Here is a 144,179-nt window from a genome sequence, read left to right as displayed (position 1 = left end):
TGTGATGGTTCTTTTGGTCTCTCCATTGACTCATCCAGACATAATACCTGAACATCCTGCAGGTGGAAGTTTATTTGATATTATTTTCATATTGCAAGAAATGTATCAATATTTTTGGAGATAAACTCTATGGAACAGAAAATCAAAGCAAATCAGACCCTAACCTTTACATTTCCTGGACACTCCTGAACATTTCAAGAAACTTTCAGCAGATTCACCTCCTGAAATTCTGTTGCTTGTTCACACATGTCCCTCTCAGCGTGAAGTCTTCCCTGTTGGTGGACGAAGAGCTGGACATGAGTTTTTGGAGGCTGAACATGACACTAAAGCCAGTGGTGGCTGCTGGTCAGTCAAGGAGGGGAAGCCCATTTTTTCTGGCCTACATCATAAATTTGTTTATTCATTTAAACGTAAATTCTACCCTTTGTTTCTTTTCAAGAAAATGATCGGTGACCCTGTCGTACCAACCAGGTTTTTTTTCCAGGGATTTTACCAGTTTTCTCTCAACGCTCATCATTTTTAAGAAAGGTAAACTTACTGGGGATCGATAAAGCCTCCGGATCAGTCCAGAGCAACTGAGAAGATGCTCCTGTGGAGGGTTATACTTCAAGATCTCTGACTGGCTCATTTCACTGTCAATCAAAAAGGGATTCGGCCTCAGACAGATCATCCAATCATCATGCAGAAGCCCAGCGTCCAGGCCAGCCCTCTGCCTCATAGACCCCCAGAGACGCTGAGCGTCCGATGGGCGGGGCAAAGCCCAGCGTTTATCCAATGACCGTCCAGTTTCCACAGTGGAACAACCCACTCTACGCTTCCCCACTGAAGTCCCCACCAAACATCGGACGTCTAAAAGACATGCAGATCACGTCAGTATTGGGTCGGTCCGTCGAAGACCATATCTAGACATCAGAGCAACGTAGAAAATAGGTACAAATTTTGACGTCTAAATCAGACTATTTTTAGACGTTGTAATGACGTTCAGCATGTGGATGTCATTTTCAGACCAAATCTAGACGTCAATGAGACGTTCAAAATGGATCCAAACATTTTTCAGACGTTAATCTGACCTCCATACGACATCCGAAAAAGACGTAATAAAAACTTTCATTCTGCATCTTCAGGAGACCTGATTTAGACATTGAAAATTACGTTACATATACGTCATTTCAACGTCACATTGCGCAGAGGGTCAGAAAACGCTTCAAGTAAAATATGTCCCCGTCTAAGTGCAGAGGAAACCGGCAGAGGAGCAGGGAGGGGGTGTTTCATGAAAACATTTTGAAAACTAATTTGGTGAGCTATAAAAAATCTCTGGTGACCCACTGTTGGGTCAGGAACCAGACTTTGGGAATGATTGTTTTAGAGGAAGGTGTTCAGAACGACTGATTTTCTGTAGATCTAAAGCTGAGCTCTTATGAAAGAAAAAGTTGGTCAAATGTTAGAGATTTCAGCTTTCAGCTCACTCTGAAAAGCTTTAGAGCGACATTAAAACAAACAAACATGGTTTTAATGACAGATAACAGCCCTCCCTGTGAAGTCCAACACTTCTGAAAAGAGCAATTAAAACCCTTCCTGAAGTCTTCTCTTGACATATAGATTTTTAGGTTGACAAATCGAGTTTATTCCTTAAATCAGAAGACAAGTTTTTAACTTTGCTTGTCAAACCTGCCTGCAGCCGCTCTGTCGCTGTGTCTGCTGCCTCAGCAGTGAAATATTCCCAGTGTCACATCGAGCCGGCAGCCGGCAGCGTCAGAGGAAGATGTTTGATGAAGGTGAGGACAGAACGCTGCATTCTGCACATACAGAACATCTACAAACACGAGGAAGACATCAACACAGAGTGACGATAAATAAATCTTTGGCCACTCTTTGAAGCTGTTGGACTATAAACACGTCTAAGTTTGAGCTTGTTTGGGCTGAAGTACGCTGGGAAATGATGTTCTTAAAGGAGACTCGAATCAGTTTCTTTATTAACGATGCTGAAGAGTTAGACCCCAGCTGTGATAAACCAGCCTGAAGGATTAAATCTGAACATCAACCTCACACGAAGTGACATAAGACGAGGAAGTGATGAAGAGCAGCTTCACAGACACAGGAACCAGACTCTTCTCTGAGGACTCGGGGTAACCGCGTGTTCCCAAAATAAAGCCCGAAGCCCAAAGCGCCTCTGGTTGGGAATGTGAGCTATGGACGCCCTCTAAGCCCCGGGACCAGATTCCACCTTAAAATAGCGTCCTGGGTGAAGAGAGACGTTCTGAGGCCACGGAGCTGCTATCTGCAGGAATTTACACTTCGGTTAATTGGCGGTTTCTTCATAGCAGCGCTGGACCGAGCGGAGACCCGGGAATATTTGTGATATCTGTTTTAAAGGCGGCGAGACTCTGACCTTTGACCTGCTTCCTCATAATGTTGGTGACAAATGCCGGCTGTTTCTCTTTACCTGCAGGAGCTCAGAGGCTGATGCATAGTTTTGTTTGTCTCTATGTGTGATGTGCTTTCCTGTATTTAAACACAAATTAAAGAAATGATGCTGGATGTTTAGACTTAACGTCTGCAGATTTTCAAACCTTTACATTTACATAAGTCTTAGAAATCAAAAAAAAATTAACACGAGGTTTTCACGAGCTCTTTACAAGACTTTCTGAAATGATGAGGTCATCACATGAGGGTTTTCTTACTGCTTAATGACATGTCAGAAGGATGGGCCTCAATCACCAAGGTCTGCTCATAGTGCTACCCCCCTGACAGGCTTCCAAAAGGCTGACCAATCAGAGAGAAGGGAGCTTCTGGAGCAGAAAGCCTTAAAGTGGTACTCGGGATGGAACAAGTTACGTCCTATCACAAGGTTCAGGGCAGAAATTACCCCTACAGCAGTGTTTTTGTGCAGCAGAAGCCCAGGGCGCTCACACCAAACACCCCCTCCCTGCTCCTCTGCCGGTTTCCTCTGCACTCAGACGGGGCCATTTTTTACTTGACCAAAAACACAAATGGACTCCCACCGAAAAAATCTGATATCAGTCTGCATTCACGCTTTATTTAGAGATTTTTCAGCGCGTTACTTTCACACAAAAACACCGCTAAATAAGGCTCAAGTTCTCATCTTCTCGTAAAACGGTGCTACCTCCGCTGCAGAGCCACAGCTGGCTACGAGGCGCTCACCACTTAGTGTATCAGTCCGTGCACGGCGTGCCAGATATAAACAAACACAGGTAGTCTGCCAGGACGAAGAGACACGATGAGAACTAGAACCTTATTTAGCGGTGTTTTTGTGTGATAAAGCGTGAATGCAGATTTTTTCGGTGGGAGTCCGTTTATTTGGGATTTTGGTCAAGTAAAATATGGCCCCGTCTGAGTGCAGAGGAAACCGGCAGAGGAGCAGGGAGGGGGTGTTTGGTGCAAGTGCTCTGGGCTTCTGCTGCACAAAAACACTGCTGTAGGGGTAATTTCTGCCCTAAACCTAGTGATAGGACCCAACTTGTTCCATCCCGGAGTATCGCTTTAAAGGGACAGTAGCTAAAACGAAGCGACAGACGGGGGCTGAAATAAGGCTTTTCATTTCAAGATGCTTCCATTCACTAATCCAGGCACAGATCCCAAATAACCAACCAGTACCGTCCCACTTTTTAGGACCCTTCTGTTGGAGTGCTAGACGTACTGCTCTGACTGGGATTTTAACCCACAACCATCTCTAGGGTTTACAGAGAATGGTCCCAAAAAGAGAAAATATCCAGTGAGCAGCAGTTCTGTGGGACAAAATGCCTTGTTGATGCCAGAGGTCAGAGGAGAATGGACAGACTGGTTGGAGCTGATAGAAAGGCAACAGTAACTCAAATAACCACTGGTTACAACCGAGGTCTGCAGAAGAGCATCTCTGAACACACAACACGTCCAACCTTGAGGCAGATGGGCTACAGCAGCAGACGACCACACCGGGTGACCCTCCTGTCAGCTAAGAACAGGAAACTGAGGCTGCAATTCACACAGCAACACCAAAACTGGACAATAGAAGATTGGAGAAACGTTGCCTGGTCTGATGAGTCTGGATTTCTGCTCCACATTCAGATGGTAGGGTCAGAATTTGGCCTCAACAACATGAAAGCATGGATCCATCCTGCCTTGAATCAACGGTTCAGGCTGCTGCTGCTGGTGTAATGGTGTGGGGGATATTTTCTTGGCTCACTTTGGGCCCCTTAGTACCAACTGAGCATGGTTTAAAGTCCACAGCCTACCTGAGTATTGTTGCTGACCATGTCCATCCCTTTATGAGCACAGTGTACCCATCTTCTGATGCTACTTCCAGCAGGATAACGCTCCATGTCATAAAGCTGGAATCATCTCAGACTGCTTTCTTCAACATGACAGTGAGTTCCCTGTACTCAAATGTCCTCCACAGTCCCCAGATCTCAATCCAATAGAGCACCTTTGGGATGTGGTGGAACGGGAGATTCTCATCATGGATGTTCAGCCGACAAATCTACAGCAACTGTGTGATGCTATCATGTCAATATGGACCAAACTCTCTGAGGAATGTTTCCAGGACCTTGTTGAATCTATGCCACCAAGGATTAAGGCAGTTCTGGAGGGAAGATGTCGTTTAACACAAATTAAAAAGCGCACTTTAGCTGTGACTCATAGATTGTGTCTATCTGCAGTGTTTCATGTCTTCTGGATTACACGATGTAAACCCTCATAATCTCAAACACACACAATTAAAACAATGAGGTGCGAAGAGAAAGACGTCAGCTGCTTCAAACAGCACGCACATTAAGACGGAGATTTCACATCCACAGTTTTCTAACTCCTCGGACAGACCTGGACTCTGCATGACAGTTTAATTGTTGTAGAAACTACAGCTGTTACTCACACAGAGTGGCTCGTCCTGGAGCGTTGGGGGCCTGCAGGAAGTAACCTGTAACTTAAGCTCCACCCCCCCCCCCCCCCACTGTTAGCATGACAGAGCAGAGACAAAACATCATCAGCGTATGATTTATTCTTCATGTGGAAACAGCAGGTCAGAGTGATGAAGATGAATGAGTCAGGGTGGGAAACAGCACTTTAACAGAGGAGAGAGCTTTAAATGACTCTGAGAGACTGGAGCGAACACCAAAATCCCACAGTCCAGGAAATAAACCTGTGGAGAGGAAGAAACTCTGCTCCAGGTCTCCCTGAAGCTAACATGACGAAGACTCTGCTCTATCTGTCCGTCCTGGTCTGAGAGTGGATCTGTTGGGCTGTTATGTCTTTCACAGATGGACAGACACCTGTTGTATTGAGGCAATGACCCCCAGTCAGGAGGTCAGAGGTCACGGGGAACACAAACACTGACCCACTTATAAAGAGTAAAAATAGACTTTGTTTCGAGTGCGTAAAGATGAAGCATTTTTATACCATCAGTTATATAATGTAAATAATCAGTTTATCTTTTATTAAATTCATTCATGTTTGTTTCACTTTCACTTCTTTGCAAAATAAGAATTAACAAACACAAAGGAATAAAATCCACACATTCACTAACTCAGAAACTTTTTGTACCAGTGAACAGTCGGAGTAGAAGTAGGATAGAAAAGAAACATTTGAAGTGTAAAAAAAATCAATTTTTTAAAAACATTTTCTATCTTTATTTTTTTTAATCCATCTAGAACTTGTTTAACACAATAAATAAATAAATGATTGAATAAGTTAACCACTAAATAAATAAATGAACAGAAAAATAAATAATATATAGAAAATATACAAAATAGATAAATAAATAATAAATAAATAAAAATAAAAAAATAAAAAATAAAAAATAATAATAATAAATAAATAAATAAATAAATAAATAAATAAATAAATAAATGCATATTCTAATGCAAGGTGTCAGACTTTTTTATATAGTGTAACATTTACTTTAAAATCTTTGGTCCCCCTTGAAGGAAGTGTTCCTCAAATAGACAACACAAACTCAGGTCAACACAAATTACACCTAATCCAAACAGAACCAAAAATAACAAGAATTTATAGGGAAAATATATATGAATAAATTTATAAATCATATCTAAATATATTCTTGTAACAACCTTTTAAATAAGAAAGTCAGAGTCTTTATTTTAGTCTTCTGAGTTGGAGTGCAGGTCAACATTTAGGTAAGTTTCAGTTTTTATTATTTAAGCTTGTTTTTTATTTAATCCCGATGAGGCATTGAGTGAAGCTGAAAACTGAAACATAATCAATTGTTTGTCTTATCTATTGTAAAGATTTATCTTCTAAGTCTTTACATGACTTTTATATGAGCCACATTTACCTGACAAGTCCAGAAAAATATTTTATTTCAAGATTTTAAAAGACAGATAAATCTCACAGTGGGCCAAGGAAATTATGTCATCAGGTTTCTTGAAATGTCTTAAATCAAGAAACTCAATATGTATTTTTTTTCTTTCTTCATTGGAAGATTTTTCTCTACAGTGATACAAACATAGCAGACATAGAGTTGTAAACATTTTTAATTATTGTGAGGGATGATCCGCTCTGTACCATTAGTATCAGGTAGTGCTGTGGGGCGTTTAAAAAAAATAATTTAATTAGTTACAGAATTTGTAATCTGATTAATCCAAATTAATCACATTTTAATCTCATATCTGCTCAAGGTCCCCAAATTAAGAATTACAATTCTAAGACATAAAAAAAACCCACAGTGCATGACTAACCAAATAATTACAAAGTTTCAAAAATATCTTAGATTATAGGATTTTGATCAAGAACAGGAAAAGAGATATAGAAGAATGTAGTTTTGGTGTTAACAGAGTCATAAAAATAAAATTATTTGGGTTACTTGAAAGATTGTTCAAGATACTCTGAAATAGGCCGGCAGCTAATGAGTAAATCTTGTGTTAATTTTTATGACGTGCTAACTTAAGGTGCAACTGATTAATCTAATTAATGTGTTACTGTGGTAGCCCTAGTATCAACTATAAAATGTCTAAATTAGCTCTCAGGATCTTCAAAAGTTAATAATTTGCTGCCGGAAACCTAAAGGTTAGACGTGTGCATACAACATTAAAAAGTTGGTAGCACTTTAGATTACAGCCCGCGTCTTACAGTGTAGTTTCTCGTCTCTTACAATGTAGTTTCCTCAACTGTAGGGGTAACTCTCACACATGTACCTTGACATTTTGCGGTACCTATCGGGTAGTTACGCTCTCGTTTTACAGTGTAGTTTCCCGTCTCTTACAGTGTAGTTTCCTCAACTGTAGGGGTAACTCTCACACATGTACCTTGACATTTTGCGGTACCTATCGGGTAGTTACGCTCTCGTCTTACAGTGTAGTTTCCCGTCTCTTACAGTGTAGTTTCCCGTGTCTTACCATGAACTTATCAAAACAGTGTAATTTTCCTGGACATATGCTCTAACTATGCAAACCTTGATGTATCACTTCCTCATCAGCATGGATAAAGATTATGTAGACCAATGATAAAGTTAAAAGCTGTAATGTATTGATGAGTATGGGTTTCACATAATAATGATATTCAGACGTATAAAATATCTTTATTTTTTTATACACACAGAGACCCCACATTGTAATTCTCCTTTTAAGTTACTGATCCATTAAGATCACACTTGTCTTTGCTTACTGGCTAACTATCCAGTATTTTCTGTTATAAATTGCCTCCGTTCTTCGTTGATGTGTTATAAGCATGTATATAATTTTATTCAGGCAACTTAGAGGGCAGACCGGGGTCCTTAGGATTTTGTGTATTTGCGTTCATGCCTTTATGCGGGCAGCCTGGGGTCCTAAAAGTTGTATAGCCCGAACGGAGATTCCGCGATTGTTTAAAAGCATCTTCAAAACATCTTATAAGTTATCAGTGATGCATTCTTGAGGAAGTAAGTACTTCAATAGCTTACAAGTTATCTTTAAGGAGTGTTGAGAGGGGAATAAACATTTAGCTAATGTTTGTTTATGTGGCTGGAATTTTGGTTCTTATTTCCCTTACGTTGCACTGCTAATGCTAAACAGCTAGTGGGCGCATCATTTACGTCTGGTAGACACTGTCTTTGATTCACCTTCTGTTATTTATTGTTTCAGATACCATACACTGCCAGCCCTGTTGAGATGCACTACTGATAAGTGGCTGTTGGACGTTGATGTCACACACATTATTCATCCTCTTCGTTCAATCAATCTCCATGCATCCAGCTGTTGCTGTAATGCTGTTTCTAAAAGGATACATAAAAGACTGAACTGTGAACTGTGTATCTGCCTTTACTCTCTGACCGGAGTATCTGTGTGGATAAAGTGTCCAAGCATTATTCATCATAGAAACATAGATGTCAGTAGCTTCAACAGTTCCACTGCAACAACCCAGCACTTTACCTGTAACTACTGGTCAACACCTGGAACTGGACTAGATTATAAAATGCACACTAGTAGAGGGTAGTTAAACATTAAGTACAGCGAACAAGTGTGCACTTTAAAATCCAGCCCGGTTCCAGTTGTTGACCAGTAGTTACAGTAAAGTAGCGGGTAGTTACACTGTAAGTAAAGCCAACAAGTGTGCACTTTAAAATCCAGCCCGGTTCCAGTTGTTGACCAGTAGTTACAGGTAAAGTAGTGGGTAGTTACACAGTAAGTAAAGCCAATAAATGAGCACTTTAAAATCCAGCCCGGTTCCAGTTGTTGACCAGTAGTTACAGTAAAGTAGTGGGTAGTTACACAGTAAGTAAAGCCAACAAGTGTGCACTTTAAAATCCAGCCCGGTTCCAGTTGTTGACCAGTAGTTACAGGTAAAGTAGTGGGTAGTTACAAAGTAAGTAAAGCCAACATGTGTGCACTTTATAATCCAGCCCGGTTCCAGATGTTGACCAGTAGTTACAGTAAAGTAGTGGGTAGTTACACAGTAAGTAAAGCCAACAAGTGTGCACTTTAAAATCCAGCCCGGTTCCAGTTGTTGACCAGTAGTTACAGTAAAGTAGCGGGTAGTTACACTGTAAGTAAAGCCAACAAGTGTGCACTTTAAAATCCAGCCCGGTTCCAGTTGTTGACCAGTAGTTACAGGTAAAGTAGTGGGTAGTTACACAGTAAGTAAAGCCAATAAATGAGCACTTTAAAATCCAGCCCGGTTCCAGTTGTTGACCAGTAGTTACAGTAAAGTAGTGGGTAGTTACACAGTAAGTAAAGCCAACAAGTGTGCACTTTAAAATCCAGCCCGGTTCCAGTTGTTGACCAGTAGTTACAGGTAAAGTAGTGGGTAGTTACACAGTAAGTAAAGCCAACAAGTGTGCACTTTATTATCCAGCCCGGTTCCAGTTGTTGACCAGTAGTTACAGGTAAAGTAGTGGGTTGTCGCAGTGGAAGTACTGGACAGGTAGACAGTTAGCAGTGGCAAGTGTTAACTTAATGGCCGGGTTACTTAAAAGGTGAATTACTTTGTGGGGTCTCTGTGTGTTTGAAAAAATAAAGTTTTTTTTTTTTACATCTGCAAGCCTTATCATTATTGTGTGAAACACATACTCATCAATACATTACAGTGTTTAGGTTCATCATTGGTCTACTTTATTCACCATACTTATTGTTAAGAGGAAGTGGCACATTAACAGCAAAAGCATATGCCCAGGAAAATTACACTGTTTTGACAAGTTCATGGTAAGAGACGGGAAACTACACTGTAAGACGAGAGCGTAACTACCCGATAGGTACCGCAAAATGTCAAGGTACATGTGTGAGAGTTACCCCTACAGTTGACGAAACTACACTGTAAGAGACGGGAAACTACACTGTAAGACGAGAGCGTAACTACCCGATAGGTACCGCAAAATGTCAAGGTACTTGTGTGAGAGTTACCCCTACAGTTGACGAAACTACACTGTAAGACTCCAGGACTTACACTGTAAGACGAGAGCGTAACTACCCGATAGGTACCGCAAAATGTCAAGGTACATGTGTGAGAGTTACCCCTACAGTTGACGAAACTACACTGTAAGAGACGGGAAACTACACTGTAAGACGCGGGCTGTAATCTAAAGTGCTACCAAAAAGTTAAGCAGAACTAAAACAAATTTCAAGTATAAGTCTGCTCAAAAAGAGACATAAAGAAATGATTCTGCCAAAGTACAATAATGGATAGAAATAAATTACAAGGTGTTAGCTTGTTGTTGTAACAACATTTTACAGGGTACGGTAAATACATTTGTGAAGAAGGCACGGGTATAATTGCAAGTTTCTGTATAAATCATATGTTGTTTATTCACTGAACATGTTTAAAAATTGTTGGTAGATCTCAGGCAGTGTTTTAACTTTAGTAAAGCAAAATTCAAAGGGTTATCTAGGATTAGATAAGAACATGCTTCTTTGGGTCTTGGCGCCCCCTGTGGTGGTAAATTGGATGAATTTTCCTGGATCTGAACTGATTAGAAGTTTTAACAGGGCCAGAGGACCAAAGGTCTGACTGAGAACAGGTGAGTGAGGATGAGGATAAAAAGGTGAACGATGTCGTCCTGGAGTCAAACCAACACACAAACCGTAAATCTGAGTCTGTGAAGAGCTCTCGTAGAGACCGGAGCTGCACTGTCAGCAGTCTAAACACTGACGCAGCATCTGGAAACTCCATCCACTCCTGCTCTGCCTTGGTCTCCACCCAGCACCCCCCACAGGCTCAGGCAGGGACCCTGCAGGGTGGAGGGGCCCGCAGGGGACGGCAGCCAGCCTGAGGAGCTGAGGGAAGTGTGCAGAGGAGGAACTCCCACAGGGGGGAGGGGGTCAAACGATCCTGCCATGTTACCGAACGGGACGCCGCGACCTGGAAGTCTTGTTTTCTACATCAGACTCAATATGGTAGACCAATCTCTCCAGGGCCGCCATGGGAACCCAAAACAAGTCCGAAGTACGAGGGAAAGTCTGGTGCTGCTGCGAGGGGGTCAACACCAGCGGATACACCGCAGACAAAAACACTGTCAGAGTCTGTGTGTTCAAACAATCAGCAATAAATGAAACAAAGGAGAATCAGACATTTCAGGTTTAACCTTATCCATAAAAATCTTGAATGAATGCACCTAATGTTTCACTTTATATTTCTGTCACAAAAACAAACCGGCACAGCTCTGTATGTCAGTAGCGAACACTACGACACAAATGACCTAGTGAAATCAGAACAATGTCTTCATACAAGACACTAAACATATTTTTCTAACCCCATTGGTCGATTTTTTAACACCTTCCAAGCAATCCAAGTGTCTTTTTTTGGTTTTTATTATCTTGAAATAAAACCTTTGTTTTGACTTTTCAGGTAAGTGTGGCTCATATTAAGATCTTTTTTAAATTTCTTTTTCTACTTTCTAAAAATGTTTTTAAAGAAACAATGAGCCGATCAAAAACGGAAAAGTCTCCTTTTTAGATATGTGCCTAATCATAATCCACAATTTAAAATAAGATTATCAGCACCAATATTACTAGTTACAGGTTATTTTTGCTTCCAGTTCAGGTCGACCAGGACAAGACTGATTTACGGCACGTCTAGGTCTCTATGGCTGTTTTCGAATTCACCTACTACATACTGCTTATTAAAGTAGCTACGCTGGTCTTCAGTTCGAAGAAAACGGAAGTTGGCTACGGCTGACTTTTTTTCCCCAAAAAACTTTATTGAAAATGTAGAAAACAAACCACGAGTAACTTATCTGCAAATATATTGCCAGAGAGAGCATTTTATATTAACTTTCAGTGGTGGAGATGATGAGGATTTAAAGATAAAAAAGAAATGGCTCTTATATTATATATATACTATATACTATATATATATTATATATATACTGTGGATTTTTCCCGATTCAGTACGTCATCCGGGTGTTTTTCTCATACTACAACTCCGACATTTGTTCGCATGCTGCATACTGCACACTGCATTTTGGTCAAATCAGTAGGCACTGCTATGCAAATTCGAAAACGGCCTATGACAACACCACGCCTGCTGACGAAGTTTAGTAGTGAGAAGAGATAAAACAGAGATCTGTGTTTTTCTCTGCTGAAAATAAGTTTTGTGATTAATTTTGTAGTGATGGTGGACACTGGAGCCTAACTGTCAGACAGAAAAAGGACAGAAGAGCAGAAGAAAGCTAAACAGGAGAGAGATACACCTCGAGCTAAAGGCTAATTAGCCTCAGGCTGCATTACTCAAGTGTTTTTGTCTTATTTTATGTAAAAAGTGTCTTACTACACTTGGGATGAGCCACATTTAACTTACGAGTCCTGAAAAATGTCTTGTTTCAAAATATTTAAAGATAAAAATGAGATCTGAATTGCTGTAACAAGTTAAAAAAGAATCTATGGAACAAGAAAAAAATTTGCCTGAAACTAGAATAATGTTTTAACACAAGTAACTTTTCTTATGTCCCATTGGCAGATGTTTTTTTTATTTGTTACAAGTCAGACCTCATATTTGTCTTTAAATGACCTAAAATTAGACATTTTTCTGGACTGACCAGGTGAATGTGGCTCATATTAAGTCTAAAAAGACATTTTCTACTGAAAATAAGACATAAACACTCGATAAGATTTTAGTTTTTTGCAGTGTATAACACAGGGGCTGAATTGTTTATGATAATGCTTTTTACCAATGGAGATGTTTTGTGACTTCCAGCTCTCCTAACGAGCTTTCACTCAGCTCACCTGTCCTCAATGCACCCAGCTGCTGCTCATCAGCCTGGGGAGTTTATAAAAGGAGGCTCTTCCCTCAGTTAGGTGCGTGACACCAGAGACGCTAACAACTTCAGTTGGTTTCTCTTGGTGGGATGTGTGGTTTTGGAAGTGTGTGGGGTGTGAAACCTCCACCACTCCACCTTTTAGACCCTAAAGGCCTTGTTTTTGTTTTTGTACTAGAGTGCAGTTTTTCTTTTGTTACTTTCCTTGTCTGTGACCCCCTGTCCTTCACGTTACCGGATTTGTTGAAACGTAACAATGTCCATTCCAACCTGCAGTTATTCTGCAGTGGTCTGTTCAAACTTGAGAGTCTATCAATAAAATGAAGAGTGAGGTTACGTTAGCTCTGATTGGTAGATGACTGGCAGGACATAACCAGGATTTACTAACGTTACACATTACAGACATGTCTTAGAGCAACGGGCTGCTAGCTGTGCTACATATAAACAGCTACTAAACTACTTACAAACTGACAGTGTTTACTTGTTGTCACGTTAGCATACAGATACGTCAGAGCACCAAGCTGCCCAAAGCGCTACATATAGCCGGCTGCTCCAATGTTCACTTGATGTCACGTTTTAAACCATAGCGACACGTAACTGATGGACCTCAGCTCCATTTAATTCCAAAACACACTCCTCGCCAGAAGTAATTTACGACAGTGTGAGGAGACTCCAGGCCACAAGGTGGCGAGGGAGAGCAATCAAGACAGATCCTCCTCATAGCATCTTTGAATACCTTGATACATGACATTTTTCCAGACTGGTCAGGTAAATGTGGCTCATATTAAGTCTAAAGACATTTTCTACTGAAACAAGACAAAAACACTTGATAAGATTTTATTTTTTTGTGGTGAGAGAGGATTTTTTGGCTGAAAGGAAGAAGAGGAAAAGGCTGTGGAACATCTAACTCGGACGTCTCCAGACATGATTGATGTCACAAAAATCCTGAATAAACTGAAACATATCTGTAAACCCGCTCTGGACTCTGCAGAGCTGCAGCCTGAGCGCTGGAGGAGGAACAGGTGGACTCTGAGAGCCTGATATGTTTTGCAGTCTTGTCGTTTTGTACAAACACTGGATGTTACGACCAGCAGCCGGTTTCAGGTTTAGTATCAAACCTGCTGAAGCTCACGTTCACGACACCTCGGGGAGCGGCGTGGCGGGGCGGGGACGTCGGAGGTACTGGAAGGGAGGTAACCTGAGTGGGCGTGGAGAATCGGGCTGCGTGCTCAGGTGTGTTTACACCGTGATTCAGATTTCTACAGAAACACATGATTCCCTGTCGTCTGAGGGACGCAGACTTCTGAAGCCAGCTTCTAAAATCTGGTGGAATTTAAGATTAAAGCAGATCAAAACTTTCTGTTTTCTGTCAGAGCAGCCAGCGTCGTCTTCTCTGTCATCATTCAGACCTCACACTGCCCTCATTCCCTCTTTCTCTGTCGGTCTGCTCGGGCCGTGGACCCCCCACCCTCTGGCCTGGCTGAGTGCCGGGGCAGCAGAGGCCAGGACGGCGCCTCCACTACTTAGAGCACAAAATTTTGGGGGTTCACAGCTCGGCCTGTGAGTGGAAAGCGGGATTACATCCTGTGGTTTGTGTGAATCCAGTGACCCAGGGAAAAGAAAAGCTCTCAGTGTGGTTTTGGGAGCTGATGTGTGATTACAGAGGGTTTGAGGTATTCAGCTGGCCGGAGAGCAGAGCGGAGGGGCACTGACTGCAGCAGGTGGAGCTTTATGAGGCTGAAACTCAAACATTTTAATGATATAAACAGTTCATGTATCGATGGACTGAAAGCTGACGCTGGTTTGTTGCAGAAATTACTGAAAAACCCACCATCAGTTAAAAGCTGCGACCCAGTGAAAATGATCCATTACTGCTATACCTTAGTGTAGTCAGGAGCGTTACGCACTTCTACTTTGATGTGTCTATGTTGCCTGCAATACTCCTCCAAAACACATGAGGGCAGCGCCATCTGATTTTGAGCTTGTTACGTCACAGCTGATACACGCTGCCGTTTAGCATACAGTCACTGAGGAATAGAGGAGATGTCAGAGAAGGATGCACATTTGATGTAAGGTTTTGCTGGAAATATTGGAAAGAACCATCCTTCCAGTGGACCAATCATGAGGCTTGCATAGTTTCAAATAGTCGATCCTTTCTTGTGCCATCCAGACCTAATCTATCGCATGGGGTTCCACAGGGTACTGCTCTGGGTCCTGCTCTCTTTCCAATTTATAAGCTCCCCCTTGGTAACATGAACCGCAAATAAAATGTCCACTGTCACTGCTATGCTGATGACACACAACTTTACATTCTAGTTAATGGTGATCCAAGCATCAAGTGTCTCACTAACTGTTGATTTTACTTTCTGCTGTTCATTTTAAGCCGTTTTTACTGATTATTGTGAAGCACTTTATTACTTGTATTGGATAAATAGAATTATTGTTTTTATTCTTATTCTTCTTGTTGATATAATGATAATTATAATTATGATTATTATTATTGTTGTTGTTTTTATTTATTATTATTGTTGTCGTTGTTGTTGTTGGTGTTGTTTTGACACTAGAGTAGCATGGAATATGAAAAATACTTTATTTTTCCCTGAGATGAAATTCAGGAAGTTTCTGGATATTAATTTGATTTTATTTATTTCCTTTAATATTTATTTTATTTAATTTATTTACTTTGATATTTATTTTATTTTATTAATTTACTTTTATATTTTATTTTATTTTATTAATTTACTTATATTTTTTATTACATTTTATTATTTATATTATATTTTTTAAATTTACTTATATTTTTATTATTTATTTATTTTTTCTTCATTTATTTTATCTATTTTTTTATTTTTATTTTATTTATTTATTTATTTATTTATTTATTTATTTATTTACTTATTTATCTTTTTTTTTTGGGGGGGGGGGGGGGGGCTGCTGGTAATTTGATGATTCCTTTATGTTTTCTTTTATATTTTTTCTCTATCATTTGATTTATAAGGGGGGGCATATGTTGTCTAAAGAAAAATAAAAATCTCTTCATCTGCTCATTGTGCTTTGCAGGACTCTTGACAATTTATGCAGTTCATGTAGCATTTAACCCTTAGTGCGTGCTTTTTGGATTAGATCATGTCTTTTAGACTCTGTTGCACAGATTTAGCGGGTCCAAAAACTGTGAAATCCTCTGGTGAATCGGGCCCTGGAGCTGAGAGCTGTCTTATTGGGGGTGATGCTGTCTGCAGGAACTCAGCTCCACCTCTGCTAAATTTGGCCTTCATGACGCCTCTACAGAAACCAATGGGGAAGCCACAGAGGCACATCTTTGTTTTAGAAAGCAGCAGCCAGCTCCTTTAGATTCTTTGATATGAGAAATAAACTTTCAGTCTGCTAGAAACACAAACTTGATTCTGTGGGAAATAGACAAACCAGTTTATTAGCAGATGACATGTTTTTGTCCTCGGCCTTTAATAACTTTTTGTTGTTCCAGTGTGACAGAAACAACGCCACACTCTTGATGATTCACCTCTGAGTGTCAGTGACTCTGCATTATTCTGGTTTTAACCTGTGAGAGCTGCTCAGAGAGGAAACAGCTCCACATGATGAGCTCACAGAGGAGTTTTTCCACTGGCACACTCACCCCACCGACACTCAAACCCACTCTTTTTTTTTTCCAGGCTGCCATTAGCCTCTTGGCACAGGTTCACTCTGCGTTATGGACTCTGTCTCCATCAGCACCTGCCCGTCTGCCAGGATCTGCCCTCAGGCCCCGCGGCGGCCAAACAAAGGTCTTAAAGTAGCGGAGGCTGGAGCAGGACGGACACATGAAAGTTTGAGAGCGCTGGTGGCGCTCGGAGAGGCGAAACTCGAGATGGTGTTTTTCCAAAACAAAATTATGAGAGAGAAGAAACAGGGGATGGAAGTGGCTGAGGCCTGATGTGATGTGTGTGTGTCGCTCTGTGTGTGTGTGTGTCAGAGGAAGTCAAACCAGTTGGCTGTCAGCTCCATTTGGCTCCTCTCACACTCTCTCCATTTCTCATAGAGAGCCATAAGGAAGGCCTCAGCGTGACTATTTCCCAGAATGCCCCACTGCTGGTCCCCATCGTCAGCCATTCATCTCCTTGCCCCCCCTCCACACACACACACACACACACACACATATACACACACACACCTCCTCGCCCCCTCACCTCTCCCCAGAGCCCTCATTTAAACCCATTTAAACCCTCAGATATGACCGGGATCAAGTGTCCTGTGCAGATCCACGCAGGGCAGAGCGAGCAAGGCGACTGCTGAGGGTTTGATTCCCACTGGGCTGCAAATATCTGCAAGAGTGTAAGGTGCTTCAAGACAGAAATACGTGGTGTGTGTAATATTTACAGTAACAGAGCCGGATCCTCTGAGTACACCTAAAGCTATCAGCTGATGTAAAGGTTTGTTTTTACGAGGGAGGGCTGAAAAGTTTGTTGCCTGACCAGGAAGGATGAAACTTTGCTTGCATTAAATTCAACATTTCTGACACTGAGGGCATAGTTTATTTTCAGATTAACTGATGCTGATGTAGTGTTTTAGGATGTTGAAAAGTAAAACCAGAGACATTTTGTAAATATGGATCAAATTTAGCAGCAAATTTGGTAATTACAATGGGAAAAATAAGTATTGAACGCGTCAAATTTTTTCTCAATAGATTTATTTCCAAAGATGCAATTCAAACAAAATTTCTACCAGACATTGGTATTAACTCAAATAATCCACACATGAAGAGAAATCACAACATTCAGGTCCATAAATAATGATTATGGTGAATTAAGTACGATAACACAGAAAAAAAGTATTGAACACACCATAGAAAGGCTGAATACTTTGGCAAGGAAATGCACCATACCACCTGAAATCTGTCAGTAATTATTACTTGAACTTCCAATTAGTGCAAACCAACATCAGCTGGGCTAGAGCAAATTGATGGTCCTATAAAAAAGGTAGTTTTTTGGCACCATTGGGGCAATTATTCGCAAGTGGAAGAAGCACCACCTTACCATCAACAGGCCACGCACAGGAGCTCCTTGAAGATTTCTGACCAGGGAGTCAGAAAGATAGTCCTGAAAGTGCTCCAGAAAGACTTGGAGGCAGCAGGTACAATTGTTACAGAGAAAACAATAGACAATGCACTCCACCGCCATGGCCTCTATGGACGCTCAGCCCGCAAGACTCCATTCCTCAAGAAAAGGCATGTTGAAGCTGGTTTAAAGTTTGCTAAACAGCATCTTGACAAGCCTGTAGAATACTGGGAGAATGTTGTCTGGTCAGATGAGACCAAAATTGAACCTTTCAATTCAACATCAGTAAATAAGAAACATCCTGTCACTGGGAATATCACAGTATTTCAACCGTTTTGTCTCTTGAGACATATCAAAAATTATTCTGTCAGTGGAACAATAAAAAAAAAGTTTAGGTTGAATGAGTGTTGATGAAAGAAAGAAGCTATAAAAAACACAAGTGCCTCTCTACCAGGCTGTAAACTTGTTTAAATCTGCTGTAAAGCTGATGATTGTAACATGAGGCTCTATGGGGACTGACTCACTTTCGGAGGCAGCCTCTTGTGGACACTGGAGGAACTGTAGAGGAAGAAATTTGCTTTTTAATCACATTTTCCATCAAGTCATCTCCTCTTTTTCAAACTGAAAATAAAATGTAAGGCTACCTTGACCTATAAATGCTTTTTTTATCTATAGAATCTGAAGTATACACGTCTCTCTGCTGCTGCTGCTTTATTTGCTGCTAACAGCAGTTTGTGTCTGCGTTTGTGAACCTGAGGATGTAAGATTCTTCATGGTGCACATGCTGAAACCTGATCGTCGTTGGTTCCTGGGGGCCTCCCTAGCCCTCGCCACTCAGCGTTTATGACCAGCGCGCTTCAGTTACAGCACGGAGGCCGAGCGTGGACGGCTCTTTACTGCAGCCAGCCGGGACATTCCTCTGCGTTTGTCACAGCCACGCTGCTCCCTGCTCCCTGCTCCCTGCTCGCTGCGCGGTGGAGGAAACAGCAGAAGAAGAAGAAGACGAGGAAAAGGACAGGAAGCTGGGTTCAGTTTCAATGACTGAGGAGATTCTTCAGTAAAAGATTAAAAACAGATCTGCTGAGTGGCTCGTGCTGCTCACTGAGCGATGACAGGAAGTCGAGGGTTTGGAGATCAGCATGTTTGACAGTTTCAGGCCTTTGAAGTTGATCTGATGATCTGTCAGTGCTGCTGTTATTCTTATGAAGAGCAGCTGAAGCTTTGAGATGTCAGAAAATAAACTTTTGTTTTCTTTTAGTGTCATTTAAAATATGAAATGTCAGGTCTCCTATCAGACAGGTTTGAACCATGGTGGGCTCTTTCTATGACGCTCCCTGCAGGTTGAAACGACGCCGTGTGACGTCAGAGTGTCGAACAGGAAAGCTGCCTGGGAGGTTTGGAGGTTTAGAGGTGTGATCTGGAGTCCTGATTGCAGCAATTTGGACTCAGTTTGACTCCAGTCTGCAAAGGAAACACTGCCCTACACCTCAGTTGTTGTTTATAGACAAAAGAGAGAAAACAGTATGACCACACAGTTAAAAACAATGACAATAAATTACTGTAATTGAGGTGTAACTTGAAATCTTCAAATCTTGTATCTGATGAAATTTATTGTGCTATTTCAAAACAAAGCATGTCTGTAAAAGTTTTACAAACAAGATTTTTGCAAAAAGAAACAGAAAGAAAGAAATGAAAGAATAAAAATTAACTTTATTTAATGCCTTTCATACATGCGGCCCAACATGTTTCTCAAAAGAACGGAGACAAGAAACGAAAGAAATGGGTAAATATTAAAGACCAAACGAAGAAAGATATCTGTGATTTAAACAAAAATATGTGAAAATTATCAAAAGACTAAAAGTAATCAATTAATCAAGAAAATGAAAATAAAATGAAAGTTACAAAATGAGGAAAACAAATGAAGTTGTTGCAGTTTCAAGTGTTGAGTAACTTTTGGATGAAATTACACCCTGCAGGGTTTTTTGTTGCTCTGCACATTATGTAATCTGTGATGTTGACTCATATGTTACTACTCAGAAGTATCTTTCTGCAGTTCAGTTAAACAGAAGAAAGCACACTACACTATAAGTAAGGAAGTACAGTACACAATATTATTTCACACTTGTTAAATTTGTTAATTAAAATCATGACAAAGCTTTTGTTATTCTATGTTAGTTTGTTTAGAAACTGAAAGGTTGGGTTTTTGTTGTGAAAGTCCTCGTCTATTTATGGATGCAACACTTTCACTGTTAAAATAATAACTGATTTTATAGATGTGAAAGAATCAAAACTCAAGCCGCAGTTTAAGTTTGAAGGATGACTTTAATTTTTTAACTGACACTTTCCAGTTTGTGGCTTCATCGGGTTCAGATAAAACAACAAAAACACATTAAAATGGAAGAAGTTTTCAATCAATCACATCCACATACACATCATGTAGTGTGTATATGACAAAACTGGGTCCATATAGTCAGATAGATAGATAGATAGATAGATAGATAGATAGATAGATAGATAGATAGATAGATAGATAGATAGATAGATAGATAGATAGATAGATAGATAGATAGATAGATAGATAGATAGATAAGAGCTTGCAGGCGCCGCCCTGTTGGCTATGGCTGCCTTTTGCAGCAGCTCTCTCTTCTTTGTCCGTGTCTTGTAATTTTTTTGTCTCTTTTTCATCATTTTTGCATTTGGAGTGGATCATTACTTTGTATGGTTCATTTGTTGGTCATGGACACCAAACTGTTTCTGTCTTCAGTGATATTTTTACTACTTTTCTCCTGTGTTTGTCTGAAGATCCTACATGTATCCATGGCTGCATTGTTTACATGTGAACTCAGCTGTTAGCAGCCTGTAGCATGTCAATGCTAACTGGTGCAGGGCCTGATGTTTCCCCACAGTAACATGCTGGTTCTCAGGTGTGAGCTAAGAAGTGAGGACATGGACCTGTCCTTCAATCCATCGTTATTGGAAGATTAAGATCTCCAATAAGATGGATGAGCTTGCCGTGCTAACCCAGCAACAGAGGGAATACCAGAAGGCAGAGTAGCATCATGCTATTCACAGACATGGCTAACAGAGCTAACACCAGACACCAACGCCACATTGGAAGAGCTTCACCTGCTGTGAGCAGACAGGATCCAGGAGACAGAGACTGAACAGACTGCTGATGAAGCTCAGTCCTGGACCCTGTGGAGGTGGAGGCTGGCTGGATAATGATGGACAAGCTGTCAGCATCTATTTTCTTATGGACCTTTTTGCTCTTTCTATACACTTTCTTACTTTTGTTTTCTTGATTGCTGCTGTGACTTTAACTTCATTGTACTTGTTACAATGACAATAAAGTTCTATCTAATTTTATTAGTCCCTTGGAAAGGTTCCCTCAGGAAATTCAGGTTCAAGTCGCAGGTAATACCAAGGGATAGAACAGCACATAAGTACAAGAATAAGATGGCACATGGAACAAAGGAGTTGTGTGCAGAGGTTGGCTGGTGTTACCCAGAATGACCAACAGTTTGTTCAAAGTTCTCTGCTTCTGTCACCAGGCAGTCTAGCTTCATACCAACCACAGAGCCAGCCCTCCTGATCAGTTTGTCCAGTCTGGAGTAGTGTGCTCCCTCCCCCAGCACGCCACTGCGTAAAACAGGACACTGGCAACCACAGACTGATACAACATCCACAGGAGTTTCTTGCAAATGTTAAAGGAGCGCACCCTCCTCAGAAAAAAGTGGTGTTTGCTTAGTCCAGCTTGTCATCCAGCCAAACACCGAGGTACTTGTGGGTTCCTACAATCTCCAAGTCAAGCTTTTCTGAAAGAGGGACACATTTGATGTTGTGAAAAAGACAAAAAGCAAGCTGACGTAAAAGTTACACACTAACAGGCCAGCTGATGGTCACCTTCCCTGGTCCCTGTATGAAACAATATCGTATTATTTAATGATGCATCGGTGAGCCCAACCTGTTCCTCAGCTTTTTCTTGATTCCTGATGATAGGTCTTAATGTCCTCTGTTAGGGGCGGGCAATGTGAGAAAAAACATGTCTTATTTTTCTGATTCATGCTGTTTTTAAACCTGTTAATAAACAACATTTTAAGGATCAAATATTTTTCTTTTCCTGTGTCCTGAACATTTTTTATGCATCAAGTTTTTTCTTTCATCACCCTGTCATAACCACAATCTCTCAGTCTCTCTTTGGGGCATTTTAGACTTTTGTTCATGTATTCATTTAAAACATTAAAAGTTCCTGATCAAGATGTAGCTGTGAGATTTCTGGACTCTGGATCACTGGACTTCAGATCAGGTCTTGTCCCAGCTTTGATAAGGGACCTTTACAGGGGGGGCCCTGCTGTGTCTCTGCTGAAGTTTGGCAGAAACAAAAAGTTTGTCTGACCACTTCAGGAATGTTTCGTCCAACTGTCAACGCTGGGCTCATCAAATGGTCCTGTGGAGGCGTCGATGTTCGACGGATACTTCACCATTTGTACCCAACAAGAATGTAACAAAGTGTGTGGACCACCAGGACAGGACGTGTCCAAGCCATCGTTAGGATCCAGATCCAGAGTCTGTGTTTGGGTTTTCCTCAGCTGCTGGTCCTGTCAGAGCCGCTGGGGGCCACCTTGCTCTGTGGGCCCCAAACCCCCCAGGAGCTCAGCTGGACGTCAGAGAGGACGCAGGGAATCAAACGGCCGGGGATGAAGGTAAACACCGGCTGCTGTGATCTTAGCTGAGGTCTGCTGGAGTCCTGCAGGGCTGAGCTGGAGGGGGTCTGCAGGCTGAGGGGGCCAGACCTGAGGAGTCCCTGGAAGTGTCCTCTGGATCAAACCAGGGCTGATGTCTGAGGACTACAGCTTCTGCATAGGTCATCCAGCTGAGGCAAAAGACCTGGACTCTGACCAACAGTTGTCAAGAAAATAAAGTGTTTGTGTCTGAATTAGAGCTGAAAATGAGAACGTGGCAGCTGATGATGATGATGATGATGATGATGATAATGATGATGTGTCTTTAAAGTGTGAAGAGCAGCAGCAGCAGGGCGTTGACTCAGAGCGTGGAGGCTCCTCAGGCCGGCAGGTTAAAGGGTGACAGACCACACAGAGAGGAGAGGCCACCACACACACACACACACACACTCACACACACTCACACACTCACACACACACACACACTCACACTCACACAGTGTGTGTAATGTGAGTCTCATTACACTGAGGGGGATGAGCGCGCTGTTTTCTGCTCATCACAACATTTACTGCTGAGTAACATCAGCGTGCTGCGTTTACGGCGACCTGCAGCTCTGCTCAGAGATTTACACCAAACATCCTCCAAACACTCTCTGAGCAGAGGACTAATGTGACTTTATAACACCATTTACATATTAGGTGACTGTTAAAGATCTTTTTTTGTAATCTTGTAGTAAACACACTTTGCACACATCACACTCTGTGTTACGTTACAAGTATCTGATAGTGGCTCCTAACCCAGATGAGTGGAACAGATACCAGCGCCGTGCTGATATACAATCTGTTCCCGGCTGAGTGAGGAGTGGTCGTACTCGCAGCAGGTTAATGTGTGGAAGCTCAGTCAGTATGACGGCGATCGTCTCCTCATATGATATCTGGGTCATCGTCACTATTCCCACAATGTGGAGGAAGAGGAGATGTTCCACTGTGCAGAGCTGAAAATCAGCAGAGTGGTAGAAAACAAGCTGCTCACTGCAGAAAGTCACACTCACAGACCTTAAACTGTTTTTACTGTTTTTATTATCATACATTTTAGTTAACTGACTGAAGCGGGGGTTGCTGAAACTTGAATGCTGCTCATCTGGGTTAGAATTCAAGTGCAGTTCCTCAGGTGTCCACTTGAGGCTTGTGCCAAAAGTGAACCATTCACCATTATGTTCTGTTTTAAATGTCTGAATGTACTGCAGAAATAATCGTGATTACAACATTTTTTTTACTTGTTTTTAAAATTTCTCACAACTCAGTGCTTGCTAACTAACATAACTAACCACTATCAAGATATTAGCAAGCTTCAAGGCACCTGTCTTTAAATTGAGTTGCTCTCTATTCCACTGAGTTTAAACCAGATATTAACTTCTGAGAATACTTTGCTCAGCTGCTTGAGGATCTGTCATTTTGTTTTAAACGATGACCAAAGAATCACAGAATATATTAAATATTTAGTCACAGAGAGCACACACCAGGTCATCAATGCTCTCTTTAAAGCAGTACTTCCGAAAATGGGGGTTGTATAATGCCATCCAAAATCTATCTGAAAAATAAATAAATAAATAAATAAATAAATAAAACGAAAAATGCATCTTAAGAAGAAGAAGGATTTGTAATGTTATTTCAAAGATTTGCCAAAAATGTTTTAAAAAATGTTTAAATAAAAAAAGCAAAATTTAAAAAAGAAAAGAAAAAATTCAAAAATGGGGAAAATTTTACAAAATTCAAAAAATTACAGAAATTGTAAAAGTATAAGAAAATTCAATTATAAAAAAGGAAAAAAAATTGCAAATTAAAAAAAATAATCAAAAAATATTTCATAACTTAGAAGAAATTCCCATATTTTGTAATTTGTTAAAAATTGCACAGCTGTCAAAAAATTTGACATACATAAAATTGCAAAACCTTTAAAAAAATTTCAAAGATTTGCCAAAACTTGAAACATTTGAAAGTAATTTAAAAAAAATGTGCCAAATTCAAAAAGAAGGTAAAAAAAATGCTATTTAAAAAAAAAAAATCACAGAAAGCCCCAAATTTCACAATTTGTAAAAAGAATAATAATAATAATAATAATAATAATAATAATAATAATAATAATAATAATAATAATAATAGAATTTGAAATACCAAAAATTGAAGAAAAAATTTTGAAAAAAAATTACACAAAATCCCTCTCAAAATATGGAGGCTTTCAATATCTTTAATTGTCAATACCTGCTGTAAGAACAATGAAAATTCTTTTTACATGAATATTTCTTTAAAGCTTCCTTGAGCCACTGCAAAGGAGTCTAAGAGCCACATGAGGGTCCAGAGCCTTGGGTTAGTGTTATTGCTCATTATCAAACTGGATAATTACTTTTAGATAACTGCTGATTTATTTACATCCTAAAACCTGATGAGCTGGACGTGACACTTTGGCAGCGACAGTGGGTTTGTTTTTAAAAAAGTAGCAGGGCTTTGAACCAGTCTGTGTTCAGTTACTTCATCCTGTGACAAAGAATGATAAAGCAGATATGAGCTTGAAATCAAACACAGAGACTCATCCTGATGCTGGATGGATTTCCCTCCATCACGGTGGTCTGATTACCCACGGACACCGAACGCCTCACATGTGTAAAGAATGTGTTTCTGCCATCTCTGGAAATAGTCTTGTTTTTCAGCTCCCCCTCCTCTGAGCGTCATCATTCATCATTGTTTAATTCCTGCCACATAACACCGCAGCATCCATTTACCCTCCCCGGACCGCACTGCGCTATATTTGTCTCTTTAATGAGGAGGGGGGCATTCCGGGGGCTTTATGGGTAATCACAGCGTCTGGCACAAACGGCATCCACGGGGTCTCTCTGGACCAAAACTGGGGTCGACTTTCCTCTCATGTCAGAGCACAGCAGCATCCCTGTGTTTGTCCGTCTCATGAGGTGGACAACAAAAAAAGCAGCTCATGAAAGCCGGAGCGCTGCTGTGACGGGGTTATGGTCCCAGTAACACGGCCGACTCTGGTGTCAGGTACCAGCAGTGAAACGGAGCACTGTGACAGGCTCGGGTGTCCTGTGCTCTGATCAGTAATTGTATTTACCTTGTCTCTGTCTTCCCTCCATTAAGGGCGGTAATGAGGCGAGTTGTGAGCTGAGGAGTTTGCTGCTGATGATGATCTGGAGGATTCTTAATCGACAGCTGTTGGTGCTGATCGAGGCCGACCTCAGAAACTAGAAGAAGTTGTTCTAATCTACAAATATTTTTCTTCTGTGTCTTCTTTTACTGAGTTTTCTGTCATCAAGAGTCAATTCGGTCAAAATTTACATCACAGAGACTTAATAAAGTTGTATTAAGAGGGAGAATGAGGTGCTGAGTCTTACAAGAACAGTGACCTGGTAACAAGTTCAGGGATCTCTGAACTTCAGGAACTTTTAGTTCTTGGTGAATTATTGCGTTTCCATCCCGGGCCAGAGATTAGATTAGGGTAGAATAAAGGAAGGTCTGCAGAAATTTTTGTTACTTGTTAGTAAACATAACATTCAAACTGGGCTCCTCCTCCTTGGCTCAGTGCCAGCAGCAGCCCACACCCACAGACTCGATCCATAACTACATGAACACACTCACTAGCCTAGCACCCACCTGTAGCATCACATTTCTACATGGAAGAGACAGGAGAACCATGCAGCTGACTTGGCATGTTAGCACAAGCTAATCACGGGTATTTGACACAAACCTGGTTAGCAGAAAGCTAACTCGCACCCTTCTTCACCCGAGCTGCTCTCCATGTTCCCAAAAGTCGCCCCAAGCTTCACCCTTGTTTGGCAAAAAGCTTTATTGGTTTGGCGTTCCGTTTCACTTTGGTTGTGTTTTTCTTCGCTATTGTAGCTGCTCTGATTAGCTTCCACTCGCTATCATCAACTTGCAAAGTCACTTGCGCACTGGGTGCTCTGTGATTGGCTGATGAAACCACACTTATGCTCTGCCCAAAAACATCCTGAAACAACCAAAACATCAACATCCAGACAAAGGAGGAGGTCCAGGCAGACACAGACACTGACACACATGTAGAGACGTCGACGAAAAGTTGACTTTTTTGTCAAGAAAATTCTGCAGACTCTCACTTTACATAAATGCGATCAGTGACGAATGGAGGAAAATAAAAAGTAATTGCAACACACCATCAGACCCGTAAAGGACAGGAAGAAAACCATCCAACAGTTAAGTTAGCCAGTTAGCATGAAGGATATTCAGTCTGTGCTGGTTTTCATAGAGCTTTATTGCACTATAAATCGATTTGTTGACACTTGGAAGGAGACAAGGCCTTGAGGCAAAGCTGTTTCTCGTCATAGCCCTTCTTAAAAAAAAAAAAAACAGCTCTGTCCTGCAAAACAAGTGATTGCTCTGCTGTCTAAGGCCTTGTACACATGTAGCCAGGCAGTTCCAAAAACAAATATTCACCCTTGTTTGTTTTTAAAAATATCTGTCCATGCCAAACCCATATTTGGCAGTGTCCTTCAGACATAAAACCTGTGCAAGCCAATCAGAGTGAAGCCCTGTCCATTCAGCTGTGTCGTTTAAGAACTTAAAACTCTGTTAACTGGCATCTATAGGAAACCAGGAAAACAAAGTTTTCCAAAAATCTTCACTTTGGTTGGAGTTTTCAGAAAAACATTGTTTTTAGTGACGTAAACATTTTCATGTGGATGACAGGAGTAATCATATAAAAATATATGCAGTTTCCCAAATACCCGGCTACGTGTGGACATGGCCTAAAGCATGAAGGCAGCACGGGTCGTCAGTATTTTGGCTTAAAACAAACCTGTTGATTGAGGACTTTCAGCAGGATGCACCCTCCTAAATCGGTTTCAGATTTTCAGTAAATACTTGAAACAAAGGCTTGTATAAAACTTAACTAGGACTCATTCCCAAGGACTTCTTCTGTGTTTGAACAGATGTTTCAAACTGGATATCCACCGACACTTTGCCGCCTATTGATCACTCATGAGACTCAGGTTCTTTTTAACTTATGTTTACTCGCTGATTTTATAAACAACGTAGAACTGACAGGCAGATAAATACAAACACAAAAAAGTTGATTCTTAAATCAATGCATGAGCGGTTAGCATAAATGCTATTGGACTTTTCATTGAAGCACATAAAACCCTCTATATAAACTTTTGACTGCTTCTGGATTAAACAAAAATGCAAGGCTGCTGCTATTGTGTAGACCAAAACAGAAAGTGAAAGTAAAAATCTTCAAGACCAAACTTAAACTCACAAAAGTCACTAGAGCGCCACCAGGAAAGTGGTCAGACTCTGTAACTACAATGAAAAGCCAACAGTTTTAACTGTGCTTCAAATAAAGTGCATGGGTGCAGAGCTAACATAAATCGCCCCGTTAACTCATGAAAGCATAGTCCAACTTGTATTTACAAAACTAGGGAACATAAAACGATGAAAGTTAATGTCAGGTTCAGCTAAAGGTCTCCAGTTTACAGGGTCACTCTTTAAACTGGAACACCGGGAGCTGACAGAGACATATTCACACCCAGTTCGTTTACATGCAGCTTAAGAAATTGGACAGTAAGTTTGGTCGGCATGGTTGCTAATCAGACTGCGGTTTGATTCAGCAGGACTTGGCAGGTTTTTGTACTGAGTATCAGGCTCAAAGGAGACCATAGTTTAGGATTTATCAAACCAAGTCACTGTAGATTTTCCTTTTTCTTCTTGTGGTTGCAAATGCAGTCCCACAAATCTAAAGATCAAACCCCTGATCTTTATATCGGTGCATCTACAAACCCCCACACCAATGGGGGAAGAATGTGTCCATCATAAGTTTGCTGAATAGATGAAAGCCTTTTTAAGAAACTACATAAGAATTCAGTTTTCAGTTGATTCAGGATTCTGTGGAAACGTTTGAGCGTCACTGATGTGACTAACGCTGTAAATATTAGATCCTGAGCAGCGTCTTTGTCTCCCTGCGGGCGTCAGACGATCTTGTTTTTGTTCTGTTTGCTTCCCCAGCTGTTCTGTCTGAATCATGAAGACATGAGGCCCGACATGAGCCCGGAGCTGAGGCACATTTATACACTGAGTCATGTGATGAGAGACAGGAATTCAAAATGAGAGGCGGCGCACAGAGCTGGACTGCTGCAGCAACCATCCCACAACAAATCCAGCACCGCTGTGGAGCCATGATGCCAACAACAACATGATGGTTGTTGTGTTTCTTTTTATTTTGGCGACAACTCGTTCATGGTGATGGCAGGAAGCTGAGACATCTTCACTTTGACTTACAGGAGGCCTCAGTCTGGACAAAGCAAAGAGGCAATTTGTCAGACCTGCCTGCAGAGCTGTAAATCTACTGCTCCCAGTGTGTGTGTGTGTGTGTGTGTGTGTGTGTGTGTGTGTGTGTGTGTGTAAAGTAATCTACCACCGGTTCAGGACAATGCAGTCGTTGTGGTGTTGGAGGTCTACAGCAGGCAGCAGGTGTGAAGGCAGACACCTCTCCTGTCAGTCTGCTCTGAGTTTATTAAGTGCTCTGTGAATTTCTGGACGAGCTGAAGAAGCCTTGGTCGTTTCTGCTCGCCCACATGTTCTTTACTCTCATTTGTTGATACTTTAAATACATCCAGTGTCACATGACGTCGATCTAACAACATATCACTGTCACCATTGCATGACACATTGCTTCACCTACCGTTCTGAATGTCTAAACTTTTTTTCATGGAGGGCCACATGCAGAAAAATATATGAAAGGCCGCGCCACTCACTTGCCACCTTTACATGAGGAGTTTTTCGTCTTTCCGAATGACTTTCCCGAAAACAATAGTATACATGGAAAGGCAGTGGTGTGCAGTCAGGGGAGGCAGGGGAGGCAGTGCCTCCCCTGGGCTAACAAGAAAAAAAAAAATTTTTTTTTATAAAAATATTTTTTTTCAGTCATGCGTATACAATTTGTCATAATTAAAAAATAAAAAAGGAAATTGCTGATTTGTCAACAAGAGGGAGGCTAACAGAGGGGACGGACAGCGTTTTGCGCTGGCTTCATGCTTGTAATGTGCGTCGTAGGCAGAGACTCCGAGAGACAGAGGGCCCGTTTACGTGAAATCACAACGTTTTGCAGGTTTGCGCATGCGTACTAAGGTCTCACGCTGATTAACGTGGGCATCGATGAGGCACAGCGCTTCTCTGCCTCCGCAGGTAGTCGTTTAATAGAGTATACCAGAGGTGCCTGGCCTGTGTTCTTGTGTTGTTGAGATACGAGTTATTTTTGATCGTATTTTGCTCTTTCACTTTTGATGTAAATCCTGTAGAAATGCAGGTGAACGTATGTTTGGCATTTCGTCTTGTTAACTCCAGGACTTCAGTCTGTCTCCGAACCGTAGATGGGAAAGCTGATTAACATTTATTCACTTGGCAGCATGCACCGCCGTAATCAAACAGAATAGTCAATGGGGCATGCGCAGAAAAACGTAAACATCACGAGATTTATCAAAGCTGGAGGACGACAGTTTGTTTATCACAGTGTTGCAATACTCCGTATTGCGAGTTTGTCGTCTGTCCAGTCTTGAAATTATGTTCATTTCTTTCAGAGTTTGGATCAAAAACAGACTTTCCACAGCAGTCGAGTGCTGACGGCTCGCCACCATTTTTAAAGTTAAGGAATGTCTCTAGTTGCGTCTTACGTCATATCTGAGCATGCGCTGAGAGAACGCACCCTAACATCCTGTCTCTTCGTCCTGGCAGACTACCTGCGTTTGTTTATATCTGGCACGCCGCGCGCGGACTGATACACTAAGCAGAGAGCGCCTCGTAACCAGCTGTGGCTCTGCAGCGGAGGTAGCACCGTTTTACGACACGATGAGAACTAGAGCCTTATTTAGCGGTGTTTTTGTGTGAAAATAACGCGCTGAAAATTCTCTAAATAAAGCGTGAATGCAGACTGATATCAGATTTTTTCGGTGGGAGTCCGTTTATTTGTGTTTTTGGTCAAGTAAAAAATGGCCCCGTCTGAGTGCAGAGGAAACCGGCAGAGGAGCAGGGAGGGGGTGTTTGGTGCGAGGGGCTTCTGCTGCACAAAAACACTGCTGTAGGGGTAATTTCTGCCCTAAACCTTGTGATAGGACCCAACTTGTTCCATCCCGGAGTATCACTTTAAGAAGAGGGGGGTCGTCTTATATTCATGCCAATATGGTAACAGCCTGGTTCAAAATACTTGGATCTGAAACGTTACATTCGCTATCAGCACACACTTTTTCTAACTCTGTAAGTTAGAAGATATTAGGATCGTTTGATCGTCCAATCAGAGACACAGCTCAGCTCATGTGACTGTAGCTGTAAGAAAGGACGTTTAAAGCCAATATGGCCGCATCCACGGATTGGCTTCATTAAACTGTTTCAGGAACAGACTACATCCATGTTTTATACAGTTTATAGTCACGACTCCATACCCCTCTTCTGGATTATAAAAAATAATCTCAGAGGATAAATTCTGGCAATTTCAGGACGTTGTTTTGTGAAGAAAAATAATCTCAACCAAGTAACAGATCTCCTAACAGAACATGGGAATAACATCAAGTACAGGGCAATAAGAAAGTTTTCTTTACTGGTCATGATGTGTGGGAACGTCACTTTTAATTTGCTAAAACTTTTTTTATGAATGTTTTTCTCTTCTAGGGAGAGGAATGAGTCAAAAGATCCAATAATAATATTTTCTGTGATGTAGTTTTTTTTACTGAAATGTCTTGTGTAAGTTATTCTTCTCCAGGATGAGAGACAAACTGTCAAATATGGCAGATATCTATCACCTGTAAGTGAGGGTACAGTCCACTGACAATTGTTTCTCCTCGTTCACAGCGGACCTCCTGCTTCTTCCTCCTCTCCTGTTTCAGCCCGGGATGAGTGACGGGAGGGGCTGCTGTCTCTGCAGGGGGGTCAGCTGGTCCAGGAGGGAAGAAAGAGTGACTCTCAGCTCAGAGCAACCCCAGGGTCACCAGGACTCAAACCCTTGACCTGACCCTCAGACACCTCAGTGATCACTGAGGCCGCACCGAGCTGCAGGAGATGATCGGAGGAGGTCTGAGCTCCAGGATTCATCTCTGTGTGCGACTGTCACTGAAGCAGCAAAGTTACCTGTGTTATCAAAGACACTTTGATATTTTTAAAGTTGTTACCTGTGTGTATTTTTAACTTGATTCAAAGACCTTTGGGTATTTTTACTAAAGCAGAGTCCAAATAAACTGACACCTTAGCCACTGTGAGCCTGTCAGCTGTAATTTAAAGCGTCATTAGGATGTGTCAGAGCTTAAAGCAGATGATCCTCCAGTTTAAGGCTCTTCACTGGACTCAGGAGTCATAATCCAGAGGAAGAAACACAGCAGCAGAAAATGTCTGTTTAAAAATAAAATGAGTGGCTTTAAAGTGACGTGTGTGGTCACAAACTTGTGTGATTTGGGGATGAAATAAAATAAAAACTAAAGAATAACCTTTGCTTTGACCGTGGCTGCTGCTCTGAGCTCCAACACACCGGATGAACTTGAGCAGCTGACCGGGAAACAGTTGATCCATGCGGGCTAAATTTATCCTCTGTTGACGGTCTGGGTCGGCTGGAAGAGGGCGCGTTTCCTCTGAGATCACCGCGTTTATCAAGCAGCCCGCTTTATGTTTAATCCCATCCACCTCCCAGGACGTTCAGTGTGTCACACTAAAGTGTCCGGGCTCCTCTTCCTCTCCTGGATCACGGTGACCGGGCGGTGTCATGGCTGAGCCCGCAGGGAAGCGGCTAAAGAGCAGCCTGCCGCTGTGCAAGGCGCACCGGAGCTCCACAGGGAGCCGGGTCAGACAGAACCTGCAGGCCGGCGTGGAGGAGGCTCTGTGCGGGGTGGGCAGCCTCCTGTGGGACGGAGCGTACCGGCTGCAGGCTCTGGTAGGAGACTACACATCACACACTGGCAGATTAAACACGACATCATTTGATGACAGAGGGTTTAAACACGGATTGGGATGCATGTGGATACGGGAGACCGGGGCGAGTTGGTACATTTATAGGAAGTGCAGTTCAGGTGGAGATATCACTGATTCCAGTATGTAAGAGGTATTTTAGGTCCTAGATTGGTAGGTATATCCTCTTCAGGCTCCAAAAATCAATGTTTTTTTTTATTTTTTTATTATGTTTACAGTCGTGCAAAAGTCATAATATATTTATTTTTTTTAATTTGATTAGTATTTTTATTTTGTTTTCTTTATTTTACTTCATTTTTTTTGTTCAAGGGATTAGAGACACAAGAACAAATACTAGAAGAAATAAATTTGTCATGTATCAAAAAAAAATAATAATAATCACAATTCTATAGACTAATTTAAATATTTAAAAAAAAAGAAGAAGATAAACACAGGATGTATTAATTCCAAAAAATAAAAGTCTGGTTTCGGTCTTTGTTTCTTCTGCAGGCCAGCGTGTTCCAGCGAGATGATATCGCTCTTCCTCGTGTTGCTTCTTTCTTCCACCAGGAGGCGCTGAAGCAGGAGGAGGATGCTGAGGCCATGCTGGGCTACCTGGCTCAGAGGGGGGGCAACTTCTGCAGCAAAGACATCCAGGTGAGAGGTCATTCACACGACAATGGTTTTACAGTGAAACACGAAAGTTTTGTTGCGTTTCAGCCTCGGGTTTACACAGAAATGGCGATCCAGCCGACCTAAAACACAAACTTTTGAAAACGGCCTCCATAGTGGAATTTTTCTGAAACGCTGCTGCCACCGTTGCCGTGTAAACAGTAAGACAGCGTTTTCAGTGGAAACCATGACGTCACATTTTGCTTCGTGCGAGCGCTAACATCAGTTCAACAGTACCGTTGTTATGATCATCGCGAACTACCGTGTTGTGCCCTTGTTGGTCAATCTGCTGAATCTGCTGACTGTCTTCATACGAAATGTGCATCTGTTGCTCCACTTTTGGACTGATTGTTCTCCAATACACGAAATGATTGGCTCAACTCTACTTCGGTTGAGATCTCCCAAAAGTGGCTTCTGGACAAGACAGTTATAGCACCACCTACAGGTCTGGCATGCTTACTACAGTGTTTTCAACCCCTTAGCGTTTCTGGGTAAACGCAGACTTTTTTTTTACTGCGTTTTAGCGTTTTCAGATGAAACGTTGTCGTGTAAACGGGGCAATAGAAGAAATGTATTTCCTTATCATCACTGTATGGTGCAATATCAGACATGCTGACGTGGGCTCAAAGCCTGAAGAGAAACAATAGTTTTCCAGTCTGTCTTTTGTTTTGTTACAGATTTTGACCAGTCTGTAATTTAAAACCCATAATATTAAAAAACTTCTGGACTGCCAAATACTGACGGACATATCAAATCAAAACATTGTGGTTTACGTTGCGAGCCCTCATGAGGTAAGCCCTCAAGTGGTCTGCCTGAGCTCAAATCCAGCCTGCAGTCCCTTTTCTGCAATTTTTTTTCAAATATTAAAGGATTAAACCAAATCTGCTTTAACCTCTTAGGACCTGAGCTTTTTTCTGGTGTGCTTTTTTCAATTCACCTTGCTATTTGGGATAAGTCAGACCTAATAAGTATAATACCTAATTTTGGTCTTTGCACCGGAAGTTTGACCGGAAGTGCATCCATGATGTATGATCACTGTGAGTGCACCTCTCGATGATCATTTTAAACAGTAGTTGGGTGTCAGAGGGCAGAGTTGGACCAAAACAATTTAACTTAGGACAAAAAGTCCCTAAAGAAGTAGCAGTGCTCTCTGTGTGTCACTGTGCTGACTCTGATGTAAACAGATGCTTCACGGTGACGGAGACGGGCCATGTGTGTGTGTGATACCTGCTAAAGTCTGGGTCATATTGGAGTAGTGTGACCGTTGGCCGTACCCTCCAGTGGGGGAACGGCTCTGTAAGGGTCAATCCTGCTTAAGCACAGCACGGTTTGGATGACCAGTGTGACTGCGCCCTTAGTTGTTTGTTAGTAATGTTATTGTCTGAATTTAGACATGCACTGATTGATCAGTGCCGATTTCTGTAATTTTGGGGGGATCAGTGATCGGCCCATCCTTATAAATGAAACTGATCTTATTTACCTCTTGGAAGGTCTGACAGCCAGCCATTGTTGCTCTTTACTCTGGGACCTAAAACTCAGGACACTTTATTGGTTTTTAAGTTAATACAGAAAGATTTTATTGTTTCACAGGTATTGTTCAATGATTTTCAATAAAATAAGATTGGAAAATTGAGGGTATATGCTGTCAGTTATAAAACATAAAAAGTAAAAATTGGTATTGTCAGGTCAGGATTTTGGGAACAGTTTTGGTGATCAGTGATCAGCCTGAAAACTGTGATCGGTGCACCCCTAAATTAAATAAATTGTTTTATTTTTCACTAAAATGGGTGTAATGTTGTGATTTCACCAAGAATTGACATGGGTAGTGTCCCTAAATTTGGCTAATCCCTCAAAGTTTAAAAAAAATGATGTATCATGGGTCTGAAAGGCAGAAATGTATGTCCACATATGTGGATGTTGGGTCTTAAGAGGTTAAAACATCTATATCAATACCTATATATCTATATAGTAATAGTTAAGGCCCACCCAAAACTAAAATCCGGGCTCCGTCCCTGGTGTATGTCCTGTAAAACCTCCCCACTTTCATATTAAAGTTTTTTTTTCTGCCTTTATTGAGAGAGAATTAGGAAAGATAGTGGGGAGTGAATTGATCCCAGGCCACCCACTTTTGGAACGAAGTGTAAGTGAAGAAGTCAACAATGTCATTCCTATGAAATGTGACTGAAGCAGTTTAAAAAAAAAACTTTTCTGGAAGAAAAATCTAATCTACCTCGAACCATCTTCCAAAACAGTAAAATGAGATACGATCTTTTTCTTATAAAAGTTACATTAAAAGCTAAAAAATGGCTGTAATTGAGGTAAATGTGTGTGAAAGTGTGCCGTAATGTACCAAAGTGTCATAAGACCTGTTATTTTTCTCCACTCACACACAGAAGTCAGCCTAAAGGTCAGGGTCAAGAGCATTTGTTGACCAGAGACTCCTCAGCAGGCAGGGTGGGGCGGGGATTTGAACCCCGCTCCTCTCATGGACCCTCAGGGGTCCTGGGGGTCGTTCAGATGATCCGGTATGTAGAGTTGATTTGTGGATCCATTTTGAAACTAAATTTATGATCTGAACTTTATCTGTGAGACAGAGCCGCTTCAGTCTGTAACAGCCTTCTCGTTTTACTCTGCCAGAAAACGTCCCCTCGCCGGATTTATTTGGCCTCCTGTGCGATCCTTCATTTTGTCAGAGCAGGTGTCGTCCCTATCTCTGTTTCTTTTTTTCAAACTGGCAGAGGTCTCTGTTTGTGGAGGAGCTCTTCATTTGGGACAGGAGCTGGCGATATGGAAGTGGGGGTGCTGGATGAGGGAGGTTAAACCCCTGGAGATCTGGCCCAGAGCCGGTCAGGGTGTACATTTCCCCCCCCTGAGTTCCGGAAAATTGGCAAGATTAATGCTGCGGCAGAGGGACGGTGGTGCTGATGGCGTTTCCAGATGGTCAGCGCTGGCGTTGGCGCGTCGCAGCATGGCCTCCGACCGCCAGCCCGGGGTTTATGAGTCGTGTAAAATCGTTTCAGGGCTGAGGCCTCGGACCCAGTCAGCAGCAGTTTGGGACACCTTGTTATCCGTCTCTCAAGTGCTGAGCTCCTCAGAGACAACACCACAACTAACGACCAGCGTTTACTCAAGTTTGATGTAGCTTCTGTGTTAAAAACAGATATCCTGAGAAAAGCTGACACTTAGAAACAAACTGCAATGTCATAATAAGGAACATACAAAAGCTAAAGAGGTTTGGTGCATCTTTCAATCTGAACAGCCTGAACGTTTTGTTGTATGCTTTGAGCAGTTTAACTTTTCAAAAACCAAAGCCAAATCATGTAAAAATGTATTTACAGTAGAGATAGATCGATATGGTTTTTCCAGGGGCGATACCGACCTTGAGTATTAGTTGTCAAAAAGGCCGATAACATATGTTTGGAGCTGATATTCAATTGCAGTAAAAGTGAAAAGTGTCAGCGTTTCGAGTCATACAAACTCCAACGCTTAACTTCAGTGCCTTGAAGCATGTTAATCAAACAGCTCCTTGGATCAGTAGCATGTCTCATAAAGTTAAACAAAAACTTTAAAAAACTGAGATGTTTGATACGATTTTGGGAAAGTCTGCTGCCAATTTGCCATCAAACCATGTATCTGCTCTCCGTAGCTTCTCCACTCAACAGACCTTTTCCCTGAAGCACTGTGCTTGCACGGCCTTCACTGCTGATTGGCTGTTACCTGGGCCATGGTACTGGGTGTAACCAATCAGATGGTGCTGTGAGTAGGACGCCAGAGACCTGCAGAGTGCCTGCAGAGAGTGGCGTAGCTGCATCAGAGCCAAAATTACCCGGTTTTAAATTGACTTTTTTTATCGGCCGTCAAAATAAGATAAAGGCCGATACCCCTCAAAATGACAAATATCAGGACCAATAATCGATATATTCCTAATTTACTGAAGCTGTTGAGTTAAAAACTTTACACCCAAAATTATAACACAAAAAGTCTTGGCTCTCTTATTTTGGCTTGGTATTAAAATTCAGACTCTCATGTGATGACTAACTGTGAGGTAGCTTATTCTGAGAAAAAAAAAAAATCTAATTTCTAGAATATCCTGAAACTAACGTCACATTCTGAATTTTTTTGAAAATGACATAGATTCTGGATTGTTGTAAAAAGAATGCCACATGGTACAACAATGTGTAAATAAGGTCATATTCCGGAACATCATAATTTTGATGTCATGATTTTGCGTCCAAAAATGTTGTGACCATGTTGTCATATAACAGAATATAGGCTACCAGAACCACACTCAGAAATGTTGTAAAAAATGATCACATTCTTGAATTGATGCCACATTCCAGATTGTTATGAAAAATTAAGTCACATTCCGGAATCTCACACAAACGTCATCACATGCTGCAATGTTGTGGAAATGACATCACACTTCAGGTTCCAGAATGCAATGAAATGTGTTGTTGTTTTTTGGAGCAGCGTTAAAATACCATCACATTCCAGAACATCATGAACATGACTGCACACTAGAGATTGTTGTGAAAATGATGTCACATTCTGGAACTTACATTTCATTCTGGAGTATTGTAGAAAAAGAAATAGAAATAGAAATAGAAAATACTTAATTTATCCCTGAGGGGAAATTCAGGCAACACAGCAGCATTTAAGAAAACAAAAGTAAGAAAGTGTATAGAAAGTGCATAAAGCTCCATAAGAAAATAGATGCTGACAGCTTGTCCATCATTGTCCAGTCAGTCAGCCTCCACCTCCACAGGGTCCAGGACTGAGCTTCTTCAGCAGTCTGTTCAGTCTCTGTCTCCTGGATCCTGTCTGCTCACAGCAGGTGAAGCTCCTCCAATGTGGCGCCGGCGGCCGATGTCAGCTCCGTCAGCCACGTAGGTGAACAGCACGATGCCACTCTGCCCTCCGGCAGCCCCTCTGCCGCTGGACTAGCACGGCTAGCTCGTACATCCCTTCGGAGATAGACCCCACGTTCCCAACAACGATGGATGTTGTGTAAATTATGTCAAAATTCCAGAATACCTTGAGAACCGTTTCACATTCCAGAATGCTGTAAAAATGTTGTCCAAATCCAGATTGTTGAAAAACATCACATTTCAGACCATTGTGGATTAAAGTTACATTCTGGAACATCATACAAATTTGATCACATCCCAGATTGTAATTAAAGTGTTTTCATATTCCGGAACATCATGAACACAACATCACATTCTGGAATTATGGAACGTATTGAAAATGGCCCCTTGACTTCTGGAATGTCATTAAAATTCAGTCACATTCTGAAACTGGAAGGTACTTAAGACCTGTCTTGTTCTTCACATCTGTTAAACCATTATTTGAGATTTGTATTTGAAGATATCCCATTCAACTTCTTCCAAAAATGCCCTTTATGGTCTTTATCTTTTATCAAATTGAAAATTCATGACATTGCTCTAAAAAAGTGTGACAAAAAGCACAAAGATTGGTGTATACTTTGCCTTGTGGCAAAAAGATGTATTTTAACGACCCTTGTCAGGAATTTTTCGGGTTTTCATCACAAATTCTATGCTCGGACATAGATTTCTTACTAATGTTGGTTTTGGAGAGTTAACTGTAGATTAGCAGTGTTTGTAAGGCTCCCTCAGTTTGTGAAGTTTCCTAACAACTTTACAACAGCGAACATGTTTTCCTGCTTGATCATGACTTTGGAGTAAAAACCACACAGAAACTGGAGTCCTGCCTCTCATGCTGTTTGTCTCTGCCTTTCAGAAACCCGGCTGTGAGGCGGTCTGCGCGGTGCTGCCAGCTCTGGAGCTCTTTCTGCTCCAGCTGAAGGAGGAGGTTAACGTCCTGATTGAGCTGAGCCAGCTGGCCCGTCAGCACGGAGACCCGCACACCCACAGCTTTGTGAAGAGCCACTTTCTGGGCCCTCGAATCCAGCGCCTCAAACTGCTGGGGGACCTGCTCACCAGCGCTCGGAGGGTGGGCTGCACCAACGACCAGACGGGGGGGTTCGGGGAGTACATGCTGAACGAGCTGCAGGAGGAGCTGAGCAGATAATCTCAGTTTGTGGCAGATTAGAATTACTCCAAAAGACAGGAGCTTTTTGGAGAGCTGCCATAGATCCTAGCTTTATTTCCTGCCTGTGGTAGAAACACTTAGAGCTACATGTAGCCTAGCTTAGCACAAACCCTGAAATCAAGGGTTTAACTTTCAAACTTTCCAGGAACTCATCAGCCCCTGAATGAGACTCAGCTACACTCTAGTTTTATATTTCTACACCTTTTTATTTAAGAAGATATGACAAGGAAATCAAAATCTGAATTTATGTCTTCTTTATCCTTATATTTTTGATATTGCTTTAAGGAATTCCAACTTGATTTTCTACCAAAACAAATTTGTCGACTGCCATCTCTGTGTGAACAGCCTGTGTATAGTTTGGAAAACATCATGTTATTTGGCTTTAGATATTTATAAAACTATATTTTTATCATGTTTTTAAACAAATCCTGTCCGTGCCGGGTGTTTATGAGGGCGTTAGGGGGACAGAGAAATATCCATATTCATTCAATGAGAAATCAAGCTTTTATGGAAGCAGATTACGCACAAGAATCTTTCTGATCCAGCTGCAAAACTGATGTTTTTAAACGTAATGAAAGAGTATTCCAGTTTCCAGATGTGTGTGTTTTTATTATTATTTGTTCACCTGAAAATCAGAGTTTGTTTATTCCTGTTTTGTGATGTCACTGGGTGAAATTTGTGTTGTGTTGTTTCTGGTGTGTCTCTGACTTTTTGCACTATGTAATACAGGAAGTAGTGATTTTAAAAGATAAAAACTAAACATCTTTTCCTGCTTTCATGTAAGGAACAAATCCAAAACTGTTCCCAAAATAAAGTCAAATATTGTGAGTATAAAGTGTTGTTAAGAACTTTATGAGTTACACGGCTTGTTTCAAGTGTTTGCCAGGGATTAAATCTTGAATTTAAAGACCCGTCGATCATTTTTAGGCTGATAGCGATAATCCAGTGAGAGCAGAGGGTTCAGATATTTTCTCAAACACTTGAAGCATCTGCAGCTTCAGACCGTCCGTCACGTGTGACTGGCAAAAGTTGATGTGTGGTTGGTTCACAGCCTGCAAGACTCTGCTCAGGGCACGAGCTGTGGGACAGTTGGCTGCTGCACCTGCTCTGCAGTAACCTCTAGAGGCAGCTCATGTGTACTGCAGCCGTGCAGCCCTGATTGGAGACTGAGCTGCTTGTTTTATGGAAATCAGTGATGTTCAATATGTAAAATTAAAAATTTATAATTAATTGTTGATCGATGCAGTGACAGAAGGAGAAAAGGATTCAAAAAATGTAACAAACTTGGTTATAAAAAGTTCACACTACAATGCTTAAACCCTTTGAATGTTTATAAGCAGACTGAAGACATTCAAATAGGCCAATTATGAAACAATCTGCTGATTTTGGACGCATTATTGAAGAAATCAGCAAAAGAAAAAATTAAATTAAATCTCTCTTTTGATTAACTTTTTTATTATTCAAGTCATAACTACAAGAAAAGAGGCAGTGTCAAAGAGGTCAAAGGTCAGGAGTCAGAGCTGTATGCAAGAATAATGCTGGAGCAAACCCTACATTTCTTTTTTTATTTTTAATATGACAACTTTAGTAAATTAATTTTCATTTTAATATCATTTCCACTATTTTCAACACCATTTTTGGTTATCAGGTTTCAAAGTGTAATGTTTTACAATGCCAGAGTCCCATTATTTTCTACATAATGGTTTTAATTTAAAGTATTAAGAAGAAAACATTTTAATTTTATTCAACTAACAGCTGTTGGTGGTGAATTAAAACATAAATATGTCTTATTTTGTACAACCAAGCAGCTGCTAACTTTTTTTTTATTGCTTTTTTAAATGAAATTAATTATTATTTAGAATCAAATCATATTTTGATCCTTTTTTCTTGTATTTTTATGACAGAAATGAAAAAGAATTGATGTTAAATGGCTTCTTTTCAGTAATAATCTTTCTGTTTTCACAGCTTTTGACCCAAAAACAAACAAACAAAAAAATACACAAACCTGTAAATAATAAGAGATGTTCTTAACTAATTCCTTTAGATAATCTGGAATTAGTATTTTTATACATAGCCTATATTACTTCCCTGAAATTTATTTTGCTGTTTTAAAACATTGTAGAGTAGGCCTGCATCCACAGGCCTCCTGGATTTCAGAGGCCTCAAAGTGAAGTTTTCATTTCTGTTCAAAGTCACACAAACAGCCATGCCTCATTGAAACACTTTAATTTTATTCTTCTGAAAATATTTATAAAGTCTCTATAATCACAACTTCTAACAATAATAACGTTAAAAACAAATAATTCAAATAGAAAATAAAACCAGTTTCTTTATTCTTCCAGTGTTTGAGTTGAACACTTGAACACTGAGCACATGTGTGAGTCCCCCGCTGTGTGCAGCAGTATATTATCCCGCTGTTACTGCTCTGTTAGGGGTAATTGTACACTAATTACCGTAAAGTTGTAAACCCCTCCTGCTGCACTCTGATTGGTCAGTCCCCAGCAGCCGTCGTGGTGCTGACCCCGCCCCCCGCGTGTGTCCCAGGTATAAAGTGAAGCAGGTCAACAGCTGAGAGGACAGAACAGTTTGTGATAGGACTCTACATTCCCCCCTGAACCCTGAAACTCCTCCAGTCAGTCAGAGCTCCTCTCCTCTCATTGGTCCCCCTCTTCTTCTTCTTCTTTCCTGAATTAAAAGTTTGTTTCAGGCTGAAGACGCCTCACTGGATTTTTCCTCCTGGCTGTTTGGGACTGAACCATGGAGCTGTCGGATATCTCTTTCCCCATCCCGGCCGCAGATGATTTCTATGACGACCCCTGCTTCAACACCAGCGACATGCACTTCTTCGAGGACCTGGACCCGAGGCTGGTCCATGTGGGCCTGCTGAAGCCGGACGACTCCTCCTCTTCGTCCTCACCCTCCCCTTCCTCCTCCTCTTCCTCCTCTCCGTCCTCCCTCCTGCACCTCCATCACCACGGCGAGGGAGAGGACGACGAGCACGTCCGTGCGCCCAGCGGGCACCACCAGGCGGGCCGCTGCCTGCTCTGGGCCTGCAAGGCCTGCAAGCGGAAGACCACCAACGCGGACCGGCGGAAGGCGGCCACGATGCGGGAGCGCCGGCGACTCAGCAAGGTGAACGACGCCTTCGAGACCCTGAAGCGCTGCACGTCCGCAAACCCCAACCAGCGGCTGCCCAAAGTGGAGATCCTCCGCAACGCCATCAGCTACATCGAGTCCCTCCAGGCGCTGCTGCGCGGCGGCCAGGACGACGGCTTCTACCCGGTGCTGGAGCACTACAGCGGGGACTCAGACGCCTCCAGCCCGCGCTCCAACTGCTCCGATGGCATGGTGAGTTCCGGGGCTGACAGGTGTGACTGAGGGAAGGGGGTCTGGGAGAGTCTGAGGCTTTTGTTCAGTCTTTAAAAGTGGCCAAATGTCTCTCCAATGCGCATTTACGCACGAGATTTTTTGACTAAGCTTTCTGTAGTTGTGTTGAATTAATAATTCACTTTAAAATGTTTTTTTTTTTTTAATCTGTTGCGTCAGATTTGTTCTTCAGCTTTTTATAAACAAGTTTTTTTTCCTCCTTTAGTATTTTCCTAGTTTTGTGTCCGATTCCAAATCTTTGAATATTTCCGTATGGCTTGGATAAATTGTAAATTTCTGCGCACATGATCTCAAAACAAAGCGAAACACAAAATTAATGGTTTAATTTTTTTATTTCAGTAAATCCTCAGTCTATAATGACAGGACGATTTCTTTTGTAATAGGCCTAACGTGATTTTATGAAAGTCACATTTTCATAACGACTTAAGTTTTCTAAAGTGTGTGACCCAGTGTCACAGTTATTGCGCATTTTTTAAAGTTTATTAATTTGTCGAGAATTTGTTTAATGAATGCAGTTCAGTCATTTTATTATGGGGATTTTTTTTTCCAACATCAGTGCTGTGTTACAGATCTAAAAAGTTTTCTCTTTCTACATTTTTAATTCTAAGATCCGCTTTAACTCCATTCTTCTAAAATGTAGTTTCATTTTCGTTTTCATTTACAGAATATCCGAACCCCTCTTCTCTAAATTCTTTACTGTTGATGTTGTTTTAAGTGTGGTTTTTAAATTAAATATCTCTTTCTCTTTCCTTCTCCAGGCGGATTTTAACGGGCCAAGCTGTCAGTCCAACAGGAGAGGAAGTTACGACAGCAGCTCCTACTTCTCAGAAACTCAGAACGGTAAGAATAAAAGCCATTAACAGCGTTACAGTGTTTATTAATTATGAAATTTTAACAGGAAAGTCATTTGGCTGTAATGTTTTTTTTTTAGCCTTGGAAGAAAAAACAGAACTCGGTTAAAACTAAATAATTCAAACTGTCTCTTTAAATCCTCCACTTTGTTCTTTTGTCTGTTAAAAAAATATTTTGTTGAAATTAAGATTTAAATCAGTCAAAAACAAGAGTTTACCAAAGTTTTTTTTTTATTTTGTTTTAATAATTTAAGGTGATGATGTCAGAAAATTTCATATGCACGTTTTGACCCCTTAAATAAAATATTACCTTATTCTTAACAAGCAAACAAGAGAAGAAGAAGAAGAAAAAAAACTTTTTTGTTTAAAAAAATAAATAAATAAAAATTACATATTTATTTTTGGTAGATCTGTTTAATTATCACAATAAGCCTAACAGCTAAAAAAAAACAATAATTAAATTAAATTTTGTACAAAAACAAGGATAAAATTATAAAAACGTAAAGTTTTGTGCTGAATCAAAATTTTATTTTGTATTTATTTTATTAACTATGGTTTTGTAGAAATAAAAAAAAAAAGCTTTTGGTTGGAAGTTGTTGACCTCAGTCTTCACTCTCATCAGGATTATTTTGATATTTGACACAAAAACATCCAACATGAATTTTCTGTCTCTAACTCAGCTGTTGTTTTGTCTCCTGCAGGAGGTCTGAAGAGCCAGAGGAGCTCGGTGGTCTCCAGCCTGGACTGTCTGTCCAGCATCGTGGAGCGGATCTCCACAGACAGCAGCCTGCTGCCCGCCGCAGACGGCCCCGGCTCCCCGCCCACAGACGCCACTAGAGAGGCAGCAGCCCCCGGGTCTGTCCAGATCCCCTCACCGACCGCCAGCCAGGACCCCAACCTGATCTACCAAGTCCTATAGACCCTCACAGCTGGGACATTAACACCGATCACACCGTCCAGTCGTTAAAAACCAAACACACACACAAATTCTTAAAGTTATCGGGCTGAACTGAAACTTCACACCTGTTTTCATCAAAACTGAATCATTTGAAACCAAAGAACAAAACTTCACACCTGTTTGAGAGTTTTTTTAACTGGAAGTACGGAAGGTCATTCATGCTAGGAGAAAAAAAAAAAGTTTGGGACTTAAATTAAAAATAACATCAACTGACTTTATTTGAGCTTCACAAAGCGAAACAAAAAAAACTTTAATGACCCTTAACAAAGTCTTAATCAACTATTAACTCTTTTAAATAAATTTAAATGAATTAAACTAAACAAAGCAACCATCAAACCAAAGTTTAGATTTTATTTTCCAAAGGTAATTTTTTTACATCATTCCAAAATGTATCACCTGGATTTATTTTCTTGACATGAATGACCTTCCTTCAGTGAATTTTAACTGGATTCTTCTTTCCTGCTGTATATTTGTAGTTTCATACAAAGCCACTGGAATGCTGGGAAATGTAGTTTTCTACATTTTTAACCGAATCACTGAGAAGTGTTAATCAGTTCAGTTCTTTTGCTGTATTTTATTGTTTTCTAAGTTATGAAAGTCCTTGTTCTAAGAGGCTCAGCTGAGCCGGTCAGATGGATTTCTTCCTCTCTGTATTTAGTCTATCCGATGAAGGACGGAGGCCCAAAAAAGAAAAACATCCATTTACATTCCTCCACTTTCGTCTATCTGAAGTCTGAAAAGCCCCAGCTGTTCACTTCCCTCAGGATTAAAAAAAAAAGAAGAAGCTTTAATTAAAAGACGACACATGAAAAAGAATTAACAGACATTTGTAAAAATGTAAGGCTCACACCTCCAAGTTCAACTTAATTTCATTTTCATTCACTGCAGCGGAGGACCATTTTTCTGTTTGTGTACATATTCTGTAAATAAGAGCTGATTGTTCCAACTGAAAGTATTAATTATGTATTTAATGTTTCCGTCTGTATGTGCTTGTTTGTTGTGAAAATGTTAAACTTTATATTTATACATCTGAAAACTGAGTGACAGTCAAATAAATGAACTTATTTATACTAAACACTCACGGCTCTCGGCTCCTTCACGTCACCTTCGTCTTTAGCGAACAATGTTTGAAACCACATCATCTGAATTTGGGTATCTTTTCACATTTTCTGTTCTCTAACCATAAATGGCACAATAGTTTTTTGTATGACTAAAAATAATCACTTTTCAACATGAAACAGAAAGCAGATACACCTTCAAAGACTTCAAAAATAAATCCTTCTCAGTTTATTTTTTGTTATCTGACTCAGCCAAGACAAATTAAGCCATAAAAGCTTTTAAATAGTGAATTTGGTTCAAGCAAAAAATGAAAATAATAAAAAAATAAAAATAAGTTGTATGCATTTTACCCAACACATTTTAAAACCTTTTATTTAAGCCTTATAATTATGGGTGAAACTATTATATTTTCAAATACTTAATAATTACTAATCTCCAATTTAAAAAGAAAAAAAGGAAAAAAAAATATATACAGCTTTATTTAATTTTCCTTTAACATTTTATGGTACAGTGACTGTGCCATGAAACAAAAGCTGAACATTTGTCTTCAAAATTTGTCCTTATATTTAGTTTGATACTGGATGTAAATAAGGACTTTTATATAAAAACTTTTGTAATGTCGTCACCATTTGTCTTTTTGAACAAACACTAAAAACATATTTACTCCAAAGACAAAGAAAAGTGAGTGACTTTGATTGGAAAAACGAGCTGTGAAAAGCTGCAGCCTTCTGTTTTGTTTTGTTTTTTAATCCAAGAGTGGTGCTGCCCTCTTGTGGTCATAAAGAACTGCAGATATACTGTAGACCACGTGGTTCCTAGACATCTCAGCCTGTGACTCCTCTGCTGTGGGAAAACTCTATGAAGCTGCCCCCCCCCCCCCCCCCCCCCCCCCCCCAAAAAAAAAAAAAAAACCTGTAACCATAACACCTGTACAGTTTCATTGTGCATGGTTATGATGTTCAAGTTCATCAAACTGTGGGTGTGTTTGTTCGGAACAGAAAATCTTTTTCAAACTATATAATCTTTGACAATTTAAGGAAATACACATAAGAATTGGTCCTCATTTATCTGAAGCAGACTTTCATATCATGCCTATACACCAGGGGTCTGCAAACTTAACTCTTATAGAGGTCATTTTGCCTCAGTTCACCGAGATTAAATTCATTCAGGAGCCACAGAGTGTATAAAATTCTAAACATAGTAAAAATCGAATGCTTAATAATCTAAACAAGAAGTTTTTTTTGTGTTAATAAAATTGTACATGTGATGTCTTAGTTTTCTGATTTTTAATAAATTTACAATTATTAAAAAAAAGTTATGTAATAAATTATATAACTTGTCAAAATTCACAAAATTTCAGTAAGTTGCTTCATTTTTTTAGTCCTGCAGTCTTTTTTAACCATTTTTCAAAAATTTTACAAAATTTCAAAAGTTTGCAACATAAAAAAGAATAAACTTAAAAAGTGCTTATAATCCAACATTTTTATACATTTGCAAAAAAAACTTTTAAAAAATGCAATTCCAACAATTTGCTTAATTTTTAAAAAAAAAATTGCACAAATTTGCATTTTCTTTTGTAAAAAAAAGAAAAAGAAATTTACAAAATTTGCAAAAATTCACAGAAATGAGAAAAAAATGAAATATCAATACATCAGGAAAAATTCTAAAAATGGATGCTTATAGCAAGAGATGATGCATATTTCGTTTAACAAAATTTTAACATGACTTTATTTTGCGTCAACGTCGTTAATCACCAATATCCTCTGTAAGAAAACAAAAATATATCAATACTATTCTTCCAAAGATACAAGGAGCCACTGCAAAGGAGTCAAAGAGCCACATGAGGCTCCAGAGCTGCAGGTTGAAGATTCTTGCTAAAGACTTTCATACAGTTTCTGTGCATTTTAGAGGTGTTAATAACTATTTTTAAGTCCTGTGGACTGAACCTACCTACAGAATCTCAAAATAGAAAAGGGTCGAAAAGTTTTAAACATTGTGTGCTTATAAAAGTCAGACTTTCCAGTACTGCTGCTAGCTTATGAAGCTCTGAATTGTTTAGAGGCAGTGATCTTCACTCTCAGTAAGAACAATCCAGACTGCTCAGGTGGTCAGGAACAGGTCTACTTTCTGTCCCAGAATTCAAAAGTTTTCTTCAGTGTGTTTTGCTGACCTTTGTAATGATTATTTTTTATGTTTTTTTTTGTGAAGCATTTTGAATTTCTTTGTAGCTTAAATGTGCTTCATAAACTTAACTTGAGTTTCAGGTGAACTCCCTATTTTTTTCCCTTGCTTTGTTTTTGTTGCTTGTGTGACAATGCAAAGCAACCGTGTACCACTGTCAAATAAAACGGGCACAAAAAATATCCCTGTTTTCTTAAAAGTGAGTGCTACCAAAGAAAACCACTGACTTCTTTCATATTAAAGATGCTATGAGGAGGATCTGTTTTAACTGGACTGCCTTACTACCTTCAGGCCCGGAGCCTCACACACAGTGTCAGGGAGACTTTTGGTGAGGCGTGTGTTTGTTTTGGAATTCATAGAAGATTGGATCGAAGCAAATTTTCTTTGTTCAAGAAAACTTTTTACCAGATACAACGCGCTGAGGTAAGGTATTCATCAGAACAGTTACGTAGCAAGCAGCCTGGTGCTCTGACGTATCTGTAAGCTAACGTGACAACAAGCTAACACTGTCAGTTAGTAAGGAGTTCAGTAGCCGTTGATATTAGCGCAGCTAGCAGCCCGGTGCTCTGAGACATGTCTGTAATGTGTAACGTCAGTGAATCCTGGTTATGACCTGCCAGTCATCTACCAATCAGAGCTAACGTAACCTCACTCTTCATTTTATTGATAGACTCTCAAGTTTGAACAGACCACTGCAGAATAACTGCTGACTGTGGGTTGGAGTCAACATTAGCACAAACAGTTTGAGCTCCTGTTAGCCGTTAGCTCAGGCTGTATCATTCTCCTGTTTATCTTTCCTCTGCTCTTCTGTCCTTTTTCTGTTTGACAGTTAGGCTCCACTGTCCACCATCACTACAAAATTAATCACAGAAATCGTCTTCAGCAGAGAAAAACACAGTATATGTCTCTTCTCCGCTAAACTTCGTCAGTTGACGTGGTGTTGTCATGGAAACCTAGACCGTCCTGCCCGACCCAATCAAGAAGGTAAGAAGCAACACATTAGAATATAACTGTAACCCTTTAATGTTGGCGCTGATAATCTCATTTTAAAGTGTGGATTATAATCAGGCATATATGTAGAAGGAAGACTTTTTCAAGATCATCAGAAACTCCCTTCTAAGTTGCTATTTAGCTGAACTGTGAAGAGTAAGGACGAACTGGTATCTTAGGCTACTCATGGCTATTAAAAAATATGCTAAGTCTTTCAAAACTGTGAAATTGAAGTATCTATGAAGCCGTTAATAATAATTGTGCTTCTAATTGATAAAATTATACATTAAAGTCTTAAAAACTGACAGATAAGTTGACTGTTTATAGTATAAATTTGTCCCAGTGGTTTGCAGCTACAATAGCTACTTAGCTGTCATGCTAATCATTTGGACTTAATTTACTTTTACCAGCTTTTTCTGCTTGTGTGGAGTCTTATTTTTGCAGTAGTGTGTTTTAAAACTGTTAATTTTGATATTAAACCTTCAAAGCTTTTCCCTGCTTATGAAAATAAATATTCATATAATTTAATCAACTCTGCACTGCAAAAAACTGAAATCTTATCAAGTGTTTTTTGTCTTTTTTTTAAGTAAAAATTGTCTTATTATACTCGATGTGAGCCACTTTCGACTTATCAATCAGAAAAAATGTCTTTTTTCAAGTTATCAGAGTACAAAAATGAGGTTTGAATCGCTTGTAACCAGTAAAAAAATCTGCCAATGGAACAAGAAAAAATTGCTTAAAAATTTCCTTAAGACTAGAGCAATGTCTTAATACAAGTAACTTTTCTCTTGTTTCATTGGCAGATTTTTTTTACTGGTTACGAGCAATTCAGACCTCATTTTTGTCCTTAAATAACTTTAAACAAGACATTTTTCTGGATTGGTCATGTGAATTTGGCACATATTGAGTCTAAAAAGGAATTTTCTACTGAAAATAAGACAGAAACACTTGATAAGATTTCAGTTTTTGCAGTGTGTAAAGAAAAAAGTGACACTGTAGGTCAATGAACGCCCAGCTCTGACGCTGCAGAACCTTCACATCCAGCTAAATAAGTTCAATTCAACTCTGCGGTTGAAAACAGTGTTGAACAAACGACTTTAAAATTACATGGCTAAAAATACTGAACTTTATTGATTTATGAATAACAACAGCTCTACAGACATGGCTTGAAGAGTCACACTTTATTTACAAAAATACTGAGAACCAAACAGTGGAGGGCGAGGAAGCGAGATGGCGAACATTTCTTAAGTTAGATTTTCTAGTGAACAGCAGCTAAAGGCTCTTAGTTTCGTGTATCAGGACGTGGGTTGATAACCACAAAGTAAACCCCAGCGGTACTGGCTTCTTCTGAGCTACGACCTTCGCCACAGTGTTTGTTGTTTCATCAGGCGTGTGTACGGGACAATCGCAGTTTGGTTTCTGAGCAGAAGCAGGGCGGGCCAGTCTACTTTCTGCGGCGAGCGGCGGCTCCCTTCTTGCTGCTGTAATGCGACAAACACAGAGATATGGAAACACATCAGAGCCCCTCTCCTAAAAAACTTCAGCTTTAGGTAAAAAAATTAACATTTCTGTTCATTAATGTTCTCAGAAACATCTCAGAGGCCACTTAAAACGTGACGTTAACAACTTAGCTTTATGTTTTCACGTTAGCTTTGCTGGACATACACCAAACAGTTTGTTCAGCCCATTCTGTATCTTGCAACATATAAACTTAACATTAAAATGTACTTTGAGCACTTTAATGACTTTTTAATTTGATTTTCATAAGTTTTTGCAAATTTATCTGATGTGAAAGACCTTCAACTTACAGCCACAGTAGTTAGCTACAAAAGATTTTTATGCTACAGCAAATTTCAAAAGAAAATCAACAATAAAGTTAACTTTTTTTATGTGTTGAAAATATTTGGACAAAACTGAAAAGAGACTAAACTGTCTCACAAAATACTTTCAGATAAAACATTTTTTAGATCAAAAACATAAAAAGTCACGCACAGATTAACATATTTGAAGGAATTGAAGGCGACATGCAAAAAGATGTAAAACAGGCTCATGCAGCACTTACCTCTTCAGGCTGGATCAAGATCAACAGTAACCAAACTCAATACTCCACAGTTGTTTTTTATGATAGTAAATACATTTATTTACCATCTATATCGACATTTAAGTCAATATATTTAGACAAAACATAAATTTTATCAGTAAAGTCAAACTGATGTTTAGAGAAAAGGAAAAAAAGAAAGATTTGATTTAAAATGGGACCAAAATAATTCAACCTAAAATTTGTATGTGAGCTTGTTGGCAATATTTTTTAGAGTAATCAAGATGGACTAGAATTTTTACATTTACCGGCAAGCTGTTTATTTATTTATTTATTTTTAATATATATATTTCACCAGTTAGCTGATGTTGAAATTAAACCTCTGAGCAGATTATAGATGTAGATTGTAGATGTAAAAAAAAAAAAAAAAATAGAATTTAAGGTTGTTAAAAATGACTTTTGGTTGAAAAAAAAAAATTTCCAGATTTTTTTTTTGAATTGAAGTCAACAAAAATCTCCTTTAGCTTTAAAATTAACTCAAGAAATCAAAAAAATCTAAATTCTTGCTATTTTGTGACAAAACTGAAAAAATTCAGTGCAAAGAAGGTCAATAGGAACTGTACACAAAACGGATACTTCCATCTAACCCACTTAATTTTGATTGAGTGGATTAGATGTCTTTAAATTTAAATGTCCTGAAATGTTATGAAATTTGTCTAAAGGGAAGGGTTCACGCAGAGTGTCAGTGAACGCAGCAGCTACAGCTCTACTTACTGCTTCTGTAACACATCAATGCGGTTCCTGTACGTGAGCACCTGAAAGACGACACAGCAGCAGCAGCTTTAGCACACACCTGAACACATTTACCTCTGAGGGGAAGGATTCACCTCTGTGCTCCTTAAGCGGCTCCAAGGGCTGAAAGCTGAAGACTGAGGCATCATGGGAAACACAAACGAGGCTGCATGACCCGACAGCTATCTCTAAAGCCTCTTTGACTTACCTGTTGCACCACACACCTGGATCTGAAAGCTAGCTTCAAATCAGGACAGAGCGGAGGAGCAGTAATCCCAACACCACCGTAATATGTACTTTTAACATTTAACTGCTCATAAATTCAAGAGTTTGATTCTTACAGACATTTTTCTTTAAAAACAGCTTAAAAAAAATGAGAATGAAAATGCGGTTTAACAGATCTGTGAGCGCACTGCTGCCACCAACTGGACTACAGGTGAAACAGCAGAGCATATATGGGGCAGACGGTGAAATCTGGGAAATAATAAAAAAAACATTTTTTTTACGGACATTTAAGTATAACATTTAACTGTTTGAAAGAATAGAAGGTACCTTAAGGCTAAAATCCAACCTAATAGAGTCTTAACAGGCCACAGTTCTTTGGTTTGGTTAGTTTTGTACGGAAGCCCATAAGTGTCATAAGTGAAACAATTTTTTTTCATCCTTTTTTTGGGAAAATTAAAAAATACTATCAAGACAAAACTCAATGGATTTTAAAGATATTAGTGGGGACACTAAAAAAGACTATTTTTATATGGTCTTTCAAGTTTTTTTTTAGTTTGCTTATCTTTGTATGGAAGCCCATAAGTGCCATTACCAAAAAAATAAAATAAATAATTAAATAATAAAAATAAATAATAAGTAGATAAATCAATAAAAAATTCAAAATGAACAAAAAAATACATAAATAATATATATATATATATATATATATATATTTTTTTTTTTTGGCATTTTTAAAAAAAGAAAGAATCATGACAAAAAAATGGTGGGAATACTGAGCAAAAAACAAATATTGAATGAAATGTTGAGTTTTTCTGTAGGTGACTGCAGAAAAACTGACTTTTTTACTCCGAAATTTATGAAACAAAATAGTCAAAACTAAAACTAAAAGTAGTCAATAATAATGATAATGGCACTTTATTGGCCAAAAACATGACATGTGCCTAATAATTAAAAAAAATAAAAAATTAAAAAAGTTATAAATCTTAAGAACTGCTAATTTCAAATATTTAGATAGTTTTCATTCACATATTTTTGTAAATAGATGTAAACCTTTGAATCAAACTCTTGAAAATTTTTGCTCTCAGGTCTAGTTTTCAGGTGGTGTGTCGTCTCCTTTCCTGACCAGCAGGTGGCACTCTGGCTCCCCTCACTTTCCTCCATGCTAACATGCAGCTAGCCTGAAGCTAACAGCCAAACACCTCTACTGCTCAGCTCTACTTACAATTTACTGAGCTCCTCAACTCTCTTACGCAGGGTTGTAACCTGGAGAGAATCAAAGAGCAGATCACGAGTTTAAATCTGAAACAAAAGGTGGACGCTCCCCTCAGGAGTCCAACATCGATGAGAAGAAAGAATCAAGAAAAAGTTTAGTGTTGGGGGAAAAAAGACAAGTTAAAAACATGATCACAGGTTTGTTTTGGATTGTAGAAATCTTCCTGCAGATAAGGCTGTTGATAAACGGGTAAAAAGTTAACTGTCACTGAGTGACAGAGACGAACAGGTAGGAGGAAGTCTCACCTCGTATTTCTGCTTCTTCAGTCTCTCCATGTGGTCGAACTTCTCAGACTCCAACTGCTTCATCCAGTCATACAGCTCAGTGATCTTATCCCTGCAGGACAAACACATCAGCACGTGAGCACAGAGTGTATCGATCTGTCTCCCTGACAGGACGTAAAAGAAAGAAGTGTCGGTTCATACTTCAGCTTGTCCTCATTCAGATGGTCGATGTTCAGCTGCTTGCGTCTGGCAGCGAGGATCTTCTTCTTCTTCTCTCTCTCAGTCTCTTTCTTGCCTCCTCTCTTCTGGTCAGCCTGTTGGATGAGATTGAGAAGCCTGTTTAGAAGCTGTTAAGTGGACGGATGATCCAGATTCCTGTGCACCGCTTGTACGGCGTCATACTGACTCTCTGCAGGTGGCTGCTGTAGTTGGAGCCCATGCTGGACAGAGCTGACTTCTTCTTCGCCTCCTCATCAGCCTTCTTCTTGGCGTCACTCTCCTCCCTGATTCGCCTCTCCTCCTGGTTTACGGGAAAAAGTCAGAGTGAGACATCAGGAGCAGCAAACAAAGCAAACACCCCTCCTAGCTACATAAACAATCAAAAACTAACAGTAAACTATAAGTTGGTTTTATTTTTGGCGTCATAAGAGCTGCTGATTGAGGAAATAGTGTAATCTAAGAATCACAGACCTCGCGTCTGGCCTGACGCTCCTTCTCCTTCTCAGCGCGGACCCTCTGCTGCTCGGCCCTCTCGGCACGACGCTTCTCCTGCAGGGCGGGCACAAAACACAACATTTCACATGTTGCTGTATACATCAAAAATCAACATTTTGGGGGTATTCTGTGCTAAAGAAACTGCAGTTTGACCTTCATGTTTAAAATTTTGATTTATTATTATTCTTATTTCTCTTTAACCCCTTGATGCCCGTTGTCACAAAATTTGCGACGCACCCTGTCAGGTCTTGATGCAGCTGAAATGACCTTTGTGTCTCATCATTTCCTGTTTAGTCATATTCTACACAAACCATCTCATGTCTATATATATATATCATATAAATTAGTGTGTCTATAGTCAAATTTACAATCTCCACTTAATTTAACATCTGTAAGAATGCAAAAACACAAAAAAACAATCTATTTTTTTAATTGTCAATTAATTCAGGCAGGAAGGGGTTAACAAGGAGTAGTTGACAGACTATTTTCTTTGTTACTGGTCCCACTAAAGCTGAAGTTTGCAATTGGAAAAGTGAAGTTGTTGCTTTTTATCTCAGATTTTTAGTAGGAAATGTACAAGAACACATAACTTGGGAATTAGCACATTGAAGCCCTACTCCAAGAGATATTTATCCGGCTTTAGAAAGGACCAAGCGACCAGTTTCTTCCTTCTATGTGAGTCTTGATGCTACAGCTTCGATAAATATAACACTGACGAGTAAAAAACAAGCTATAAATTTGGTTGTTAAAAACTTCAGCAGCTCTGGAAGTTTAATTTTGTTTTGTTATTAACTAGCTGTGTTAGCATTTTTCCTATCTGGATTCAATAACGCAGCTAAAACTAGACACAACTAGTCAAATTACATATGTTAGTCAACTATTAAGTTGGGCTTTTTGAGGATTATACACTTAGTTTTCAGAGTATTTGTGCTAAGCATGACTTTAAAACCCTGTGACAGTGACAGAAAGTGGCCGTGTGTGCAGGGTGGGAAGAGAAAAGTGAGATTTTACATATTTTTTAATGTTTTTGCAGGGAGCTATTTTTTTTTTTTCATTCAGTTACAGAAACTGCAGAAAGATTTATGTTTATTCCCAGAAAATAAAATCAGAAAGGCTGTTGTTTGGACGAGGAAACACAAGCTGCAGAATGATGCTCATTAGAGCTCCGATTTTACACCAACACAGGGAAACATCCCAGAGAAAACAGCACAAGATATCTCAACTGATCAGCTTCCTGGATTTTAAAGTCCCTCTCTGGAAAAAAAAAACAATGTAAACACATATTGATGACCTGAAGAAAGCTAAAGTTCTCAAGAAAAACCAGCAGGGACAACATATAAGACCCTAAAAGTTGATTATAAGTATCAGGGTTGTGAGCATCCTCAGATCCTTTAAAAGACTATGTGAGGACTCTTTGTTTGGTGCAGATCGCAGTGACACCTTTGGCCAGAATTGGTAGTGTTTTTCTAGGATAATGACTCCATTTCCCATGATCACCATCACGGACTGGCGTCAAGATGCAATTCTTACCAAGACGTGCATTTGGACTAATTTTCTTGTACACAACTTCTCTACGGATGCGAAGTGACAAGGTAACATATTAATTTGTAGTTACGTTGCAGTATTGTTTGAAAAGTGTCAACAATCAAACTTTGTAAACTCAGTTTGTAGTTTAGTGTCCAGAAAATGAGCAGACTATCTGTTTCATGTTCCCCACAGCCCAGGGATGTGTCTGTAATGTATAACGTTAGTAAAACCTGGTTATGTCCTACCACTGCTCATCTACCAACTCCAACCTCACCGAGCAGAGCTAACATAACCTCACTCTTCATTTTATTGATAGTTATAACTTTAAGGAGCTGTTACTAAATAACTTTGGTAACATTTCACTAAACCAGTCCAGCAGTTCCCCCCAACTTCTGCTGATGAAACTATTTGAGACTTGTGAATTTGACTTTTAAAGCTGCTGGAAAATTGAATGTGTTGCTATTTGTGGGAGTCAAACGAGCAGTTTCAAGGTACGCTAAGCTAAGTTAAGCCAAGCTAAGCCAAATGCTTCACACTTCAGTATTTAAAAAAGAGGTAAAAGTTGCGTGTCTGTTCTTAACATTGGAAGATTGTTGTTAAATTTTCTTAGGTGGGTTTATGAACTTATGTTTCAGCTTGTTTTATATTTTTGTCATGTTGCTTGGCATGTACACCCAAAAAGATCACAACTGTGGTGGTTTAGATCGATTAATAGGTGAAAATAATGGCAACAAATCAATTTAAAGATACTTATTTGTGTCCAATACAAGACCAAAAGTCTAACATAAAGTGACTGAGCTCGCATCTTTTCATGTTCTAACCAAGTACCGTATGTTAGCTATAGCAGCTATGGCTAACTTTAGCTAGCCAAGTAATTTTCATGTTCCGTGACTATTTCATGATCTTCCCCAGACTCCCTGAAAACTCACAATTCTCTCCTTGAGAGCAATCAGCTCCTCCTCCTCCTTCTTCCTGCACTCAAAGTGAGCATCGATCAGGGCCTGCAGCTCGATCAGGTCCTTGTTCTGACGTTTCTTTTGGATGTCCTGCGAAGCGAAGAGACAGACTCAGTCGAACGAAAACGCTCAAACATCAACAGAAAAGTTTCCTGGGTCAGATCCACTTACATCAAAGTCCACTTTCTCACCATCTGGGATCTTGGGAGCGCTGGGCCTGCAGGTGAGAGTTTTCGTGTTTTAAGTGGAGGGGATATCATCTTTGTGTGCTTTTTAAATCACTGCTAAGTGTGGTGGATTACATGTGATGGACACTTACTTGAACTTTGGCTTCTCCTCTGCAGGTTAGGGAATGAAGAGGGGACAAGTACATGTCATGGGGTTAGCAACAAAGCCGATTATTCCACAGGCATTACATGGTTAAAATCAATGATTCTGTCTCTACAGCACAGATCAAGATTAAAAAAAGTTAGAGTTTGATTAAGAGGTAAAAAGATAACAGTAAGAAAGTCTTTTAAAGAAGGGATCAAAGAACCGCTTTGCTGTAAGTGAAGTTTCAACCAAGTATTTACCAAAACTCATCTCTAAGTCTGGTTGTGTTTTCTAAAGTTACCTACAGCATGTGACATTTCTTTTTGGCTTGACCCCAAAACCATTTAAACAAGCAAAGACCTTAACACTTCCCCTCTTTCTTCCTTTTTCCTAAACCCAGATTCTGGAGCCTCCATGCCATGCAGATGACGAGGGGCATAGCAAGAGAGTAACGGTGGGGTCGCTGCGCAGTGTAGCACGTGTTAGCATTTCATATTCTTTCACCCTTTTTTTCCACTTTAAGCTTTTCTCAAACTTTTCCAAAAAAGTATTTCAAATTTTCTCTCAGGTTCAATCTCTGTGTGCCAATTGGGCAGCGCTCCTTTATTTATTTTTTCTTTTTTTTGACAGACAGATAAAATTTGGACAGACATTTTGTCAACAGCAGGCGTTCGACCTGGACACGGTGGTCCCCCCAAAACCAGAATGACAGATTTTGAGATTAGATTCTTAAAATGAACATACCTTCCTCTTCATAGGCCTCTGCATGCAGCAAGCATCCAAAACAAGAGCAGAACAGACAACAGTGTTAGCAGGCGCGCTGAGAGCAGCTAACTGTCCAGTAAATGTGCTGAAAACAGTGAAAATACAGATCTATGGCAGACAGTCAACCTGGGGCAGCTTCTGTTTTTGTAAATTCTCAAATAATTTCCCAGTTTTGCAGCACAATGTGCAGCAAAAGTTGATGAAATAAACTTTTATTTTGAAGCAGCTAACAATTAGTGCAGTCAAATTAAGGTAAATAATTGAGAATTTACATTAAAGCAAAGGTTTGTTGAAGCCACTTGTTTCAGCTTGACAGAGAATAAATTATTAATGCTGCATTCAGGTGCCATTATTACAGCAAAATAAGCCAAATTTGGACAAATCTGATCATGTTTAAGTTCTTATTTTTACTTTGTTTTATTTTATATTCACTCATAAATACAGCACGTGAATGCTTCACCCATTTGGGGAACTTTACCAGCATGAGAGCATGATCAATACATTTTAATAAGGATGAAATTATCCTATTTTTTTAATTTAAGGTTTGTTTTTTTGTCATGCTTTGTGGTCAATATCATTCCCTTAAGAGAAGCAGCTCAAGATACAGCATTTATAGAAGACGTTCACCTTCATGGGAAACTACAATAGTGACAAAAGCAATCATGTACTTTTAATACTTAATGTATTAAGTGTACATGAGGAACAGTTGTATAAGTAGTGTTAGACTGAAATAAGGCCAGTGGCTCTATTTGTTTATTTTAACACTGAAAATTGATGAATGCTAACGTTTAAGCTAACAGTTGTTTTTGAGCTTACTAAATAGTCAAAACGTTTATCTTTCTTGATTTCTATACATACAAAAATAACAATAGATTAAAAATGAGAAAATTAAAAAAGTAAACATTTACTTGACAATTAAGTTAAAATTTGCCAAAAGTTCATAAAGTTTTGCCACTTTGAATCTGTATTATTGTTAGCTGTAGATATAAATACTAAAAACTTGATTCATAAAAAGGCAAAAAAAGTCTAATTTATTATTTTATTTGAAACTAAAAGCCTTAGAAATACTATTTTTTTTGGTACTGATGCTAACATTTTTTTAAAAATGTCTTCCGAAACCAGTGATTTCAATTTTTAAGAACTGCTGTATTAAAATACAATTTCTTATAACAATTGTGAATTTAAATTCTTTAAATCAATATATTTTTTATTATTTTTTTAAAGTGTACTCAACAACATGTTGGCATTACAAAATTATTGTTTTTTTTGTTACAGTAAAACTTCCATTAACTTTTTTATTCATTTATTTATTTATTTTTTACAAAAACATTAAATTTCTTGATTTTTTTTCAATATTATTAATTAATTAATTAATCAATTTATTATTTATTTTGTGTAAAATCAAGAGCCCCCAAGGTTTTTTATTTTACAATTGTGCTAAAAAATTTTTTGCATTTTTTTTCTAATATCTCCCAAAACTTATATGAAGTTTTATCCAAGAACTATAGAATATGAATCAGACTTAAAAATTAATAAATTCTGTCATTAGCAAAAGTATGAACCAATTTATTAGCTAAAATGCAATAGAACATCAATTTAAATTAAATAAAAGTAGCTTAAATTAGCTGTAAGGCAAAATGTTCAACTAATAAAATATGAATATTCATATCAGTTGTTAATTTAAATGCTTAAAATGAAACTATTTATTATTAGATTTATATTCTATGCTTTATGTGTTAGCATCGCACTTTTCTAAACTAAAATTTTGTCTTTTATTGTCCAATCACGATGAAAAGGCCAATTAACCACTAACTAATTATTGGTATTATTTTTATTGTTGCATTAGAACCCTTACCCTTTTTTGTATTATTTCTATCAAAACATTAGCCAAGGCTAGCTTAGAGTTGTGTTGGACCTGGGCTCTTTAAATCAGCCTAAAACTTGAGTTCAGAGCGGAAGTTTCAGCCTTTTGGTATTAGTCGTGTGAATGTGAAGGTAAAGTTGACTACATGTATGTTCATATTATTCATTTAAAAAGTAAAGAGTGCTGCGTTTATCTTTGACTTTGTGCAGAGGTGAAAGGAAGGTAGCGTTAGCATTAGCAGACATGGTGAACATGTGTGCGGATCAGGATTAGTGGTCTGTCTGGCCGGCTGCAGCCGGTGGAGCGCACCTGTCGCCTGGGAAAGGATGATAGAATACCCCCTTCCCCCCTCCATGCCACATACCTTCAGGCTCAGGCTCTGGTTCTGGTTCTGGCTCTGGCTCTGGTTCTACCACTGGCTCTGGTTCTGGCTCTGGTTCTTGTTCTGGTTCTGGCTCTGGCTCAGGGGCCGCCTCTGGGGCCACCTCTACCTCCTCTACTACCTCCTCTTCTACAGCTACACAACATGCAGCGAGTCACCAGGGGGAGAGGAAGGGCGGCGAGAGGGTTAATGGAAGCAGGAGAGAGGAAACAGGAGGTGGAGGGTGAGTAGATGACAGGGGAAACGTGAGATATGAGGAGGTCACTGCAGGGCAGTTTGGGGGAACTGCCACCAGATGGCGCTAAAGCAAGTAAGACAGCAAGCAGTTAACAAGAGGGAAAAGGTAAGTCATTGATGGTAAGTCATTGATGGATGAAATGTGATTGATTCCTGAAGAGACCTGCACTTCAACTCACTGCAAAGAGAAATAATCTGATCTGACATGTTCTGCTGTTTCAACCTGTGTCTCAGCTTTGATCTCAGGTAACGTTAGTGTTAACCAGCATGCCACGGAAGAGTCCATGTAAAAGTAAGAGCACACGTTTCCAAAAGTGAGTATCAGTGACACGAGATCACCCGGGGTCTGCGAGCTGCGGCTTACCATCGTAATCTTCACGTCCGTCCGAGAAAGAGAGGAGCAGAAGAACATTATCAAAAAGATCCCCTTTGTACCCAGTTTTACAGAAAACGAATGCAAAACATGGGTACACTGGGGATCCATGCTAAGCATTCACGACGCAGCCCCCCTGAGCTGACGGGAGCTCACAGGCGGGATGCTCCTCAGCTCAGGGCGGCTGTGTGGTTGCAGATCATGCAGAGCTGCAGGATTTGTTGCCAACAGGTCAGTGCAGAGCTTGTGTTCTTAAAAAATTTAGCGTGTTCGACACTGTCCTGATGCCAGCAGAGGTGCCTGCAGCCGCGCTGCAGCGGCAGGATAAGAAATGTGCAGATTTGCTTTTTAATGAGAGAAAGAGCATTATTGCACAAGTTGAATCTGGAGGAGTCAAGCCAAACCTGCAAACGTACAAATTTATCCAGTGCAAATAACTCTCTGAAGAGGATGGAAAATCAGTTAGGCAGGGTTCAGAAATAGCATGGAACTCCGGACTGGACCTGGACCTTATTCTAGGGGATCTTATTGGTGTCTAAAAGGGGAAAAAGACGCCACTTACCCTCGACCTGATCACTGCAAGACAAAAACACAAGAAAGGAATTCAGATTAGATAATGAATCATCCACAATTAGTTATTCTAAAAGATTGCATTTAATTAGGGTTGAGTTTAAGTGAAATTTGTGGTTTTAAATGATTAAACTTACACTTCCTCAGTGTCAGACATGGTGACAGTGGACTTTGCAACCTGGAGGCGAAAGAGAAGAGAGGAATTTTAAAGTCAGTGGAAGGAGCGACCCAAGCGGCCTGCTGTATTTATAGCTCAGGATTAAGTTGCAAATGTCTTAAATATCTGCTGCCCACCCCACCCTGAGCCAACCACACCTGCTTCCTCTCCACATATTTCAACACTACATTAAAAATGACAAAAATACTTCCTTAAACCTTCAGCGTTTTGTTGTCATCACTGTAAATATTTCACTTCATAGACTCAAAATGAAGAGAGGATGCGAAACCAAACTTCTGGTTTTTATTATTAGACTTTGGAGAGAAACTGGAGCCTCAGTTCTGAATCTGCTTCCCTGATGATACGTGAGAAGGAGGCCAAACATAGATTTATGCCAAAGTCTGTTTCTGACCGCTCAGAGAGGAGGTATTTATGTCGTGGTGGGAAGTAAATAAAAAAAGGTCAAAGGTCAGCTTCTCCCAGCGTTCACCCAGAGACATTTTTATCTTTGGATCTGAAAATCCTCCAGGATTCCTGATTGAAAACCAACAAACACGACCTAAATGTGTTCATAATTTAATCTTTAAGTGACGGGATTAGTCGTGCATTAGCCTCATTAGCTTGAAGCCGCTATAGAGGCGACATCTCGACATCACAAACTATTTCCATCAGACAGCTGCAGCGGCCCTCAGATCCGGTTTCAGCGGACGCGATGCTGAAGATTGGGTTCCAGCGAGCGTAATTCCACCTTCATCTCCTTATGTGGACGTTTCGCTCTCACATGGTTCCTTCAATCATCCTCCCCGAGGCCCCCCTCTGTGCTGACTGAGGCCACTTTGCTCAAGAATTAAAATAAACCCTGAACGGGAGGTGTTAAGGCCAGAGGTCTCATGCTGTTTGAATTTGCTCTTTGACTCTCATGAGTTTTAAACTCCGGCTTGTTTTTAAATCTCATCTGAATGAAAGTAACTCCAGCACAATGCAGTCTGGATGTTCTTGGCTCCCGTTCAAGATGTTAAAGCGTTTATCCTGAAGCTATGTCCCCTTTAATGTCCACACATGCCACGCCCATTTACAGCTCCTCTAATTGACTTCAAAATTAAATCTCAGAGCGAGGAAAACCCAAAGAAAGCAACATGAATGCCCCCGATTAGAATAACAGGAATAACAACACGATTCTTGCCGCTGTTGGCGGGAGGTTGCATAACTTATTAGTATCATCTTCTGTCTGCTCAAGCTAAAAGCTGCTTCAAAGGCTTTAAGCCCTCTGTAAATCCCTCAGGTATGAACTCTGGACTCGGACCAATCCGCCACAAAAACATCAACAAGGTCTGTTGGATAAGAGCAGATTTTGCAAACAAAGCTGAAGTTTGAATACGGGAAAAAAACTCTAAAGACTTTTCACATTTTTTAACACAATTTGCAAAAACAGCTTTTTAAAAGCACAGCTTTAATCATCCAGCTGTTCAACTTTTCTCTTTCTTGACTTTATACTCATGCAGAAACTTAAACCTGATGAGTTATGAGCTGTTAACCAGATTTAAAGAAGCCTCTGACTTCCTGAGGCCTGTTCTCAGCCTCTAAAAGTCATAGCCGTGATTTTCACACATGGACCCAGCCGTCCTCGCTTTGGGTGATGCTTATTGGCCTTTTTTTTTTATCCACGCTCCATCCCATCCACACTCATCTCACACACTCTCATTCTTACCTCAGAAAAGCTGACAGAAGTGAGCTCCCTGCTGGCCAAGACAGGCTGTAAGGTTCTGCAAACTTACCGCGCTGATTATGTCCTTCTGTTATAGTGACACATGATCCGCGGGGCCTCCTCATTGGCCCAGGAGCCGGGCTTGGAGGCGAGGCCGGGAGCCACGCTGGGGCAGGGTCCGTGACTCCGGTGCCCTCAGCCCTCCCCCCGTTGGCACTCAATAAGGAGATGGAAGGGTCGAGGGCTAAGGAGGGAGGCAGCCAAGACGCCCCAGGTTGCTATTCTGGGGCGGCTGCATTAGGCAAGCAAATTTCATCTGAGAGTGAGAAGAGAGCTGGACGTCAGGGCGGAGAGGCAGGTGGTGATCCTGAACCCCTCACAGAAAACACACAAACATAATGTTCAGCGTGGTCACAGGAGGACAAGATCAGCCATAATGTGTCTATACAAGCTGTAAATCCTGCCCCGTGATCCATATTCTGCTCTGGTGTCTCGTTTTGTTCGCGCCCCAGTTTGTAAGAATCAATCAGGAGAGCTTAAGTAGGATCCCAAAATGACTCCCAATGAAGTTCAAGAAAAACAACATCAGAAGCAGCAGCTGTTCTTTCTGGAGACAACGCCAGTGATGAGTCCGTCCAAGCTGTAAATCCTGAATGTTGATCCGTGTTATGCTGAGGTGTCTTGTTTTTATTCACTCCCTGGTTAGCAAGGATCAACCAGGAGACCAAAATTAACCATGAAGGCCCCGAAAAGCTTGATAACAACCTTAGAAAACCACTTATCTTCTTTAAGGTACATCAGCTGGAGAAGAACAATAATACTGCGTCAATTTAAAGGGTAAATCCAACATAATGATCCTTATTTTGCACAGGTTTCTTGTTTTAGTCACATTTCTTTGAGTAAGAATCAACTAGAAAACCTAACGGGGGATCCTCAAATTGAATGTCAGACAAAAAAAGCAGCTGTCAAAATAAGTGACTGTTGAAAATGTTTCTAAAGCCACTGTGAGGGCTTTTTTGTTGGCATTAATTTTGGCGCCCCCTGTAGTCAAAATGATGCTTCTTATCTCACAGCTGGTAATGGAAACAGCTCGTTCACAGCAGTCTCTTAATTTATACTGTACTAAACTTGTGCCTCAAAATATGTGTCCGTTATATTAGTAGTGTATTTTTTCATGACTTCACTTTACAGCCTCTTATTGTAATGTTTCTCCTTTTCAGATCAGTCAGATCGGACGAAAATGACCAACAATGTGTGTATTTAAGCTTAAAAGCTCATAATTACTGAGATTTTTCTTTTGTTTTGGCTCATTAGCCAGAAGGGCAAGGACAAGATTAATGAAACAAAATACAAATCCCACAAAATATACATATAAAAGGGGAAGAAAAAGTCTGCACTTTTTTTACATCTTGCAAAAGAGACTTTTTAGAAAATGTGAACCTTAATTTATTATAATTGTTATCATTTCTTTTCTTTAAATGTTCTTTTTTTATTTTATTTTACTTTCTATGTATTTTTTTTGTATATTTTTCTAGTTTATATCTTAACTTTCTATACATTTTATTTAACAGAGCGCACAGCTAGTAATTTTGTATTGTTTTCTGTTCAATACTTTTCATGTTTATTTTCATGTTTAATTGTTGCACCAACACACCAAGTCAAATTTCTTGTATGTGTAAATGAACTTGGAAAGAATACTTGATTCTGATTGAAGGAAGGATATAGTTCCACATTTGTATTTTTTCCATCTCTGTCTTTCCCTTTCCTCCTCATTTTACAGGCAAGAAAGGTAAGAAAAATAGGATTTCTTTAAGAAACAAACAAAAAAAATTGTTAAATAAAAAGAAAAAAATTAGATACAGGTTGCTTTGTTTAATTGTCAGAACCTTGAAATGGTAAACAAATTTAAATGTAGCACAATTCTAATGTTTTGATCTCCAATCAGTATAAACATGGAGTCTTCAACCTGCGGCTCTGGAACCTCATGTGGCTCTTTGTCTCTTTAGCAGTGGCTCCTTGTAGCTTTATAGAAAATATTAAAGAAAAAAAAGTTTTCTTACAGAGGGTATTGATGATTAAAGACACTGACACTAAACAAAATCCTGCGTTAACATTTAGTTGAACTAAATCTTCATCCCATCTGTCAATAAAGCCTGCCACCGCTCTACTTCACCTCCTACAACATCAACAGCCCACCAACTTTCCATGCACCTGTGGCTAACCTCAAGTTTTACAGCCCTGGGAAGATAACTACATCTACAAATAGACTAATCTGGAAGAAAATACTGATTTTAATTCTGTGTGGATGGGTTTGTTTAACCGCTAACATGATGGCTTAATATACAGGAGGTCCTCGACTTACGTGGTTCTCGACATCACAACGCCAATAAATATTTGTACATAAGAAAAAGAGAAGGTTTCAAAGTAACACTGCTCTGTTCGTAAGGTCCTTTACTAGTTTTTGATGCGGAGTGCATGTGAATACACAGCTACGTAGTGCCACGCGGTTGTGAGCATTGTCCATTGAAAGTCTATTTTAATTGCCTGTACTGTCTTCCCATGAATATGAAGTATGATACATGTATTTGGATAGTTATTTAAAGATTTAGAGGGTATTCAGGGTACAAAATATGACTTAAGTGGATTTTTGGGTCACGACACATCGTAGGAACAGAACTCATACGTAACTCAAGGACCTCCTGTACACGTGCGTAATCCATACAACTTTGTGTTTAGATATTTAGGCAATATATTTTAACTAAATGTTGAATTTTATACACTGTGTTTTCTTTGTTTTGAATGTAAAGTACATTTTGTGGCTCTTGAATAACTTTAATCCAGGTGAAATGTGACAAAGTGGCTCCTTTGTTAGTAAAAGTTGCAGACCCCTGACCTTTCGATTGATAGACAAAGACGAAGACAATGATTCTGTGCCCATTTTTTATTGTTGTTAGATAGAATGTCAAGTTATCTGTAAAGTCGTCCCTAATTTAATTAACAAAAATTGCAAATTTATGAATTCTTGAACTGTACAACACCCATTTCAGATTGTCTCTTTTCTATGCTGCAAGAGCTAAAAGCTATGTCCCCACTTTAATCCAACATGAGCAGAAACAGACATTAAGTTGAACATGCACATGTGACTTTTTTATTGTATCCCTGCATTTTCAAAACATTAGTTAAATCTGTTTTTAATCTGACATATCTGCCTAATTGCAGCCGGTATTTTCCACTAACCCATTAGCCTGATTTATAAGCCCCGTTTGTGTGTTATATTTATTCAGTCCCTCCCAAAGCTCCTAGAGGATCATCTGATATCCTCCAGGGGGAGCTACATATACATGGCAGAACAGAGCAGAGGCTCTCCATCAGCCACATGTTGAAGTGTCAAATGTTTTCATGTCACAGAAAGGCCAAGGAGCTCCTGTTTGATTCTGCTCTAGATTTACAGCTGACCTGACCTGTCGTCACCATTACTGTTTGGGTGACGTTTTGAGAAACCACAGAAACGGTTATTAACTGTGAAATAACATTTACTCAAGCGAACCACAAAGAGCTCTATTATTTCTTTAACATATCTATCATAGACTTGTTCACTTCCTGAAATACCAGTCTGAAGTGCCTGTAGATGAGAGTGTGATTCAGTATGATTGTGTGTCTTTGTATGTTGGCCCTGTAGGCTGGTGTCCGGTCCAGGGTTGATCCAAAGACAGCTGGGAAAAGGACAGGGACTGGACCTCCGAAAGAGAAAAGTGGAAAGGTAAAGAAGGGATACCTTGAGTCATATCACATTGTTTTTGCATCCTAACCCATATTTTTGTATCACATATTGTACACTATTTAACCATCTTGCATCCCATCATGTTGTATCATATTGTATTGAACCCAAACAGCAGACTCCAGTCTAAAAACATGGTTGGTAAATCTGCTAGGATGCTTATTTTAGCTAATAAGTGGAAACAAGTCTACCCTTGGTCACATGTTGCTGTGTTTAAGAAACGGATCTGCCTCCACTGATCCCATTGTTATCCTGATTTAGTTGCCTTCACCAAAGAATTGTGGAAAACAGATCAAACTTTTTCTGTTCATATGATTTCACATTAAATGTAACCCATATTTTTGTTTGTATTTTTAAAATAATAGATGAAAAATGCATCTATGAATAGTTTTTGATTTAGGAAGCCCTCTTATCAGTGCTTTGTGACTCCTCAGGGGGGCTTGACCCCCAGTTTGAGAACCAGCTACAACTTTGCTCCAACATTACCACACAAAAGTATGAAAAATACATGCACATGAATTACAAAAATATGATGTATGAAACACATTTTTAACTACTTAAAAAGGCTTTGAGGACTTTCAAAGTGACCTTAAAAAAGTCTCCCTTCATGGTTGTAATCCACAGGTAAAAATGATATTACCAGCACCAACATAGGTTATTCCTTAATGTTATTTATTAGCTTCCAGATTGAATCGGGGAGGACTGGATTCATTTATGGCAAATCAGACTCCCTACGACAACACAACGCTGTTGTGGCTGTTGAAGTGTAGTACAGAGAAGAAAAGTCTGTGTTCTTCTCATCTGAAAACTATTTCTGTGATTAATTTTGTGTAGGCCACAGGAGCCTAGCTGTTCAAAGAAAAAGGACAGAGAAGCAAAAAAAGCTAAATTGGAGAGCAATGAGCATGAGCTACAAGCTAAAACATGAGGTAAAGGGTAAAACACAAGCTACAGGCTGGCAGGATATAACCAGGATTGCTTACATTTCATGTTACAGACACGTCTCAGAGCATTGGGCTGCAACTAGCACTATGCTACAATTACAACTTTGCTTGTTAGAATAGAATAGAACTTTATTGTCATCGTAACAAGTACAGCGAAATTGAAGATTGTTGTCACGTTTCAAACAAGAGCTCCACGTAGCAGTTGATAAATTATTCCCTCGTCATGTTGTAGCTGGTAAAAAGTTGTCTTGAACAAAGAAAAGTAGTGTTAAAAGGATCTGCTGTCATTTTTCAAAACAAACACACGCTTGGTCCGCACAATGTGGAGCAAGTGCTCATGGGGAACGGAGTCTTTATTGCTAGCGCTACTGTTAATTTTTCCAGAAAGTCCTCACAGCCTCTTCAAGGGTTGAATACAGATAAACTGTACCTTATTATAAAAGAAACAGCATCACGTTAGCACGTTTTATAGCAGAACTGGCAATGATATTTAACTGTACATGACATGAATGTAAATAATATTGCAGTGAAAGTGAAAGCAATATTGCTAAACAGAAAGTTATGAAGATGGATCTGAAGTGCTGGAATCCTCCCTGATTTCCTCCCTGAAACATGAAAAAATACACATTAGTGAACAAAATTGGATGTTTAAAAGTAATATTGCAAAACTTGATACAAGTCAGTGATGAAAAAATAGATTTAATGTTTTGCATATGACATTGAGCAAAAGAAAGTCTGATGTTCAAATAAATTGGTATAATGAATATAATATATTATACTGCTGAAAGTGAATAATAATGTGCACAGCCAGATAAAAAAGGAAAAAGAAAAACTGTGTGCATCATATTAAAAACTGAAGACCAAAGGTGGTAAGTAACATTGCAGGCAATTATGACAGTTCTACAAGATACAAAAAGCATCACTGATCATGATAATAAACACAGCTTGATGTAAAACTAATTTTTGCTTATATTAATGAGCATACAATGAATCAGTGAGAATAAATAGTGCTCTTAAAATTGAACTTGATTTATCTTGAACCTTGAAAGTTGCACATCACTCTGAACATAAAGTCTAATCGCAATATTTTTTTAAGAACATGATCATTTTTGTCGTCATATAATTACAATCTAACAATTACCTCTATGTCTTCAATGCTCCTGAACTTTTACGGCAGATATCTTGCAAATTTAAGCTGTTTTGCATTGACTGAAGGGCTTTTGCAATTTAGTTGTACTTGTTACAATGACAAATAAAATTCTATTCTAAAAAAAGCATGAATGAAACATAAAAATGTCAAATATCATTGGTCCAATATCACACATGGCAATGAGCAAAAATCTCACCATGAACAGCTTCAGATGTCAAATATTCAGTATACATTCATGCTAACTTTTAACACTTGAGGTTACTAAGAGACAGCATTAGCAGCATCAAACTGGCAGAAACCTGAGCAGAACCTTGCGTTAGGTAGAAAGCCATCAGCCTCCACAGGTTAAGATCACCTGATCTATAACTACATCCATAGAGCTCAGATCAAACTTTGTGGAGCCCCCTTTCTGTCATCCCTGGCACATCCTTTAGGGACCCCTGGGTGGCCCCCGGAGCCCACTTTTAGAGCCCTTGGGTGGTGAAACCTAATGTCCAGTAGCCTCTACGCGCAGCGCTGCGTTGAGCTCGCACGCCGACGCTGCTGTCACTCTGAGCAGCTCAAGGGGCTCAGCATTTATTTTTGGACTCTCATGGCGTCTGTTCCTTCCATTTGTAGGAAGGGGGGTCGAGTTGGGCTCAACATGAACCTGCCGCTCTGACACTCCGGGCTGGGACAAGCAGGCAGCAGCCGTCCGGCCGCCCCCCGAGCAGCAGTCGCACAGGTAAACACCCCATAATTACACCTTTTATTCTCCAGATAGAGGGCCAGGAAGCTGTTAGACGTGTGAGGGAGGCAGCTGGTGTCGAACGCAGGATCCCCCGCCTCGGCAGGCAGGGGTCTGACATGTTTGGAGAGCTCAGGGTGTCTTTCTCGTCCTTAGTGCAACATTAAAGCACCAGAAGCCTGAGCTAAGTGTTAGCCGTGTGCTGTTTCTACTCCCTGTGGCTTCAAAACACACTGTGTGCCGTGTCACTTATCTGTCCTGGCTGCTCTGAGGAATGACTCAACCGTGGTCACATTAAAGCTTCTGCTTTTAACATTAGCGTGTTATTTTGGGCGGGAAAAGTTAATTTAGATATTTGACATCAATGTTCTGTCTTGCATTTGAAGGGGACCCTGCCTGGAGTGCTCTGAACACCAGCAACAAGTTTTGACCTGGTACGTTCCTCCTTTTTCCATCCAATCTCTGTTTTCTCATCGAATCTTCACAACTTCACTGAATTTTTGGGGCGGATTCATTTTCTTGAGGAGGCCATTGTAGACCTGCAAGGTTTTTATTACACAGCTATTATTACCCTTTCCTCTTTTGAACTTGCATCCTGAAGGCGCTCCAAATACCGAGCCTACCAGAGCCTTAAAAGGAGGAGTGGGCTCTCGTGTGTCAGGCGAGCAGCAGGTCCAGCAGGGAGGGGGGTAGGAGGCTTTAAAGTCGACTAGCTCTGGCCTACATTTCACTGAGGTGACACACATAGTGAACTGAGGATATTAAACAGTTGTTTTTATACTGACTGCACCATGCCTGAAACCCAAACCCTGTGGATAGTCTAATCGTAAACAAATATGACTCATAACTTAAATTAGAGTCGATTATTAATGAAACGTGATGCTAGTGAGGAGCTATTTCTGAAGTGATAAAACACATTTGTAAGCTTAGAGTACCAAACGATCTCTCTCTGTTCCCATAATTCTTGATTCAGTGCAGCTGATGGCTGTCTTCCTGCAATTCTGGGTCTTCTGGAGGCTTCTGCCTGTTTTGATTGAGCTTTTTGTCGTAAATACTTAAAAAAAAATAAGTTAAAACAAAACTAAATAAGAACTAAACATGTATGCAGACGATCAACAGATAGGTGTTTCCATTTCACCATCCATTTATATAGAACTCAGTCCTCACCTGTGATTGGTTAATCTCAGTGACAACACATATATGAGACACTATCAGGTGTCATTGGGCTGTGATGTCATGAGGTCACATGCTCTGCATTCACTTTCACCCTTCAGCAGATATTTATACACGGCTGTATGAGAGTGTTTATATGGGAAGAGACGTGAGAGAATACTGACGCGACAAATAAGCAAAGTAAAAAACAGCTGGTTAACAGTTAACTCGGGATCTCTACTGGATAACCCGATTATTCTTTTTTTTAAATGACATTAAATTTGTCCCACAACTTGTGGTCCCAGAGGATGAAACTAAACAGTGTCACAGGATCACGACCCTGACCCAAAGTACTTACAGTATTTACAATGATTAGCACTCATTTTTTATGAGAAAAATCTGAATCTAGATGCAAAATTCTCTGCATCCAGCACATTTTCATGAATTTGAACCCGTATATGATGCTGTGAAACTACAACCCCAGCTCTAAGCTTAACAAGCTTAACAAGCTTATGTATTTATCTGGGGATGCACAATATACTGGTATCCAGGGATGGGTACCTTTCACATTTGGGATGATATGGTACCTGGCAATCAGTATTGGTACTCAGCAGTACCAAATTATGGTACTTTTGTGTGTTTATGTGGTAAAAAACATCAATTCATTGAATAATAAAATGCAATTTTTTTTCAATTTAACATATTTATTCTTCAATATGTAACCTTGTAATGCTGTGTTCAGGCCCAGCATGGAAAATCACCTACTCTTCCACTCCCTCACAGTTACAAAGATGCATTCAGGTACCTAAACATGGTACCTTGAGTTTACATGAATCGGTACCCAGAACTTCTGACAGAATTCAGTCGGTGCCTATAAAAGTACCTAATTCGGTACCCATCCCTATTGGTTTCAGTATTGGTATTGGCCAATGTGTAAAAGTGGGACGATATTTGCTCATTGGCTGCCAGCCATTTTTAGACTATCTTGAACAATCTTTCAAGACCCAAACAATATTGTTTTCTATGACTTTGTAAAAACCAAAACTGACTAAGAAAATTGGACTGGGAAAACCAGCTTGAAAATTAGGGGAAATATTGAAAAATTCAGTTTGCATGATTTTCAGTTCAATCACAACAGATTTTTTTTTAACCAATATTGATATCAGTAAATATTGGATATCAGCCAGAATTTTAATATTGGTGCATACCTACATTTATCAAAATTGAGATTTCAGCATTTTCTCAACCTACATGGTTTATCATTGAATATGAGTTAGATTCATGGTTTCCAGGGGATGAACCTTCATTATGTCCATTAATTATGACCCTAACGGCTGAAATACACCAGTTGCGTCTGTTCAGTCCCGGCAGATGGATTAGATATCCATTCAAGCCAATGTGATAAATCACTCGGGATCTGTTTCGTTGCAGTACACCTGTGTGGCTGGTCCGTCACGTCGAGGGTAATACGCAGCCATCCTTTTTTTGACAAACAAGGAGCTGTGATGCATAAATTCAGCGTAAGGAAGATCGAGTGATAAGATCTGGTGTATTTGAGGCATAACCCTAGGCAAAAATCAGGAATAATAATTTTGAAAGAAATGTAAAAATCTAGATTTCAGAATTTGTATAGCCAACACCATATTTCCATAGATTTGCTTTATTTATTTCTGGTTTCTAGAGGGTGAACCCTGAGGATGTTGAATTATTACCCTTTCCTCAAGCAGCATAATCAGCCATTGCTTAATGCAAGTAATAAAACTGTGTAGAGTTCAGCATTTTTTCAACCAACATCTCATTTGTCATGAAATTTGATGATGTTTTTATGGTTTCCAGAGAGTTAACCTTGTTTACGTCGATGAACTACTTTTCTGCCCCCTTTTTATATAAAAGAATTTAGAAACAAATATCAAATTCAGGTATAATGGCATCCTCACATTAATCACCAGATTATCATAAAATCTGCCTTGAATATTCATGGTTTCTAGAGGCTGATTTTAAGTGATTTTGTTAAAATACTAGTCAGCCCTGAAGGTCCAACAGCTTTGCTTTTAAAGCATGAAATGTCAATATCAGCGTCTCCTCAAACAAAGCTTTATTATTGTACAATTTATGTGATTTTCATAGTTCCCAGAGGATTTACCCTGATTATGTCATTTATTCACTTCTCTGATCACAGGAGCTAGAATCAGTTTCATGATCCACATAAAATATCAGTTTCTGACAAATTTGCTGCTTTTCCATGATTCCCTGAGGATTAACCAGTTTTCATTCATTTGCCGTTGTTTCCATGGTTACCAGGGGCTGCACTGTCCTACCATGGGGTTGCTCTTGGACACCTGTGGGCCAAAATAGTGATACAAACAAGCAGAGTAGACTATAAAAAGTCAAAAAGTGCCTGAATAAGAAAGTGATGTAATGATGTAAATTAACGAAATAAACTAAACACAACAACTCTTTGAGCTGAAAGTCATCCCAGTTTTCAGACACTTTAATTATCTGCTCTCCAGTTACGTGTTGTTTGTTCCTGATACCCAGACGGCAGCTGAAGTTACAGAGACTTCATCTGATCTGGATCACAGCACTGATTTACTGTTTTCATGAAAGTGATGCAGTCTGTAAAAAGCAGGGAGTCTTAAAAGGGGGAGGCAGGTGATTGGCCGACGTCCTCTCTATAATTAGGCCCAGGATCAGCTGTGAGGGGGTAACATCATCCAGGAGGAGTCTACCTTGATTCCCCTGTTTGTTTAGAGAACTCATATCTGATTTCAGAAACAACACTTACTCAATCAGAAATTAAGATATTTGTGTGTGGAGTTAAGTTACATAGGCTGAACATTAGAGGTGTGAAAAAAAATGATATTTTTGTTTAAGTAAAAATTAATATTTTAGATGAGTTGAGAGTACAGTTCCTCTTCCGCACCTCCACTGGGGTAGATGGCGCTGAAGAGCTACTCTGCTGTAGGTTGCCCATAAACTGTACAATAGATTTAAAATATTTTATTCCTAAACTTGATGATGTGGGTTTTGATGCCGTAAACATCAATGTTTTCTCTCTATTCTTAAGTCAGTTATTTTAAAATCATTTGAAGTTTGATTTTCATAGTGTAGTAGACTGATAAAATAATTATGGGCCATGTTTTGCACGATACTAAATTTGTTATGAGTAACATTGGTTACACCAAGTGACATTTTTTAGTTTCACCCACTGACCACATCTTTCACCCAATAGTTTTTTTTGCAACATTAGTTTAATGTCACAGTAGTTTAAGCGACAAACTTTATGATTTCAAGTTAGGTGTTAGTATGAAACACTTTCTTTATTTCAAACACAGTAAAATAGAAAAGTTGTTTTCATTCAAACAGTAAAGTTTGAAGAATATTGCAATATATCACAATATTGTGATATTATCATATCAGGACTCAAGTATCATGATGTGTATCGTATCGTTCTTGGCAATACTCACTCCAACTGTACACGTATAATATAATATAATATAATATAATATAATATAATATAATATAATATAATATAATATAATATAATATAATATAATGTACTGAAATACAATATAATATGATATAATATAATTCAAAATAATACAATATGATATAATATAATATAATATAATATAATATAATATATTATAAAATAATATAATATAATATAATGTAATGAAATATAATATAATATAATATATTATAAAATAATATAATATAATATAATATAATATAATATAATATAATATAATATAATGTAATGAAATATAATATAATAAATTATAAAATAATATAATATAATATAATGTAATGAAATATAATATAATATAATATAATTCAAAATAATATAATATAATGTAATGAAATAAAATATAATATAATTCAAAATAATACAATATGATATAATATAATAAAATATAATATGATATAATATAATATAGTATAATATAATATAATATAATATAATATAATATAATATAATATAAAATAAAATAATATAATATAATATAATATAAGGGGTGTATCTTCTGAGAAGTTTGATAAAGAAATTTAACCTTTATATTTCTTGGGTAGCAAATACTACAAATAACAGTAAATAGTTTTACCCAAGTTATTTAAGTGGATCATCCTCTAAGGATCAGGAATCACCCAAGGGTTTACAGCAGTTAAAGTGGTAGTTTCTGTACTTGTGAGATTTTTTTTAAGGCCCGAATAAACATTTAACTTTTACCTTCTAATATAAAAAATATTTAGTCATATGGTCTGGGAATGTTGCCTCAAAATATTGGGTGATGTTTTAAGTTCTTATAAGTAAAATTTGCAAACATCTTGGTATGGTGGCGTATTGCATTTTTTTGGAAAATAAATAAATAAAACCTCTTGTTTTTAGGACATAACTATCTCATAAAAACAGGAATTTACTTATTTTAGAATTCCATTTTTTTAATGAGATGCTGTCTTGTAAAAACAGGAATTTATTCATTTTTGATTTATTATTTATCTATTTTTTGATATGATGCTATTTTAAGTGTAGCTGTGTTCATATCTATAGAAATCAACGGAAAAAAATTAGAAAATATTTTTAATTTATTGAAGAAAAGGGTTATTAACATAGAGAAAGAAATCTTGGTAAAATAATATGGAAGGTACAGAGACACATTTAAAGGCATAAAACTAATAAACAAAGTTTGATTGTAAAAATCATCTGTTTGAATGATAGGGGTGTGTGAGATGATACTGAAGTTGAAGTTACCAATGATAAAACTTTTACAATTGTGATAAAATAAATGTCTCCAGCTGTGTCAGATTGTTGTTTAGCCAAAGTGTAAGTGCAGAACAGACGACTGAAACATAAAACTTCTTCTATTTGAAAAACAAACAGCTGGAGATGAACAAGCTGAAATGATCGGCAGACTCAGCACAGTGAGGAATAAGAGAGACACATTAAAGCTCACAGTCAGATATATACATAACGACAGAAAGAGAAAATCAGATAATACAAAAACAGAGAGGAAACATCTGATGGTCAAAACTTTTGGGCTTGTGTTCTTGGTTTGTATCCATACGACTTTGGGAGTCAGGCACGGGGTTCGGATGAGAGTCTGCTTCTGTTGTAGCCGGCTGATGGTCCCAAAGGTTCAGGGCTGGAGCTAAATGAAGGTCTGATGTCTGCTCAGTAATCACCGTGATATGAATCTGAAAAAGACAGAAAAAAATGTTAAACACAAAAAAAATCACTGTCTACATTTTTGGACAACTTATTAAGTGACAAAAATAGAGTTAAGGCAACTTTTTGGAGTTGCAAAATCCAAGAAAATTTGAGTTACAACAGAGCTTCTCTTGCTGACCTTTTCTAATTTTGTTTGCCCACAGGGTGCGGAGGCGCTCATGGCTATCGCTTATGGTGCTATAACTCAGCCGGGCCTGCTTTCCCAGCAGTACCCCCCGCCCCTGCTGCCCAAGCCTGGAAAGGATAATGTTCGGCTTCAGAAGCTCCTCAAGAGATCGGCCAAGAAAAAGGCCTCAGCTCAAGCATCGCAGACCGCTGCGCCTTTCCGCTCAAGCCTTTCCCCCGTGAATGAAGCAAGCCCTGACCTTGAGCACAGTGACCACTCCACGCCGCCCAAGACTCCAGAGACGCCGTTCAGCCTCTACACCGTCCAGCAGCCTGCACGGTTCACCGTCAGGCCGCTGTATCAACATGTTGCATCGCCTTACCCGCAGCGTGCAGCGTATGGTCGAGGAGCAAGGTTCTCGCCTCAGACGGTGGCAGCCCCGTCATACTCCTACTCACAAAATGTTACCACGCAGTTTTCATACTCTGCATCGGTTCACATTTCAGGAGTCTCACCAACCCCTGAGCCAGTCGCCCAGCCGCCAGTGCCCAAAATAACTCTGCCAGCTTTCCCTGCGCATGAACCAGCAGTACCAGCTTACGGTACGTATGGTGATACCTCCGCTGGTCTGAGGCCTGTCACAGCTGTTGGTACCCCACAGCCAAAACCCATTAGTCCAGGTCCCACTCCTTATCAAGCAACAGGGACTCCACCCTTGACTCGTCCTCTCACTGTGCTGACCCCATTCAAATCCAAAAGTCCACGACCAACATTCAAAGCAACAGAGCCTTCAAGGTCACCAAAACCCATGTTTGATGTCCCTCAAATTAGGATGTACACAGCAAGCACATCCTATTACGAGACATCCAGGACCCCACCTGTGTACGACACAGCTGGACTAACCAATATTGGAGGCACTGTACCTCAGAGTAAAACAGAAACAAAGCAAGATTTCACTCTAGCGTCTGAGGGAACAAGAGGTACAACACCGACAACCCAAGCGCCTCTGCTGGGTCCAGATCCCCAGAGGAAGACACCGACTATTGACGCCACAAGAGGTGCGACACCAACAGCAGAGATGAGTAAAGCAATAACTCCAACATCTGAGCTGAAAAGAGCAACTCCGACGGCAGAAATAAAAAGAGCCACTCCAACGACGGAAATAAAAAGAGCCACTCCAACGACGGAAATCAAAAGAGCCACTCCAACGGCAGAAATCAAAAGAGCCACTCCGACGGCGGAAATCAAAAGAGCCACTCCGACGACAGAAGTCAAAAGAGCCACTCCGACATCCGAAACCAGAGTCAGAACACCAACTTATGAGTTCCAATCAAGAATCTCAGCAGGACGGCCCAGGACCCCAGCGTACCAACGGGCACCAACACCTGTCTTCGAAGTCTCCAGAACCAATCCTCTCTTGTTTGCGGTGTCCACGGTTGAGCCAGAGAGGTCAAGAACACCAAAAACAGTTGAAGGTGGTGCTTCTGCTTCCCTGAGCGCAGCAACTCCTGAGCCAAAGCCGACAGAAACGATACCAAATGGAGACATTCTTCCAGATGCAAAGCCTGCAGCTAAACCAGTTCAACAAACTATAACAAAGGCAAAATCAGAGTCTGATCTGACAAGAGGAAACATCGCAACAACTCCATCTGGATCTCTTACGCCTACACCTCAGCCCACGGCACCAGCAGTGACGACGTACGGCTATCAGAGACCCAAGACTCCAACATTCGAGGCTTCCAGACTTTTGAGCACATCACCTGGCTACAAGAGACCAAAAACGCCAACATATGGGACGTCACCTTCTGGTGTATCACCTGTAGCCTTCCAGAGACCGAAAACCCCAACGCAAGTCGCTCAGAAATCCAAGTCTTCCTATCGGGGACTGACGCCAGCCGAATATGCTGCTTATGGTGGAATCAAGACGTTCACTCCAGCGTTTGGAATCGGCAGCTTGAAGGCGACAGCTGAAGGGGAGGTTGAAGCTGCAAAAGAGGAATCAACACTATCCAAAGCACCAACCCAAGAACCTCCCAAAGAACCAGCTATAACCGAGGCTCCAAAAGTCAAAGAAACACCCAAAGTTGTTGGTCCTTCGAGGGCTGCTGCTCCCTCTGTGCCTGTTATCGTCGTCTCACAAGCATCTGACTCCCCAGGAACACAGGAGATAAGTACAGTGTCCAGTCAGGTTGCAGCAAAACAAGAGAAAACTGTGAAACCAGAACCACCCAAGGCTGCACCGCCAAGGGTAGAGGTGAAAACGCCTGAGATAAAGAAGGTGGAACCAGTAGTTCAAGAGGTCGCGAAACCAAAGCCAAAGACTCCTGAAGCCAAGCCAAAAAGTGACGACCAGGATTCTCTGAAGGCTGTGAGGAAACTTTTAGGCAAAGATAAAGTCCAGCCTGCTGAGCAGAAGGCAAAAACTGAAGTCCAAGATAAAAAAGAGCCAAGCAAACCTGCAGCAAAGCCAAGTACTCTTCCTGCTAAAACAGGAAGTGAAGACAAAGGAAAAGAAAAGAAGACAGAAGCAACCACAACGCCGGATAAAAAGGAAAGCAATGAATCCCTCCCTGCTGAGCCCTTACTCAAGGTCTTACAGAAGCCAAAGGGAGTGAAATCCAAGATGAGCGGGTGGTCCAGACTCAAAAAGCACATGGTGGTGGAGCAGGAAGAGCCCCAATTCCCAGAGACAGGCTCTGAGAAGGTGACCACAGGTCAGGACCAGAGCGAGGCCAAGAAGGTTGTTGAGAAGGCCAGCGAGAAGCCGGCAGCTCCGGACGAGAACCAAACCCCAGACACTCCCAAAGCAACCAAGATGTGGGACGCCGTCCTCTTCCAGATGTTTTCCACCAAAGAGAACATCATGCACCAGATCGAGTTGAGCAAGAGCGAGAAGGAGAAGGAGGAAGAGAAAACGGATGAACCGAAAGAGATACCTTCGTTTGCGCACCGGCTGCCCGTGCTGCTTTTTAGTCCAAAGTTTGACGCCAAGAAGCTGAAAGAGGCAGCGTCGAGGCCGGTGACGAAAATTTCGACTGTTTTTGAAATGGGTTTGATCGGGCGGAAAGGTAAAGAAGAGGAACCAAAAGACTTTAACAGAACAGCCAGGGGGTTCACTGCTACTTAAGCTTTTAAATAAGATATAACCATGAAAATGTAAAGAAAAAAAGTGATTTTACGTGTTTTATGTACAGGTGCAGAAATCTTAGCGACAGAACTTATGTACAGGTCTGGATTCGTGGTAGTCTTTGTGTTCATCGATGATGTTTGTGGCAGTGTGGTAGAGAAACTCGGCCTGAACTTTTTCTTTTTACTTGACAAATGCTTTGTGTTGCAATTGTGTGATTGGTCGTCTGGATGTTTAATGTTTGTATTTGTGGATTCGCTGGAAAGAGAGAGCTACATTTGTCTTAAGGTCATTCAGACGTGACTTCAGATTAAAGCGTTTATGTTTTAAATACATTCAGAGCTTCTCATTTGTTCCTTTGCAGACATGATCCTAGTAAGTACAAAATATTTGGGTATGAATCTTAAAAGGCAACTTCTAGTTTCTTTTTACAAATTGTATGACTTAGTGGTCATAAAAACATCCGGATATTCAGAATGGTGCTTCTCACTCAGGGTGAGTCCTTTTGCTAAGTAAAAGATGGTTTTAATAGACAAATGTGTGTGTGTTTTTTTAAGACTGATAGATAAGTTTGTAGTTTTAAGTCTTTTTTAATTCTTTGAAAGAATAGCATTTAAATTTTCTTCTTTTTTTAACGAGCAAAGTTTAGACAGGTTTAAAAAATAAGACCAATAAAACTTTACTTAAGCAAAAATTTCTTCAGTTTTGTAGTGAAACTGGCAAAGAAAGGAAGCCAGCATCTGTTTATTGTCTGTTTCACTTATACGTTATGAGTAATGCAAACATTTTGAAAAAGATACAAAAAAAGGAAATAAAAAATCTGTAAACATTTCTAAAAAATGTAAAAGTAAAAAATTTGCAAAACTTTTATGATTTTTTAAATTTCTATAATTTCTAAAAAAAAAAAAAAGGGGAAAAAATTTATTCTTCAAAAAATTGTGTTCGTGTAAAATAAAAAAAAAACGTTTTTTAATTAAAAAAAATCAAAAATGAAATATCAGAAATTTGAAAAAGAAAAATATTTTTTAAATCAAAGAAAAAGTCTTAAAATATATTGATTAATTTTGATGTTTAATACATTTGCTTAAATTTTCAGTTTCTTTTTTTTATTATTTTAAAAAATTGCAAAAGTTTTGCATTTTTTGAAAGAATACTTTTTATTTTGATAACATGTTTTCCTAAAATTGCTTTAAATTTTTCAAATATTTTAAATTTCTAAAAGGCTAGGACAAAATTATTCTCCACAATGAGCAATAAGCACAGAAACACAGACTTGAATCTGAAAATTATATAACATTCAAACTCTCAAAAGCTAACTGAATAAATTAAACTGGATACAGCACCGTGACTATGCTCATAGATCATTTCCAGGTTGTGAAAAACTCTAATAAATTTGGATTTGGTACCAATAAAGACATTTTCTCAGGACTTTGGGACATTTATATGTCGTTACCAGATTTCTTATTGTCTCAGGCACATATATAGGAAGGAATTACGAAGTGAATGGCAGGGTGATCTCTGCACTGAAAGCTTGTGTAAGTTGTTGAAGTAAGTTGTCAGTAAGAGAAGGAACTGTGAGGTCAAAGGTCAGTATGCGCAAGAGTTTGAGAAGAAATCAAAATTATTTTAGTTTCATGACAGTAACTTAAATTTTTCTGATTATTCAATAAAAGTCTGTACTTTTGTAAGTGGCTGATAAATGTTGGTTGAAATATTTAAGAGACACTTGGATCCTAAACTGCAGACGTTTGAGAAGCTGCAGTCAGTTTTCTAGTTTGACTCTTCTGTTCCTTATTCACATGATAGCACTTGTAATAAAAAAAAAGGAAGAAAAAAAAAATCAATTATTAATGATCTTTGTAACTTTTGTTTTAATGAAAAATAAAACAATGAAAAAGATTTAATTTTGATGTGTGTATCTATTTTTCCCAACATTCAGTCAGGTCTAGAAAATGGAAAAACTACCAAATATGACCTCAGATTAACATTTATTATATGAAATGAGAATGAATTGACAATTTCAACTGTGTTTTTTCTTTCCCATAAAAGAGTTAAGAAAATAAAAAATGTTCAAATTCCCAAAAGTGTTCCTGAAAACATAATTTTCAAGAAATTCTTAGGCAAACAAAAACAAATATAGGGGAAACTAAGAACTGTGCTTGACTCCTACTTCATTATTATTATTATTATTATTTTATATTGTAATTAAAATTATTGAACTATTTATTTATGATTATTATTATTATTATATTTTTATTTAGTTATTTTTTTTTATGATGTCTTACCAGATTTTCCATTACTGAACTCTCCTCTGCCCTCGTCATCCACTGGGATCTTTTCGTATTTCCCGTGACCGGTGACCACAAACTTATACTTTTTACCAGCTGTTGATCCCTAAAAAGAGAAGAGACAGAGCTTTTATTTACTATGAGTGATGCATTTATCATCCTGCAAGAATAAAGTACACAAAAACAGGGCTTCATGTAGGAAAATGCTCTTCTGTTCTAGCATTAGCGTGTCACAGATTCTGTATAAATATCAAAATAAGTAAAAAAGCTAAGTGTAAAAAACTTTTCTGATGATCATAGTCAATTTTATGTAATAAAAATGTTGAGTGTGTAGATTAAAATCAAGTTGTCAGTGAATGACAAGATTGCGGGGTCAGCAGCAAAAACAAAACAAAACATTTTTTTTGTACAGTATTAATGATAACATAAGAAAACACACAGGGTATGTGTTTCTATGTGTGTGTCTGTGTGTGTGTGTGTGTGTGTGTGTGTGTGTGTGTGTGTGAGCTCACCTTGGCTCTCTGCCCATGCTGATCTGAAGAGTCCCTGATCCCCTCCCACAGGTTTTTTTTCTGCATCACGTCTCCCGGCTTCACATCCTGACAAACCAATCAACGATCAATACTCAGTACGAACACAATCAACTTCCTGTCTACAGACTCTTAAAGGAGCAATTCAACATTATTTGGCAATCTATTTTGTAACTGCTCAGAAATTTCTGTCTGATAAGCAGAAGTAAGGGAAGTGATTAGCTTAGCTTAGCATAAAGACTTGAAGCAAAGGGAAACAGCTAGCCTAGTTCGCTCCTGAGTCTGGAAACATCGAAGAAAATATGAAACCACAATTTTTGGAAGTTTTTGCTGAATTTCAAAAAACCTCAACTGTTGTATTGATTTATGAAAAATGTTCAAACAAAGAAAAAAAAGAAGCAGTTTTAATACTCAAATGATGTGAGGACTTGGACACTGCTGGACTCAGTTTCTCCACAAGAGGGAAACCTAACATCACAAACTTTGAGCTGCACCTGAACACATCACAGCAGAAGTGAAGGTGCTCAATGTTGAGACTTACAGCCGGTCTACACGGAGACTGTCTGCCTCCATCAGTCGGACCTTTGACCCACTGAGTGATCCGGTTGGCTACGCCCACCTTCAACCCATCTGTGTCCTGATGAAGAGATAAGAAAGAGATTAACTGTGTGCTCCCTGCTCCACAGACCCGCTGTATTCTGATTGGTCAGCTCTCTGGAGGCCTTTTGGAGACTGGGCGAAGGGCAGACCTTGGTGTTTGAGGTCCCGCCTCTTTAACCTCATCATTTAAGTAATTCTAGTTAAAATCTCATGAAGATCTTGAGCTACTTTTGAATCAGAATGAGTATTCACTTCATTTTTTTTATTTAGACACATTTTTCTTTGGACTCTGCCTCGTTTTCATTCTTTTTTAAAGGGTTACTCGATCATTAGACACTTTGTCTTCCTGATTCCCTCACCTTACAGCTTGCCCCCCTGCTGGGGCTCTGGCTCCAGGCCTCTCCGCCCTCAAACAGGTTTTTCTTGGAGGCCACGACCTCAGGTGAGCTGGGCAGGTCGCTCAGTGATGCCTTCACTGTCCGGGGCTCCTGGGAGTTCTGCAGAACACAAGGACAGGAGGTCAAACAGAATAAATGTTGGAACATGAAAACTATTTATGATGATTATGTATCAGTTTTTAATCAGAATTGGTGCACAATACAAGTTGCTAACTCTAAGAATACACATCATGATTAAATGAGTAGTATTTCTCCTTCCCGTCTGTAATTGCACATTGTTTCAAACCCGATGAAGAAATATGAGTCTTTGTGTTAACCTCGGGTCACTGAGCGAGCTGTTAATCAGCCTGGGAACCGCCTGAGGAGAGGAGTGAAAACAGGGAGCGGAAAGATAAAAATAAAGAGCTCCAAACGTCCCCTCATATATCTGTCGGGCTCCCTGTGCCGCGCTGTCGTTGCCCAGGTGCTGCGCAGATTTGTGGACGCAGCACAAAACGGGTCAGAGCTGCTCTGATTTGAAACAATGAGGGTCCAAAAGTTCAAGCATGTGGAAATCTGCGATGTTGAGTCAGTTTTAGAAAAAAGCTAAAAAGAGTAAAATATTAAACATAACGTCTATCACATACAGTGGGGGAAATAAGTATTGAACGTGTCAACTTTTTTCTCATCACATTTATTTCCAAAGATGCAATTTAAACGAAATTTCTACCAGACATTGGTATTAACTCAAATAATCCACACATGAAAAGAAATCACAACGTTCAGGTCCATAAATAATGATTATGTGAAATTAAATCTGGAATATTCTTTGGTGCCCTCTGGTGAACCCTTTTCTTTAGTTCTTTCCACAAATGTTCAATTGGATTTAAGTCAGGTGATTGACTAGGCCATTCTAACAGATTGATTTTCTTTTTTTGAAACCATTTGAGAGTCAACTTTGCCGTGTGCTTTGGATGGTTGTCCTGCTGGAAGGTCCAGCCACGTCTCATCTTCATCATTCTGGTGGATGGCAGCAGATTCAGATCAAGAATTTCCCCATACATGGCTCCATTCATTGCTCCGTCAGTTATATGAAGTTTGCCAACACCATGAGATGAGAAACAACCCCATGCCATGATGCTTCCACCTCCAAACTTCACTGTTGGTGTAGTGTTTTTTGGCTGATGTGCAGAGCCATTTCTCCTCCAAACATGGTACGTAGTATGACTGCCCAAAAGTTCAGTTTTGGTCTCATCTGACCAGACAACATTCTCCCAGTATTCTACAGGCTTGTCAAGATGCTGTTTAGCAAACTTTAAACCAGCTTCAACATGCCTTTTCTTGAGGAATGGAGTCTTGTGGGCTGAGTGTCCATAGAGGCCATGGCGTTGGAGTGCATTGCCAATTGTTTTCTCTGTAACAATTGTACCTGCTGCCTCCAAGTCTTCCTGAAAGCATTTTCAGGGTGGTCCTTGGCTGGTTGAGTACTCTTCTGACTATCTTTCTGACTCCCTAGTCAGAAATCTTCAAGGAGCTCCTGTGCGTGGCCTGTTGATGGTAAGGTGGTGCTTCTTCCACTTGTGAATAATGGCCCCAACGGTGCTGACTGGAATATTCAGGTGCTTTGATATAAGTCTGTAACCAGTTCCATTCTGATGCTGAGCAACAATCAGGTTGTGAATGTCTTCAGAGAGCTCTTTGCCTTTACCCATCATGAGGTGTGTGGTATTTAACTGCTTGGTGAAAAAACAACCTTTTTTATAGGACCATCAATTTGCTTTAGCCCAGCTGATGTTGGTTTGCACTAATTGGAAGTTCAAGTAATAATTACTGACAGATTTCAGGTGGTATGGTGCATTTCCTTGCCAAAGTATTCAGCCTTTCCATGGTGTGTTCAATACTTTTTTCCTGTGTTATCGTACTTAATTCACCATAATCATTATTTATGGACCTGAACGTTGTGATTTCTTTTCATGTGTAGATTATTTGAGTTAATACCAATGTCTGGTAGGAATTTTGTTTGAATTGCATCATTCCCTTTCTCTTGCTTTAAACACATTTTTTCCTGCTTTAAGTTTTGTTTTTGGTGTTGTTGTGAGTGTGAGTGTGAGCTGACCTCCACGGCGTGTGCGTACTGCTCCATCTTATCATCGATCTTGGGAAGCAGAACCAGAGGCTGCGTCTTCTTGAAACTGTTACTGGTTCACATAAAAGAAGAAGCACAACATGTTAGATATCAGAAACCCAGAGAAGTCACAGAAGAGAAATTAGACTTTTTTTTATCCCTCATTTAGCTCGTCATTTCAGGGGCAAATCTACATTTTTAGACTGTTTTCGTCAGTTTTTGCACTTCTTGTTGTCGTCAGTTCTGTTCATTATATGAGAATAACACTATGATTTAAAACTGTATTACTCAAAAGGCTGTAACAAAGGGTCATGACCCCCCCCCCTGATGTCACAGCCCCCTCAGCGCTGTCTCTGCTCCTGGTACTGTTGTCTCAAACTAGAAACAGAGCAAAGACAGCGGCCTGCATCTGGACGCAGTTAAACCCAGGACGTAAATCACAGCTGAGGAGGAGAGGCGACCTTTGACCCTCTTCATCAGTGTTTACCTTCAGGATAAATGGACTGTGAGGAACATCGAGCTGCAGGCAGAAACCAGACGACCTGTTTACAGTTAACTTAAGGTGGAATAAAGTTTGATGCTCGATCAAGTTTCAAACCAAACGCCACCAACATCTACACAAAGCAGAAGTTCCTGATGTGACGAGCAAAGGTCACATTAAAGAAGGAAAAATACAAGAAACTCAGAAAGTATTTGATGAAAAATTATCTACTTGATTTCCATTTTTTTTTACTTTTTCTGCCTAAGTTTTTACAAAAAAAAACAGTATGCAACTTTATTTCCACAGTTGATACACTGTTTTTGTATTTTTTGTGCTCTTCAGACTAAACTCTCATACAATTGCAACAAAGTTTATTTATAAATTTGCATTTTCATTTTTGTGATTTATGACTTTATTCATAAAATATTTCAGCTCTGATCTCGTCTTTCTACAACATTATTTTCATGAACACACAACTTTATAGTCACAACAGGACAATTAATGACTTCCCTTCTTAACTTTCCTTTGTGGTCATAATAAAAAAACTGTGTTAATTAGAGTAAATCTACAAGAATTTCTCCATTGGGAGTTTTTTTCCTTATAAAATGACATTTTATTTAAAAAAAGAAAAAAAAACTATACTTTATTTTCTATGGAAGCGCAAAAGATTTACAATTAGAAAATAAACAAAAACAGCATTTTAAAATAAATACCATTTTGATTAATAACTGACAAACAAGTAATATGGTCATTAAATTGTGAAATAAGGCAAATTCATTATGAAATGTGTTTAATTATTCTTATATATCAAATAATTATAATTAAATCATTCATAAAGATAATTTTAACAATTTCATACAGTCATTTTTCACCAGAATGACTTGGTCTGTTAATTAAATTAAAAACGACATTATGAAATAAAAGGCCATTGTGGGAAAGAACATTGTGAAAAATAAATGGACTTTGTAAAAGTTTTTTTTTATTTTTATAAAAGCTTGGAAAATGATCAAAATGTCATTACTTAAAAAAATATGAAATTATTACATTATTATTTTAATTATTACATATTTGTCAGCTATTTATCAAAATGGCATTATTTCAAAATGCTGTTTTTATTCATTTAATTATACATCTTTGGGGTTCCATACTTTCAAGTAAATTCAAAGTCTTTATTATTTATTATTACTATTATTATTATTATTATAATTGATATATCTCTATGCCTGTCAAATAAACTTGGATATATCACTCTTACAACTTTGTCATATAAAATCCCATATTTTTTCCTTATAGTGTCTCAACTTTATTCCTTTGAAATTTTACATTTTCATGTTGATACATATTACCCGTTGACTGTCTAGTTAACTTGTTGTTTTTTTTAACTTTTTTTACTTACTTTAAAATCATAAAACAATGTGTTTTTATTGTGAAATTTCAAATTTCTCTTCCTTAATAGAGCCCTCATCCTTTGTCAGAGTTTCTTACAGAAACACCCACGAAAAAAAAAAAAAATTTAAACTTTGTTCTTTTATGTTGTATTTACCTTTTCTTCAGCGAGCGGTTCAGAGACTCTGTTCTTTCTGTGATCTGAAAGAGAAAAATTAGATAACTTTGGTGATTTCGAGGAAGTTTAAAGTAAAAAAAATAATAAAGCCTGAAAACTGCAGTTCATAAAGTATCCACTAGAGGCTGGCTGCAGAAACTACAAACACACCCATTCAGAAAAGCTGATTTTTACGGTAAAAATAAACATGTTTACAGCCTGTTTCAGAAAACTATTGAAGTCTGAATAGTTCATTCCACTATCAGAAAACACTTGACGGGATAAAATTTTTCACAACTTATTTTTTAAGTTATTAAACCAACAGGACTTTAAACATGCAACAAAAAGCATCGAAGACACACTTGGAGCAAATGTCAGAGCTGAGATATTTCTCTGTTGACATCATTTCATCAAGTGTTTGAAATCATTGCTTAATATCTCTCCTTAGTTTAACTTTCAGGTATGACTCAAACTTGTGATACAGTTATGCCGTCAGGAAAGAGCAAAACCAGGAGGTGCACAGGTGCAGAACACACATGCAGTGTCATGCACGTCAAACATCAATGAATCAAAACGTGTTTGAATACGGCAGCTTTAAAACCCAGAGAGATTTTAACCCTTTTATCTCTGTGGCAGCAGATTAAAAACATCTTCTGCAGGAGCTGAAGTCAGGATCTTTTGCAGTAAATCTGAAGTGCTGACTCCTACACACTCACTCTGAAAATACACACATTTACACACACACACATGCAACTTACAGGCTCAGTCTGAACCCATCAGCTGTGAAGATAACACATCATATCCACAGATGAGTTTATCACAGTGGTGTAAAGGTCATGTAATGGATCTTAACAAGTGGTCCGGGTCTGAGGGAGTCTGTACCTTGTGTGTTGGAGCTTTGGGGCTGAATGGACTGAACATCTCGTCTCCATCACTGGACGTACTCAGACTCTTCATCCTCTCTGCTGCCTCCATCCTCCTCCTTTCGATGTCCTCCTTCATTTGCCGTCTCTCCTCCTGGATTAAGCCAAATACTCAGTTTAAAATCTGAAAATAAATCTACTTTAAAGAGGGGGTATTGTGCTTTTTTAAAATACTTTATTTTGACCCTCCGGTGCCCTCATAGTGGTCTTTAGCTCATGAAAACCCTATTTTTCTTAAACTGGTGTTTTAGAAAACCCTTATTTATCCGCTGTTGTCTCTTTAAGGCTCCCTACTCTCCAAACCGCCTTCACTCTGATTGGTTAGTCAGCTGGAGGCCGGTCTGGAATGGAGCCATGAGCTAAACTTAGTGTTTGAGGCCCATCCCTTAAAATCTGGTCATGAAAGAGTGAGAAAATCTTAAAGAAATGATCTTATTATTTCAGAAATTCTCGCATTATACCCCCTCTTTAAACTTCTCCAAAGTCTTCACTACCTCTTCTTTGGCCAGGCGTTGCTGCTCTTCCTCCTGCCTCCGTCGCTCCTCTTCCGCCCGCACGTGACGCCGCTCCTCCCTCCTCTTCTTCAGCTCCTCCAGCTCCTGCTCGGCCTCCACCTGTCGGTGCTTCAGCTGCTCCAGCTCCTGGCTCTCCTTCTGCTGGAGGCTCTGCCGGATCTTCTCCAGGCGCTGCTCCGTCTCCAGGATGGCCTCCGACTCCTCCGGCTCCATGTTTCTGCTGCACGGATACGACAGTGAGGTTAAAGATCGTAATGTGAGTCTGCAGCAGCTCAAACCCACGTCATGCTAACACATGCTGCACCTGTTGGTCCATTTCGTCTTGGTCCTCATGTGTGACATCACTTCCTCGTTGGTCGCTCTCCCGTTGGTGTTGGCGTGTTTCGGCTCCTGTTGGAGGAAAACTTTGGACGTGTAGGAGATTTTCACTTCTTTCCTTTTCTCCACCTGAAAGAGTTCGACATGATGAGGAGGAAGAACTTGTTGAGAAAGACTTGTCCGTGCTAAAACCTGGTTTCTTACCTCTGTATTTGGTCTTTGACCCTCCTCCTTCTTCCTCTTCTCCTCCTCCGCCTGCCTCTCTTTCTCCCTCCTCGCTGCCTCCTCACGTTCCTTCCTCCTCTCCATCTCCATCCTGCTCCTCTCCGCCTCCTCCTGCTCCTGTCTCTGGACTGGGCTGGTTGATGTGATGGAGGCTTTCACGGGCACAGTTTTGTTCAACATGACCTCCTCCTCCTCCTCCTCGCCTCCTTGGCTGAGCTCCTGCAGGCGTTGCTGCCTCCGTTTCTCCCTGCGTTGAGTCCAGTCGCTGAAGCCTTCATCCTCCTCCAGAGACGGCGAGCTGCTCGGCTTCAGGCCGCCGTCGTATCTGAAAACAAGATGGAGGAGTGTTTAAGTCAGACTTTCAGATCAAAAAGAGGATTTGAAAACAATCATACAAATAAAACACAAAGAAAAGACTGAAACAGGAAAAAAATCAAACTGTGTTCATGTCTGACAAACACAGAAAAGATGGACAAGACGACAACTTCCCAAAAGCGACGCTGGAATAGTTGATGTAAACCAAAGACAGATGACTTTGTCCGCATTGACAACCAGAAAATTTTTACTCACATCAAGACAGATAAAAAAAACTCCATTCAATAATAATGGTCCCATTTACATCAGTGCTGAAACTATTCAATAACACCCCATTAAGAGACTTAAATGCGTCCTTACATATATTATTTTCACCTATATGAATGAAAATTGGCAGGTATATGTGGCTCGATGAGACTTACAAAAAAGTCTCTTGGAGTCAATCTCTAACTCAAACAGGAAAGTTGCCATATTGGGTCAAAGTTGTCAAATTTAGTGTATTTTTGTACATTTCCCAGGGTCATATGCAGTGTTTTATACATTAACTTAATAACAGAAAGTGCATCAAGTTTGTCACTTAAACTACTGACACATTAAACTAATGCTGCAAAAAATGATTAGTTGAAAGATGTGGTCAGTTGGTGAAACTGATGAAAGTCACTTGTTGTAACCAATGGTACTCATAAAAAATCTGATATTGCACAAAACGTGACTATGACTATTATTCTATCAGTCTGCTACACTGAAAAAATTAAACCTGAGAAAGTTTGACATTACCTGACCCAAGAATAGAGAGAAAACATTAATGTATACAGCATCAAAACCCACATCATCAAGTTTAGGAATAAAATTTTTGAATAAACTTTGAGATTATATTTAATATACAGTTTAAGGACAAAATAAAGCGGAGTACCTCTCCATCTACCACAGTGGGGGTGCCAAAGGTGTATTGTACTTCCAGCTCACCTAAAATATAAATTTTTATTTTGACAAAAATATTAAGAGTTGAAAAATGTATATTTTATCACAGGTCAAATTATCGCAATATGTTCATTCATTTATTCATTTATTTATTCATTTTATTAGTTTGTCCCTTGAAGGGCAATTTGGTATGCAGCAGGTTTACAATATATTGCCATATCAGTATTTTTTTTACATCTTTAACTGGATCCACCTCAAATTTAGTACAGACCTATAGACTGTATAAAATATGTGTCCCCATAGACTCTGTGACATCACCCATCTGTTGCTGAAACAGTGAAATGAAGACAGTTGTTGGATGCGGCCATATTGGACATGACGCGGGCTCTGAGTTTCCTTTCTAACAGCTAAAGGGCGCCTGTCAGTCGCATGAGCTGAGGCATGTCTCTGATGTATTACAGAGACTGTAAAAAAAATGGACGTAATCTTGCTCCACACGAAGTGAGGTTGCAACAAAAACTTGATCCCCCTGGTGGCTGGCTGAAGTATAGGTCAAAAAATCAGTCTCCCCAGTCATTCCAGATGGGCTGTGGTCAAACTTTAAAAAATTAATACACCTCTCAGAAATGTTTCTCATGTAAGATTGTTGTGATGATTTGAAGATATCATTTGGCTGCCTTGTATTCAAGTCCTATTTTTTTCTGAAAAGTTTTGTTTTCATTAGTTATAAGAGGTTAAAAACAAGGTTTTACGTAACGTTTAACGATGATTGATAGCTTCTGATTGACAGCTTCTGTTCTGGTGTATTTTTCCGGGGATTGTAAAATATGTCAGGAGGTAGAGTCAAGAAGAGATTAGACTTTCGAAAGAAAAACATAATTATTATTTTTGTCACCCGGCTCCACCCAGATTCTCCCAGAATCCCTCACAGTCGCTACTGAGCAGACTCTGGCTGCACAACTGCTACAATGGCTGCTCCTGTGATGGGGGAATTTCGGCTTCAAAACTGTACAATGGTAAACAGCGGAGTCACTCTGTCCACTCTATATACAGTCTATGGTGGATAATCATACATTATTAATATCTTTTAAACTGCAGGGTTAGAAAAAGATTCATCCCTCGAACAGCGTGTGCCATAGTGAAATCAGAGTTTCAGACCCAAAATGTTTTTTGAACTAGTCTTTCCGCAGCCGGCCTTAAGCGGATCCCAATGGCTGTATATAGAGTGGACAGCATGGCTCCCCCAATTACCATTGGACAGTTTTGAAGCCAAAATTCCCCAGTCACAGGCACCGCCTGAGTGGAGCCGGGTGACAAAAACAATATATATTTTTTTCTTTCGAGAGTCTAATCTCTTCTTGGCTCTAACTACACAAAAACGGCAGCTGTCAATCATCGTTAAACATTACATAAAGCCTTGTTTTTAACCTCTAAATTACTGATGAAAATGAAACTTTTCAGAAAAAAGAGGACTTGAATACAAGACAGCCAAATAATATCTGCAAGTCACCACAACAATCGGACGTGAGACACATTTCTACAGGGTGTACTAATTTTTTAAAGTTTGACCACAGCCCATCTGGAGTGACTGGGGAGACGGATTTTTTGACCTATACGGCAGCCAGCCACCAGGGGGAGCAGTCTTTATGGCGACCTTACTTAAGATGACATCCTTTTTTTTTTTTTCACAGTCTATGGCAGAACCTTCGATAAACAGCAACTTTCAGCACTTTCGCAGAGGCCGTATTTTTCTAAACCAGATGTTTCTTTTTGTTCACAACTTGAAGAGACCCCAATAAGTTAAAAAAAAAAAAAAATCCATCAAAATCATGTAGTTCTGGTTAGCCCTCAAATTTGTGAAAATTGGCCACAAATCTGACCCAGACTCAACATGTACGAAAAGAGTGTTGATCATAATATGGTGTCAAAACAAGTTTTAGTGAAAGTCATCGCGCCCTCTAGTGTTAACAGAAAAAAAAAACGTCTAACTGGCTCAGAGAAGACCAGGACTCTCTGCTCTGAAATCATCTCCTTGGTGGAGGTTTTACCGGTCGGTGTGATTCGTGGGAGGATTTTTGGAAACGGTCATTAGTCCTAAGCTGAGTCACCTCAGAAGTGTTGGTTGGTTTCTCGGAGCTCAGTTTCAGTCCATCAAAAGGAATTAAGGGATTTTATTAACAAGACTTGGAGTGTTTTAGTAAACAGAGGCTCAGGGCGGCTGCCGGGTGGTGCTCAGCGATGGGACGAGGATACTGAAAACAAGGCATGATGGGAAAATAATATTTGGTTCCTCCCGCAACAGAATCTAATTATCAGGTCGTCTTTTACTCTGTCTCCTGGTTACACATCTGATAAATATTAATGTGCTGAGTTCAAATAGGAGTAGATTAAATCGAGAACATTTCCTCTCTGATTAGCTTCATTCATCACAAAGTCATTAGCAGAAAAATTTCAGCTGACAAACGTCTGATTATCCTCGGACACGGCTGAAATAATAACCTGTAAACCAGGACATGGACAGAGCAAACACATGTTAATATTTGGAGTTTGTTGGAGGTTTTTTCTCGCATGGTTTCCTGAGTAAATCCACAACATCAGGTAAGCATCAGGTTTTCGTCAGATAAGCATCTTGTTGATTTTAAACTTGTACGTTCCTGTCGCTGAATTAAAGAAATCAAAGAGCGTGTTGTGTTCCCAGGAGCTGGCAGAAAGGAATTCACTCCACATTCCCCACATGATTAAGAGCCCCAGCTCGGACCAGCCCAAGGAGCCCCCACTGCATGATGGGAGTCTGTGAATGACCTCACGACAGCTGATTAGCTTTTACCAGCAGCCATGTTTCTGTTTGTGTGTAAAGTTGACACCTGCACAGGTTTCCTGCCAGGAGTGAGTCAGACGAGGTTTCGACATGTTGATGAGAAACATCTGTTAGGACACACAGACACACCTCCACCTGTCTGGTTTAAGTCATGGGCTTATGACTTTTTTTTTTCTTTCACCTTTTTTTATACTAAACTTTATGTGTTTGTCTTTTGAACAACCCTTTTCAAAACTTAATCTAAGCAGGGGGTTTAAATCTGATTTCTGTCAAAACAAGACCTTCTAAGTACTCAGGTGTTTGTACTAATTAAGACGTTTTTTGTTGTGTAACAGTACGACATATTACGTCACATAACATAACATTAAATGACAATGGACATAGTCTCTGTGATGTCACCCATTGGTTTCTTAAACAGAGTTTTGAAGCAAATCATCGACTGCGGCCATAGTGGAAATTGAGCAGGTTTGGGTTGCTGATTGTTTACATTTCATTATGTTATATGATATTTAATTACACTCTTTAACATTGAGCTATATTACAGTATGGTATGTAGCATTACATCATGTTATGATACATTATTTTCACCTTAGGTTTTCTTACAGCATGTTACTTTTATGTTACATCACATCATGCAACATGACATTATACTTTAAGCTAAAAAAAAAAGTTGTTTTCAAGCAGAAATTCACCTGTTTACAGCCTGGTTCAAAAAACATCTCCTGTCTGAATCGCTAATTTCACTATCAGCACACACTGTACGGGGGGTGATTTTTTTTTCTAACACAACAGTTTAAAGGATATTTAGATCACGAGTTTGCCCAATCAGCTCACATGACTAACAAGACATGAAGCCTTTATCACTTCTGATATAGCCGTGTCAGCTGATATGCTTCAAAAATCCTTTTCAGAAACAGACGGGCGACAACCATAGACTGAAAAAAAAAATGGACGTCATTTTGCTTGGCTTGAAGTGAGGTTGCCACAAAAACTGCTCCCCCTGGTGGCTGGCTGCAGCATAGGTCAAAAAATCTGTCTCTCCAGTCATTTCAGATGGGCTGTGGTCAAACTTCAAATAATTAATACTCCTCCTAAAAATGTTTCTCATGTCCGATTGTTGTGGTGATTTAAATATATTATTGAGCTGCCTTGTATTCAAGTCCTCTTTTTTTCTGAAAAGTTTCATTTTCACTAGTTGTAAAAGGTTAAAAATGAGGTTTTACGTCACGTTTAACGAGGATTGACAGCTGTTGTTCTTGTGCACTTTTTAGGGGGATTGTAAAATATGTCAGGAGATAGAGTCAAGAAGTGATTAGACTCTAAAAAGAAAACACACATTAGTTATACAGTCTATGTATGCAACATTTTGTGACATTAGGTTGTGATATATTACGTTTGAATACATTAAATTACATTACATTACACGCAATATAACATTCACGTCCTGTAACATTACATTATGTTAACTTTCATTATATTAACAATTTTTTGATGACATGGTAGAATGTGATATTCAATATGTTACAATACAATAAAACATGATGCAGTTGGATATGCTACACTGCATTAAAGTATGTTTGGCAACAGTATGCTACATGACACCATACGGTACTGTACCACACACAACACAATACGATATGATCTGTTGTGGCACAGAATTGCATGGTACAGTAATATAAGTTACGATATTTTACAGTTAAATACGTGAAAGCCCGTATAATTAATGGACGTAGTCTCCTTGTCGTCACCCGTCTGTTTCTGAAAGGGATTTTTGAAGCATATCGGCTGTCGTGGCCATATTGGAAGTGGCAAGGGCCCCTGATTGGGTAAGCCCCAGAAGATGCTGCTTGAGACTAAAACAAACTTTTGTGGATCAGAAATTTACCAGTATTTGACCTTTGACCCTTGTAGAGAAAGGGAACTTGTGCTACAAACTTTAAAAAAAAAAACATCATTACATCATCGCTGCTTCTTTTACTGGAGCTTCTAAATTACAGGCTGCAGAGGAGCTGCATGTGGGGCTGCTGCAGCTGAGTTGTGACGGTGGAGAAGGTGTTCGAGGTGCGAGCTATAATTTGGTCCTGGTAAATTAAAAGTCAGCAGCTGAAACACAAGCTTGGACATGGTGGTGGTTTACCCTGAAGACGCCTTGTAGTAAACATTCTTAGGAGGTTGTGTAATGAGAAGGCAGCTGTGTGTTCATCTTCACATCACCACCACCATCACCACCACCACCACCACCATGGGAGGGAAGATGTTATTTGTAGCTTTTCCCTGTGGAAACATTTGTGTCGTGTAACCGGTCACGCATGAAACCTGTAAACCAGCGAGAGCTGGGAGAAGGAGGGGGAGAGTCGACCTCCACAGCTGGGAAACATGACGACACACTCTTTAAAGTCCCACTCATCACCAGACCAGAAAAAAAAACACTCACGCAGTCAGCAGCTCTCACAGGAAGTTATTACACATGAGGGAAAGGAGTGAATAATGTTCTGCAATTAATAACTTCCTGGTTTCCCATGATTACATCCACCAGGAATTCAACGACTATTTGATGTCGTATTTACTTCATCTTGTGCAGGACTGTTTCAGGCTTTAAACACTATTAATAACAGACCACAGTTAGGTTGGTGCCAAATAGTTTACAAATTATGAGGAATCTGATGGTGGGAAGCATTTCAGACAAACACAGGTTTCAGAGCACTTACATATCCCTAAGGTAGCTGCAGGAATTTACAAAGTATTGACCAAAAGGTGCAAAATTTTAAAGATGAAAAAAAAATTCAACGACTTCAGTATAAGTTTAGGGATCAGAGAGGACCAGAATAAATGTGATGATCCAACTTTTAGATACCTATTTATAAATATTTCTAGATTTTAGGTATTGACAAAAAAGAATAAATAAAAAGATAAATAAATTAATTAATTAATAAAAGAATAAATAAAATAAATAAATGATGAATAAATAATAGATAAATAAAGAATAAATAAAAAAAAATTAAAAAATAATAGAATACATAAAGGAATACATAAAGGAATAAATAAATAAATAAATAAATAAATAAATAAATAAATAAAGTTTTAAAGATCTTTAGCAATACACAAAGTTGTTGCATGTTTTTTTTTAAGTCAAAATAAAATCAATATCCTGTCATTGGAAGAAATTCAACAAAATTCAACCTGACGGGAAAGTAAAGAACAAAAAAATATGACAAGAAAGGTTTTCTTCTTCTTTGCATAAATATTCCACAATATCTCTGAGAAACATCAACTACAGGCGCTCTGTTTAAGCCGAGTATCACTAGTCTGTTTCTGGTGAGTCCCAGTTTCACTGTAAACAGTAAGTTACACAGAGACTTCACTTCAGCTTATTTCACCAGAATGGGGCTAAAAAAGACAGATTCCCTTGTGACTTTCTTGAAGTTACAGCTCTTAAGTTTGCAAAATAACAGATGTATGATGTAAAAATGAATGTTTTGACAATTTTGCTTTAGTCAAAAGGGAAATTCAAACAACGCTTGGTTTTCCTGACATGATGTCGTTTTTTTTTGCTTCCATTTGACTTTCTTTTCTTAAAACCCCAGCATAACTGTGAGTTTTAATTGTAGTTACATTTTTCATTATTTTATGTTAAAGATGCTATGGGGAGGATCTGTTTTGATTACACTCTTTCGCCACCTTGTGGCCCGGAGTCTCCGCACACTGTCGTAAATTACTTTTAGCAGGGCGTATGTTTGTTTTGGAATTAAATGGAGATCAGATCAAAACAAATTTTCTTTGTCCAAGACAACTTTTTGCTCCACGTATCTGTGGGCTAACGTGACAACAAGTAAACACTGTCAGTTTGTAAGTAGTTTAGTAGCCGTTTATATTAGCGCAGCTAGCAGCCCGGTGCTCTAAGACATGTCTGTAATGTGTAACGTTAGTGAATCCTGGTTATGTCCTGCCAGTCATCTACCAATCAGAGCTAACGTAACCTCACTCTTCATTTTATTGATAGACTCTCAAGTTTGAACAGACCACTGCAGAATAACTGCTGACTGTGGGTTGGAATGAACATTAGCACAATCAGTTTAGCTCCTGTGTTTGAGAGTGGTACAGCCCATGCTAAAGGCTAATTAGCTATTAGCTTGGGCTCTATCATGATCCTGTTTATCTTTCTTCTGCTCTTTTGTCCCTTTTCTGTTTGACAGTTAGGCTCCAGTGTCCACCATCACTACAAAATTAATCACAGAAATTGTTTTTAGCAGAGAAGCTAGGAGTAGCAATTTAAATAACCTGAAACCAGCAATATTGCCACTGATAATCTCATTTTAAAGTGTGGATTGAGATCAGGTATAAATCTAGAAGGGAGACTTTTAAAGATCACACAGCCCCTTTAATATACCTTTAAGCAGGTAATGTGTTGTCAAATCATTCTCCCGTATTCAAATACCATCAGTTTTGCCACTTAAAAATGTGTCAATTAAATTTTTAATCTGTCGCTGTAAAACTGAAAATTGGTTATCTGTGAATTGTGAACTGTTTTTTGTGTCTTTACTTACACACTCTCCTCTCCGGGCGTCTCGTGCTCCGGCGATGACTCTCCGGGCAGCGAGTCGCCATTTGTCCAGCGTGTTGCCTCACGAGCTCTTCGGCGACGCTCTCTTTCGACCTCCTCGGCGTCCTCGACGCTCCTTTGAGCCGTCAGCCTGAAGAAACAGACAGGGAAAGTCATTAAAATTATCACTTTGTTTTGCAGAGCTGTAGATCTCAATACCGTCTGATAGCCAGTAGGGGGCGACTTCAATCGTAAAGAAATAGAAGTCTGACATAATGAGTCCTGTTCTTAGTTGATTTATTCCCTTAGTGAACTCTGCTTTAATGAGTTTATGGTCTCAACGTTTAGTTTCAAGCCATCGTCAACACAGCTTGGTGTTAAGTTTGTAAATTACGGCCCCGTTTTACGGTCGCAGAGGTCAAAAAGTGAGAGGTGAGGCTAAGAGAGATCAGGATTTTAAGATAGATTTATTAACATCTGTAGCCTCTCTGCTAGGGCAGTGTCACCTCAGAGTTTACCAGTTCATGTTCTGAGTTTGTAAAGAAGGAACTGCAGAAATATAAACACATATTCATGGATTGGATTACTGTTGAATAATTTGTTTGCAATGGCAACAGGAATGTTGAGTTTTGGGAAACTGGCGCTCTAAATCAAACCGTCTATGACCGCAAACTCAGAGGGCTCTGGTTAGCCAAGTGGTTTGAGCATGTGCCCCATGAACTGAGGTCTGCTGGTTTGATGATCTCTTGCAGCATGTCATCCCCACTCTCTGGTTTGTCTTCAGCTGTTATTGAGCCATGGGGGCTTAAATAGAAAGTAAATCCCCTAAAAGTCTGAAAAAGACCAAAGTTAATCTCTCCATTCTTGAGTGAAACTGTAAAAGGTTGTTTTCTGAGCTGCTCCTCTTCAAAGATTAGGTCTCTCATCTCTGGTGGTTGGGAAACAATAAAATCAAATGAGAACCATTCGTCCCGTATCACACACACACTCCCTCACACACACTCCTGACTCATCGCCGTCTCCGCGGCCTCCTCCTTTTCTTAACAAAGTCTCTGTTAGAGGAACATCTGTCAGGCCTCAGATGAAGAACAACGCTGTGTGTTTACGCGCCCGATAAACACACACGCTGTTCCCCTCATGTGTCAGCGTTTATTACAAACACAGTGAATCTTTATTTATTCAGATACCATGAACGTGAACGCTCACGCTTTAGTGTTTCAAACGGCCGAAAGCTGTGACTTCAGTCTGCTCTCTGATCACTTTCAGTGTTGTTACAGATTTTTCTTGTTTGTTTGGTGACATGAAACCAAGCTACAAACAGCAAACAGCTCACAGTGGAGTTGTTTGATGGGACAATAATCGACTGTTTGGGGAAATCCATTCGTCATTAGGGTCATTTGGTTGAAACGTGGCTGAAAATGCATCTTTTTATGACATTAAATTTGAATTAATTACTTTACCGTATTTAATATCTGAGGCAGTGGAACTAAAGGGGACTTATTTCTGCTCCAAAAATCATCCTCTATTCTTTCACAAAAAGCTCTTCTAATGTTTTTTTCTTTCTTTACGTTGTTATTGTGTTTACAGTTAACAAACCGGTATCAAAATAAGCGCAGAACTCCTGAAAGTCCTGTGAAACTTTTCTGGTGGAAAACATGTGGTGCACCAATTGCCAAGTTGCCAAACTACAAACAACATTTAGCTCTAAAACATCACTTTTTTGTTTTATCTAAATGTTAAATGAATTAAAAGAATGATGTAAATAAACGTCCTGGTTTTAAATATTTAGCTATGTTTCTCCACAATTTAGTTTTCATTTTTAATATTTAGTTAGATTTATAAATATTTGCTAAGATTTTTTAATTTGAAGCCAAGATCTCTACATCTTAAGCAAAGATTTCTAATTATTTATTTAGATTTCTGAATAATAAGTCAAGATTTTTTAATCTCAAGCAAAAAAAATCTACATATTTAGCTAAGGCTAAATAATCCTCTTAGATTTCTTAATCTTGAGCAAAGATTTCAAAATATTTAGTTAAGAATTTTAAATCTTGAGGTATTTTAACTATAACATAACATCCAGCATTTTGTGTATATTATCTGACAAATATATCTTTAAATCTGCATAAATAGTGATGTTTTAGAGCTAAATATGGAAAAAGATATTGGTATTCATGTAGGCGCCCCATGGAAAACAGTTTTCACCCAACAAGAATTTGTCCTCTGCAGAATTTCTGCATGAAGTCAGTGCTGTTATATCTTGGTCTACAAAGACACCAGACTGTTTATTGCAGTATTGTAGAGTTAGGTCATACCCAACTATCAAAACCTTCAAGTCCTCACAAAACTGGAGTAGTTTGTGTACTCTCTGGGGTAAAATGACTGTGTCAGAGTCGCATGGTGGCTTTGAGAGCAGAGACGTGGTCAGAATAAATCATTTTTCTCCTCTCTGTAATGTTTTCAGACACTTAAAATGGTATTCTGTTTCTGTCAGGGACAGAATGAATAACTTGAAGTGGCTGTTGGTGCACTCATGAAGAACTCTACTGAGAAATCCCAAAAACCTTACAAACATGTTGGTCATTTTGGCCCTGAATATGTCCTAAATGAGGGCCGTGGTTTAAAAATTCAGCGGTGATTTCCTTAAGGATCTGAAACCTGCTGCTCCAGAGCCTCAAGCAGCTCTTTGACTCCTTTGCAGTGGCTCCTTGTAACTTAACAAGAATGTGATAAATAAAATATATATATATATATTTTTTTTTTCTAACACAGGGTATTGATGATTAGAGACAAAAACACAAAATAAAAACAGCATTAACAATTTTTGAACAGATTATGAGTCACATCTTGCAAATTTCTTTTACAATTTTTTTTTTGAATTTTTTTATTTTTATTCTTTTGACATTTTATAAATCCAGACAAGGATTCAAAATAATTTGAGCTTTCACAATTTATTATTTTTTTTCTTTTTGCAAATATCAGGGGTTTTTTTTATTTCTGCACATTTTTGCAAATATTTAAATTATTTTTTTCAAATTTTTACAATTTTTTGAAAATCACACCCATTTTTGAAATAACTTTGTTGTTTAAATGTATGTCATTTTTGCACATTTTTCATATCCCAAAGTTTTTGAATTTTTGCAAAATTATTGAATAACTATTTTTTGATTTTTTTTTTAAACTTCAACATTTTTTGAAAAAGGTGGCAACTTATTGCAATTAATTCATTTAGCACATTTGTTAAATTAATTTTATTATAATTTTTTCTTAAAAAAATATTCACAAATGTTAAAAAATTACACGTCACATAAAATATCTTGTTTAGATGTTTATTTAATAGAATTTTACAATGTTTAGAGTTTTATACACTTTTTTTGTCTTTATTGAAAAGATAAAGTAGATTTTATGGCTCCCAAATGATTTTCATCAAGGTGAGCTGAGACAAAATTGCTCTAATGAAAATAAAGGTTGCAGACCCCTGCTCTAGATCTTTGTTAAGTCTTGGTTCAGATTTTGTTTCCATTCATCCAACTGAGACCTGGATGCAGCAGTCTCAGCAAGTCCAGACGACCCTCCCCAAAGCAACACTTCCCGGCTTCTCCTGAGGGATTCCTTGGGGTTTCCAGACCAGATGGGGTATACAATCCCTCCAGTAAGCCGTGGGTCTACTGAGACCTCCTGCTAGGTTTTTATGTCTAGAACAGCTCAGAAGAGAGGCATCCAGGAAGCATCCTTATCAAACACTTCATCCACTTCAGCTGAATCATTTCGACACAGAGGAGCAAGAAAACCTTTTATTCTGGCTTGTCGAGTTTGCTGGGTCAACTTTGAATCCAAAAATGTATCTTTGTGTCGAGCATCTGTTGGCGTTAAATCTGTTTCAGCCTCCGTGGAGCTGCTCTGAGTCCTAACAGGTCAATAAGCTCCATGTGAGGCTGTCAGAGTCGGGTTACTAAACTCACATTTGGCCTCGGGGTCACTAATAGATCCCTAATGGCTCTCAGACTCCATCTGTTCCTCCACCCTCCACTTTCCTTAACAGACGGTCGGTGTAGGTGGGACACACTCTGACCTCTGACCTGAACTTTCATCCTAACACCTTCTCAGGTTTAGTTTATGAGGAGGTACAAGCTGAAGCATCACCTCGCCTCTGACTCCAGGTCTTTGGTCCCTTTGTTCTGACTCTTACAGAGATTCAGGAAGAAAGGTGAGTCAAAAACTATGTACGGGGAAAAACACGTTTCATCTTCAGTGCTTCTTTAAACATTTAAAGCTCCTCAGTTTCAACTTTTGGCTGTTTTATCTAAAATGCTAAAAAAATTACTGTTCATGGTCTTGTATGAGAATCAGTGGTCATTTTTCTAGCTTTGGCACATCATCATGACGCCTTCAGTCTTGTCCAAAAATCTCTGACTGGAAAAACATCAGCTCAGTGAAACAACATACATCAGAATGGGTGGTGACTGAGGACACTGATAACCTCCACACTCTTCTGCATCACTTCCCTCTCTTCCTCCGTTTCTCCCAGTGTCCTTCCTGTAGAGATTCAGAGGACAAACGGAGAGGAAACGAGGCAGAGGATGGAGGTGAAGAGGCCTGAGAGCAGCTGGATGTGGGTCAGGGGCTCACTGATAAAGGCTGGGTTAGAAAAAGGTAAAACTCAGGGAAGGGCAGTCACTGTGTTAAATAAGGTGACAGTTTTATAAAGCAGCTGAATTACCTTTCTAAATTAGAAAAACATAGAAAATTTAAATGGTCCAAGGTAAAGAGGACAGTGTAAAAAAAATGACTAAAAATTATTTTTATCCAGGACCAGGTTTGTCAAACAATCTTAAAGTAAAAGTGATAGTAAACAAACGTTATAGCCTTGGAGCATTTCAACATTAAAGGAACCTGCAGTACCACCAGTGTCCACTAGAGGGTGCCCCCAAAAGTGAGTCAATCCTCATAGAGTCCTATGTTAAAAGTATCAACTTTACAGTAGAAATAAGCACATTTTAGACCTGGTTCACAAACAGATGTGGGTCCTAGGGATCAAATATTCCAATCTGTATTTTTGTACAGGCAGAGTATTTTTATCTTTTATCTTTTAAGTCATCTGATTTGTTTATTTAAATGCTAAAGGTTTTGAATGATTAGCATACTTTTTGTTTCTCTTTAACAAGGGCCTTTCATGCAAACACCAACACTACAAGTTCAAAAACATACCATACAGACAAGTATTAATTCAAATCAATGCTTTACCTGTTTGCTATTCTACATTTTCAGAGATACATAATATCTCAATGTTGAATATTTATAGTAAATTTGGTCAGAGTTTAAAAAAAAGTAGATACATGCATATCCTATTTGATCCATAAGTTCCAGAGCTCAATTCATTTTTTTAATTTTTTGATTATTATTTTTTTAATTTTCTGTTTATCTTTCTTTCTATTTATTTTTTTCAAATTTATTTAATAATTTACTTTTATTAATTTATTTATTCATTTATTTGTATTATTTTTGTATTTTTATTTATTTATTCATTTATTTTTATTTTTTATTCATTCATTTATTTTAATTCTATTATCCATTTATTTTATTTATTTATTCATTTTTTTTATTTACTAATTCATTTATTTATTCATTTATTTAACCTTTTATATATTTTCATTCATTTATGCATCCATATATTTATCTTTATATTTATATCTTTATATTTATATCTATTTATTTATTTATTTTTTATTTGTTTTGGAAAACAAAGACTTTTATGGCACCAAAGTGCTTTTTAACTTTGCAAACCCGCAACAAGCAATGTTAAAAAAAAAAAAAAAAAAAAAAAAAAAAAAAAAGCAAACAAAAAAAAACATAGTAGTTAAACACCTTAATTGGTTAAAAATGTCTAAAGAGTTGCAAAAGTAAAAACCATTTGTGCAGTTTTTTAAGCCAAGCTGCAAAGCTAAGCTAAGGCTTTAAGTTACACACAATATAACACCTTAAAGGAGCATAATATGGATTTTTTATGATCTAAACTTTGCTGAGCTAGTGCTAGTTCACTTTCCATTCTTAATTCGCCTGCTAATAGACTGGGATGAGAAGAAAATATGACAAATTTAAAGGTAGAGTCTGCAGGATTTTCCTAAAAAAATAAAATGTCAACTTTCACAGGATAAATCCTGATCTATCATCTCCTACAGGCCTCTATACGTGTGTGTCAGTGTCTGTGTCTGCCCCATACCCCCTCCTCTGCCTGTATGACAATGTTTTATCTCAGCCAATCACAGCGCACCCAGTGTTATTCTGACGCTATTCTGAACGGCTACAATGGTGGACATAGCACAGAGCAAGAAAAACACTCATAGTGAAATGAAACTGATATCTTTTCCATACAAATCCTGGACCACTGAGGAATTATTTTGTATTTTTGTTCATTATTTTGTGTGCCTGTGTAGTTTACTTGTTTTTTTCCTCGGCTCCTGAGCTGAAAGCAGAAAGTCCTCCTCTGTCCTCTCGTTCTGTTTTCCTGTCTGTAATCAGTGCTGCTGTGGGATTCTGTCATACCTGGCACCGGCTCAAACATCTGATTCAGACTGAAAGATTAATCGCTCTCGGAGTGATTTTAAAGTACCTGGATTACCGGCGGCTTTGCTTCCTCCTCCTCCTCATCATCCTGTGTGCTATCAAAACTTTGCTCTGTATCAGACTGAAATGTGTTTTCTCTAATAACTACCTGATGAAGACTTTTAGTGCCTCACTGGGAGTCCAGAATTTTTTTTTTTTTCATGTGAGTTGTGTTGGTTTTCTTTGTAAACTAACACCAGAGACATGACCGAGCACGCAGCCTCCACTAAAGCTTCCTCAGATAATAGATGACAAAGTGCTCTGAAACCCCGGAGGTCCCTGTGAGTGACAGAAGTTTAAACTCCTCAGAGTAAAACAGCTGAGCCAGAAAGAGCACATTTGTTTTACATGCAGACTTTAAAATCATCAACTTCTGCAAATAAAGTTCACAAGCCGTCGTCGTCGTCTCAAAAGAAGTAGTTTCACAGCTGCACCACCTGCCTGCAGACCACCTGAACCACATTATTGTTGCTCTCTGATCTGTCTGCACACGTCCACGCTGCAGCTTCATTGTCCAGCGATGTTTCACCGGAACGAGAGTGAAAGAGGGATTCAGCGCCGGGAGCAGAAAGGTTAAAAGTATTAAGTCCTCAGCTGCTCTTTTGTGAGCGAACATGCTGTCATCGGTGGGATGACTCGGCTGAATGACACAATAATAACACGTTTCCTCTGCGCCTGGACGCCCGCCAGGCTCTGTGGGACAGGAGAGGAGAGGATGGTGGGAAGACGCTTAGGGGATGAAGTCACTGTTGTGTTGGGACATGTCAGAGCAGAGGAGGGCACTGAATCACTCCAACACGACAACACAAAGTCGCAACAAGAGTTTCAAGAAAAATGCCTTTGCTGCATTTCTCTAAAAAGTTTGCATTCGAGTGTTCTCCTCCCCTGTTGCTGATTTTGTGCTCCACATTGATCTCTGAGTATTTCTGAAAACAGAAGTAGATTTCATATGCTATGCACATTTCAGACCATCATGTACTTTTCCAAAGATAAAATCCACATGTGGTGCAGCTTTTGGCTCGCAGAACTGGCACCTTGTTTTGAAATTTCCACTCTAAGCAAAGAATATCCGTAAAATATTGGAAAGATAGAAAATGTTGTGTTTGGTGTTTCAGTATATGGGAGCTGGAGGTCATGATACTGTGTTTTCAGCTTTATTTTAGGTATAAACAAAGAGTTAGCTTCTCTGTGAGGAGTCTGATGAATGATCTGATCAGTCGGAAAGACGTAGACAGTTGAGGGGTTAGCTCGCTGAACCAGTCTGTGGCTCATCTCCGCTTCAGGCTGTATCAACTGACATAAACTGACAAACTCTCTGGGGTAAAGGTCATGAGGGAAACGTCATCAGGTTTGGATGAGAAAGAGAAACTTCTCTGCTGCTTCTGTTTTTATACTTTTCATAAACTCTATGAGATTTGGTTTGCAGTTCTGAGGAGATGCTAACATTGGCTGAGAAAGTCTTTGCTGGTCTTCTTGATGACGGTATCAGAAGGGGCAGATTCATTAAGGAAACACAGCAATATGTGGCCAAAGGTGGAGTATTTTACACTTATTCAGCATTTTTTGTCAGTTTTTGGATTGGGCTGTTGGTGTATATCATGAGTCTTTAGCTACATTTACCCCCGTCACAGACGCCGCCATTGGCAGCAGTTGTGAAGCCAAAGTCTGTGCAGTAGCGAGTCTAATCTCTTCTTGACTCTACCTTCCGACATATTTTACAATCCCTGAAAAAAATACACAAGAACAGCAGCTGTCAATCATCGTTAAACATGACATAATGCCTTGTTTTTTTTTTTTTACTTCTTATGAATAATGAAAAAGAAACTTTTCTGAAAAAAAGAGGACTTGAATACAAGGCAGCCAAATGATATCTTTAAATCAATACAGCAATCAGATGTGAGAAACATTTCTACATTTTTTTTTTTTTTTTTTAAAGTTTGACCACAGCCCATCTTGAATGACTGGGGAGATGGATTTTTTTTACCTATATTGCAGCCAGCCACCAGGGGGAGCAGTTTTTGTGGCAACCTCACTTCAAGCCAAGCAAGATGACGTCCATTTTTTTTACAGTCTATAGTGCTGATAGTGAAATTAACGTTTTAGACCCAAGCCTTTTTTTTTTTTCAACCACGCTGTAAATATGCTTTTGATGGGAGCAGGGGGGAAAAAAATTGATATAGCGGAAGTTTTTGTATGACATCATCAAAATCAGGATGCTTTGTCAAAAAATATTTTTTTCAAATGCAAATTCTTCATTTCAGTTTTTGTTTATAACTGGATTGTAAAAAAAAGTTACCACTTTCCTCCAGCAGAGGGCAAAATGTTTCTCTCTGACTCCCGTGATGTGCACATCTGGAGATGTTACCATCAATGTAAAATGTTTTCACATGGTCTGGTGTTAATAGGAAAAACTAAAAATTTCAAATATCATAAAAATAGAAGAATTGCATCTAAATTGAATCAGCACCCCAAAATTGTCATAGAATCGAATCACTAGAATAGCATAACATCTTAGCCCTACTTTTTGATGCTGTAAAAGTCTGTTTTTATGACTGGGTATGTACACGATTTCCAGTCTTTGTGCAGTCAAACTCAAGTAGTTTCTTGATGAGCAGCGACTTTAGCACTTCCACATGGGCTTCTTTTTCTAAACTGGATGTCGCCTCTAGGTGTTCACTGACTCATTACCTGTACTGCACCAAGCCACTAACCTTGCGGAGCAGATGTGTCCATGATGCATTAAAAGGTGAGGATACCGAGAAAATTGTAGGGCACAAACACAGACAATCTACACTATGACTCGAGACAAAGTGGATGATGCTGATGGACGCGTAGTACTGCGTAGCTGTGAATTCATACCCGTCAAAAACACATGCGTGAAGCTGGCCCCCCATCCGATGTAAAATTTTGGGAAAATAGTCTGTTTCGTTTGAGCTTCGTTTGTGCTGGTTTGTGCCACTATGGTTTTATAGATATTACAAACTGTATTTTCTGGAGATGTGCTTGACATTTGTTTTGGCTGCGTTCACTTAGTCTCGTCCGATTGAAAAAAAACACTACAACTGTGAAACACGTTTACGTGAAGTTCGTCCTGCAACAGTGGCATTCCAGATGCCTGGAGTTTGAAAAGTGCAGGAACATACAACGGTACATTTTGTTTAAAAAAGTAGCGATTTACTCGGCGTGGTAGCACGAGACGAACTTTGTTGGACTGCAGCCAAAACAAATGAAGCACACCAACACAAGGGCATTTCTGCAGCACAAACAAAAATTTTCACAGCTGAACGAAACACAAAGGAACGGTACCATGTCAGGTTTATTTGGATCAAATGGGAGGCTAGGTGCACTCTAGATGACCTGTAAAATAAGATGTAATAAGTTAAAAACCTTAGCAATACAAACAACAATTTTTACAGCACAAATCAAACAGACTACTTTCACGAAATTTTGCGTGGGGTGAGGGGCCAGCTCCACACAGGTGTCAAAAACTTTTACGCATCGTATGATCTTACAAAAAGAGCAGCATAACTTCAAAACTTTCTCTGTTTTCTTACGTACATATATTAGCATTGTAAAGTGGAAATGATGCAAGTTGAGAACCACGTACGCGAGGACCTCCTGTATTTCTGATTGAAGGCAGGCGATGCTATAAGATACTTTTCAGAGGGTGTTCGTTTCATTTGATTTAATAAACGGTCATAGTAGTTTCTTCTCCTCACTGTGATATTTTTCACTCATTTTCTGGGGGCCTGTTGAAAAGCTCTGAGGTCTCCAGCTCCACTGGAAGTCGTGGGCTTTCTAAACCCACTCCACCATGGATGGCGTGTCAGGACGAGCTGAGACTCTACTTTTTTTAAATCTTATTCACATTATTGTGAATAACAAGTTGACAAGTTGGACCAAGCACAGAATAAATCTGCTTTTCAGCTACGTTATGCAACGGACTGAACCTCGGAGGAAAATCCATTTCCTTCATTTTCCTACGGAGTCCGTTGTGGACCAGATCATTTGATCGGGACTTTTCCTCTTCAGAGCAACCAGAGCTGCTGATGAAACTGGTAAAACAGTGAATTAATCAGACTCAGGGTAAAGAATAAAATAAAATCTGAGAAAAGAAAAGACATTTCTAAAACTGAGCAGGGTGGAAGTCTTCACATATTTTTTTAACGCTCTGCCCAGGAAGTCATTGTTGACTTGGTTTCTCCACAAGCCAAAAGTGAAAATGTCTCTTTGCCTTGCCTAAACTTTGAACTACTCACCACAAACTCCTCCTTTTAAGGTCACATGTGACTAAATCCAAAGTTTTTCAAAATGATTTCATGAACAACAGTCACGTCACAAACTGGAGCTGTGAGATAAAAACCTGCCTGGAAACAGGAAACCCGCTCTGTTTGCTTTCGCTCTGTCCCTTTAACGCAGACGCTCACAGAGGGAGGTGCAGAGGGGGGTTCAGAGCCCCCCATCACTCATCAGCTCACCCCACCCTCACCCCCCAAAAACATTCCTCTGCCTCTTATCTCCCCTGTATCGTAAACAGAGAGGACACCCACCCATTTGTGGGGATTCAGGGGTCAGAGGTCGCTTTGTTTTGAAGCAGGTATGCCTCCTGGGTGACATCACCAGGGAGGTTTGGAGGGCTGAGGGGGGGTCTGATTAAAAACAGACCAGCTGCGTGCCTGCCTTGACCCGCTGCGATCGACAGCAGCTCTGGATCTGATAACAGCGTGTTTTTTAGGGTCGATCGCAGCGGTAGCTTCAGATAAAGTCGAGGTCAGTTTGTGTTCGAAGTTTCTGTGACGTCACAGAGATACCGTGAGGGGAACGTGTGAGAAACTGCAGCATCGCTTTGACAGAAACAGCTGCCCATCCTGAAAACTTCAACGACGAAAGCCTTAAATTTAAAGATTACTATGAGGCACACACAACAAATAACAACATTCCCCCACATTCAGCTCTAAAACATCACTTTTTATGCACATTATGAGAAATACTTGTGAAATATATTCACAGCAAATATAACATAAAAATGTTGAATATTTCATCTCAATGGTAAATGTAATAAATGAATGTCCTGATTCTCAATATTTAGCCATGTTTCTAAACACTAACCTTCCATCATAAATATTTATCTAAGATTTTAAAATCTTAGATTAATTTTTCCAAATATTTGCTAAATTTTCTAAATATTTCTTAAGATTTTTAAATACAAAGTCAAGATTTCTAAATATTTTGTAAATATTTAAAATCTTTGGCAAAGATTTCTAAAAAAAAATGTTATAATTTTTTCAATATTTTGTCAAAATTTTAAAACCTTTAGCAGGGATTTCTAAATATAACTTAAGATTTTTAAATATGAAGTCAATATTTCTTAATCATAAGATTTCTAAAAGTTTGCAAAGATTTCTAAATATTTAAGATATTTAAATATTTTGTCAAGCTTTCCAAGTATTTTATTAAGATTTCTAAATATTTTATCAAGATTTCTAAATCTTTGGCAGAGATTTTTTAAAAGTTTGCAAAGTTTACTAAATATTTGTCAAGATTTTAAAATCTTTAGCAATTTCTAAAAGTTTGCAAAAATTTCTAAATATTTTATTCAGATTACTTAACCTTGAGCAAAGATTTCCTAAAAGATTTCTTAATATTTTTTAATATGAAGTTAAGATTTCTAAATTTTAAGCAAAGATTTCTTAATATTTCAGATTTTTAAATATTTTGTCATAATTTCCAAACATTTTGTCATGATTTTGAAATCTTTAGCAGAGATTTCTCAATATTTCTTAAGATCAGAATCAGAAAACTTTATTGATCCCGAGGGGAAATTTTGTCAGTTACATCCCTTTCAAGACATGTAAAAAAACAGACATGGGGAAACACAGAAATGGGATGACCTAGGAGCTGCCAGCTTCCCCACGCCCCGTTGCAATAGATATGAAAATACAACATTCGGAGAAGAGAGGGGAAAAACATCAATTCCAGACTATTCCCAACAGGAGGCACAGTTTGAGATCAAGAAAAAAAGAGCTGTGATGGTGCTGCTGAAGATCCTGTAGCCCACATCAAGAAGTATAATTTGACTTTCTCAAAATCCTGCTTGGATGGATAAATATTTGGAAATCTTTGCCCCAAATTTAGAAATGTTAAGCAAATATTTAGAAATCTATGCTTAAGATTTAGAAATCTTAGATAAGCTCTTGTTGCTGGTAACCATGGCTGCATTGTTGCTGTGAATGCAGCAATGCATTCACAGCATATGTTCTTCTGTGACAAAAAAATTTATTGCTGTGAATGCAGTAATGCATTCACAGCATATGTTCTTCTGTGACAAAAAAATTTATTGCTGTGAATGCAGTAATGCATTCACAGCATATGTTCTTCTGTGTCAAAAAAATTTATTCTTCTTCTTCTTCTTCTTCCGCCCGCTTTTTTGGACCGCTAAAACTTCTGCAAACTTCAACCGATTTTCACCGTTCAAACTTCAAAACGTGTGTTTCAGTGGGGACAAGGGGGCTATGACTCTTCAGAAACTTTTCACAAATACTTTCCGAGATATTCAACAATTTACGAAATTTCCGTCCCATAGAGATGAATGCGGAATTTTCAAAATTTCCTCCCTTCAGGACATTTTTTCAGCCTGCTTCAAACCCTCCTCATTCAGTCATACATTCAGCTACAAACTCCATTCAAACTTCAAAATATTCAGCTATCTTTTGGCTTCATTCAGTGGGTTTCAAATGTTTCCTAGCATTCATAGTTTCTTCACAATGACCCTTCAAAGGTCATGATGCATTTCAGCTCTTCAAGCCATTTAACATTGGTGTGTATTGGACGGAATGTTTTGGCTCAGAGTGGGAGATTCAAACGACAGAGCACGGAGAGGGGGAAACAAGACCTGGGAAACTTCTGGGTAAACTGCTCTCTTGGCCACATTTTTTGAGCTATCAACGCAAATAAGTACTCAACATGTAAGTAGTCTTGTCCTGCCTCTGACAAAGTGGTTTTTAAAGCAAAAGGATGGAGCACTTTTTCACAAAATGGCCAACTGTTGGGCAAAGTCAGCTCCGGCACCCATGTACTCCAATGTTAATTCCTGAGGGGTTTTCTCAGAGATCAGTCAAATTTCCCTCATCTATCTATCGCTGTCATGGGCCTATTTCTGCATCTTTAGACATGAAATTAACACAGACAGCTTCCTCAGGGTCTCAGGATTCCTACGGTGTGATCACTTTTCTGATCGGCCCTTTGGTTTAGTCACAGTTGCAGACAGTTCGACACCCTGATTTCAGTGGAAATGTGTTGGGAATCAACAGACTCCACCAGCTCTCTGATGGCAGTTGGTAAACAATGATCACCATGGCAACATCTGGCTTCAGATGAGCCTCAGCTAAAAGGCTTACATGATTAAAAACTCACACACAGGACAAGCAGGATTTCATTTTAACAGCGTTTCAGAGATGAGACTTGCATTTTCCCTCAGTCAGGTCATTATTTCCATAACTGTTCTTTAAAATTTAATTCATTGCTTCAAATTTTTAAAAGATGCAGCCATTTCAACTTTAAATTCATTTATCCATTTAACTGATTCATCCATTAATTTCCTTTCATCCAAGAGTTCATGGCAGGTTAATTTAGCATTCTGCATTAGCAGTTGAGTGCCAGCTTTTCATGAATTATTTCAACCATTTTCAGACATAAATTCAGTCATTCATGTTTAGCATTCTGCTTTTGCAGTTAAGCACAAGCTTTTCAAGACTTAATTCAAATGATTTCAGACATAACTTTAGCCATTCTTGTTCAGAATTTTGCTTTAGCTGTTCAGCGCAAGCATTTTAAGACTTCATTCAGCCATTTTCAGACAAACCTTCAGTCATTTATGTTCAGCATTCTGCATTAGCAGTTGAGCGCAAGCTATTCAAGACTTTTTCAACCATTTTCAGACATATCTTCAGTCATTCAGGTTCAGCTTTTGTTACATTAGCAGTTCAGCGCAAGCTGCTTCAGCATTCTGCATTCACAGCGCAATTTCTTCAGAAATTGCTTTTCTAGTTCTTCTTCTTCTTCTTCTTCTTCTTCTTCCGCCCGCTTTTTTGGACCGCTAAAACTTCTGCAAACTTCAACCGATTTTCACCGTTCAAACTTCAAAACGTGTGTTTCAGTGGGGACAAGGGGGCTATGACTCTTCAGAAACTTTTCACAAATACTCTCCGAGATATTCAACAATTTACAAAATTTCGGTCCCATAGAGATGAATGCGGAATTTTCAAAATTTCCTCCCTTCAGGACATTATTTCAGCCTGCTTCAAACCCTTCTCATTCAGTCATACATTCAGCTACAAACTCCATTCAAACTTCAAAATATTCAGCTATCTTTTGGCTCCATTCAATGGGTTTCAAATGTTTCCTAGCATTCATAGTTACTTCACAATGACCCTTCAAAGGTCATGATGATTTTCAGCTCTTCAAGCCATTTAACATTGGTGTGTATTGGACGGAATGTTTCGGCTTAGAGTGGGAGATTCAAACGACAGAGCACGGAGAGGGGGAAACAAGACCTGAGAAACTTCTGGGTAAACTGCTCTCTTGGCCACATTTTTTGAGCTATCAACACAAATAAGCCCTCAGCATGTAAGTAGTCTTGTCCTGCTTCTGACAAAGTTGTTTTTAAAGCAAAAGGATGGAGCCCTTTTTCACAAAATGACCAACTGTCGGACAAAGTCAGCTCCGGCACCCATGTACTCCAATGTTAATTCCTGAGGGGTTTTCTCAGAGATCAGTAAAATTACCCTCATCTATATATCGCTGTCATGGGCCTATTTCTGCATCTTTAGACATGAAATTAACACAGACAGCTTCCTCTGGGTCTCAGGATTCCTACGGTGTGATCATTTTTCTGATCGGCCCTTTGGTTTTGTCACAGTTGTAGGCAGTTTGACACCCTGATTTCAGTGGAAATGTGTTGGGAATCAACAGACTCCACCAGCTCTCTGATGGCAGTTGGTAAACAATGATCACCATGGCAACATCTGGCTTCAGATGAGCCTCAGCTAAAAGGCTGACATGATTAAAAACTTACACACAGGACACACAGAATTTCATTTTAACAGCGTTTCAGAGATGAGACTTGCATTTGCACATGCGCACGCGCACAAACACGCACACACACACACACACACACACATACAGCCAACCCATACATACCCACGTGCACACACACACACACACACACACACACACACACACACACACACACACACACTCACACACACACACACACACACACACACACATAAACCCCCATCTCTTCTCTCTCTCTTTCTCTCTTTCTCTCTTACTCTCTCCCTTTCTCTCCCTCACGCACACACAGGTGCATGATTTTGAAGATATCATTTGGCTGCCTTGTATTTAAGTCTTTTTTTTCTCTTCTGAACAGTTACATTTCCATTAGTTATGAAAGGTTAAAAACAAGGTACTATGTCACATCTAATGATAATTGACGGCTGCCGTTCTTGTGTATTTTTTTTCTGGGATTGTAAAATATGTCAGGACGTAGAGTCAAGAAGTGATTAGACTCGCAAAAGAAAAATAAAATTATTAGTTTTGTTGCCAAGCCCCACTCAGATTCTCCCAGAATCCCTCACAGTCTGTACTGCGCAGACTCTGGCTGCACAACTGCTTCCAATGGCTGTGCCTTTGATGGAGGTGTTTTGGCTTGCAGTCTATGTTTGTAACGTATTGCTTTGGAACTGGAATAGTAAAGATATGAAAGTGTGTACACACACACACACACACACACACACTAACATGAACCCATTTTCCTCTCAATACTCCCTCTCTCCCTCACCCTCTCTTTCTCTCCCTATTTCTCCCTCTCTCTCTCTTATCTCTTTACAGTTCTCCCTCTCTCCCTCACACACACACACACACACACACACACACACACACACATACAGCCAACCCATACATACCCACGTGCACACACACACACACACACACACACACATACACACACACACACACACACACACACACACATACAGCCAACCCATACATACCCACGTGCACACACACACACACACACACACACACACACACACACACACACACACACACACACACACACACACACTCACACACACACACACACACACACACACACATAAACCCCCATCTCTTCTCTCTCAATTCTCTCTGTCTCTTTCTCTCTTACTGTCTCCCTCCCTCTCCCTCACGCACACAGAGGTGCATGATTTTGAAGATATCATTTGGCTGCCTTGTATTTAAGTCTTTTTTTTTCTTCTGAACAGTTACATTTCCATTAGTTATGAGTGGTTAAAAACAAGGTACTATGTCACATTTTTTGATAATTAACAGCTGCCGTTCTTGTGTATTTTTTTTCTGGGATTGTAAAATATGTCAGGACGTAGAGTCAAGAAGTGATTAGACTCGCAAAAGAAAAATGAAGTTATTAGTTTTGTTAGCTAGCGCCACTCAGATCCTCCCAGAATCCCTCACAGTCTGTACTGCGCAGACTCTGGCTGCACAACTGCTGCCAATGGCTGTGCCTTTGACGTTTTGGCTTCATAACTGTACAATGGCGGAGCCACGCTGTGACTCTATACAGTTTATATTTGGGACGTATTGCTTTGGGGCTAGTATAGTATAGATATGAAAGTGTGTACACACACACACACACACACACACACACACACACACACACACACACACACACACACACACACACACACACAAGTACTTTAAAAAGTTCTTGAGAGCTTATTTGGGGTTAAGGCTTTGTAACCAGCCACTCTCCCATGTCTTGTGATATGTAGGTGTATATTTGTGACATAATGTTTTAGGGCTATAACAGTAAAGATATGAAAGTGTGCGCGCGAAGAGGTAATTTGATACCTGTTGAATCAGAAACAAGAAATGTTAAGAAGTGTTTCGCTATGTCAGTCTAAAACAAGATCTGGTGACATCTGTGTTTCTGAACAATTTCAAGACATGAAAGTAAGCGCGCGAAGCGCGCTTCATTGTGCATGGGATAATTTGACACCTATTCCATCAGACGTCAGTACAAAACAAGGTCTGGTCACATCGGTGTTTCTAAACTATTTAATGAATGCAAAAAGCCCAGCCGCCGCCCGAGCCCCTCTCACGATTTCCGTGGAAATTGTCTAGTTGCTGTGAATGCAGTAATGCATTCACAGTATATGTTCTTCTGTGACAAAAAAATTTATTCTTTTTTTTTTTCTTCTTCATTCTTCCGCCCGCTTTTTTGGACCGCTAAAACTCCGACAAACTTCAACCGATTTTCACCGTTCAAACTTCAAAACGTGTGTTTCAGCTGGGACAAGGGGGCTATGACTCTTCAGAAACTTTCTACAAATACTTTCTGAGATATTTCAGGATTTGTGCGTTTCTTGGTCTCATAGAGATGAATGGGGAATTTTCAAAATTTCCTCCCTTCAGGACATTTTTTCAGCTGGCTTCAAACCCTTCTCATTCAGTCATACATTCAGCTACAAACTCCATTCAAACTTCAAAATATTCAGCTATCTTTTGGCTTCATTCAGTGGGTTTCAAATGTTTCCTAGCATTCATAGTTTCTTCACAATGACCCTTCAAAGGTCATGATGCATTTCAGCTCTTTGAGCCGTTTAACATTGGTGTGTATTGGACGGAATGTTTTGGCTCAGAGTGGGAGATTCAAACGACAGAGCAGGGAGAGGGGGAAACAAGACCTGGGAAACTTCTGGGTAAACTGCTCTCTTGGCCACATTTTTTGAGCTATCAACACAAATAAGCCCTCAGCATGTAAGTAGTCTTGTCCTGCTTCTGACAAAGTGGTTTTTAAAGCAAAAGGATGGAGCACTTTTTCACAAAATGGCCAACTGTCATGAGAAGTTCAAAAAAATCCCCATATACCTCCATGTTAATTCCTGAGGGGTTTTCTCAGAGATCAGTAAATTTTCCCTCATCTATCTATCGCTCTCGTGGGTTTGTTTCTTGACCTTCATGCATGAAATTTAGATCGACAGCTTCCTCTGGGTCTCAGGATTCCTACGGTGTGTTCATTTTTATTCTAGCCCTCACGGTTTTGGCAAGGTGACAGGAGATTCGGACTCTTGCTTTGCCACAAAATCTTCAGAAGATTACAGTAACAAGGGCAAAGTTGTGCACCTGCACCTGCTGCCCTTGACGAGCTGGTCACCGTGGAAACCTTTGATCTCATGCAGCTGTTTATAGTAACTCATCAAAACATCCAGGAACAAAGACAAGCATGTGTCTGTTAATTTATCATTGATCACCAATGTAAAATCTGGCATCAGATAAGCCTCAGCAGACAGGTTTACATGATTGAACACACACACACACACACACACACACACACACACACACACACACACACACACACACACACACACACACACACACACACAGGGCAGAAAGTATCACACTTTAACAGCATTTGACTTTCATTTCCCTGAGTCAGCTCCTTATTTTCCCAGATTTTTTTCTTTAAATTTAAATTCCTTCCTTTAATTCCTGAATTGATTCAGCCAGTCAAACTTTTAAATCCTATTTTAGATTACACTGATTCATGCTCCATCATCATTCTTTTTGTCAGAATTGCAAGCACCTTTACACCCTGATTTCAAAGGGAATGTGTTGGGAATCAACAGACTCCACCAGCTCTCTGATGGCAGTTGGTAAACAATGATCACCATGGCAACATCTGGCTTCAGATGGGCCTCAGCCTACAGGCTTACATGGTTAAAAAACTCACACACAGGACACACAGGATTACATTTTAACAGGGTTTAAGAATGCCGACTTACATTTACCCTCAGTCAGGTCATTATTTCCATCAATGTTCTTTAAAATTTGATACATTCCTTTAATTTTTGAATAGACGCAACAATTTCAACTTTAAATTCCTTCATCCATTCCATTTATTCGACCATTTATTTCCTTTCATCCAAGAGTTCATGGCAGGCTAATTCAGCATTCTGCATTAGCATTTCAGTGCAAGCTTTCCAGGAGTTCTTAAAACAATTTTCAGACATATCCTCATTCATTCATGTTCAGCATTCTGCATTAGCAGTTGAGCGCAAGCTTTTACAGGAGTTTTTAAAACAATTTTTAGACATATCCTCAGTCATTCATGATCAGCATTCTACATCAGCAGTTGAGCACAAGCTTTTCAAGACTTCATTCAACCATTTTAAGACAAATCTTCAGTCATTCATGTTCAGCGTTCTGCATTAGCATTTCAGCGCGAGTTATCTAAGACTTCATTCAGCCATTTTCAGACATATCTTCAGTCATTCATGTTCAGCATTCTGCATTAGCAGTTCAGCGCAAGCTGCTTCAGCATTCTGCATTCACAGCGCAATTTCTTCAGAAATTGCTTTTCTAGTTGCTGTGAATGCAGCAATGCATTCACAGTATATGTTCTTCTGTGACAAAAAAATTTATTCTTCTTCTTCTTCTTCTTCTTCTTCTTCATTCTTCCGCCCGCTTTTTTGGACCGCTAAAACTCAGGCAAACTTCAACCGATTTTCACCGTTCAAACTTCAAAACGTGTGTTTCAGTGGGGACAAGGGGGCTATGACTTTTCAGAAACTTTTCACGAATAATTTCCGAGATATTCGACGATTTACGAAATTTTGGTCACATAGAGATGAATGGGGAATTTTCAAAATTTTCTCCCTTCAGGACATTTTCTCAGCCTGCTTCAAACCCTCCTCATTCAGTCATACATTCAGCTACAAACTCCATTCAAACTTTAAAATATTCAGCTATCTTTTGGCTTCATTCAGTGGGTTTCAAATGTTTCCTAGCATTCATAGTTTCTTCACAATGACCCTTCAAAGGTCATGATGCATTTCAGCTCTTTGAGCCGTTTAACATTGGTGTGTATTGGACGGAATGTTTTGGCTTAGAGTGGGAGATTCAAACGACAGAGCACGGAGAGGGGGAAACAAGACCCGAGAAACTTCTGGGTAAACTGCTCTCTTGGCCACATTGTTTGAGCTATCAACACAAATAAACCCTCAGCATGTAAGTAGTCTTGTCCTGCTTCTGACAAAGTGGTTTTTAAAGCAAAAGGATGGAGCACTTTTTCACAAAATGGCCAACTGTCATGAGAAGTTCAAAAAAATCCCCATATACCTCCATGTTAATTCCTGAGGGGTTTTCTCAGAGATCAGTAAAATTTCCCTCATCTATCTATCGCTCTCGTGGATTCGTTTCTTGACCTTCATGCATGAAATTTAGACGGACAGCTTCCTCTGGGTCTCAGGATTCCTACGGTGTGTTCATTTTTATTCTAGCCCTCACGGTTTTGGCAAGGTGACAGGAGATTCGGACTCTTGCTTTGCCACAAAATCTTCATAAGATTACAGTAACAAGGGCAAAGTTGTGCACCTGCACCTGCTGCCCTTGACGAGCTGGTCTCCGTGGAAACCTTTGATCTCATGCAGCTGTTTATAGTAACTCATCAAAACATCCAGGGACAAAGACAAGCATGTGTCTGTTAATTTATCATTGATCACCAATGTAAAATCTGGCTTCAGATAAGCCTCAGCAGACAGGTTGACATGATTGAACACACACACACACACACACACACACACACACACACACACACACACACACACACACACACACACACACACACACACACACACACACACACACACACACAGGGCAGAAAGTATCACACTTTAACAGCATTTGACTTCCATTTCCCTGAGTCAGCTCCTCATTTTCCCAGATTTTTTTCTTTAAATTTAAATTCCTTCCTTTAATTCCTGAATTGATTCAGCCAGTCAAACTTTTAAATCCTATTTTAGATTACACTGATTCATGCTTCATCATCATTCTTTTTGTCAGAATTGCAAGCACCTTTACACCCTGATTTCAAAGGGAATGTGTTGGGAATCAACAGACTCCACCAGCTCTCTGATGGCAGTTGGTAAACAATGATCACCATGGCAACATCTGGCTTCAGATGTGCCTCAGCCTACAGGCTTACATGGTTAAAAAACTCACACACAGGACACACAGGAATACATTTTAACAGGGTTTAAGATAGCCGACTTACTTTTCCCCTCAGTCAGGTCATTATTTCCATCAATGTTCTTTAAAATTTGATACATTCCTTTAATTTTTGAATAGACGCAACAATTTCAACTTTAAATTCCTTCATCCATTCCATTTATTCAACCATTTATTTCCTTTCATCCAAGAGTTCATGGCAGGCTAATTCAGCATTCTGCATTAGCATTTCAGTGCAAGCTTTCCAGGAGTTCTTAAAACAATTTTCAGACATATCCTCAGTCATTCATGTTCAGCATTCTGCATTAGCAATTGAGCGCAAGCTTTTACAGGAGTTTTTAAAACAATTTTCAGACATATCCTCAGTCATTCATGATCAGCATTCTACATCAGCAGTTGAGCACAAGCTTTTCAAGACTTCATTCAACCATTTTAAGACAAATCTTCAGTCATTCATGTTCAGCGTTCTGCATTAGCATTTCAGCGCGAGTTATCTAAGACTTCATTCAGCCATTTTCAGACATATCTTCTGTCATTCATGTTCAGCATTCTGCATTAGCAGTTCAGCGCAAGCTGCTTCAGCATTCTGCATTCACAGCGCAATTTCTTCAGAAATTGCTTTTCTAGTTGCTGTGAATGCAGCAATGCATTCACAGTATATGTTCTTCTGTGACAAAAAAATTTATTCTTCTTCTTCTTCTTCTTCTTCTTCTTCATTCTTCCGCCCGCTTTTTTGGACCGCTAAAACTCAGGCAAACTTCAACCGATTTTCACCGTTCAAACTTCAAAACGTGTGTTTCAGTTGGGACAAGGGGGCTATGACTCTTCAGACACTTTTCACAAATACTTTTCGAGATATTTCAGAATTTGTGCGTTTTTTGGTCTCATAGAGATGAATGAGGAATTTTCAAAATTTTCTCCTTTCAGGACATTTTTTCAGCCTGCTTCAAACGCTCCTCATTCAGTCATACATTCAGCTACAAACTCCATTCAAACTTTAAAATATTAAGCTACCTTTTGGCTTCATTCAGTTGGTTTCAAATGTTTCCTAGCATTCATAGTTTCTTCACAATTACCCTTCAAAGGTCATGATGCATTTCAGCTCTTCGAGCCGTTTAACATTGGTGTGTATTGGACGGAATGTTTTGGCTCAGAGTGGGAGATTCAAACGACAGAGCACGGAGAGGGTGAAACAAGACCTGAAAAATTTCTGGGTAAACTGCTCTTTTGGTCACAATGTTCGCTCCACATAGGCATTTTATATATCAAAATGGAGGAGGGCTTGTCCTGCTTCTGACAAAGTGGTTTTTAAAGCAAAAGGATGGAGCACTTTTTCACAAAATGGCCAACTGTCATGAGAAGTTCAAAAAAATCCCCATATACCTCCATGTTAATTCCTGAGGGGTTTTCTCAGAGATCAGTAAAATTTCCCTCATCTATCTATCGCTCTCGTGGGTTCGTTTCTTGACCTTCATGCATGAAATTTAGACGGACAGCTTCCTCTGGGTCTCAGGATTCCTACGGTGTGTTCATTTTTATTCTAGCCCTCACGGTTTTGGCAAGGTGACAGGAGATTCGGACTCTTGCTTTGCCACAAAATCTTCATAAGGTTACAGTAACAAGGGCAAAGTTGTGCACCTGCACCTGCTGCCCTTGACGAGCTGGTCACCGTGGAAACCTTTGATCTCATGCAGCTGTTTATAGTAACTCATCAAAACATCCAGGAACAAAGACAAGCATGTGTCTGTTAATTTATCATTGATCACCAATATAAAATCTGGCTTCAGATAAGCCTCAGCAGACAGGTTGACATGATTGAACACACACACACACACACACACACACACACACACACACACACACACACACACACACACACACACACACACACACACACACACACACACACACACACACACACAGGGCAGAAAGTATCACACTTTAACAGCATTTGACTTCCATTTCCCTGAGTCAGCTCCTTATTTTCCTAGATTTTTTTCTTTAAATTTAAATTCCTTCCTTTAATTTCTGAATTGATTCAGCCATTCAAACTTTTAAATCCAATTTTAGATTACACTGATTCATGCTTCATGTTCATTCTTTTTGTCAGAATTGCAAGCACCTTTACACCCTTATTTCAAAGGGAATGTGTTGGGAATAAACAGACTCCACCAGCTCTCTGATGGCAGTTGGTGAACAATGATCACCATGGCAACATCTGGCTTCAGATGGGCCTCAGCCTACAGGCTCACATGGTTAAAAAACTCACACACAGGACACACAGGATTACATTTTAACAGGGTTTAAGAAAGCCGACTTACATTTACCCTCAGTCAGGTCATTATTTCCATCAATGTTCTTTAAAATTTGATTTATTCCTTTCATTTTTGAATAGACACAACCATTTCAACTTTAAATTCTTTCATCCATTCCATTTATTCGACCATTCATTTCCTTTCATCCAAGAGTTCATGGCAGGCTAATTCAGCATTCTGCATTAGCAGTTGAGCGCAAGCTTTTACAGGACTTCTTAAAACAATTTTCAGACATATCCTCAGTCATTCATGTTCAGCATTCTACATCAGCAGTTGAGCACAAGCTTTTCAAGACTTCATTCAACCATTTTAAGACAAATCTTCAGTCATTCATGTTCAGCGCTCTGCATTAGCATTTCAGTGCAAGCCTTGCATGACTTCATTCAACCATTTTCAGACACATCTTCAGTCATTCATGTTTAGCTTCTGCTGTAGCATTTCAGCATGAGTTATTTAAGACTTTGTTCAGCCATTTTCAGACATATCTTCACTCAATCATGTTCAGCATTCTGCATTAGCAGTTCAGCGCAAGCTGCTTCAGCATTCTGCATTCACAGCGCAATTTCTTCAGAAATTGCTTTTCTAGTTCTTTTTTTTCTTCTTCATTCTTCCGCCCGCTTTTTTGGACCGCTAAAACTCCGACAAACTTCAACCGATTTTCACCGTTCAAACTTCAAAACGTGTGTTTCAGTGGGGACAAGGGGGCTATGACTTTTCAGAAACTTTCTACAAATACTTTCTGAGATATTTCAGAATTTGTGCGTTTTTTGGTCTCATAGAGATGAATGAGGAATTTTCAAAATTTCCTCCTTTCAGGACATTTTTTCAGCCTGCTTCAAACGCTCCTCATTTAGTCATACATTCAGCTACAAACTCCATTCAAACTTTAAAATATTCAGCTATCTTTTGGCTTCATTCAGTGGGTTTCAAATGTTTCCTAGCATTCATAGTTTCTTTACAATGACCCTTCAAAGGTCATGATGCATTTCAGCTCTTTGAGCCGTTTAACATTGGTGTGTATTGGACGGAATGTTTTGGCTCAGAGTGGGAGATTCAAACGACAGAGCACGGAGAGGGGGAAACAAGACCTGAGAAACTTCTGGGTAAACTGCTCTCTTGGCCACATTGTTTGAGCTATCAACACAAATAAACCCTCAGCATGTAAGTAGTCTTGTCCTGCTTCTGACAAAGTGGTTTTTAAAGCAAAAGGATGGAGCACTTTTTCACAAAATGGCCAACTGTCATGAGAAGTTCAAAAAAATCCCCATATACCTCCATGTTAATTCCTGAGGGGTTTTCTCAGAGATCAGTAAAATTTCCCTCATCTATCTATTGCTCTCGTGGATTCGTTTTTTGACCTTCATGCATGAAATTTAGACGGACAGCTTCCTCTGGGTCTCAGGATTCCTACGGTGTGTTCATTTTTATTCTAGCCCTCACGGTTTTGGCAAGGTGACAGGAGATTCGGACTCTTGCTTTGCCACAAAATCTTCATAAGATTACAGTAACAAGGGCAAAGTTGTGCACCTGCACCTGCTGCCCTTGACGAGCTGGTCACCGTGGAAACCTTTGATCTCATGCAGCTGTTTATAGTAACTCATCAAAACATCCAGGGACAAAGACAAGCATGTGTCTGTTAATTCATCAGTGATCACCAATGCAAAATCTGGCTTCAGATAAGCCTCAGCAGACAGGTTTACATGATTGAACACACACACACACACACACACACACACACACACACACACACACACACACACACACACACACACACACACACACACACACACACACACACACACTCACACACACTCACACTCACACACACAGGGCAGAAAGTATCACACTTTAACAGCATTTGACTCCCATTTCCAGCTCCTTATTTTCCTAGATTTTTTTCTTTAAATTTAAATTCCTTCCTTTAATTCCTGAATTGGTTCAGCCATTCAAACTTTTAAATCCAATTTTAGATTACACTGATTCATGCTTCATCATCATTCTTTTTGTCAGAATTGCAAGCACCTTTACACCCTGATTTCAAAGGGAATGTGTTGGGAATCAACAGACTCCACCAGCTCTCTGATGGCAGTTGGTGAACAATGATCACCATGGCAACATCTGGCTTCAGATGGGCCTCAGCCTACAGGCTTACATGGTTAAAAAACTCATACACAGGACACACAGGATTACATTTTAACAGAGTTTTAGAAAGCCGACTTACATTTACCCTCAGTCAGGTCATTATTTCCATCAATGTTCTTTAAAATTTGAATTATTCCTTTAATTTTTGAATAGACGCAACCATTTAAACTTTAAATTTCTTCATCCATTCCATTTATTCGACCATTTATTTCCTTTCATCCAAGAGTTCATGGCAGGCTAATTCAGCATTCTGCATTAGCAGTTGAGCGCAAGCTTTTACAGGACTTCTTAAAACAATTTTCAGACATATCCTCAGTCATTCATGATCAGCATTCTGCAACAGCAGTTGAGCACAAGCTTTTCAAGACTTCATTCAACCATTTTAAGACACATCTTCAGTCATTCATGTTCAGCGTTCTGCATTAGCATTTCAGTGCAAGCCTTGCCTGACTTTATTCAACCATTTTCAGACACATCTTCAGTCATTCATGTTCAGCTTCTGCTTTAGCATTTCAGCGCGAGTTATTTAAGACTTCATTCAGCCATTTTCAGACATATCTTCAGTCATCCATGTTCAGCATTCTGCATTAGCAGTTCAGCGCAAGCTGCTTCAGCATTCTGCATTCACAGCGCAATTTCTTCAGAAATTGCTTTTCTAGTTTGCATGTGAAATTGGCTGTTAGCAGCCTGTAGCATGTCAGTGCTAACTGGTGCGAGGCCGGATGTTTCCCCACAAGGTGAGGAGAAGGAGCTGAGGACGACATGCTCAGGTTTGAGCTAAGAAGTGACGACATGGACCTGTCCTTCCATCCATTGTTATTGGGAACATAAGATCTATCTCCAATAAGATGGATGAGCTAGCTGTGCTAACCTAGCAAATATCATTGGCAAATTTTTCTCTAAATCTGCCTAAAAAGTGATGTGGAGAAATGTTGATATTTGTAGTGTGCAAACTTTACAGTTGGCGCCCCATAGATCCCCTCTGAACGTGGAATAAATATAAAACTGTCAGAGATAAGGAGACTAATCCAAGCCTTTAAGACTCAGAGAAAACCCTCAGACCCTCAAGTTCATAAATCAACACAGTACATGTAAAGTTTGAGACGCATGAGGAAGCAGCAGGAGGTTTATGAGCACAACAACATTCTTGCATAACACCTGAAAACTCAGCATGATTCACGTCGTCTGATGGATCTGAAATATTCCTGCAAAGCTGCTGACGTTGTGTTTTTGCTGCAGGCTTTGGGAATGATGTCATCCTTTCTGTCAGCTCCTCCAGACTGATGCCATCTGCAGAGCGAGACGCCGCCACCGCCTCCTCCAGCTGTTATCTGCTTCATAAACACACGGGCCGACCGCTGATCTCACCCTGACTCAGAGCTTCAACTCCAAGACTCCCTGAACGTCACACAGCGAGAGCAAACTCCCCGAATGTGGCAACAAGTTGCAAAACGTGTGACAGCTTCTTAGGGAGAAACTCCTGAGTGAATGGAAAGTCACAGAGGGAAGACTTTGTGGCTTTACGCTCAAGGAAACGGAGATTCAGCATCTGATGAGTCGAGCAGACGCTTTGTAAAAATGAGTATGTATCGAGTTCACAAGTTGGAAAACTCTGAATCTGATCTGAGATGGAAAATCAGCACAAAAATGCAACATTAGTCAGCTAACTTTCCGAGTTAAAGGGACCAAAAGACAGTCCAGATTAAACTCAAGAGAATATAGTTCAATTTTCCTTTAGAGTGTGTTTTCTTTTGACACAAGACGGAGCTTATATAAATTGGTGTTTCCAGAGGTAAAGGAGACGCAGTGCACCCACTTTCTTCAAGTTTAACAAGTTCAATACTGGGAATTTAAATATTATTAAGTTTTTTTTTGTGTAATTTTGGCTAAAACAATCACATTTTATGCAAATTCACTTGAAAATCTTTGCTTTTCCTTGACAGCAGCACGTTGCTGCACTGTGCATGATGCCCACAGTACAGGATCATTAAAGGCACCACCTGAAGACGACATGAAGTCAAGTCAGTTTTGATAAAATAATCCAGAATATTTCCAAATTTCTGAAGTTTAAAGTCTCATGAAAAGTTTCTGTAGATTAACTTGAAACCCTAGTTCCTGGTAAAACATTACCAGGAACTATTGAGGTGACCAGGTACTTAAAAGCCACATGTGGGACAATGTGGGAAATGTTACCACAATGCTGGAACGTAGGCTAAGTTTTTAAATAATGTCCATCTAACCCTCAAACATAAACATTTCTAGTGAGACCAAACTTATACGAACAACAAATTGATTTGGTTGCACAGAGTGTTTTTTGTTGTTGTTATTTTATTTTGTTTTTTTTTTCTTAAATGGAATTTTTCCAATTAAAAAGACAAGGAAATGCATTCGTCACAAGAAAATAATACTTATAAAACCTATTAAAAAATTTACTTGTAAAAATTTTGAAAAAGAAAACACAAGTTTCGCAGAGCTTGTGAAATATTGGTCAACTAAAGATCAACTAATCTGTGCGCAATTAAAAACAAACAAACTTGCTGCGTTTCTTGAAGGTTTTGCATCATGACGCGTGTCGCTTCACATCCTACCCACCTCCATGTCTGATGGAGAAATATTCGATCAAGTCACCACACTCGCTGTGAATCACCCTGCACTGGTGATCTCAACATGCTTTTATGTCCTTTTACTCTGAGGAGTTTCATTTTTTTCCACTAAAATCTGCATCCTGTTGTCTGAGACTTTTACTTTTGTTTTTCATGTTCAAGTTAAAAAATGCTCCGGTGGATGATTATACTTTAAGATCTCTGACTGGCTCGTTTCACAGTCAATCAAAAAGGGACTCAGCCTCAGACAGATCATCCAATCATCATGCAGAAGCCCAGCGTCCAGGCCAGCCCACTGCCTCATAGACCCCCAGAGACGCTGAGCGTCCGATGGGCGGGACAAAGCCCAGCGTTTGTCCAATGACCGTCCAGTTTCCACAGTGGAACAACCCACTCTACGCTTCCCCGCTGAAGTCAGAAGACGCTCAGCGTCCGACTGTGTTAAAGCGCTGAGACGCTGCGGGATGAATGAGAAGGAGGTGGAGCTGATTCTGAACTAAAGATGAAGGAATTCTAGCGCAGATTTAGTCAATGAAATGTTCACACAGCAGAACATATCAACACTTTTTTGGGGACATTTTAGGGGAAGCTGAGCTTCCCTTGTAGTCTTAGAGCAATCGCCACTGGTATCGACCGAATTTAGTCAAAAGTAGCGGGTACCAATTCATGTACAATCAAAAAGGTACCATGTTTAGGTACCTAAATGCATCTTTGTGACTGTGAGGGAGTGGGAGAGTAGGCGATTTTCCATGCCGGACATGAAGGCAGCATTGTAAGGTTATATATTGAAGAATAAATTTGTTAAATTGGAAAATAATTGAGATTTTATCATAGAACCAATTTATATTTTTAACCACATAAACACAAAAAAGTACCAGTACCAATTGCCAGGTACCGGGCATCAGTACCGTATCGTTTTAAACGTGAACGGTACCCATCCCAGGAACCTCACACACCTCATCCCAAATAACAAACTGTCTCTTTAAATCCAAACTGAGTCTATTTTGACTTTATCAAAGTCCAGTTTCACTGGGGTCAGCTCAGGGAGAACCAACACCTCGAGATGTGACTGAGTTATGTAAGAATCAGACAACGTGTCAACAGTTGTTGCTCACACTTGCTTCGTGTGTGTGATGATGGTAGAAAGGAAAGGATGCAGCTGCTTTGAGGTAAAGAGTGACGTCACGCCCAGATTGGTCAGCGTCTCCTCACACGGTCGGGAGTATCTCTCTGCTGAATTTATGACTTTGTGAATGTCTAATCTGACAAATAATCCCCACATCACAGAGCGACTCCATCAGCGGGATGAGCTGTAATTATCTCCTCCGTTACAAACCGCTGAAAGCTGAAACAGGATGAAACAGAAACGCCGTCTTCCCCGCAGACAGGACGTGCCGCCACCTGAAAGCTCCCAGAAAACAAAAGACCGACTCGGCCGACCTTTCACCTCTGGCACAGGTCACCGACACCACTTCCCCTTTTTTCAGTGAAGCCTCAGGCGTCAAGTCTGGACTCTGGGAAACTCACTCCTACATTTCCAGTGAGTCCGTAATCCACTGACTAAACTTTAAAAAGGGAAATAACGCAGATTTATGAGTGGAATGGATTTTTAATCTGCCTCCTTTGTTATGATTAATCAGAGCCAGCGGAGGTAAATCAAAACCCCAAATCCCCCCAAAATCCTGCGTGACCCAAAACACTCCCAGTAATCCCAGCGTTCCCATTAACACAGACGTCTCTAGAGCACACACACCCCTCTTTATCCTCATGTGTGGATATGAAATGCTTTGTTTGATCCTCAGAGTGAGATCTGTCGTGTTTTTTAGAGCTCAAACATTAACCCGAGCTGCTTCTCTGTGTGCACAAAAGAAACAAACAGAAACTGATCGACCACATACCTCATGAGGTTTTGTAAACCTTGTTTGCTGGAGTTTCTCCTCAGCAGAGCGTTGGACATGTTGGCCTCTTTTTCTTCTTTTCTGCTGCGTCTAATTCTTCTTCTTTCTCCCGTAGAAACGAACAGATCACGCCGGACGCTCTCACTAAAACTTTCTCCCCTCTTCTCTTTCTTCTTTTCTTCACCACGACAATGAAGGCAGCGTCCTCCAAGCCCAGGAGCTGGAAATTATACGTTTGAGAGTGTGTTCACAGTTGAAGCCTCTTCTGGTGGTTTCACACAAACACACACACACACACACACACACACTCGTCCTCTGTCTTTCTCGAACTCACACACGTCTCTCCCCTGCAATGCTTGTTGGGAATGTCAGCGAAGCTCAGAGCGACTCCCTCCTCTTTCAGTCGGAGGCTGGGTTTTGAGTCATTACACTAACCCCCCTCCTCTTTTACACACTCACACACACTCACACACACACCTCACCCCCCTCCCTCTGTCCTACATGTGGTTTTCATTGAAGAGCTCGGAGCTGTGGGGCCCAACATCTCTCTTTCCCTTTTTTTTTTCTGCTGCTTCTCTCTGTTATGTCGGGTCATGTGGTCTTCCCTGAGGGGGGAATGAAAGATGATACCCCCACCCACAGTCCCCCCCAAAGACAAGAAAACCAGAACTGAATCATCCCTGATCCCCGGCCCGACATTTCAATCTCCTTCCAACAGATAAGCCCAAAACAGCGGGAGGGAAACAAAGTGAAAGGAGGTTTGTTTGCTCCTCTCTGAGCTGCAGGCGAATGTAACTTTACTGAATCCATCAAGTCAGGATGTACGGTTCAGCCCAGACCAGGAGGTTGGGTTTTTGTCAGCCCAGTTCAGCATGAAGACTTGAAATGTGGGGGAAATGGTTAGCATTGGTCAGCCCAAGGTTAAAAACAAAAACAAAGATAAGGCTATAATCAACTCCTGAGACAATGATGGGATTCCAGTTCAGCTTCTGCAGCCGCTCAGTTTCAAACAACATCGTCTGTGCCAGCGCTTTTCAATTAGCAGAATGTGGTCCCAAACCGACCCTTACACTAACAATGACAAGTTCATAAAGAAAATATCCAACATTATTACACATATTGACAGCAACAGCTACCGTAACCTAGCAACTAACCCACAATGCATTGTATCATTGAGCAGGTGTGTTAACCAGCAAACTGTGCCCTCTCGTGGTAGGCGGCGTGTAAGGCAGATGCCGAAAGTTGCAGCTGTTAAACAATAGTGTGACGCCGTAGCAGCGCGACACAGTTTACCCCGTTAATAAATCCAACGAAGAAGAAAAACACGACACAGGGTGCTTCTCAAAGCTCCAAAGTTACATCCACGCCTCCTCCACTTGCGTCTTAGTCCCGCCCACCAGAGATGCATGCCAGAGACGCGAGGAAACGAAGAGAGGAGAGAGGAGACGAGGAGGTTCATTTTATGAGCATTGAGATGTCCTCTCCTCCGGAGCGTCACATGACGTCAGTCTTGTTGTGATGGCGGCGTCACAGCTGGATAAACCGGTCTGAACACACGGGAGAAACTAAATTAAGGAAAATAATGTAAACAACAGGGCGCTCGACCACGGAAAATTCATATTCACTTTTACATCAGTTTAACATGAATATGTTCATGAATGAACAAGAAAAATGTCACGTTTTCCCAGGCCCAGATTGATAGTTTTTAATTCTTATGTTGGGGCCACTTTGTGTTCATAAATAATGTGTTTATTCTGCTATAAGCACTGCTTAGCGCACTGGTGGGACAGGAGGAGAGAGAAGCGGAGCTGTCTGCAGCCGTGCCTTTCATCCATTACGCGCACGCAGAGGGACAGAGGTGAAACTGTTGCTGTATCAGCCAATAATGGCGTGATCTCACACCCATCACTGATAAAACAACAGTTTGCTACTGTATGAAAATAGCGTGGTTATGTGTTATTTTTAAAGGCATTATTGAACTGGCTGGAGTGAGCCAGTGGAGCTGACCCGGAGCCTTTCAGTTTCACTTTGAGCCTTGTTGTCTGTTATCCGGTCTCTGTGGCTCTTTCTAACTGTCTGTTGTCATCCTCAGTGAGAATGAATGTTGTAATCATCCAGATAAAAATCAAACATGTTGGAAAATTATCGAGGCAGCTCCGACGAGTCTGTGAGACGATCGTGGGGCTAAAGATTCATCTGTCAACTGCTCACACTAGAAGATAATCTTTGCCGAACGTCGGGGCTGATTTTAGTTCCCGACCAGATTTCTTCCCTGATTGTGGGGAGGACCGAATCTGGGTTAAATCGGGCGAGATGCCTGAAGTGTGAGCCAGGTTTTACACTTAAACAGCGTATCTTGCTCCATGGTGCTCACGTTTCACACATGTTGACAGCTGACGCTTTGTGGCCGGCTCTGATACGTCACAAGGGGGCGTGTCTGTCAGTGAAAAGACTTCCGCGAAGCCTGCACTTGTGTTTCCTCGATTATGCCTCCTCCAGCCCAGTCTCCTCTCTCCTCTCTCCTCTCTCCTCCGAGCACATTTGGCGCTTTGGAATGTCCTCCAATATGGCTGCTCACAAAGTACTTCCGGTGTCGCGGAGGAGAGAGGAGATAGGAGACTGCATTTTGGCACATTGGGAAGCACCCACAGTAATCAAAGAGCACAGATGAAGACATGCAGCATTTTGTCCCCTCTGTGATTAGCATGTAGCTCTTTGATACGAAGAACAATCAAGCTTTGTTTCAGATTAGATTAGATTAGATTAGATAGGAACTTTATTAATCCTTTGGGAGGGTTCCCTCAGGAAATTCCGATTCCAGCAGCAAGTAACACTGTAGTACAAAAAAGATGTGCAGAATAGATAAGAGTAGAAAGAAGATAAATAAAAACACAGGTTCTATACAGCAAAATACAAAATAAATACAAACAATAGCAATAGTAATAAAAATAAAAGTACTGGCAATAATAATAATCATAATAATAGTGACAATATTAGTGATAATAATAATAATAATATCAATAACAATATCAATAATAATAATAATAATAGCAATAATAGTAATGCTAGTTATAATAATAAAAATAGTTAAAGCAGCCTCAATGGGGGTTCTGACAGCAGCAGTTAAAGTGACAGAGAAGTCTGTGTGCCGCCAGGAGAAATGCAGCCGCTGACGCACAGGAAGTGACGATTCTTTTGACCAATCAACGGTCTGCAGTGTTGTAGCTCCACCTTCTGAGAGTGGATCGGTTCAGTCTAGCACCCATACGAAAGGGCCCCAAAAAGAGGGACGGCTTGTCTCAGTTATTTGGGGATCTGTCCCGGGATGAGTTAGTGGAAACGGCACAAAATGCGCGCGGTACCGAGACAAACCGACCTAACCAATTGGTGGAACCTGGGCTCAAGTATCTTGAGATGCTGGGAAATGGGGTGCATCTTTTACCCTTTCCTAAGACACATCTGAACAGAGAAAAGTGTCTTCTTTGGATAAAGTTTTGCAGTCAACCACTACATCAACTCAACATAAATAAAATAAAGGATGTCTCCATCTGTTCTAAGGTAAACTGACCTCGTATCTGAGGCAGCAGATTATGAATTTACTGTAAACAAATATAAATTTATCTTTAAGATTAAAACCAACGTTAGCTAAAGTTAGCCTACCATTAGCTCCTAGCTGCATTGTTCGTCATGTCTCTTTGCCTGTTGGGAGATCATCTGCTTGTTCTAGTTCTTGTTCTTTGGTGATCGTACATCACTTTTAGCTCTTGTCAAAAGAGCTCTAGTTGAACTAAAGTTAGCTTCTCGAACTTAGCGTCATTAGCTTATCTGTCACAGCTGAGATAACGAAGGTTGGCCAACGTTCTGCTGAATGATTCAGTGTAAATCCTGTAGCTCCAAACTTACAGAAACACACTCTTGGTAAAGATGGTAAAAAGGCAGTTATATTTTTGTCCTGACCAATGCTGATCTCGTTGAACCCTCTATCTCGTTGTCTGAGATGCTAATACTAACCAGATGCTGTTTATCAAGTTTGCTCTGAGACCTGTAAATTTGGTCTGTAAGCTTTTTATCGACTTTCTGAACAATAAAATGACTCATATATCTCTCCAGTGTGTAGCTGAGAGGTGGAACTTTGTAAGCCTAGCTTAGGATAAAGACTGAAAATTGGGGAAAGCAACTAACCTAGCTCTACCCCGAGTCAAAAATTAAAGATAAAACTGTCTCTTAACATCATAGTCCCATGGCTGCCATTGGTCATTTTACCATAAACATTGCTGTGGAAGAGCTTAATAATGTATAACCTTTATTGGATTGTCTTTAAAGCATTTCATTAGCAAAACAAATTCTTAGGATGTAAAGCCTCCCAGTTTCAAACTACATCATATTTGTAGTGATCTGAGTGGGAAAGGATGCCATGGTAAAATTAGCTATGATTAAAAAAAAATTAGCTATGATTAAAAAAAATTAGCATAGCTAGCATAGCGTTGAGATGGGAAATGAGAATGTAAAAGCTTATCTAGCTCAAGGCTCTGCAACCTGTGGCTCTGGAGCCTTGTGCAGCTCGACTGCAAACAGCTCCTTGTAGCTTTCGAAAAACAATAAATAAAATAAAGAATTTTTGTTTTTCATACAGAGGGTATTGACGATTACAGACATTAAACCTAAATTTAAACATGCATTAACATTTTTTTTTTTTAAAAGTGCATTCCACCTTGCAATAAAGCTTTCAATTCTTTTGAGGCTTTTGCCAATTTTTTTGAACTTTTGGCAATATTTTTTAATTTCATTTTTTAAACCTTTTTTTTAAATCTAGACAAAAAAAATGTCTCAAATTTCTGAAGATTTTGCAAATTTTTGAATTTTTTTGTGAAACTTCAAACTCTTTGGAATTACTGCAAATTATTTGAATTTCATTTTTTGAAAATGTAACAAATTTTTTAAATTTTTACTTTTTTCAAAAATTGACATAATACAAAATTATGGCATTCCGGCAAATTTTTGAAATTTCAGAATTTCTGGAATTTTCACATATTTGCATGTTTTTAAAAATTTCTATAGAAACTTTTTGCTATTTAAAAAAATATAAAAAAGTTTGCGACTTATTAAATTATGTATTTTTGTAGAGTTATGAAATTATACATTTTTTAATATTTGAAAATATTTGCATTTTTTTAATTTAACAACTAAGACATCACATTCACAAATTTATGAACTCAAAACCCTCTCATTTAGATTATTATTTACTGTATATTTACTATGTTAAGCATTTTATACACTTTTTTGTCTTTATTGTGAAGATCACATTTTGTGGCTCTCGAATAACTTAAACTCAGGTGAGCTAAGGCAAAATAACTCTGATCTAGCTCAATCAAAGGTAAAAAAAAAAAAAAAAAAAAAAAAAAAAGAAAACGATAAGACCAAAATCAACTCCTGAGAGCTTTTCCCATTGCAGTTATTGGTATTTTAACCACCACTTCAGAAGATCCCAAACACAAAAAGTAACTTTAAGCTGTTAATAACCTGTGAAGAAGAGTGAGCAAGTGGATGCAGAGGTGGAAAAACACCAAAACATGGGAAAACATGCTCTGAGAAAACCAGGAGCCACTCTGAGCCAGTTTCATGTAGCTCAGCCTCTTGAAATAAGTCAGCATTAAAAAATAAAACTACAAATGTTTCCTAAAGCTGCTCAGATTTTATTATGTAGTAAAATCCCGACAGGCTCAGAGCTGTGAGTTTACATCTGTAAACACAGCTGTGAAAACAGAGACGTTAAAGAGGCATTTCACCTCTTAAATCCTCACAGCTTCTCCTCCAGGATCTGGCGTCTGCAGATAACGTCCAGAAACCAAACACTGGAGCTGAGAGTGAAGCAGCCGACGTTTTGTTTCTCTGCTGATGGATGGAGGTGGGCTTGGATGAAAGAGGGCTGTGAGAAACATCACTTCTCTGGAGAATCAGTCGCTGATGCTTTCCAGGGTTTGTCCAATTAAACACCAGTATTCAAACAGAAAGGTGTTTTTTTGTTTTTCAAGCGTCTGAGAGTCAAGGTTCGGGTTCAGGTCAATCCTCAAAAACTGCTGCTGTACTTTACGGGCCCCGAGCTCCTAAGGAGGGTGATTCATGCTTTGGATCCACTTCCCAGAATGCCCTTTTGTCTGACTCGCCACCAAGCAAGACCCACTGACACTCAGGGGGAGGATGAATGGTGATGAGTGGGTAGCTGTAGCAACGGCGGTGTGTTGGAAATGGGAGGGGGTGGTGTTTGAGGGGTGGAGACAAAGACGTAAGGTTTGTTTGTTGAAGTGTGAAGAGCAGGGAGACGGTTGACCTGAGAGCGCTCGGCAAACAGTGGGTTCAGCCGAGCTGGAAGTCATGAGAGTGGAGTCTTAAATAAACGGAAACTGACTTTTCAGACCAAGTTCAGTGTTTTATTTTATCATCATGTGATGTACAGGTCCCAATGTAGGCAGATGTTAGCGATAAATGACCCCAACCAACGCCTCTGTAAAGAAAGGAAAAGGCTCAACCTGTCTCAGCAGGTCTCAGTTTCACAGTAAACACTGAGTTACACAGAAATTTCACCTTAACTTCAGCAGCATGAACAGGAAAAGGAACCTGCTTCTTTGTGACTTACTTAATATTATGGGAAAGGCTTGGCTAACTGTTTGCCACTGGACACAGCATTTTTGATAAGCTAGGCTTATAAACCCTGGACTTTGGTTCTTACTGTAAACATGAAATCAAAATATCAACACCATCAGATTTTGGGATGTCAATACGACTAATTAAAATAGATAAGTTCACTTTAATCTCCTCCTGTCACACATAGAGAACCCAAAAGCTAATGGTACCCTCACACAGGTCAATCTGTTTGCTTTCAGGACAGAAAACAGACCAAACACTAAGGGTTAACTTGTGAAACTCTGGATCATAAAAAAGCGGCCACAATGGAGCATATTTCAGAAAACCAAAACAAATAAACTTACATTTTTGGCATGGAAATTATAAGGATAAAATTACAACTTTGTGGTAGCCTTTAGCCCGAGCTAACCTTTAGCTCGGGCTGTATCACTCTCCTGTTTATCTTTCTTCTGCTCTTCTGTCTGACAGTTAGGCTCCTATGTCCACCATCACTACAAAATTAATCACTGAAATCGTTTTTATCACAGATAAATACAGATCTCTCTGTTTTATCTCTTCTCTACTAAAATTAATCAGCTGGCATGGTGTTGTAATAGAGACTTAGACGTGCTGTAAATCAATCTAGCCCTGGACAACTCGAAGTGGAAGCTAAGGAGTAGCAATTTAAAATAACCTGTAACCAGCAATATTGGTGCTAATAATCCTGTTTTAAAGCATGGATTACAATGAGGAAAATATCTAGAAGGGAGACTTTTTCAAGATCACTTTCAAACTCTTTTAGTGAAATTTGGGGTCTCTGGCTTTCCTCTCAGCCCACAAAATGTGACATTTAATGACAAAACCTGTACTTAGTAGTGCTTGTGAATGTAAAATACTGACCTAAAGCGAGCTGTTTGGATTTTGGGGATTTGCCGACGTCAGTGATTCCCTTTTTTGACCAATCAGGAGCAAGTCTGACCTGACTGGTCCACCGGAGCAGATACCCCTTAACCCCCTCCCCACCCACTCCCCTCCCCAGGAGGAGAATGCCAAAGTTGAAGAGCCATCACTGCTCTGTTTTTGGCTGTAAACAGCCACATAGTTCCATGCACAAGCTTCCCATCCCAGAAGAAGACAGACTAAGTGTCTAGAGTTCATTTATCAAGGAAATGTTCCAGCTACACTCAGTAAAACTGTGCATGTGTGTGCTAGCCACTTCACGGCTGACTGCTTTCCAACTTTGGACAGTCCAACAGAGGGCTAGCCAATAGACTGGTCCTGAATCCAGGCGCATTACCAACCATCCACCAACAAACCTGGGACCCTGGAAATGTGAGTATTTTAAATGCTGTGTGCTGTGGAGCAGATGGAAGAGCTTTTCCTCAGTGCCCCCCCTCCCCTGTCTCTGTGTTAGCGTCAGGATGCTAACTTTAGCTGCAGTTAGCCTGTTGTTTTAGCCTGTAATGTTACGGTAAATGAGCTTCGCTCTCTTCTAAACATTGTGCACTCAGAGCTCGTGGCACCGCTCTCAGTGACGTGGAAGAGCGGGGCGGTATCAGCGGTGGATCATTTACATATGAAGGCCACGCCCACTAAATCAGAGCGTTCTGAACAGAGGGGCTATGAGAGCCTGGAAACAATGCTGCTGTGCTTGATTTATTGGCTTTTTGGACCAAAACATGTTACTACCATTTCATGAAGACATCAATGATACATATTAAACTGCAGAAAAAGAGCAGGATATGGGACCTTTAAGACAATTTTTACTCAAAATGAGACAAAAATACTTGATAAGATTTCATTTTTTTGCAGTGCTGCTGATGGAAGTCAGATGTTGTGGTGTTGGATTGTGTTTCACCTGCTTTTGCTCTCCATACACAGTTGTTTTTTTTCCCCTTGAGGCCTTTAGAGATGTTGTTTTTGTGACCTAAACATGAACCGTTAAAAATAATTGATGTTAGCAAAGTACACTGAGAAATGTCGTGAACAAAAGCTGATCTGCAACAACAAAGTCCAGAGTGACAGAAGGTGAACTTCATTAAAGCACAAACTGCTTCTGTAAACCCAGCAGGCTCAACCTGTGATTAGGGTAAAGAGTTTGAAAGGTTTTAAAAGCACTAAAAGTCTGTTTTGCTTGTTTAGCTGAAGTGGGATTAAAGCTCGGCTCCTCTGAACTGAAGAGCGGTTTGTTGACTCCCTCAGGGAGGAGGAGGAGGAGGAGGGGAGGTCAGAGGGAGAGCTGCTGATCCGTGTGACGGCTCGGGGAGTGTTGACCTGAAACCACAACGTGTTTCTGCCTCTCCTCCTCTGGATGCGCTCATCACCTCCCACTCTGAGCTGCTCCTCTCCTCGCCTGACACCGAGGAGCAGGACGCCACTGATCCGTGAATGTTAAAAAGCTTTTTGTGACATTTTTATTATCTCTTCACGTCTCTGAACTTTGGGAGAAAGATGCCCTCCAGATCTCCTCCTACGTGCAGAAACGTTCCTGGGAATCAAACCTTTAACCCTGGCAGAGGACGAGCAGCACAGAGCCTCATTGTGCTGCTGCTAATATCAGCAGACGGGTTGAGTTTCAGATTCTTCTGATGATTAAAACGTGCAAACAAGCAGGAGAGGAGCTGACGAGGAGAAAGAGGATCTGGTATCATAAAGATCTGAGGCTGAAGACGACACAGAGAGAGATCTGTCTCTGTCTGTAGCTTATTACAGCACTGACTGAAGGACGGTGTCATAAATTACTGAGTGTTTCATGCAGCTCTTAGCGAACATGATCTCTGCCTGCAGCGGTAAATAAAGGTGGTTTCTATGAAAACAGATCTTCTGACATCGAGCTCATAATGAAACTTTTCTTTAAGAGAAAATCTATCTGTAGACTTTATAAATTCACTCTGACGTCACTGTGATCATCTGTTTCTGCATCGGAAAAACATTAAATGTTAAAACTATCTTAACCAACTTTGATTTAAAACAAGGAAATTGGGATCTTTTAAAGAGGGGGTTTTCTGCTATTTTTTATTTCAAGCATAGCTGGATGTTCAGACTAAACATGTAGATTTTCAAATCTCTAAATATTCGTATGCTTTAGAAATCACTAAATCTGTAAACTGGTCAAAATGCTCAATTCTAAAAAGAATGGCATGAGATCTTCACATGATCTTCATGAGACTTAGGTTCATCCTGAAAGACTTAAAGTGAGAGTCTGCAGGGTTTAAAAACAAAACAAAATAAAATGTCAACTTTTACAGGAATAATCCTGCTCAATCTCCTACAAGCCTCTATTCATGTGTGTCGGTGTCTGTGTCTGCCTCAACCCCTTCCTCAGCCTGTATGTTGATGTTTTGGTTGTTTCAGGATGTTTCTGAGCAGAGAGTAGACGTGGCTACATCAGCTAATCACAGCACGCCCAGTGGGCTGGTGACTTAAAGGGATAGTTCGGATTTTTTGACATGGACCTGTACGGCATCCTCATCTGTAGTTACGTGCATCAGCGCTGTCTTACCCCTGTCAGCGTCCTGTGACGCGAGATCTGGTGCGGTTTTGGTCCAGACGAAAGTAGTCCGGCAACATGGCTGGGGTCACAAAAATAAAGCGTTTTTCCTCTCAAAACGATTTGTGTTCAAAAGAGTGATAAATTTGCATCACAAAACTGCAAACCGGAAAAAAAAAGTCAGACTCCGTTATCGCTTGGCACTACTTTCTGCTGCGTATCACTGCGCTGCGCGGTGCATCCAGCTGCCCGGCGCGCATTGTCACCATCATTGCAACTTAAAAAAGTTAACGATAACATGTCTGACTACGACACTGATGAAGATAACATTACATCTAGCACAGAGCCAAGGGGATATCTTTATGAACCCGAATGAACTGATGCTGAAATTCGTCAGATGGAGTTAGAACGGGTAGAGAGAGACGAGGCACAGTCATGTCGCTCCTGGAGCCACAGCTGGAGACGTGAAAGAAAGAGTGACAGACAAATGGTGGTGTACTTTTCAGAAGTGTGAAGTCATGCCGAAAGAGGTGGAGCGCTACTGCTGCCACGAATGGAACCTCAACATGCCACAGATACAAAACCTTTCAATTGATGAGGAGGTTGACTTTGGGCAGTTTTTGAAACTTTTTTTCAAAAAAAATCTTAAGTAATTATTTATTCTTTATTTTACAAAATCAGTTTAGTGGTTTTTTTTCTTAGCGCAATTTAAAAAAACATAGCAAATGAAAAAAAATATAAAGATGATTTCATGAGCGCAGCTGTAAGAAAAAAAAAAAGAATACAACTTCAGCTGCATCACACAAATTTCATATTTCTTCTTCTTTCTTCTACATTTTTAGCAGTTTTATGAGGGATTTATTTATCATGTTGATGATATGATATGTATGATATGTCCTGGGTTTCTGGATCAAGTTTGGACATGAGAATCTGACACAAGCAAGACACGCCGTGTTAGAAATTGCTTGCCACGGTTGCTACGGTTGTAGCATGCTTCACTGGTTTCCAATTACAGAAAGCTAAAAGTACAGCTGATGGGAAAAGTTTCTCTGAAGTATCAACTCATGATTTAACCAAAAAAAAATGTATGAAGTGATTAAATTTGGGATTAATTTTACAGATGAACAGTTCTCTGTGAGATTGGTTTCACATCTGTAACAACCTGAAGTTACAAGTTGTTGGGCTGCTGAGCAAGATGTCGAATAAAAAGTGTAAAAAGTGATTAACGCTGAAAGTAAAATGCCAGACCTTCTTGTTTGCACAGCCTGTGTCCCAAACGCACAAACAAGCCTCTGCCTGTCATTTATAAAACCACCAGTGTTTTCTCTAAACCACAAGAGTGGAAGCTTTCTTGGAAGTGATGATGGTGCCTCAGAGACGGTCTGACTCTGGGGGATTTTAACCGACTTGAAGAACAGAGAGGAGAGAAGTTAAACTATGTTTGTGTATCGCTGCGCCTCCTCCAGGTTTTATGAGCTGGAGTCAGGATGGTTTTTATGGCTGCACAGTTATTTCACAGCCCCCCACCAGAGGCTTTACAGCGAGAGGGGACGTGTTGAGAGCAGGGATGTAGGGGTGACTTTACCAGTGGATGGAAGAATGCAGCGGAGAGGAGGAACAAAATGTCCTGCTGAGTCAGGGTGACCAGGACGACATAGGAGATAAAACTAAATGTGTGTTAAAAGTGGTGAAAGACAGAACAGGGAATTTACTGAGAATGATTTTAGACACTTAAAGCATCAGAAATCTGATTCAAAAAACAAACTGGGCTGATGATACTCAGGCACAATGTTTAGAAAACAGTGAAGCTCGTTTACCGTAACATTACAGGCTAAAACAACAGGCTAACTGCAGCTAAAGCTAGCATCCTGAAGCTAACACAGAGACAGGGGGGACACTGAGGAAAAGCTCTTACATCTGCTCCACAGCACACAGCATTTAAAATACTCACATTTCCAGGGTCCCAGGTTTGTTGGAGGATGGTTGGTAATGCGCCTGGATTCAGGACCAGTCTATTGGCTAGCCCTCTGTTGGACTGACCAAAGTTGGAAAAGCAGTCGGCCGTGAAGTGACTAGCACACACATGCACAGTTTTACTGAGTGTAGCTGGAACATTTCCTTGATAAATGAACTCTAGACACTTACTCTTGTCTTCTTCCGAGATGGGAAGCTTGTGCATGGAACTATGTGGCTGTTTACAGCCAAAAACAGAGCAGTGAGGGCTGTGATAGTGGGCGGGGAGGGGGGCTCGGGGGCATCTGCTCCGGTGGACCAATCAGGTCAGACTTGCTCCTGATTGGCCAAAAAAGGGAATCGCTGATGTCGACAAATCCCCAAAATCCAAACAGCTCGTTTTAGCTCAGGACTTTACATTCACAAGCTCTACTAAGTACAGGTTTTGTCATTAAATATCACATTTTGTGGGCTGGGAGGAAAGACAAAGACCCACAAATTTCACTAAAAGACTTTATAGAGTGATTTTGGTATAATATGGGACCTTTTAACCCCAAAGTCATTCTAAAAAAAGGAAAATCTATAAAGACTTTTTCACATTGCAAACATATTTTTCATTGCATGTGAAGGTTTTAGTAAGCATCAAATGGGGGTTGGCTCACTTTTCAAGGAAGCCTCTAGTGGACACTCAAAGAACTGCGGTAACTTTGATGACCCCTCGCACCCAAAAATATTTCAGTCTCATAGAGTTTTGTATTCTGAAAGCGTTTTGAAACATCTCAAAAACTCTTCCTGAGCTCTCTAGAAGAGGAGTCTTCATAGTGAACTCCCGCCTGCTCTCTGCCTGCTGTAAAACCTGCAGGAACCAGATGTGGACGCCAGATTTGGTTGCATTTTAGGGCTGCAGTGTTCAGGGAGCGTGCACTGCAGAGAAGTGCTCAATCCAAAAAGAAATCAATCATCCTTCATTCACAGATGACAGAAATAAGAGCAGAGAGCGGCTGAAGCTGAACAGACTCTCTGAAGCCTGCGCAGAGCGCTGAAAGTGAAACCATACGGCCCTCAGGGGCAAACGAGCAGAGTTAATGAGATTTTGAGCAGGCACTAAATGTAACAACACTCCCTGAACTTTTACGACGACCTCCCTCCGGCTGGCTGGCTGGACGTAAGAAGGACAAATGAGTTTACAGCCCGGCTGGGTTATTAGCGTGTGCTCGGGTGACAGTCATCAGGTCTGAAACTCTACAGCAGGATGACACCATGGAAAATTCACTCAGCACACAGAGAGAGATGGAGATGATCTAAAATAAAACTCATTTTGTGTGTGTGTGACTGTAAACAGCGTTCATTTTGTATAAGGCGTTAAAAGTTGCTGCAGTGGCTACAAAATCTGAAATACAGTGCCTATCATAAGTATTCACCCCCTTGGAAGTTTTACCCTTTTAGTGCTTTCATAAATCAATCATGGTCAATAAAATTTGGCTTTTTTAATAATAAAATTTATTGGAAAAAACTCTTTAACACAGAAGTGAAAAAATATTTCTACAAATTAATGTAAATGAAATAAAAATATATAAAGAAATATAATTGTTTGCATAATTAATCACCCCCTTTTGAAGAAGAAGGATGGAAGCAAAATTGCTGTGGGCAGAGGTACAAGACTGATTGACACTTATCCACACAGACTTACTGCTGTAGTTGCACCCAAAGGTGCATCAACAAAATTCTGATTGGAAGGGGGTGAATAATTATGCAAACAATTATGTTTACTTTTTTTTTACTTTTATGTTTTAACTTTTTTCACTCTGGCATTAAAGAGTTTTTTCCGACAAATTTTTGTGTTAAAAAGCCAAATTTTATTGACCATGGTTGATTCATGAGAGCACTCAAAGGGAACAACATCCAAGGGGGTGAATACTTATAATAGGTGCTGTACAAACTCATCTACATATCTTCAAAATCTTCTGGAAAAAATAAAAATAAAAAAAGAACAATTAAAAAAAAATGAATGAATGAAAGCCTTAGATCTTTTTAGACAAATATTTTACAGCATGATCAGGTTATCATCCAAGCAGCACAAAAAACAGCTCAAATACGCCCCCTACTGACTGAAAACCTGCACAACAGCTTTGACCGAGTGGCCTGATTCACTTCTAAAGGAAACATTGAAACACCATCACCTCTGTGACAAAGATACAGACACTCACACACACACACACATGCATGTTTCCTCAGTGGTTGTAGTTATTTCATTTAGCCCACCTGCTCCTCTGCTCCTCCACAGGCTCCTTTGGTGCAGCATGAGCTGTGGGTGAAGTCTCCTTCTAAAGGAGGGGAGGAGCAGCTCAGGTGTGTTGATTGGGGATGAAACCATCTTAACAAGGTAAGCAGGGTTTGTTTCTTTGTGTTTATATGCTAAGTCTGATTTTAAAAATAATGTGAATACATACATGGTATGGTTTTCATTCATCTGCTTTCATTTTTTATGTTAATTTGATCTATCCTGGTAAATTAGCATAGTTTATGTTTCTAGCTGGTGGTTGGTCCAGAGGGAGGGGCTTGGTGTTTGGTATTTTTCTGGCCAACATGCAGAGGTCTCAAGTAACTACGAAAAAATACTTTAGCTGTGTCCCAATTCAGGGGCTGCAGATTAGGGCTGTAGCCTTCGGAGGACCCGGCCTTTGTAGCCTGCGTAGACCACAAAGGCCGAACTGAATTGAGACAGTCTGGTCTACGAAGCATTTCCTGTTTGTCACCCTCGACGTCACACAGCGCCGCCTTCACCTGTCAGGCTTTTATTACTTTTAAACACACGTAAACCAAAACCTCACATTTAAAACAGGATGATTTTTGCTATCTTTTTATTACTTTGCGTTGTTATTATTATCATCATTTGTATTATTATTATCCCTATTGATGAGTATAGATGTACCATTTACATGAGAGTAAGGCAACAACATACATGTTCAACATTTGATCAAGTACTGGGGGGATGATAAATAAATAAGTATAAAATAAAAGCTGCTGAAATGATTTAATGTCTTTTTTGAATTCCCTGTAAAAAAAAAATACATAAATAAATAAAAAAAACTCCAAGTAAATTTTTTTCCCAAGAGAATTTACATGTATTAACATATTTTTATATGATAATGAGAAGATTCATAAAGAACTGTTTTTCCACAGTATATTACTTGAAAAGAGCCCAAACAACACATTTTCACACAGAAAAACAAAATATTCTTTCACGTTTTAGAAACACAATCACATAGTTGTTGCCAGAAATCCTTCATATCTGTATAAATCAGGACTCCTTTTGTAGTTTGGCCGTGTCCATCATGTTCGGCATTCATGCGCAATGAATCTTGGGATATGTGAGGCTATGAAGGATTCACCGAACCCGTCCTTCGCGGCCCCCGAAACGGAGGACGGATTCGTCGACCGCATTGGGACAGCCTCCGACGCACCGCTGTGACGTAATCGGTCTTCAAATCCAGCCTCCGTAGGCTGCAGCCCCTGAATTGGGACACAGGTTTTGTTACCTTGCTTCTGTACTTTACTTGAGTAATCATTTTAAGCCAACTTTTTACTGCTACTCCTTACATTTTCAGGCAAATATCTCTTTTTACTCTGTGAACAACATAACTCAAAAAGTAACAAACAGATCTTAATGAAATTTTCAGGAAATGTTCAAAATGAGATAAGGAAGAAGTGAATAAAATTTTGGAGGTGATATGGATCAGCTTCTGGATCCAGGACTTCATATCATTGTGTGATATGGCTGTTTTCACCACATGTGTATATAACTCCACCATAAATGGTCGGATTGCTTTGCAAAACAACACAAAACAAGGTCACCATAATTTCTGACAGATGTAAAAGTACGATCCAGATCCTGGAAATAATCTGGATACTCAGATCCAGAATATGAAATATGTACTGGGTCATCATAATTTTCAACACTGTCAGGAAACAAATTATCATACAAACCTGCAACTAACACCTAATTGTAGCAGACAGTCTGCTGAAAGTTTAGTTTTGTTTTATTTTTCTGACCATCTTTTCACTCACACTCCAGCCCAGTAGGTGGCTCTAGCTAGTT

The 144,179-nt window shown here is 39.5% G+C and overlaps 5 protein-coding genes across 8 annotated transcripts; 3 read left to right on the top strand and 2 right to left on the bottom strand.

Annotated features, from left to right (window-relative positions):
* Positions 1-31,995: 31,995 nt before the first annotated feature.
* LOC141796682 (ferritin, heavy subunit) lies at positions 31,996-40,295 on the top strand. The gene is made up of 3 exons (XM_074677923.1): positions 31,996-32,358; positions 32,883-33,029; positions 38,805-40,295. Exons 1-3 carry the CDS (start codon positions 32,191-32,193, stop codon positions 39,093-39,095), a joined length of 606 nt encoding a protein of 201 aa, XP_074534024.1. The 5' UTR covers positions 31,996-32,190; the 3' UTR covers positions 39,096-40,295.
* A 1,185-nt stretch (positions 40,296-41,480) lies between these two features.
* LOC141797129 (myoblast determination protein 1 homolog) lies at positions 41,481-45,356 on the top strand. Its single transcript, XM_074678560.1, has 3 exons — positions 41,481-42,464; positions 43,262-43,343; positions 44,056-45,356. The coding sequence occupies exons 1-3, from the start codon at positions 41,874-41,876 to the stop codon at positions 44,271-44,273; spliced, it is 891 nt and encodes a 296-aa protein (XP_074534661.1). The 5' UTR covers positions 41,481-41,873; the 3' UTR covers positions 44,274-45,356.
* Positions 45,357-49,836: 4,480 nt separating this feature from the next.
* On the bottom strand, positions 49,837-60,968 carry tnnt3a (troponin T type 3a (skeletal, fast)). 4 transcript variants are annotated; one of them, XM_074677408.1, is made up of 13 exons: positions 60,932-60,966; positions 60,787-60,800; positions 59,597-59,749; positions 57,348-57,365; positions 56,611-56,629; positions 56,463-56,508; positions 56,265-56,381; positions 53,785-53,862; positions 53,501-53,614; positions 53,296-53,408; positions 53,116-53,206; positions 52,820-52,860; positions 49,837-50,023 (listed from the first exon to the last, which is right to left on the bottom strand). In XM_074677408.1, exons 1-13 carry the CDS (start codon positions 60,949-60,951, stop codon positions 49,987-49,989), a joined length of 861 nt encoding a protein of 286 aa, XP_074533509.1. In that variant the 5' UTR covers positions 60,952-60,966; the 3' UTR covers positions 49,837-49,986. The 4 variants fall into 4 exon arrangements, with proteins under 4 accessions (XP_074533509.1, XP_074533513.1, XP_074533510.1 ...); XM_074677412.1 differs by lacking the exon at positions 52,820-52,860 and adding an exon at positions 51,355-51,395; XM_074677409.1 differs by lacking the exon at positions 57,348-57,365.
* A 14,008-nt stretch (positions 60,969-74,976) lies between these two features.
* Positions 74,977-142,394, bottom strand: lsp1a (lymphocyte specific protein 1 a). The gene is made up of 14 exons (XM_074677719.1): positions 142,343-142,394; positions 128,017-128,236; positions 97,394-97,540; positions 88,775-89,120; positions 88,557-88,699; positions 88,232-88,472; positions 87,697-87,831; positions 86,815-86,858; positions 84,782-84,863; positions 82,648-82,785; positions 82,230-82,325; positions 81,671-81,757; positions 81,156-81,264; positions 74,977-75,603 (listed from the first exon to the last, which is right to left on the bottom strand). Exons 1-14 carry the CDS (start codon positions 142,380-142,382, stop codon positions 75,581-75,583), a joined length of 1,851 nt encoding a protein of 616 aa, XP_074533820.1. The 5' UTR covers positions 142,383-142,394; the 3' UTR covers positions 74,977-75,580.
* prr33 (proline rich 33) lies at positions 75,796-79,178 on the top strand. The gene has a single exon (XM_074678056.1). The coding sequence runs from the start codon at positions 75,796-75,798 to the stop codon at positions 78,868-78,870; it is 3,075 nt and encodes a 1,024-aa protein (XP_074534157.1). The 3' UTR covers positions 78,871-79,178.
* Positions 142,395-144,179: the final 1,785 nt, after the last annotated feature.

The sequence above is a fragment of the Halichoeres trimaculatus genome, unplaced genomic scaffold (genome assembly GCF_033239565.1).
Source record: "Halichoeres trimaculatus isolate MK-OKI-2021-1 unplaced genomic scaffold, fHalTri1.1 fHalTri1_scaffold_10, whole genome shotgun sequence".
Classification (NCBI taxonomy): Eukaryota; Metazoa; Chordata; class Actinopteri; order Labriformes; family Labridae; genus Halichoeres; species Halichoeres trimaculatus.
The sequence above is the reverse complement of the archived record's forward strand: the minus strand, read 5'-3'. Positions and strand labels throughout refer to the sequence as shown.

Coding starts and splice junctions, on each gene's coding strand:
- LOC141796682 (XM_074677923.1), top strand. CDS start 32,191: ATGGCTGAGCCCGCAGGGAAGCGGCTAAAGAGCAGCCTGCCGCTGTGC. Junction 32,359..32,882: donor CGTACCGGCTGCAGGCTCTG/GTAGGAGACTAC, acceptor TTTCTTCTGCAG/GCCAGCGTGTTCCAGCGAGA. Junction 33,030..38,804: donor TCTGCAGCAAAGACATCCAG/GTGAGAGGTCAT, acceptor TCTGCCTTTCAG/AAACCCGGCTGTGAGGCGGT.
- LOC141797129 (XM_074678560.1), top strand. CDS start 41,874: ATGGAGCTGTCGGATATCTCTTTCCCCATCCCGGCCGCAGATGATTTC. Junction 42,465..43,261: donor CCAACTGCTCCGATGGCATG/GTGAGTTCCGGG, acceptor TTCCTTCTCCAG/GCGGATTTTAACGGGCCAAG. Junction 43,344..44,055: donor CTTCTCAGAAACTCAGAACG/GTAAGAATAAAA, acceptor TGTCTCCTGCAG/GAGGTCTGAAGAGCCAGAGG.
- tnnt3a (XM_074677408.1), bottom strand. CDS start 60,951: ATGTCTGACACTGAGGAAGT. Junction 53,615..53,784: donor AGCGTCAGGCCAGACGCGAG/GTCTGTGATTCT, acceptor CCCGTAAACCAG/GAGGAGAGGCGAATCAGGGA. Junction 53,409..53,500: donor ACAGCAGCCACCTGCAGAGA/GTCAGTATGACG, acceptor CTCATCCAACAG/GCTGACCAGAAGAGAGGAGG.
- prr33 (XM_074678056.1), top strand. CDS start 75,796: ATGGCTATCGCTTATGGTGCTATAACTCAGCCGGGCCTGCTTTCCCAG.
- lsp1a (XM_074677719.1), bottom strand. CDS start 142,382: ATGCTGCACCAAAGGAGCCTGTGGAGGAGCAGAGGAGCAG. Junction 88,700..88,774: donor GTCAAAGACCAAATACAGAG/GTAAGAAACCAG, acceptor GAACTCTTTCAG/GTGGAGAAAAGGAAAGAAGT. Junction 82,326..82,647: donor GCAGGGGGGCAAGCTGTAAG/GTGAGGGAATCA, acceptor TCTCTTCATCAG/GACACAGATGGGTTGAAGGT.